This window comes from Myotis nattereri, assembly GCF_964212035.1.
Source record: "Myotis nattereri genome assembly, chromosome: 4".
NCBI lineage: Eukaryota > Metazoa > Chordata > Mammalia > Chiroptera > Vespertilionidae > Myotis > Myotis nattereri.
This window is the reverse complement of record NC_138079.1, coordinates 80,134,181-80,253,139: the sequence shown is the minus strand read 5'-3', so window position 1 is coordinate 80,253,139 and position 118,959 is coordinate 80,134,181. Positions and strand designations below refer to the sequence as shown.

The 118,959-nt window shown below is 49.8% G+C and overlaps 8 protein-coding genes across 14 annotated transcripts; 4 read left to right on the top strand and 4 right to left on the bottom strand.

Moving 5' to 3' along the window:
• The first annotated feature begins 4,967 nt into the window (after window positions 1-4,967).
• ACTL6B (actin like 6B) lies at window positions 4,968-18,261 on the top strand. Of its 3 annotated transcripts, XM_081089728.1 has the most exons (14): window positions 4,968-5,310; window positions 5,742-5,818; window positions 6,022-6,187; window positions 6,490-6,590; window positions 12,788-12,885; window positions 13,515-13,609; window positions 13,675-13,781; window positions 14,453-14,542; window positions 14,697-14,758; window positions 14,869-14,983; window positions 15,121-15,201; window positions 15,301-15,396; window positions 15,600-15,686; window positions 18,040-18,261. In XM_081089728.1, exons 1-14 carry the CDS (start codon window positions 5,286-5,288, stop codon window positions 18,118-18,120), a joined length of 1,281 nt encoding a protein of 426 aa, XP_080945854.1. In that variant the 5' UTR covers window positions 4,968-5,285; the 3' UTR covers window positions 18,121-18,261. The 3 variants fall into 3 exon arrangements, with proteins under 3 accessions (XP_080945854.1, XP_080945856.1, XP_080945855.1); XM_081089730.1 differs by lacking the exon at window positions 6,022-6,187 and having other exon boundaries at window positions 5,201-5,310; window positions 6,536-6,590; XM_081089729.1 differs by lacking the exon at window positions 14,453-14,542 and having other exon boundaries at window positions 5,201-5,310.
• Window positions 18,262-19,639: 1,378 nt separating this feature from the next.
• TFR2 (transferrin receptor 2) lies at window positions 19,640-34,060 on the top strand. Its single transcript, XM_081090349.1, has 18 exons — window positions 19,640-19,687; window positions 19,930-20,182; window positions 20,283-20,469; window positions 25,305-25,445; window positions 25,525-25,636; window positions 25,720-25,842; window positions 26,255-26,371; window positions 26,502-26,641; window positions 27,009-27,172; window positions 28,172-28,291; window positions 28,701-28,783; window positions 28,864-28,927; window positions 29,017-29,084; window positions 29,175-29,251; window positions 29,344-29,428; window positions 29,514-29,741; window positions 30,097-30,237; window positions 33,342-34,060. Exons 1-18 carry the CDS (start codon window positions 19,655-19,657, stop codon window positions 33,624-33,626), a joined length of 2,421 nt encoding a protein of 806 aa, XP_080946475.1. The 5' UTR covers window positions 19,640-19,654; the 3' UTR covers window positions 33,627-34,060.
• A 4,617-nt stretch (window positions 34,061-38,677) lies between these two features.
• MOSPD3 (motile sperm domain containing 3) lies at window positions 38,678-42,669 on the bottom strand. 2 transcript variants are annotated; one of them, XM_081090127.1, is made up of 6 exons: window positions 42,522-42,669; window positions 41,862-42,129; window positions 40,918-40,993; window positions 40,246-40,475; window positions 39,051-39,215; window positions 38,678-38,928 (listed from the first exon to the last, which is right to left on the bottom strand). In XM_081090127.1, exons 2-6 carry the CDS (start codon window positions 42,064-42,066, stop codon window positions 38,897-38,899), a joined length of 708 nt encoding a protein of 235 aa, XP_080946253.1. In that variant the 5' UTR covers window positions 42,067-42,129; window positions 42,522-42,669; the 3' UTR covers window positions 38,678-38,896. The 2 variants fall into 2 exon arrangements, with proteins under 2 accessions (XP_080946253.1, XP_080946254.1); XM_081090128.1 differs by lacking the exon at window positions 42,522-42,669 and having other exon boundaries at window positions 41,862-42,424.
• Window positions 42,670-43,759: 1,090 nt separating this feature from the next.
• On the bottom strand, window positions 43,760-49,180 carry PCOLCE (procollagen C-endopeptidase enhancer; the record flags this gene model as incomplete). Its single annotated transcript, XM_081090270.1, has 10 exons — window positions 43,760-44,521; window positions 44,664-44,834; window positions 44,971-45,048; window positions 45,297-45,568; window positions 45,879-46,015; window positions 46,533-46,657; window positions 47,222-47,296; window positions 47,492-47,750; window positions 48,137-48,245; window positions 49,086-49,180. 10 exons carry the CDS (start codon window positions 49,178-49,180, stop codon window positions 44,355-44,357), a joined length of 1,488 nt encoding a protein of 495 aa, XP_080946396.1. The 3' UTR covers window positions 43,760-44,354.
• A 1,114-nt stretch (window positions 49,181-50,294) lies between these two features.
• FBXO24 (F-box protein 24) lies at window positions 50,295-60,413 on the bottom strand (the record flags this gene model as incomplete). The annotated part of the gene is given in 11 exon segments (XM_081088679.1): window positions 50,295-50,901; window positions 51,222-51,392; window positions 53,918-54,049; window positions 54,295-54,416; window positions 54,679-54,837; window positions 55,658-55,892; window positions 56,113-56,351; window positions 57,651-57,834; window positions 57,922-58,020; window positions 60,354-60,368; window positions 60,372-60,413. Coding segments are annotated over 11 exon segments (1,761 nt in total). The 3' UTR covers window positions 50,295-50,538.
• A 338-nt stretch (window positions 60,414-60,751) lies between these two features.
• On the top strand, window positions 60,752-71,892 carry LRCH4 (leucine rich repeats and calponin homology domain containing 4). 2 transcript variants are annotated; one of them, XM_081088675.1, is made up of 18 exons: window positions 60,752-61,145; window positions 64,689-64,833; window positions 64,992-65,118; window positions 65,301-65,406; window positions 67,310-67,446; window positions 67,587-67,702; window positions 67,838-67,937; window positions 68,172-68,262; window positions 68,353-68,429; window positions 68,546-68,607; window positions 68,715-68,840; window positions 68,969-69,037; window positions 69,130-69,233; window positions 69,355-69,438; window positions 69,654-69,739; window positions 69,925-70,062; window positions 70,163-70,240; window positions 70,541-71,891. In XM_081088675.1, the coding sequence occupies exons 1-18, from the start codon at window positions 60,785-60,787 to the stop codon at window positions 70,736-70,738; spliced, it is 2,205 nt and encodes a 734-aa protein (XP_080944801.1). In that variant the 5' UTR covers window positions 60,752-60,784; the 3' UTR covers window positions 70,739-71,891. The 2 variants fall into 2 exon arrangements, with proteins under 2 accessions (XP_080944801.1, XP_080944802.1); XM_081088676.1 differs by having other exon boundaries at window positions 60,873-61,145; window positions 71,539-71,892.
• A 247-nt stretch (window positions 71,893-72,139) lies between these two features.
• Window positions 72,140-73,854, top strand: SAP25 (Sin3A associated protein 25). Of its 2 annotated transcripts, XM_081088677.1 has the most exons (6): window positions 72,241-72,458; window positions 72,664-72,764; window positions 72,855-72,961; window positions 73,039-73,192; window positions 73,315-73,412; window positions 73,494-73,854. In XM_081088677.1, exons 1-6 carry the CDS (start codon window positions 72,313-72,315, stop codon window positions 73,782-73,784), a joined length of 897 nt encoding a protein of 298 aa, XP_080944803.1. In that variant the 5' UTR covers window positions 72,241-72,312; the 3' UTR covers window positions 73,785-73,854. The 2 variants fall into 2 exon arrangements, with proteins under 2 accessions (XP_080944804.1, XP_080944803.1); XM_081088678.1 differs by having other exon boundaries at window positions 72,140-72,458; window positions 73,315-73,854.
• Window positions 73,855-80,157: 6,303 nt separating this feature from the next.
• On the bottom strand, window positions 80,158-104,768 carry AGFG2 (ArfGAP with FG repeats 2). Of its 2 annotated transcripts, XM_081089488.1 has the most exons (13): window positions 104,390-104,768; window positions 94,898-94,991; window positions 93,670-93,785; window positions 92,218-92,371; window positions 91,480-91,645; window positions 90,637-90,762; window positions 89,838-89,870; window positions 83,874-83,994; window positions 83,387-83,469; window positions 83,117-83,200; window positions 82,091-82,219; window positions 81,640-81,725; window positions 80,158-81,292 (listed from the first exon to the last, which is right to left on the bottom strand). In XM_081089488.1, the coding sequence occupies exons 1-13, from the start codon at window positions 104,608-104,610 to the stop codon at window positions 81,233-81,235; spliced, it is 1,473 nt and encodes a 490-aa protein (XP_080945614.1). In that variant the 5' UTR covers window positions 104,611-104,768; the 3' UTR covers window positions 80,158-81,232. The 2 variants fall into 2 exon arrangements, with proteins under 2 accessions (XP_080945614.1, XP_080945615.1); XM_081089489.1 differs by lacking the exon at window positions 81,640-81,725.
• Window positions 104,769-118,959: the final 14,191 nt, after the last annotated feature.

The window sequence follows — 118,959 nt, the reverse complement described above, 5'->3', positions numbered from 1 at the left end:
ATATATAATTACATATTGTTTTTGTGATTAATCACTATGCTTTAATTATGTTCAATTTGTAACAATGAAAATACATCCTGCATATCAGATATTTACATTACGATTCATAACAGTAGCAAAATTACAGTTATGAAGTAGCAATGAAAATAATTTTATGTTTGGGGGTCACCACAACATGAGGAACTGTATTAAAGGGTCGAGGCATTAGGAAGGTTGAGAACCACTGTACTAGAGTTTGTTTAAAGGATAATGGAAAGGACGTGTGGGTGAAGGTGGGTGAGGGAGGTGAAGGATTCAGAGAGGTAGGGGATGACCAATTTCTCTGAGGAGACAGAAGCCCTAGAGCACATGTGGAGAACCTGGCTCTGACAAGTAATGAGGCATTTCCTCCTTCCTCTGACTGTTCTTTCACAGGCTTCTTCCCCTCCTCAGGGCATTCTGGAAACCTTGTTTGTGTGGGGTTTTATCCCCCAGGATCCTGACTTCAGCCTCCTCTTCTCACTGCTGTGCTATTCACTGGTGATGTTATCTATTACTGTGATTTTAACTACCCACTAATTGCTCATAACTCTCAAACCTCTGTCTGCAGCCCAGATATCTTTCTTCATGACTCGGTGTATGTCTGTCTGCAGACTGAATATCTCCATCTGAATGCTTATGGACAGTGATGTGCTAGCATCAACTTGTTCCAGCTCGGACCAGCTAACAAGGTCCCATTGTGTACCTCTCTTCCCCACTCCTCCTTGCTCAGTGAAATCATATTTATTGTAGTAACTTATAATCATGACGGTGGACATATTTACACCATGGAAATCAGCAAATGTTTCAGTCAGGGCTCCTCTTTCTCAAAGAGCTTATTGTTAAAACATTTACTACACACCACTGTTCTCAGACATCTCACATTCAATATATTCAAAACTAAGTTTATCTTCTTCTACCCCACCCCAGTCTACCCAACTCTACCCTGTCTTTGAATCTCTTGGCCCAGTTAACACCATCCACCCAGGAGCTTCTCACTTCCTTACTGCACATATCCAAAGTATGCTCAACTCGTTAGTACAGTCCAAACTGCTATAACAGAGACTTCAGGACTGTGGGGACACCTCTGCCATCATCAACACTTAGCATCCATCTCTGTGACCAGAGTGGCCCAGGCAGCTTCCACTAGCATTGAGATGAGATTGGGGTGGGGGATGGGAAGCACAAGTGCTTTCCTATTTAAGGACACCACTAACTTCTGCTCAGAAGTTGGCCAGAATGAAGGAAGGCTGGGAAATGTAGTCTCTAGCCATATACTTAGCTAAAACATTATTAAAAAAGAAAAGGGGGAGATGACTATTGATGTAAGGCTAGCAGTCTACACACTGGTGGATACATCTTGTCAATGCTGCTTCTTGTATATTTCTTAAATCCATCTCTTCTGCTGTATGCCAACTGCTATTCCCTTGATTTTTGCCTATTTCCTGGCCTCTAGGATAGTCCCTCTCTAATCAAACAACCAAATAACTGCCAGAGATATCTTTCTAAAATGCAAATTGGATCATATAATATGGCTGTTCAAAACCATGTGACAGTTCCCCATCGATTTCATGAGAAGGACCGAACTTCTTTGCATGACATGTAGGCTGGGTCCTGTACCCTCTCGATCAGAATGCCTTCCATCCCCATTCCAACTCTATTTCCTTGTCAGCTGGCAAAATGCAGGTAATTTCCTCAGGCTTAGTTTCAGTATTGTCTCCCTGACCACACTGTTGTTTGTGCCTCACTGCAATGCTGGCTGCATTCCTATTTCAGCCTTACTGGGTTGTTTATTTCTGGGCACTTGCCTCCCCTGGCTAGGGGTTCCCTACAAAGCCAAGACACTTGGTTTATCTGGTAGAGAGCTGAAGGAGAGCTCACCAAGCAATGAGCAGACCCTCATAAGAGCCAAATCATTTCCAAGGTGTGGGGTCTGAGGGTCCTGGTCCTACCATCTTTGATGTCATTACCAGGTGCTCAGATTTGGCTTTCCTGAATGTGCACCTGTAATGTGAGAACTTCCAGTTGACTTTATTGAATTAACCGTTTAATCATCCATCTTCCAGGATAGACATTAAACCCGAGAAGAGTTGCATAAGTTATATAAGCCATTTTATTCCCAGTGTCTATCAAGCACCTACAGAACATCTATGAAATGAATAGAAGCATGGCAACATTTCCCCCAGGATCAATACTTTTCACAGTTCAAATCTCAGCTGTCACTTACCAGCTGAGTGACCTGGGGCAAGTCACTTAATCTCTCTATGCCTGTTTCCCCTGCAAAATGCAGGTAATAATTGGGTCATTATGAAGACTAAATTACTCAATATTTGTAAAACATTAATAACAGTGCCTGGCACATAGTAGATGCTTTGTGTTTACTAAATAAAAATAGAATTCAGGCCTGGCCAGCGTGGCTCAGTGGTTGAGCATCAACCTATGAACCAGGAGGTTACAGTACAGTTCCTTGTCAGGGCACATGCCCTGGCTCAATCCCCAGGGTATGCAGGAGGCAGCTGATCAATGATTCTCTCTCATCATTGATCTGTCTATCCAGCTATCTATAAATCGTTCTTTCTTCCTCTCTGAAATCAATAAAAATATTTAAAAAAAAAATAGAGTCCAGGCACGAAAGAACTTATCTTTTGCTACTTTTCCAGTCTCATCTCTCCCTGACAGTGGTCTCTGCCACCAGCTCATATCCAACCCTCCTTTTACACTGAGCTCCACATATGCCAGAAATGTTCATGTCTCTAGACCTCTGCACATGCTATTCTCTATGAGGAAGACCTTTCCCACTTTGTTCACTAGTGAAGCCTATTCATCCTTCACAATTCAGTTCAGACTTCACTTCTAGAAGCCTCCCTGGACTCTCAAAGACAGGAGGCCCCTCCCTCCTTTAGGCCTCCATTTCATCCTATTTTCATGTATACCTGAGCTCCCTGCTACACTCAAACTTCCTGAGAGCTGGGATATATAGTATGCACTGCAGCATTCCCATGCCATGCACAATGTCTGCCACATGGTAGACATAAAAGATGCTTATTAAATTAATGAATGGATGAATGAAATATATTACTAACCTTTACCTTAACTACTTCCATAATAGAATAGCATGTCAGATCCAATGACAAATGAAGATTGGCCACAGTTGACTTGGCCAAGTCTAGTCCTGTAGTTAGGCAACTAGCTTTTCAATTAGCTTTTCCACCAACTATCACAGGAAAATTCACTTATCATTACCAGATAGAGATGTGCTAGATTTCTAACTTATGAATAATGACATTAAAGCCTCAAAAATTCCCCAGGGACATTCTTGGGACCCAACATTTACTGAGTAGTCTTACATGCCCAGCTCTTAGCTAGGCACTTGATTCTGGCATCAGATTAAGTCCTACAGCTGTCCTACAGATGGGAAGAGTGAAGCTTGGAGAGGCACAGAAAGGTTTTATGATACAGTCATCTGTCAACTGGCTGATAAGAGATGTGATTTCTAGTCCTGGCTCTTTCCCAGTTGGCTATGTGACCCAAAACAGGGGTCCGCCTCTACATCCATGTACAATCTAGAGTTGGATCAGTAAGGTTTCTCTCAACTGGGGAAGTTTCTGAATGTGAGATCCAGACTGGGGTGGGAGAGAGGGCAGTAGGAACTGACAGGTGAATTTACAGAAGAAGTGAAGAAACATCATTAAATACCAACAAAAGGAGACGTGAAGGCCCTAAATAAAATTACTTTCCCCTCCAGTGTCCCTTTAATTATCACTTCAGCATTTTGAAAGATGAAAACAATGCAGGCGCTAGGAAGTTAAGGGGCTCATCCAATTCATCTGGGCCTCAATTTATAGCAGCCAATGACTGACCAAAGGTCGCTCAAGAATATTTCAATTTCCCAGCTTTTGAGTAAGCTATATTCCTTATAGCTCATCCCTCCCACTGAAGCCTGGACTCCTCCAATCTGGGGAGCCAGGCCTAGACGTGGAACCAACCCTCAGCATGTGAAACACCCAGGTTGCCAGGGGTTTATCTATGAACCAACTCAAGCCATCTGTCCTTCCAGAGTGGGCATCTGGTGAGCAGAGAACCTTCAGGGGCATTCTCCCATCACACAGTACCCTCTCCCTCTAATCTTAATGCTCCCCAACCCAAAACAAGTAGGTGGAAGTGCCTCCAACACACAGATGCATTCACATACTGACACATACAAACACATGCATACAAGCACACACCTATACACATACTCACATAAGAGTCTCACAGCTGAAACAATGCAGGCACCTTCACCTTTGCTATCAAAACTGCTGTGGAGGTGGCTTCATGCCAGGAGCCCAGAAGAATCTAGGAGCCTTCTAGTTGTTTACTTGTTAAATATCTTCTGAGGAGAACAGATGAAGATAGAATAGGGAAAGGAAGCTGAGGCTGGGTTAGCTGAGCACCATGTATGAATGCATACGTAAGTGTGCTCAGGCACCAAGGGACAGACAAGGAAAAGAGGGGCCATCAGAAAGACAGAGAAGGTGAGACACCCCCACTCCCCTACATTTCCCTCTCCTCCCCCGCCCCCACTTCTCCCCCCCTCCCCTTATCTCATTCAGGCCTGGGTATGGCAGAACCTTTCTCAGGAACCTGAGGGTGGATGACTCTCCCAGCCTATGGCACCCTCTCCTTGGTCCCAATTTAAAAAGTAAGGTAGCAGCCCTGGCTGGTGTGGCTCAGCGGGTTGGGCATCATCCAGTGCACCAAAAGGCTGGTGGTTGATTCCCAGTCAGGGCACACGCTCAGATTTCGGGCTCAAACCCCGGTAGGGGGCGTGCAGGAGGCAGTCTTCCGCTTTCACATCATGTTTCTCTTTCTCTCCCTCTCCCTTCCTCTCTCCCTCAAAATCAATTTTTTTTTAAAAAAGGTAAGGGAGGAGGGGCCCCCCGCAGCAGTCACCTTGCAGAATCCTGGTCTCCGGATGGCCGTGGTCGCCATCTCTTGGGTACTCCTGCTCTCTGCCTGCCTATCCTTCAGGGCCCGTCTCACCGTTCTTGCTAACCACTCGCTAACTAACCGAAGGCAGTGGTGTCTATCCCTTTAAAGCAGCAGCCCCCGGCTGGGTCATTGTCTCTCTTCGTACCCAATCCGCAGTGCTGTTGGGGGTGGGGGATCCGGCCTTGCGATTGGCCGCCCCGCGCCCCGCCCCACCCGGGATCCCGGGAGCTGTCCGGCCGCCTCGGTGCTGATCCCGCCGCCGCCCACGGGCCGCGAGCGGAGCTAAAGCGGGCACTATGAGCGGGGGCGTCTACGGCGGAGGTGAGCGAGCCTCCGGCTTCGGCCTCTCAAGCCTGGTGGGGCCCCACCTGCAGCCCTGCGCCCCGACTGGCGCGACTCAAGCGCTGGGCACCCCGGGGCCTGTCACCTCGGTGCTCGAGCGGGTCCAGCCCTGGGTTGGGGTCCTGCGCCCCTCCTACCTTCGGGCTTCCCCAGTCTCGCGCGCGCACCTGGCCCAACCTCTGCACCCTTCAACCCACCACGCCCGGCCCCGACCCCTTCCTTGCCAGCAAAGACACCGGCCTGCATAAGGCCGCTGGGCAAGAAGGGACTCTGGGAGCCTGACTCCGGACTCCAAGCCAAGCTCCCGCGTCTCGGCCGGTGTTGAAGGTGGCTCTGCCGAGACTTCTCCTCGGACGATCCAGGGGAGGGGAGTCGGGGAGACCCCCTCACACACCTGTCTCCCGGCACAGATGAGGTGGGCGCGCTGGTCTTTGACATTGGCTCCTTCTCAGTCCGCGCTGGATACGCTGGGGAGGACTGTCCCAAGGTGAGCCTTCCAGCCCCTTCCCAAACCCTAGGGCCTCCGGACGGGCGCCTCTCCAGGCTTCCCAGGAACCCCGGGCTCTCGGCCCAGAGAGCAGCTTTGCTGAGCGGGAATGTGGGAGTCAACCCAGGGCGGGCTGAGGCCCTGCCGAGGGCTGGGACTGGGGCAGGAGGCTGATCCCTCTCCCCGCCGGTTCACGCCTCCAGGCTGACTTCCCTACCACAGTGGGGCTGCTGGCCGCAGAGGAGGGGTGCGGGCTGGAGCTGGAGGGGGAGAAAGAGAAGAAAGGGAAGATCTTTCACATCGACACCAACGCCCTGCATGTGCCTCGAGATGGAGCGGAGGTCATGTCACCCCTCAAAAATGGCATGAGTAAGGGGCCCCCATCCACCGCCTCCTGGCACAGACCTGAAGTCCACCCCTCAGTCCGGGACACAGCACCCCACACCCATGGAGTCTTCCTTGCAGCCACCCAAGTCCCAGGGATCCCCTCACTGCTTCCCACAGCTGCCCAGTTCCCAGCCCAGTTCCCAGACACCTGGGAAGGGGGGATTGCCACCGGAGCTGATCCCACTTCCCCTCCCCTGGACTTGGTCTTTCCCCTTCCTCTCCTTCCTGTCTCTGCACCCCTGCCTGCCCAACCTCATCTCTTCCTGCTGGCATCCTGGCCCCAGTCGAGGACTGGGAGTGCTTCCGCGCCATCCTGGATCACACCTACAGCAAACACGTCAAGTCCGAGCCAAACCTGCACCCAGTGCTCATGTCTGAGGCGCCGGTAAGTGCCTCCTCCAGCGCTAGTCCAACCCGGGGCCCACCATTCACCTCTCCTCAAGCCTCTGTCATCACTCACCCACCTCAATTTTCAGACTTTCCCTCCAACCACATCTTCTTCCTTCCGCCCTGGTTTGGTCTCCATCCCTCTCTCTCCTCCTACTCTATCCACTCACCCTTCCCCCAGCCAGCCTTATCCACTTTCATTTTTCTTGTAAAGTCCTGTTTTGAACTTTTAACTTAAATTTTTGTCAATGCTATATATGCACATAAATAATCAATTTTCTTTATAAAGTCTGTTAAGGAAAAAATTTGTCATTTATGCTCTCGTCCATTTACCTTTTCCAGAGGCAGCTGCTTTTCTCTCTTTTAGCTAATTTTGTCATTTTCTTTCAAATCACTAACATACTTAAAATGTTACCTGTGGATGTTTTAGTTTTAGGCATTATCCATGGATTTCCAACTATAGAAAATGAGCATTTAGCTCTCTTTCCTCCCCCAGCCCACATCACACATATTTGCTACTCCCGCCTTTTAAAAAAAATTTTTTTTAATTGATTTCAGAGAGAAAGGGAAAGGGAGGGAGAGATAGAAATATCAATGATAAGAGAGAATCATTGATTGGCTGCCTCCTGTATGCCCCCTTCTGGGGATTGAGCCTGCAACCTGGGTATGTGCCCTTGACTGGAATCAAAGCAGGGACCCTTCAGTCCGCAGGCCGACACTTCATCCACGGAGCCAAACCAGCTTAGGGCACTCCCACCTTTTAAAAAGTATATACTTTTATTGATTCCAGACAGGAAGGGAGGAGAAAGAGAGAGATCAATGATGAGAGAGAATCATTGATTGGCTGCCTCCTGCATGACCCCTACTGCGGGTCGAGCCCGAAGCCAGTCATGAAACATGACTGCCTGGTTCATAGGTCGATGCTGGCCCAGCACTCCCACTTTTATGTACAGTTGTATTTTAGGTTTTTCTAAGATCAATATTCAGTATTTACACTGTTATTATTATGTATACTAATCAGGGCTGAGCCAGGCAATAAACTATGGTTACTTTTTCTTCCTGCACAACCTTTTGTTTTTCCTAGAACTGAAATTGTCTTGATGTTTATTTTGCATAGTTTCCTATCTACTTAATAGTGTGAGTCTAGCCCTGGCCGGTTGCTCAGTAGTGGTTAGAGCGTCAGCCTGGGGACTGAAGTGTCACGGATTCGATTCCTGGTCAAGGACATGTACTTCGGTTGCAGGTCCCCTAGCCCTAGTAGGGACGTGTGGGACACCTGTGGGAAGCAACTAAGTGACGTGTCTCTCTCACGTGGATGTTTCTCTCTCTCTCTCTCTCTCTCTCTCTCTCTCTCTCTCTCTCTCTCTTTCTCACCCTCCCTTCCACTCTCTCTAGAAATCAATGGGAAAAAATATCCTTGGGTGAGGATTTTTAAAAAAGTGTGAACCTAAATTATTCATCATTTATTTATACTTTTCTCAATAAATTAATTCCTTGCCCTAGCTAGTTTGGCTCAGTGGATAGAGCGTTGGCCTGCAGACCGAAAGGTCCCAGGTTCGATTCCAGTCAAGGGCACATGCCCATGTTGGAGGCTCGATCCCCAGTAGGGGGCATGCAGGAGGCAGCCGATCAATGATTCTTTCTCATTATTGATGTTTCTATGGCGCCCTCTCCTTTCCTCTCTAAAATCAATAAAAATATATTTTAAAAAATAAAATTCATATGGAAATCAAGGGACTCAGAATAGTCAAAAAATCTTAAGAGAACAAAGTTAGACAACACATACTTTTAAAAAAATTAATACTTTGGCATTGTGTCAGTTTCATCTTCTTGAAGAAATCTCTTCAAGAATCCACTGATTTGCTCCACTTTGGACTGGTTGCCTTCTACACAGAGAACATAGCTCTCATCCTGACATCTCCCTTCACCATCATTTTAGGGAATCCCTTTGCTTCTCTCCTAGGTTAAAAATCCTGTTTCCTGCATCTCATGACTACTTTTTAAAACATGCTTTATTATTTTCATGGAACGCATCCTCCAGTAATTGCCTTAGAAAAGTCACAGGAAGTAAACTTTCTGAGACCTTGCGTGTCTGATCTTGTATTGATAGCTTAGCTAGGCATAACACTCCAAATTGGAAATCATTTTTCTTCATAATCTTGAAGGTACTTCTCCATTGTTGTCCAGCTTCTATTGTTGCCACCCAGAAGGCTGAAAATATCTAATTTCTGATCCTTTGATGTAATTTTTTTTCCTTTCTGAAAGTTATAGAATTTTCACTTTGTCCTCAGTGTTTTATAATTTCACACTATTATATTGGTTTATTTTCATTAATTGCTCTAGACCAGTGATTTTCAATCAATGTGCCACAAGAATTTTAAAAACATATAATACCTAAATATTTAGTCAGAGTCACTGACCTCTTTTCCCTTAGATTGTCAAATAAATAAATAAAAATTACAACAGCCCTAACCAGTTTGGCTCAGTGGATAGAACGTCGGCCAGTGGACTCAAGGGTCCCAGGTTCGACTCCAGTCAAGGGCATGTACTTTGGTTGCGGGCACATACCCACTAGGGAGTGTGCAGGAGGCAGCTGATCGATGTTTCTCTCTCATCGATGTTTCTAACTCTCTATTCATCTCCTTTCCTCTCTGTAAAAAATCAATAAAATATATTTTTAAAAAATTACAACAGCCAACACTCATTCAATGTGAATGAATCAAAATTATACTTTTTTTGGTCAGATCGGCAAAAAATATATTTTTGGGTGTGCTTCATAATTTTAGTAATTAGTTTATGTGTGCTGTGAAATGAAAAAGGTTGCAAGTCACTGCTCTAGACACTCAGTATGTCATTTCAATCTAGAAACCCGTGTCTTTCAATCAGTGAAAAAAATAATTAAGTAATTATTTAATTCAGTAATTTAAATTACTTATTTATCTCAATTTTCTCTGTTCTCCCTTTTGGGAAGTCTTATTATTTGGATTCTACACCTCTTGAACTGGTTCTCTAATTTTTGTATTTTTTTCCACCTTTCATTTTCCCCTCTAATTTCCAAGATATTCCCTCAGCTTTATTATTTTTTAATAAGTACATGGGTACACAAAGTGGGGGCAGATTTTTAAAATTTTTATTGCTTCCAGAGAGGGAGAGAGGGATTGAAATATCAACGATGAGAATCATTGATTGGCTGCCTCCTGCACGCCCCCTACTGGGGATCGAGCCTGCAACCTGGGTGCCTGACTGGGATTTGAACCATGTTCTCCTGGTTCATAGGTTGACCTTCAACCACTGAGCCACACAGGCCGGGCTCAGCTTTATTTTTTAACCCTTCTATTGATTTTTTCATATCTGCTCCTGTATTTTTAATTTTCAGGAGTTCTTTTTTTGCTACAGAAATGCTACTTTTTAGAGTATCCTATTCTTGTGTTATGGGTGCAATATCATCTGTTATCTCATAAAGGATATTATAAATTTTGCTTTTGAAAGTTTTTGTGTCCCTGCATAATTTTGGTTCTCGTAAGCTGTTTCCCTCCCCACCCCCTGCCCTTTTTTTGAGTTCTCTGTCTCAATTTATTTTATTTTTAATTTTTAATGTTTTTAATATATATATTTTCATTGATTTCAAAAAGGAAGGGAAAGAGAGAGAGAAATAGAAACATCAATAATGAGAGAGAATCATTGATCAGCTGCCTCCTGCATGCCCCACACTGGGGATCCAGACCCGCAACCGAGGCATGTGCCCTGACTGGGAATTGAACCATGACCTCCTGATTCATAGGTCGACTTCAACCACTGAACCAGGCCAGCCGGGCTCTACCTCATTTTACAGGCTTTTTTTTAGATTTATGCAAATCCTTGTTTGTCTGCTTATGATTAAGATCATGGACTAAGCCCTTGCCGGTTTGGCTCAGCTGATAGAGCGAGGGACTGCGGACTGAAGGGTCCCGAGTCTGATCCCGGTCAAGGGCACATTTCCGGTAGTGGGCTAGATCCCCAGTAAGGGGCTTGCAAAAGGCAGCCAATCAATGATTCTCTCTCATCATTGATGTTCCTCTCTCTCTTCCTCTCCCTTCCTCTCTGAAATCAATAAAAATATATTTTTAAAAAGAAAAGATGAGTGACTAAAATGCTGATAGAGCCCTAGCTGGTTTGGCTCAGTGGATAGAGCATTCCATTCTGATCAAGGGCATGAACCTCAATTGCAGGTTCAATCCCCTGCCCTGGTCAGGACCCTTCCAGAGGCAACCAAGTATTGTGTCTGTTTCACACTGATGTTTCTCTCTCTCTCTCTGTCTCCCCCTCCCTTCCACTCTCTCTAAAAATCAAGGGAAAAAATATCCTCCAGTGAGGATTGACCCAAAAAATAAAAGAAGCTGATAGGAAGCTGTGTGGGGTGGGGGCTATGACCTTTGCTACAGGTTGCTCTGACTGGGATGTTTGTTAGGCAGCCTCTGATATATGGAATCTTGATATCTTTGATGTAACTCACAGGAAAGATTTCCATCCTAAAGATAGGCCTGGCACCAGCATTCTAAGAGCCAAGTGAGAGAATAGGACTGATGTTCACCATATTCTTCCACTTTTCTCCTGAGTTAGGGTGAGCAATAGCCCAGTAATATGGAATTGGGGAAAGATTGTAGGATCTGTTACTTGAAGAGCTTTAAACAATCTTATTTTAGCTTTCCCTTCACTTCCACTTCCAGAGATACCTGAAATGACCCATTCCTGAGCCCTGTGAGGATTCTGCAGTTTAACACAGGTTGTTTCTGATTTTTTCCACTACTGCCTATGAGTCAGCATTTTTGGATCTGTGAAGTCAGTTACCACTCACCTATCCGACCTCCAATCTTGGAAAATATGGTGCTGTTTTCTCCTTTCTTATTTTTCCCAACATTTGAGGACATCTGTCTCTCTCTTTCCCTCCCTCTCTCAGCTAACATTAACCTTTTTAATGTTAACAATTTAATACATTCACAATGTTGTACAACCATCATTTCTATCTAGTTCCAAAACATTTTCATCACCCCAAAAGATAATCCATTTTCATAAAGCCATCTCCACTCCCCCTGCCCCAACCCTTGGCAGCCATCAATCTGATTTTTGTGTTTATGGCTATATCTATTTTGTGTTTTTCATAGAATGGAATCATACAATATGTGATATTTTATGTCTGTATTTTTTCACATAGCATAATGTTTTTGAGATTCATTCATGTTGCAGTATATATCAGCACTTTGATTTTTATTATGGTTGAGTGATATTCCATTGTATGGATATACCACAATTTGCTTTTCTATTCATCCACTGATGAACATTTGGGTTGTTTCCATTTTGGCTATTGCTGATAGTGCTGCTATGAATAGTTGTGTACAAGATTTGTTTGAGTACCTGTTTTCAATTCTTTGGGGTCTATAACTAGGAGTGGAACTGTTGGGTCATATGGTAATTTAATGTTTAACTTTTGGAAGAACTGCCAGTTGTTTTCCACAGTGGCTGAACCATTTTACCTTTCCACCAGCAACTTACAATGGTTTCAATTTCTCCACATCCTTTCCAACACGTGCTGTTTTCTGTTGTTGGTTTTTTCCTTCAAATTATTATTACCATCCTAGTGGGTGTGAAGTAATATCTTATTGTGCTTTTGATCTGCATTTCCCTAATGGCCATCGGCATTGAGTATCTTTTCATGGGTTTGTTGGTTTTTGTGGGTTTATGTCTTTTTAAATTGCCCCTTGATTATAGTTTTGCTGGGATCCTAGAAGGGAATAAAATTAGATGTTTGTATTCAATCCACCATTTTTACCCAGAAATATCTCCAGCCTTCTTACCTCTGAAATGATTAGAATGGGGAAGAAGAGAGATGTATTGGGGGCTAGGAGGAGCCTGAAGTGTGTATATTGTACAATAAAGAACACTGGGCCAGGAGTCAAGAAACTATGACTTGAGTCCCAGCTCTACCATGTAACCTTTGGCAAATCACTCTCTCTCTCTGAGTTTTGTCTTCTTCACCTGTGTTTGGATAGTGGTCTTTAAACTTCTTTATAGTTCTCCCATTCTAAAGGTCAATGTGGGTTAAAGGGACGACCTCGTGTGTGTGTGTGTGTGTGTGTGTGTGTGTGTGTGTGTGCGCGCGCGCGCACGGGGCTGTGCCTCTCCATTCCTGAGTCCTCCCCTCCTGCACTTTCTCCCCAGTGGAATACGCGGGCCAAGCGGGAGAAGCTGACTGAGCTGATGTTTGAGCAGTACAACATTCCTGCCTTCTTCCTATGCAAGACGGCTGTGCTGACCGCGTATCCTCTGGGCTGCGCTGCTCTGCTTGGGTGGAGGGCCGGAGAGGGCGTGCGGCCTGCTGAGCTGGGGGTTAGGCTTGATTCCATGGAGATAAGGGCCTGGAGGGGCCGGCACCCCCATGAACCCCATTAGTACAGAAGGCCCCGGTGGACTAATGCCTTGGACCCTGGGGTGGTCAGTCAGGAGTCACTTCCATTTCTTGGATCAGGTTGGGCAGAGAGAAAGTTGGGCCAAGTTGGGGCTGGGGCTGGAGAGAAGGCGGATACGACACAGGCGTTTCCTTCCCAAACAGCTAATCAGCATTTACTTTTTTAAGGATCTGCCTTGCATTGAACCCTGTGCTATGCACTCGGGCGATATGGCCCCTAATTTCAAGGAGCCCCTAGGACATAAAACCAAGACTAAAGACAGGCTGGGAGCTCAGAAAGAAGGACAAGAGGAAGATGTTGTGAGTCAGAGAGGGGAAAAGTGACAGGTCTCAGGAGCCTTCCTTCAGCAGATGGGTCGCAAACAAGGAGACATTTGCAGACTGGGAATGGGCTGTACCTCAGCATAGCAGAGGTCAGACCTGGGTCCCTGCCCCCTCATTTGCTGCTGCTATCTCTTTGACCTACCTGTCCTATGCCAGCTTTGCGAACGGACGCTCCACCGGCTTGGTACTGGACAGTGGGGCCACCCACACCACGGCCATTCCAGTGCATGATGGCTACGTCCTGCAGCAAGGTGGGGTCTCAGCAGAGGTTGGGAGTGCCTTGGGAGGCCAGGTTCTGACACCTCTCCCTTCCTAGGCATCGTCAAGTCACCCCTGGCAGGGGACTTCATCTCCATGCAGTGCCGGGAGCTCTTTCAAGAAATGGCCATTGACATCATCCCACCTTATATGATTGCTGCCAAGGTGGGGCCTCTGGGGCATCCTGGGCCCTCACTTTATGTCTGCCGACCCATTATCTCATTAGATATAAGAGCAGGGAGCAGCAAGGATCCTCAGAGGACCCTGGGTCCAGTTTCTGAATTTACAATCAAGGCATCAGAGATTCAGACAGGCTGAGGGCCGTGGCCTCGGTCACACAGCCAGCTGATAGCACGATCTGAAGGGCCAGTGTGATGAGTTCTGGGGTCAGTTTCAAGGTCTGCGTCTACCATGTGACCTAGAGCATGAGACTGAAGTTCCCCGAACCTCATTTTCTTCCCCTGAAACGTGAAACACGACATAAGGCTGCTGTGGCAAATGACATACTACATGCAAGGGTCTGCTTGGACCACCCCATGGAACATGGCTCAGTAAAGGCTGTTTCCTTAAGGTTCTGGTCTCCCACTGTGCTCCCTATTCCCTCAGCTTTCTCTGACCCGGGTCTTTCAGAGCAGCTGTACCAATTGCATGGGTGGAATTCGTGGGAACAGGCTCTCCCCACTATCCCTCCTCTAACTGGGATGGAAACACCTTTTGTGGGCCACAGAGCAGAGCCCAGTGCCTGTAGCTGCAGAGCCAATGAGCGCTGGGAATGTAGGTGTGGTCAGGGTGCGCTGGGCAAGTATGGGATGAGGAAGGGTGCTGTACCCCTACAGGAGCCTGTGCGGGAGGGCGCCCCACCAAACTGGAAGAAGAAGGAGAAGCTACCCCAGGTTTCCAAGTCTTGGCATAACTACATGTGCAATGTGAGACCCTGGAGACGATCCCCTATAACACCCCTTCCCTAGCTGCTAGTCCCCTGCATGAGCAGACAGGAAGGGACTGCGGCCCTGCAGGTGGAATGGGGTTGTGGAGGTATGAGGAGGGTGGCCAACCCTCACTACCTCCCTGGGTTCTCAGGAGGTGATCCAGGACTTCCAGGCCTCTGTGCTGCAGGTCTCAGACTCTCCCTACGATGAGCAGTGAGTGGGGCCCACAGCTGGGGGTGGGAAAGAGGGCAGGCCTGGAGCTCAGGGGGGTCCTATGGTCCTTTGCGATGATCAGAAACGAAGTCTTGCTCCTTTCTGGGCAGGGTGGCTGCACAGATGCCCACTGTGCATTATGAGATGCCCAATGGCTACAACACAGACTACGGTGCTGAGCGGCTCCGCATCCCCGAGGGCCTGTTTGATCCCTCCAATGTCAAGGTTGGGCTGGCTGGAGGGCACTGTTGTGGGGCTGGCTGGGGTCCCCCGATGCCGAGGTGTGGGGAGGCTGGGAAGGGTCACAGGAGTCTGGGGAGAAGGGGCAGAAGGCCCAAAGCCCAGGTCACCTTTCTTTGCAGGGCCTCTCGGGGAACACCATGTTAGGTGTGGGCCATGTGGTGACCACCAGCATCGGCATGTGTGACATCGACATTCGCCCGGTGAGCCCCAAGCCTTCAGCTGGGCAAAGGGGCCCTGGAGAAGTGGGGAGACGGGGAAGGGCTGTTCCCTGTCTGCTTACTCCTCCTCACTGCTCTCAGGGCCTCTACGGCAGTGTCATTGTCACTGGTGGGAACACACTGCTTCAGGGCTTCACTGACAGGCTCAATCGAGAGCTTTCCCAGAAGACCCCACCGGTAGGAACCTCCCCGCAACTAGGGCCTTGACTCCAGTCCTGGTTTAGTTCCTCAGGACCAATCCGTCCTCCTTCCCCAACCTCTAGTGTTCTGGCCACCAGCGCAGAACCTTCCCCCTGTGGCTTCCCAGTCTTCCCCAACCCCAGCCCTGTCCTTTCCCAGAACCCAGGCGTCCGCGTCCCCAAGCCCTTGTTCTCCCCCAGAGCATGCGACTGAAACTCATTGCCAGCAACAGCACCATGGAGCGCAAATTCAGCCCCTGGATTGGAGGCTCCATCTTGGCCTCACTCGTAAGTGGGAAGGGGTCTGGCCTGGCTCTGACTGTGGGAAAGGGACAAGCCCAGTGTCTTGCCTGCCTCCTCATTCATTCATTCAACAAACATTTATTTTTGAGAAAGGGCAGGCCTGGTCCCAGAAAGGTTAATGTTCCACAGGAAACAAATCAGGGAGTAGAGGCCATGAAGCCGGAGTGGTTGGTTGGGATGAGATTGCTGTGGCCTTGTGTGCCAGGGTGAGGCACCCTCTGTAGTCAGCAGACAGGAGACACTGAAGGTTTGGGGGAAGCTTAGGTGACAGGCACAGGCATGTTGGAGAAGACTGTGTCTTTAAGAATCCAGTGTGAGCTGGACCCAAGGGAAGCTTGGAAGGAGGCTATATTGTCCTGGCGTCACGGGTTGTAGTGCGGATGGGGTGAAGAACAAGGGGCAGTTAGAGAAGGAGGCAAGCAGGTTGGTCTGGGGCAGTAGGTGATGAGTTCAGCTTGGACCTGCTGCTGGAGCAGACGCAAGATACTGAGCAGGGAGCTGGAGAGTGTCAGCCATACAGAGGGGACGTCCTCTAGAGGGGGAGCCCCCGGAGAGACAGAAACAAAGGTCTGAAAGGCAGAAGGCTGACAGTCCGAAGTTAGCTCAGGGCTGAGCATGTCAGCCACACACCGCTATTGTGGGCTTCCTGTGTGCCGGAAGTGTACAGACAGCTTGACACGGTCCCTGCCTCCATGAGCAGGAACAGTCTAGAGGCCAAGACCATTAAACAGGAAGTCCTCACAGTGTGAGGGGATTCCTTTAAGGAAGGACCCGATCCAGTTCAGGGATCATGAAGGGCCTGTAAGGAGCATTCAAACTGAGATGGGAAGACTGAATAAGAACTCATGAGGCAAAGCGGGAGGGAGGGTGCTTGGGCCAGGGGCAGAGGCAGGCAAGGCCAAAGGCAGTGAGCAGACACAGTAGACAGTCTCATTATAATTTAGGAAGCTCATTGGGCCCAGTGGTCTCTACTATGATTGGGGTTTGAGAAAGGAGTAGATATTAGGGGGTGGATTTGGGAGCCAGAGGTCCGACTGACAGAATGTGGACACTATTTAGATACAAGAAGCAAGAGGGAAGGGGATCTAGGATGAGGCCCAAAAGGACTGTAATGTGAGCCACATATGCAATTTAAACATTTCTAACAGCCATATTTAAGAGTCCAAAGAATAAGGTGAAATTAAGTTTAAAGAATATATATTTTATTTAACCCAATATATCCAGATATAATTTCAATGCATGATCAATATAAAAATGATTGAGATATTTTACATTCTTTTTTTCTGGACTTTGTGTTCCATATCCGGTGTGCATTTTACATAGAGCACATTTCAGTTCAGTCCAGCCACATTTCAAGTGCTCAATAGCCACATGTGGCCAGTGACCGCCCTATTGGACAGTGCTAGGAAAGAAAGACCACGGAAACAAGTTTGGGCCAGAACTGGGGGAAGATAATAAACTCAGTGGTGGACACGTTGAGTGTGAAGTTCTGAGGGACACTCAAGAAAAGGTACCCAAAAGACAGCTAAGCATTTGGCTCTGTTACTCAGCGTGGAAATCTGCAAGGGAAAGGAATATTGGGGGAGGGGTGGGTTTTAGCTCATGAGAAGTCCAGGGAGTGCATGAGCTGGTCCAGGACGCCTTGTTCTGTGAGCCAAGGAGAGGAAAAGGGACAGAACCATGGACACAGGCATCAACTCTCAGGCAGGGACAAGGCAACCATCAAAGAGAAGAGACAGTCTGAAATGCCCCGGGCAGGAGACCCTCAGGGGCAAGTTTCAGGAGGGGGTGGGCCACCAGGGTGGAGACAACTCCATCTCAAGTCAGGAGGGGCAGGAGTGGTGGGTGGAAGATTTTTCTTGGGAATGAGGGAAGACTTGACCAGTTTGTAAAGCCTGATGGAGTGTTAGGATGCCTGGTGGAGATGGAATGTGTGCATATACGTGTGTGGGGGGGGGGGGGGGGCTGGTTGGTTGGCCTGGGGCTGCAAGTTCCACCACCCAGCTCAAAAACAGCGCCTGGCCCAGGGCAGACGGTGCGAAATTCATACCTGTTGAATGAATGAATCCACATTATGGTTGACCGGCATGAAGGAGGGTATTCGCCCCCAGAATATGAAGGGGTTGGCGGGTTGGGGTTAGGGAGGCCGTTGCGGGAGGGAGGTGGGACGGAGGAGCGGGGAGGCCAGGAAGAGGGCTCGAGGGGCTGAGCCTGCACTGGGGGAATGTGGGGAAGGCTCCCCGCCCCGCCCCCTGCCCCCCGACCCTCTCCCCGTTCCTTCAGGGCCCCCCTGACCGCCGCTGTCGCCGCCCCCCCCCCCCCCCCCCCCCGCACCCAGGGCACTTTCCAGCAGATGTGGATCTCCAAGCAGGAATACGAAGAAGGCGGGAAGCAGTGCGTGGAGCGGAAGTGCCCCTGAGGCCTCCCCGAGCGCAGAGAAGACCCCTGACCCCCCAACTCCGCCCCGCCCCGTCGCCCCCTTCCGCCCCCGCCCCTCTCGTCCTCAGAGATTGTGATGCTTCTGGGTTTAAAGGAGTAAAAATGTTTTAAGGAAAATAAACGTTGGCCTCCTTGGCGGTGGGGAGTGGACGCGGGGGTCTGGGGGTTGGCGAGGGAGGGCCACACCTACCTCCATTCCCGACCCCAAGGCGGATACCGGGGCCAGGTCTGCGGGCCGGGCCGGGCCGGGCGGAGCCGCAGGGGCCCCGGAGGCCTCGCGGTAAGTGCCCCGAGCCGAGCGGGGGTGGGAAGGGGCTGCTGGAGAGAAGATCTGCGGCCAGGGCCGGGCGAGGCCAGGGCAGGGCCAGAGGTCGGGCCTGCTGGGCGGGGAGGTGGGGCGGGAGTGGGCCGGGCGTCGGCGTCGGCGTCCGCGTTCGGAGGAGGCTGTGCCCAGGCACCCCCGGACCTGCAGCCGAGGTGAGCCAGGGCTGCGCCCCAGCAGCTCAGAACTTCTCTTCCAACTTGGGTAGTAATGGAGGGTTTCCAAGGGTGATCCCCACACGAGGTCCCTGAGCCCTACTAGTCCCTGAGCCCTACTAGTCCTGGGGTCCTCAGCAAGGCTTGGGGCCCCTGCCTGAAATTGTGGGTAAAGCTCAGCGGTTTGTGCCCTGATGTATTCCTGGGGTGCCCAGATCCAAAAGAGGTAAAAATCTGTGTGGTCCCAGCCCTCTAGTCACCAAACAGGCCGACGCGCCCAAAGAGCACCATGAATTATCAAAGGTCACCTAGCTCTGCCCACACTTTGGCCAGGACTCTTTCCACCAATGCCTGTGGGCCTTGACCCACAGGTCCCTGACTCCGGGACCCCCATGCTGGAGCACTCCCTGGTCTTGCCTGACCATGTGCTACCATTCATGCCCCTCCTTCTCGGGCACCAGGAGGAGCCTGAGACCCGAATTTCAGCCTGATTCCCGTGAGACAAGACACCCACCCAGCCAAACCAAACCCCAATGTCACACCACTGTGCACCTTCAGCTTAGGATCCCACTGGGGCATCAGACAGATGAGGAGGGGCAGAGATTTTCAAGGTGGGGACCTAGAAAGGGGTCCGCAGGACACTGGGAGGAGCAGAAGCAGAAGGGGGGGGGGGGCATCCATAGCTCCGCCCTCCCCAGTCGTCAGTACCCCTCCCCCACCCCTGATGGGAACTGGGAGGCCAAAGTCTGCCCAAGGTCAACAATTGGTTGTTGGTAGGAAGAGGGCTAGTCAGGGGCTGTGGGAGGATTTGGCAGGAGAGGGTATAACCCCTCCTCCTCTAGCCTGGGCTGGGGGCCATGTCTGGAAGATTGGATTGAGGCCAGGGCTGTGCCCCTTCCTTGGGGGAGGGGGGACGCCAAGAAATGCCAGCACTCAGGCCACCTGCTAGGGCTGATAAGGGGCCCTCACAGGGCTCCCACAAACGGTTTATCATTGGGGGTGGGATCAGCCTGCAGGACTCAGGAGGGGGCACAAGCATGGAGCGGCTTTGGGGTCTACTCCAGGGAGCGGTAAGACTGATTGGGGTCCGGGGACACCTTAGGCCTCTGTCTAGGCCCCAGCCCCCTCTCAAACCCCAAGGCCGGCCCCTCCCCTTCCCACTTCAATCTCTCCCCTCCAGCCTGACTCTTAGGACTCTCTTCCTTGCCCTGTGCTCATATGGCACCCCAAAGTCACTGACCCTATTTTTGCCAGGTCCCTCCCTGCCCCCCACACTTCCTTTCCCAATCTCATGCCCACCTGACTCCCACAGAAAAGGTTGTCCCCACGACCCTCTCAGACCATCTACAAGCATGTGGAAGGCACCCAGCAGGGGTGCCCAGAGGAGGAAGAGGAAGAAGAGGAGGAGGTGGCCAAGCCACCAGGCCACTTCTGTCCCATGGAGCTGAGGGGCCCTGAGCCCCTGGGCTCTCCAGCAGGACGGCAAAACCTCGGACTCTGGGCAGCAGCAGGACGAAGGGCTGCTCCCTACCTGGTCCTGACAGCCCTGCTGATCTTCACTGGGGGTGAGAATCATTCTGCCCCCGCAGTGAAGGGCCTGGGCTGGGGGAAATTTCTGAGGTCCAGAGGGAGCACAAGGAGAATCTCCATCTTGCCACTTGCCAGCCTTCCTTCTGGGCTATGTGGCCTTCCGAGGGTCCTGCCAGGCCTGCGGGAACGACGTGATGGTGGTCAGCGAGGATGTGAACTATGGGCCGGGCCCCAACTCCCACCAAGGCACATTATACTGGAGTGACCTCCAGGCCCTGTTCCTACGGCACCTGGGCGAGGGGAGCCTGGAGAAGGCCATCAGGTAAGGAGCACCCTGGCCCTCAGAACCCTCATCCCCTCAGTCTCCTCTCCTCCTCCTCTCCCAGGGCCTGGTGTCACGGCCTCCCTTCTGAGTCCTTCCACCGCCTCGCTGGCCTCCCTGTTCAGTGGTCCTGGGGAGGACGGCAGGCGTTGGAGCCGAGAGGAGGGAGGGCGGTTCCCGAGTTGAGCCTGCGGAGAGAGGGCTCAGGGTGGCACGCTTGGGAGATGCTGGAGCTGACTGTCTACACAAGAACAGAAGGGTCCAGATAAGCGGTGGGACAGACCCCCAAAAAGTCTTGAATGCCACACCGAGGAGCTCGGATTTTGACTTGTGGAGCTCTGGCGGATCTGAGAAGGGGTGTTTTAGCGAACCAGAAAAACAAGAAAGGAAATGCATTTGTGGGAGCAGCCCATCCCCCCATCTGCATGATGAGAGAAACGACCCGGACACGGAGTGCAGGCCTGCAGCACAGACAGGCCGGTGTTCTGTTCGTCCTGCTGAAGTCACGTTCCCTGCTGGGAAGGAGCGGCCAGGTCGGACCACAGAAGCGGTCAGGCCACCAAGAGCCCTCTTTTAGGTCAGGAATCGTTTTTCAATGGATTCTCCTGGCTTTTCTAAGTACCAAGTCATATAAGCTGTACATAGTGAAAGACCTATAGCTTCTTTTCCAATATAGATACTTTAAAAAAATAAATGTATCTTTATTGATTTCAGAGAGAAAGGGAAAGAGAGATAGAAACATCAATGATGAGAGAGAATCGTTGATTGCCTGCCTCCTGCATGTCCCCTACTGGGGATCAAGCCTGCAACCCAGGCATGTGCCCTTGACCGGAATCGAACCTGGGACCCTTCAGTCCGCAGGCTGACGCTCTATCTACTGAGCCAAACCAGTTAGGGCTCCAATATTGATACTTTTTATTTCTCTTTCATTTCTGATTGCATTGGAGAGGACATGAGGTGTTGGTGACAGCAGATATCCTTACCTATTTCCTGACTTTCATAGGAATGTGTGTGTGTGTGTGTGTGTGTGTGTATAATTCTTTTTTAAATATTTAAAAATTGACTTGAGAGAGAAATATCTATTTGTTGTTCCACTTATTTTGATTCTTGTATGCGCCCTGACCAGGGATTGAACCCACACCTAGTGTATCAGGACAACACTCCAACCCACTGAGCTACCCCGTCAGGGCAGGAGTGTTTTTATAATACTTTGTCATTGAATGTGAACTTTGCTGCAGACTCTGAGAAGCTTTTTAAAAGAAAATTAAGAAAGTTTCCTTGTACTCTTAGCTTACTGGGATTTTCTTTTTTATGATCAGAAAGGAGACACAGTGATGGGAATTTTTCAAATATTTTTTTCAGAATAAACTGAGATGACCATTTAATTGTTTTTATCACGCTTATGTGATAATTTGTATTAATGTATTTCCTTTTCTTCATGAGAGCAACACTAAACTTGGTCACTTTTGATAGCACTGAATCTGGTTGCTGAAAAACCTTAAATATGTGGCACTGCCCTAGCCCAGTGGTCGGCAGACTGTGGTTCTTCCACAAAACACCGACTTCTGCACATGGGCCACGAAGTTTCAATCGCACTGTACATGCGCGCCCGCACGTGGTATTTTGTGGATGAGCCACACTCAAGGGGCCAAAGAGCCGCATGTGGCTCGAGAGCCACAGTTTGCTGACCACTGCCCTAGCCAGTTTGGCTCAGTGGATAGAGCATCGGCCTGCAGACTGAAAGGTCCCGAATTTGATTTCGGTCAAGGGCACATGCCTGGTTGTGGGCTCGATCTCACAGTGTGGTGTGTTCAGGAGGCAGCCAATCAATGATTCTCTCTCATGATTGATGTTTCTCTCTCTCTCTCCCTCTCCCTTCCTCTCTGAAATCAATAAAAATATAGTTTAAAAAATCTGTGGCATCAACAACATGCAGGGCTTTTTTATCTTCTTGAGCAACACTTGGCAGTTGAGGTATAGGCTGAGTAGATGGATAGTTTACCGGGTCTTGGGGTGGGCTGTCACGCTGTGGACGGCATCAAAGGGCAGGGAGGCAAGAGGGTAGCAAGCATTGAAGTGACTTTAGGTTGGACGGGGAAGGGAAGGGAAACCAGGAGCTGATGACAGGCTTAGAGAAAGTGGACAGTCTGGTGCTCAGCGCGGTTGAAGAGCAGGTATAGTGAGTGTAAAGAAGTGAGGTGGAAAATGAAAAGCTCTAGTCAGAGAGAGAGAGTAAGATTCTGGAGTTTTTAAGATTTATCTGATAAACTATGTCCTATTTATCTTGGAGCCTCAGGCACCTACCATAGTGCCTGGTACTTAAGTAGATAACTCCTTAATGGAAAAATATTCTGGAGATGAAGTTCCAGGTAATGACAAGATCCAGGGCGTGGCCAGGAAAATTGGTGGCTGGACTGGAGGTGGCATTGATGAGTCATTCAGTAGTTTATCCAACAAATATTTTGAGCTCCTGCTACGTGGCAGGTGCTGGGCTAAGTGGCTGGAGGTGATATAGCAGAGAACAAAACAGTCTGGATCTTGCCCTCACAGAGCTTACAGTCTATTGGAGGAAATCAATACTAAAGTAATAATCAATCACATTCACGACTGCACAGTTGTTACCAGGATCATGGCTTTGAAGGAAAAGTAAGGAATGTGAGGAATGACTATAACCCAGGGATCCTAATTTAGATTGGGGGTCAGGGAAGACTTCCTTGAGGAAGTGACAAGTCGGTCATCAGGCAAAGAGAAGGTGGAAAGCATTTTAGGCCAAAGCACAGCATGTGCAAAGGGTCTGAGCCAGGAAGATGGTGGCCTATTGGAGAAAGTAAAAGAAAGTCCATGTGGCTGTTGAGGTGGATATGGCTCAGGCAAAAGGGCCTCACTGGCTACGTGAACTTCCTTGGATTTTATTCTAAAAGGAATGAGTGAGCATTAGAAAGTTTCAAACAATAGAGTATCATGATCAGATTTGGGGTGAGGAATTTTTTGAAGGTCAGGTGCAAAGAATGGAGGTGATCATACCCCTGAGACTGTAGTACAGTATCCTTATTGGTCAATGAGAGTGAAAGGGTTTTCCTGTTTAATTTTCTCTCCCTCTCCCTGAGCTCTCCTCCCCGCTCCCCTCACCCAGAAGTACCTCATCGAATGTGTTATATGTGTGCCTTTAAATACACATGTGGCTTTGTCATATACACCATGTTTTATGTGCATATGTAGATTTTTTCAAAAATGTGTAAAATGCTACTACATGTTCATTATTTTAAAATTTAAGCCACATGGAATAATACAAAGAAGAAAGTAAAAAAGAAATCACTCCGAGACTTTCTATTCAGATATAACCATCTCTAGTGTGTGCTTTAATTTTTTAAACATGTTTCAAATTGATATTGGAGAGAGGCAGGGAGAGTGAGAGAGAGAAATATCAGTGTGAGAGAGAAACATCAATTGGTTGCCTCTCTAACGAGCCTCAACTGGGGATCAAATCTGTGCGCCTGGACATGTACCCTGAAAATGAATCGAACCCACCGCCTTTTGGTGTACTAGATGAGGCATCAACCAATTAATTGAGCCACACGGGCCAGGGCTGCTTTTAATTTTGATACTTTTTTAACCTAACAGTGCTTCCAAGTTCTACTATATTACAATGTGTATATCTAGTTTATTGCTCCTTATTACTGCGCAGGACTCCAGTGTGCAGTCCCCTTTTCTTTTTTTTTCCTTGTTATTTTTATTTTTTAATATTTTCATTGATTTCAGAGAGGAAGGGAGAGGGAGAGAGAGATAGAAACATCAGTGATGAGAGGGAATCATTGATTGGCTGCCTCCTGCGTGCCCCACACTGGTGATCTAGCCTGCAACCAGGGCACTGCCCCTGACCAGAATCGAACCTGGGACCCTTCAGTCCACAGGCCGATACTCTATCCACTGAGCCACACCAGCTAGGGTCAGGTATTGCATGTTTTAAGAATTCTTGCAGCACACTGGTTGAAAATGACTGGGCTATAAGATAACAGCAGTGAGGAGGGACAGAGGATGGGAGAGTTGGAGGGCAGGGGCTTCAAAGGAAAGAGTTTTATTAGAGGAGAAATGGTCAGAAAGATGAACAGTGGAGCCAAGAGAATGGCTCCGCTCCAAGCCCAGGTGGTGTATGAACCTGAGCCCCTCAGGAGTCCCAAAGGAGCCCTGGCTTCTCAAGGGAGAGCAGTGTTTCTGCCCAGATAAAGCGTAGCAGGGGTATTCAGTGGTAATGCTGACGAGGGAGGAGTTTGTTTGCCGCTGAGAGGGCAGTGGGAACCATGACAGCGAGACCAGCGGATGGGGGTGGCAGAGGTGAGATGGAAGAACAGGGAGAGTTCAGGTGACAATGGGCTGGCTAGGTAAGTGGTGACTATGGAAGAAGACAGGGCGAGGTCTCCGATGAGACAGATGAGTCCACAATTCCACTGGGAACTCTGGTGTACAGTGTCTCCATGAGGCCCAGGTGGGGGGTGGGGGAGGCGAAGGGTCCTGTCTCTGCCCAGTTAGCCTTTCGGAAGAAAGGTGTCCTCCTGCCCGGGGCAAAGCACATGTGTGAAGGGGCAGTAGACTGGAGTTTGGCCTGGAAGAGCCTCAGGGGTAGTGGACAGAACCCCTAGCTATCGGCAGCTAATATTTTAAGCATAAGAAGGCCCTGGAGACGCTGGGCCACAGTCCTGGTGGTGATGGCAGCGTCTGGGTCAGTCTTAGGAGCCCCTCGCTGCCTGGGAATCAGGGCCACCCCTCGCCCCCTCGCCCCCTCGCTTCCAGGCGCCCTTCTCCCCTCCCGTGCCCCAACCCCACCTCTCCCCACTCAGACAAACCAGCCTGAGGGACAGGGTTGCCGGCTCAGCTGGGATGGCCGCCCTTGCTCGGGACATCCACGCTGCACTTTCGCGCCAGAAGCTGGACCACGTGTGGACAGACACGCACTACGTGGGGCTGCAGTACCCAGACCGGTGAGTGCGTGGAGGTCGGGGGCGCGGCAGTGAGAGGGGGGCGTGTGGGAGGGGGACGCTCACCACCCCCACTCCTCAGGGCTCACCCCAACACCCTGCACTGGGTCGATGCAGCCGGGAGGCTCGGGGAACAGCTGCCGCTAGAGGACCCGGACGTCTACTGTCCCTACAGCGCCACCGGCAACGCCACGGTGAGCGCCCCTTGCCCTGCCCCCTTTCGCTCCTGGCGGCGGCGGGGCGCGGGGAGCGCGCCTGACAGCCCCCCACTCCCCAGGGAGAGCTGGTGTACGCCCACTACGGGCGGCCGGAGGACCTGCAGCACCTGCGGACCCGGGGTGTGGAGCCGGCGGGGCGCCTCCTGCTGGTGCGCTTGGGGGTGATCAGTTTTGCCCAGAAGGTGAGGGTCCCCGGATGGGGGCGGGTGGTGGTGGAATGGGGCGCAGCGGGGAGGGTGCGGGCTGGGGAACCCCAGGATCGGGTAGCGGCACATGGGAAGCGCCTGGGAGGCTACTGGAGGGAGAAAAGAGAGAACCAAGTGGGTTGTAAGAAATGCTGGAGAGGAACAAAATCAGGAGGTTCGGAAGGGGGAACAGAAAGGCGGGAGGAGGTGGGGTGCTGTGGGGTCTGAGGCTGCCAAGGCGCGGTGGGAGCGCACAAAGATGAAGGCCACGTGGGGCCCACAGCCTCTCTGTGGGTCTACAAGTGCAGATCAAAGGCTGTGTCACTTCGCTTTTACTTGCTTCTCCTGCCCTTATAACTCTGTTTTCTCTGTGAGAAAGTGCTTTGGTGCCCCCTACCCTCTTCCCTAGGTGGCCAGTGCCCAGGACTTTGGGGCAGGAGGAGTACTCATCTATCCCGACCCAGCCGACTTCCCCCAGGGCCCACACAAGCCAGGCCTGTCCGGCAACCGGGCTGTGTATGGACATGTAAGTACTGGGGGAAGTTACCCGTGCTTTCCTAGGGCCCCAGGGCTGCACCTTCTTGCCCAGGATGAAGCTGGCACACTTTTTGGGAGCCTCGCTCACAGTTTCAGAGTGGGCACCCCTCACCCCACAGGTGCACCTGGGGACTGGGGACCCCTACACGCCTGGCTTCCCTTCCTTCAATCAAACCCAGTTCCCTCCAGTCCAGTCCTCGGGCCTTCCAAGCATCCCAGCCCAGCCCATCAGTGCGGACGTTGCCTCCCTCCTGCTGAGGTGAGGGGCCTTGGGAACCAGGAGAGAGGGCAGGGAGAGGTAGGCTGCCGCTGGCCAATAAGGTGCCTGTGGGTGAACTAGAAAAAGATGGCTCTTCTGGGAGGGCACTGCCTCTTGCCAGGGCCCACTGTTTGGTGAGAGGAGCTCCTGCTGATATCACACCCACCTCCACGGGGCACCCTTGAGCAGGACACAGCCTGCACAGCTGTCCCAGGCAGCCCTGGCTGGATGCCCTCTCAGGGTGCAGAGGCAGAGAGCAGGGGCCAGAAGATGGAAGGGAGAGAAAGAGTGAAGACTAGGATTTAGGCTCTTTTCTAGCCTGAGCCTCTCTGCTACTCCCAACCCTTTCTGCCCCACCCCTCTCCAGGAAGCTTGCAGGTCCCGAGGCCCCACAAGAGTGGCAGGGGCAGCTCTCCGGCTCCCCTTATCGCCTGGGTCCTGGGCCAGGCCTGCACCTAGGGGTCAACAACCGCAGGGCTTCCACCCCCATCAGCAACATCTTTGGCTGCATCGAGGGCCGATCAGAGCCAGGTGTGTTTGCTTGCCCAGCCTTTGGGAGGGGAGCTGCTTTAAATCCTGACCAGAGATGGGGCTGGAGCAGGAGGCACGGGAGAGTGGGCCAGAATGGTGTCCAGAGGAGGGAGGCGGCCTTGGCTGAAGTGGAGGGTGCAGCAAGGCTGCAGGAGGCAGTCTGGCAAGTTGCAGCTGAACTGGGACCATGGAGGGTAGTAGTGAGACTTCAAGGTCCCACATGCCCATAGACAGAATGGGCCATCTGGTGTAGCAGTGGGTTGTCTCACACTGGAGATGAACAAGCATCAGTTGGGTGATGTGATAGCATGAAAGGGAGGCCAGATCAGGTAGGTGAGCCTTTGGAGCATAAGTAGATATGGAGAGCAGTGGGGAATCAAAGTGGGTTCTAGAGCTGAAGACTGGGGTCACCAGAGCAACTTGGGAAGAAGAGTTTGGTACCTGTAAGCACCGAGGGAGTGACAGAGGGCGGCCTGTGATGAGGCTCAGATGAGGATGCTGTAGTGGGCGGAGACGAGGCAGAGCAGTGGTTCTCAACCTTGGCTGCACATTAGAATCACCTGGGATGCTGTTATGGGGTGGGGCCACAACATTAGTAACAAAGAAACAGAATTTCCGGAGGATGAGGCCCAGAAATCAGGATTTTAAAAAGATTCCCAGGTGATTCTAATGTGCAGCCAAGGCTGAGAACCACTGGGGCAAAGAGATTTAACAGAGAAAACCTGGTGAACAGCAGGACGTGGCTGACCTGGGAGGTAATGGAGTCAGGAATGACCCAGGCATCTCACTGAAGGAGCAGGCCACCCAGCCAGGGCCAGTGGAGGAGGGGCACTCTCTTTAATGACAGCAGGGGTTGCAGAAATCTGAGGGGCTGAGATCGACTAGTTGGGGGCCTGGAAAACGGTGAGGCCTTGTGAGCACCTGTCCTGCCAAGGTGGAGGGAGAAGCCTCTGGGTACTGCCAGTGTCAGAGGTGGACTCTAAACATCTGCTCCCACAGATCACTATGTTGTCATTGGGGCCCAGAGGGATGCGTGGGGCCCTGGAGCAGCCAAGTCTGCCGTGGGGACTGCCATCCTGCTGGAGCTGGTGCGGACCTTTTCCTCCATGGTGAGCAATGGTAAGGCCAGGGTCTGGGCCTGGGCCGGGCAGCCAGGGCTGTGACCTGAGTCAGGACGGGCAGAGAGGCAATTAGCAGCACAGGCTGGAGGGTGGCCACTCAGACCTGGCTCCAAACCTAGCCACTCATGTCCTGCGTGGCCCTGGGCAAGTGACTACATCTCCATTTCCTCATCTAAACGTGCAAGTAGTAGCAGTCCAGGGTCCGAGTGCAGACTAAACGGGACATTCCGTATGTCAAGCCTCTCCATCGCTGTTAGAGCTGGGTCAGAGCAGACCCAGGGCTGGGTTGGGGACCTGATGAGGGGAAGGAGAGACCCCAGGGGACCGGGACAGAGGAAGACAAAGGGAAGGGGTGTTTTTGCTTGGACCCCAGTTGAGCCCATCCTCCCTCCCCACTCTGTCCCCAGGCTTCCAGCCTCGAAGAAGTCTTCTCTTCATCAGCTGGGACGGAGGTGACTTTGGGAGTGTGGGCTCCACAGAGTGGCTGGAGGTAAGGTGGGGCCCTGGGCAGGTAGCCAGGCAGTGGGGACAGTGGGGAGAGGCTTCATACTGCATACCCCTCCCCCACAGGGCTACCTTAGCCTGCTGCATCTCAAAGCCGTGGTCTATGTGAGCCTGGACAATGCCGTGCTGGGTGAGCAGGGGCAATGCCACCATCTGGACCCCCTCAGGTGCACCCCTGCCCTTGGGACCAAGCCCTGAGCTTGGCCTGCTTCTCTGCAGGGGACGACAAGTTCCACGCCAAGACCAGCCCCCTTCTGATTAGCCTCATCGAGAACATCCTGAAGCAGGCAAGAGTCTAGCTGGGAGCAGGGAATGGAGGGGAGCTTGGGGGTGGGGGGCTGGAGGGGAGCCTGACCTTGCCCCCACCCTGCCCTCAGGTGGAGTCTCCTAACCACAGCGGGCAGACCCTTTATGAGCAAGTGGCGTTCAGCAATCACAGCTGGGATGCAGAGGTGTACGTTAGGGCAAGGTGGCAGGGAGGAAAGCTGGGGTTGGTGTGGGAGGAGCATGAACCCACAGAGCATTCTAACCTGCCCCCAACCCCAGAATCCAGCCACTGCCCATGGATAGCAGTGCCTATTCCTTCACTGCCTTTGCGGGGGTTCCTGCCATCGAGTTCTCCTTCGTGGAGGTGAGACTCCCGGCCCGCCCCGGGGCAGCAGCCCTCTGGGTCTGTCTGCACCATGCGCCTGCGCCAGCATTCCCTGTCCCCGCAGGACGGCCAGGTGTACCCGTTCCTGCACACGAAGGACGACACATATGAGAACCTGCACAAGGTGCTGCGGGGCCGGCTGCCAGCTGTGGCCCAGGCTGTGGCCCAGTTTGCAGGGCAGCTCCTCATCCGGCTCAGCCACGATCACCTGCTGCCCCTGGACTTCGGCCGCTACGGGGACGTGGTCCTCAGGCACATCGGCAGCCTCAACGAGTTCTCTGGGGACCTCAAGGTCCAAGATGCCAATCCCTCCCACGGCTTCTGGGGGTGGAGGGCACTACGTCCCCTTAAAGTACTGACCAGCCCAGGGAGTCTTGTCGCTCTCCCCCACCCTCCATCTTGGCCCCTTTACTCCTGCCCCAGGCACCTAAGCCCCTCCCAAGCCCCCAGGATTTGCACCCCCCCTCCCCCCGCAACCACACAGGTCTTCCCTCTCCCTTCTTATGCCTCAGCATCCTGTTCCCCTATTATACCGCCCCAACCCTGCCAGGCCCGGCCTGTACCCCCCCCCCCCCCCGCCCCTTGACCTCCATCCTAGGCTGGGTCCTGGATCCTGCTACCGGCCCCAGCCCGCCCTCCACCCTTAGGCGCGCGGGCTGACCCTCCAGTGGGTGTACTCTGCGCGAGGGGACTACATCCGGGCGGCAGAGAAGCTGCGGAAAGAGATCTACAGTTCTGAGGAGAGCGATGAAAGGCTGACACGCATGTACAACGTGCGCATCATGCGGGTGAGGGCCTGCTCCCCCGCCCTGTGCCCCCTCCTCCCTCTGCTTAGCTCCTCCACTGATGCACGCCTTACCCCTCTCTCTACCTCCCCTCAATCCCTGTCCTCGGAACTCTTCGAGTCCTGGACGCACACTGCTGACAGACAGGCTGGAGTGAGCACTGAGGCAGGCCCCGCTTAGTATTGAAATGGACAGAGAGGGCCAGTCCCTTGGCTACAATCGCCTGGCCAGCATGGCAGGCCTGGGACACTCAACCCCCCCCCCCCCCCATCTCACCACCCCCCGGAGAGAAAAAGCATGTCCATAATGGTCCACAACACAAGAGGCAAAGGGTTCTGGCCCTGCAGGTACAAAAAGCTTAAGAAATCCAGAGTGTGGAGAGCTCTCTTCCTTCTGGTGATGAGATGCACAAAACTCAGAAAGGCTGCTTGGAGGAGGTGTCATGTGAAAGTTAGACTAGATTTTATTCCCTCTGCGATCCCTCCTGCGTAGCTTTAATACTTTGCAACCCACACTCCATCCCCATTTCTATCCCCTCCTCTTCCTTCCATTTCTTCACCCCAAGAATTCAACCTGGCAACTCTTTGTCTCAGGAAATGGATGTGTAGACTGTGAGAGTGGGGGAAGTCTATAGGGCAAAATCATAAGCAGGACTATCCTCACTGAGTGTGGGGTGAGCAGGGAACCCAGTGTTCACCGGCAGTTTTGGGAGAACATGTCTGCCCCTTGCAGGTTTGTGTTTTTCTCCCCATTTTTCCTGCTTGGGTTCCTGCTCGTTTCCCTTGGCGTCACTCACTTCTTTGTTCACACATTCATCCCTCTTGCTCGTTCATACTTGCTCCTTTTCCTGGTCTCTCTCTCATTCTCCTCTCTCCTCAGTATCCCCTTCTTCCTTTCCCCCTTCCTCATTTCTCCTTCTCCCCTTCCCTTTGTCCCCTCCACTGACATGTGACCCTTGATGAGACAAGAGATTGGGCACGGTTCATTCTCAGATCTTGCTTTAACCCCTGATGTGCCAGACTCCAGGAACACAAAAAGACACCCCCCTTATCCCACTCCCAAAGGTTCCTCCCAAGGGCTAAAAGCATCTGTGTGTAAGAGATCAAAGGATTCAGACTCAGGCTGGAGAGGAAAAAGACTTCAGAACCTGCAATACAGGGCTAGGCCAAGCCCAGAGAACTTTGTGGCTCTAAACCAGGGCTTGGTAAGCTAGAGCCAACAGGCCAAATTTAGCCTTGCCTTTCTTTTTATAAATTAAGTTTTACTGCAATGCAGCCATGCTCATTGGTCTACAGCTGCTTTTGTGCTATAGCAGCAAAGTTGAGTAGCTGCAGAAACAGAATGGCCTGAGAAGCCTAAAATGTTTACTATCTTGCTTTTTGCATAAAAAGCCTGCTGACCCCAGGCTTTAGACTGTGACATGGGTCTTGAATAACAGACAGAACTTGAGTTGGTGCAAAAAGGAGTTTCAGGGAGGTGAGCCCCAGGGTAAGGATGAGGCAGTGAAACGGGGCCTGGCGCTCCTTGTGAGCTGTGAGTGGACCAGCAGCGTGTGAAGAGAGGCTCCACGGAGAATCTGAGGGGAGAGGAGCACCAAGCAATGAGTTAGGAACCAACTATGGGGAACCTTGAATACCAAAATAAGAACTTTGAATTTTTAGGGTCTGGGCATCAAGGAAACTAGGAAGGTGTTTGAGCAGGAAGGTGATGTGAGCAAAGTGGAATTTTAGAAAGGATTTGGCCAGAATGTAAATGGCCTGGAAAGAGAATGATATTAATGATGACTGAGCTCTGGGTGAGGGTGGCAGAGGGCAACACATGCCACCTAAGTGTGAGGGGACTGGACTGAAGTGAGGCATCTGGAAGTAAAATGGAGAGAATGAGTGTTGAGAAGAGTAGGAGAATCATCATAGCAGCTGCCATTTATTGCGGGCTACCAAATGCTACGGCTTTACTTTCTCAGGACTCCCTCAAATCTGTGCGGTTGCTAGTATCGCACACAGAAACGGAGGCTCAGATGGGCTAAGTGATATATCCAGGATCTCAGTAAGTGGCAGAGCTGAAATTAGAAACCAAGCAGTCTGACTCCAAAGTCTGTGCTCACCCCACTCCCACTCACCTTCAAGGCTGAGAGCCTGGCACCTGAGGAAGACCATGGTGCTCACGAAGGAATATGGTTGCAAGGGTCAGGTTTTGGAAGAAGTTGGTGTCCACATGTGTGTGAGGCTGTGTCCAGGTGCCCCCTACCCCAGTGAGGAGGCCCAGAAGGCTAGAGGGCAGGATTGCCACTGTCCCCACCAGGTCCTGGTTGAAGTTTAAGGGCATGGATGAGCTCTTTGAATGAATGAGGCCTTTGAAAGATATGAGTGTATGAGATACTGATTTTGCTAGCGTGGCGCCCAGGTAATGGTAATTTAAATATCTTCCCCTAGTGATTTGAATATGCAGCCAGGATTGAAAAAACAACACTAGATTGTAGGTAAAGAGAAGAGCAGAAGGTAGAGGTCAAACCTTGGGCCAGCTCACAGGTGGGAGCAGAAGGAACCAGAGAAGCTAGCAGAGAGGTGGGAGGAGAGCTGGGGTAGGAGCACGGCCACCTCAGGAAAGACCAACAGTAACGGAGCCAGAGGGTGATGAGGGCAGAGTCAGGCACTTCATTAGGGGGCTGTCCCCTTGACCTTTGACTCTGGGCCATGGACATTGGCAGAGGTGAGGTAACATGACTGGGGTATGAGAAAGTGAGAAACAGCAGGATGATAGACTGTTCTCTGGGGCCCTGGGCAGGGAAGTGAATGGGGAGACCTAGATGCAGACTTGGAGGTTCAAGGGATAAAAAGAAAGGAATTCAACCCAGAACTGGAGAACATCCTACCCAGCTATTGGTGACATCACAGAGTGGCCATTCCTGATTGGGTAGCCAAAGGGAGGTGGGACTTAAGCTGCTCAATAGTGTTTATTAAGCCAGTACTAGGTCCCAATTTTGTTTTGGAATTGTTCAGGTTTTAGCTTGCTGGGGGGAGGGGGGTGGACTGGGGGAGGGGGGTTTTGGGAATCAGGGAGCAAGCCCCAACCTCGACCTGCCCCCCCCCCCCGCCCCCTCTGTTCAGGTGGAGTACTACTTCCTGTCCCAATATGTGTCGCCGGCTGACTCCCCATTCCGACACATCTTCCTGGGCCGCGGAGATCACACGCTGGGCGCCCTGCTCAACCACGTGCGGCTGCTCCGCTCCAGCAGTTCCGAGACCCCAGGGGCTGCCACCTCCGGGGTGGCGCCTGGCCTGGGCTTCCAGGAAAGCCGATTTCGGCGCCAACTGGCCCTGCTCACCTGGACGCTGCAGGGGGCCGCCAACGCACTCAGCGGGGATGTCTGGAACATAGATAACAACTTCTGAGGAGTGGGGATACAAGCTCTTGCCCCCAGCCAAGAGCTCCTGCTCTTCCCACTTGGGCGATTTCTGGGTGACTGTGCAACACCTCTCATTGCTGACGGATTTCTCATTAGTCCTCCCTGTCTCCTTAGGGGCCCAGTGTAAAATACCCATACGCCCTTGCCCTACAGTGTAGGATTAGGTGAGCAGTGCCTTCCAAAAGGGAGGGTCATGCTATCAGCTAATCAGATAGCATCTGTTCCATCAATCACAGCCCCTTCCCCTTCAAGAGCCAGGTGTCCCATACCAAGAGACCACTCTAGAAGGTTTCTGGGGGACCTAGCCAGCTTTCTTGGTGGGAGAGATGGCTGGGACCATGCCTATGGATAACATGTGGCCTGTGGTAGAAGGGGCTGAGGTATGAACTTCAATAAACCACCTGGGTATCTGTTGTTTGTAAGCACCTTTATGCTTCCTCACTCTCACCCCACCCAATCATCCCTTATCTAAGACCTAGGAAAGGGTTGCGAAGAAGGGGACTGCTGTCTCTATGGGGAAAACTCAGATGTCTCATTATGTAAAGAAGGAAACTGCCTATGGAAATAAGGTGGTCTTCTCCAAAGACCACCATGGAGTGGAAGGGCTGGCTCTGTACCTTCTCCGGGGACCAGGGACAGCTACATATTTTGTAAGGTCTGGTGCAAAACAAAAATGCAGGACCTCTTGTTCAAAAAGCAAGAACAAAGCCATTTTCTTTATTCTACTGTCAATCTATCATGGTGGTTACTTGCTGTTTACTGTCCAGAACCCTCAGACAGGGAAATACTCTGGGGCAGGTGCCCATAGGCACTCTGGTTTCTACCCCACAACTTGGTACAAATGTACCCAAACCTGACCCTGACCTACACCCTCCCTGTGCCTACACCCAGGTTCCTGCTGCGGAAGGAGGGTGGCAGCTATCGCCAGGTAGGGGCAGGAAGCTAGCAGTCAAGAACCCATTTAGGGGAGGCAGGACTCCAGCACTTCCAAAACATAAATGCAAAGGTAGAATCATTAAGAATTTCAAGACAACCATAGAGCATTAACCCCAAACACAGGACCCCTTCAGAGCATGGGATCATGGTAGACTACAGCACCAAACACCCATTAGGTTGGCCCAGCCTCGGACCTCTCTCCTGTCAAGGTCCCCTTTGGGCAATCTTTGTCCTGTGAACTGGAAGCTGGAGGAGGGTAGGGAATTACAAGGCTTGCTGACACCACTTTACCTTTCATCTTGGTTTCAGCAGGCTGTGGCCCTGGTCCTCACCCTCAGGGCAGCTGCAGAATCCCAGGGGCCACCTCTCAGGATCCTTAGCCCTCTCTTACTCCCAGTATGGCGTGAGAGGTCCTACCCGGCTCCTCAGGGTGCAGGACCTGAAAGCCTCTTAGTCTATGGCTTGGGCTCCAGGATGAAACTGCCCCCCCCCCTCCCCTTCCCCTTGAACTAACTTGGTGGGGTCTCAGGAGACTGAACCGGGATCAGAACCCTCCTTGACCATTTGCTTCCCTGACACACAGTCCAGAAAAATATCTTTCAAGTGGCTTCTCAACCATTCTTCATCGTGTCCATTTGCTCCCAGTAGTAGACAGAATAATGGTCTGGGTAAAGAAGTCCATGTCCTAACCCACCGAAACTAAATGAATGTTGCCCTGACCGGTTTGGCTCAGTGGATAGAGCATCAGCCTGCAGACTGAAGGGTCCCAGGTTCGATTCCGGTCAAGGGCATGTACCTTGGTTGCAGGCACATCCCCAGTAGGGAGTGTGCAGGAGGCAGCTGAATTGATGTTTCTCTGTCATCAATGTTTCTAACTCTCTATGCCTCTCCCTTCCTCTCTGTAAAAAAATCAATAAAGTATATTAAAAAACAAACAAAGAACTAAATGAATGTTACCTTGCACAACAAAAAGGATTTTGCAGATGTAATTAAATTGAGGATCTTGACGTGGGGAATGTTATGGGCTGAATTATGTGCCCCCCAAACCTGTATGTTGAAACTCTAACACCCAGTGCCTCAGAATGTGTTTATATTTGGAAATAGGGCCTTTAAAGAGGTGATTACATTAAAATGAGGCCATTAAGGTAGGCCCTACTCCAATCTGACTGGTATCCTTATAAGAAGAGGAAACTGGACACATAGGAAGACACCAGAGATGTACACACACAGAGGAAAGACTGTCAGAGGACACAGCAAGAAGGCGGATGTCAAAGAGGAGGAGGAAGAGGAGGAGGAGGAGGAGGAGGAGGAGGAGGAGGAGGAGGAAGGAGGAGGAAGAGGGGGAGGAGGAGGGGGAGGAGGAGGGAGAGGAGGAAGGAGGAGGAGGAGGAGGAGGAGGAGGAGGAGGAGGAGGAGGAGGAGGGGGAGGGGGAGGAGGAAGAAGGGCAGTTGTCTGAAAGTCAAGGAAAGAGGCTTCAGAGGAAACTAAACCTGCCAACCCCTTGATCTTGGGCTTCCAGCCTCAACTGTGAAGAATAAATTTGTTGTTTAAGCCGCCCAGACTATGGCATCCCTAGCAAACTAACACACAGGGAGGCTATCCTGGACTGGGCAGGGAACAATGTAATCACCAGGGTCCTTATAAAAGGAGGCAGAAAGATCACAGATAGAGATGTAATAGACAGGGATCAGACTCAGAGAGAGAGTTGAAAAAACTACACTCCTGGCTTTTTTTTTTTTTAAGTGGTTTAAAACAATGATTATTTGTTATTTCCATAACTGGCTTGAAAGACGGAGAAAGGGGCCACAGGCCAAGGAATACAGGTAGCCTCTAAAAGCCAGAAAAGGCAAGTAAACATCTTCCTTTGGTGCCTCCAGAAGGCAGCCCTGCTGACATCTTGATTTTATCACCAGAAAACGCATTTTGGATTTCAGATTCCCAGAACTGTAGAATTAATTTGTGTTGTTTTTTCAATGTGGTTATTTATTTATTATTTATTTATTTTAGAGAGAGAGGAAAGGAGAGGGAGAGGAACACTGATCGACTGCCTAAACCCAGGCATGTGCCCTGACTGGAAAATGAACCTGTGACCTTTTGGTGCACGGGATGACGCTCAACCTACTGAGCCACACCAGCCAGGGCAATTTGCATTGTTTTAAGCCACTAAATTAGTGACAAGTTCTTAGAGCAGCTACAGAAAACTAATGCACACACACTACAACTTCTGCAAGTACTGTTTTCTAAAAAAAAAATTTGCTTAAATAAAAAAGTCTATTTCCCAAGTTCCTCCCATTCCTACAGCTGCTGCTTCATAGCTGTGTCCCAGAAAGTCTTCCTGATCCCACTGGCAACAAGGCCTTTTCACATCACATACCAGCAGGATCATTAGTGTGTGATACCTAAAATGCATTTTGGGGACCTGGGATAGGCAGCCCATATGAATGGTTATCACAGGTAATTTGTTGAGGGATTTGCTGGGCCATGGCAAGAGCCCTCCCATACTGTCTGACACAGGCTTTGGAGCCATTCTCTACACACTAGTGGGGCCACACCCTACTGGAGTCAGTTCTGGGTATGGGAGGAACAAGACTTCCTGGGCAGTCGGGCAGCTTCCAAGGCCCCAAAAGTAAAGCTAGTACAACTGATAATCTTCCAGCAGCATAACAGACCCAGTCTCAACAGGAGGCAGCTGATCGATGTTTCTCTCTCATCCATGTTTCTAGCTCTCTATCCCTCTCCCTTCCTCTGTGAAAAATCAATAAAATATATTTTTTTAAAAAAGCAGGGGGGGAATCTTAAGACTCAACTTTCACCAGGGCTGGTGTGGCTCAGTTGGTTGAGTGTAGGGAGCGGCTATAGGGTTAAGCCTTGGACTGACCTGCTGGCAAAGCCACAAACAAGTCCCAGCTTAGAGGGCACAGCCCTCTTAGCATAATTAGGTTTGACCTAATGACACTCCCTAGATCTTATCTGGGTAGCTAATGGGCTGTGGGAGGTGCAGCAAGTGCTGCCAAAACAAGTGAAACTCACAAGAACATTATAACTATGGTGACCACTACCTTGTTTACCTCTGGCTATAAAATAAAGGCTTAGCTTGCTGTCTGGGTCTCTCCCTGTGGCCTCATCCAGGCCCAGGAAGATCAACCTAGACCCAGCTTATTCTCTTTGTCTGTCTTTTCTACATCCTTTGCCGCCCCTCCCCCCTCCCCCCAGGCTCACCGAACCCTTGGCTGAGCTGGCCTGGCACAGTTGAGTATTGTTCCATGCACCAAGAGGTTGTGGGTTTGATTCCTGGTCAGGGCACATGCCAGAGTTGCAGGCTTGATGCCCAATAGGGGGCATACAGGAGGTAGCTGACTGATGTTTCTCTCATTGATCTCTCTCTCGCCCCCTTCTCCCTACCTCTCTAAAACCATATTTTTTTAAAAATCAACTTTCCCAGAGATTATAACTTGGTGCAGCCACTATGCAAAAAGTATGAAGATTCCTTAAAAATAGAGCTCCCATACAGCCCAGCAATTCCACTTCTGGGTATTTATCTGGAGAAAATGAAAACAACAATTTGAAAGAATATATTATCCCTATGTTCACTGTGGCATTCTTTACCATAGCCAAGATATGGAAATAACCTAGGTATCCATCAGTAGATGAATGGATAAAAGATGTGACATATACTATATACAAAATGGGATATTACTCCACCATAACAGAATGAAACCTTCCATTTGTGACAACATGGATAGACACAGAAGGCATTATGCTAAGTGAATAAGTCAAAGACAAACACTGTATTTCATCTGTGGAATATAAAAATCAAAACAAATGAATAAACAAAACAGACCCATTAGATATAGAGAAAGGGACAGGGGTGGTGGCGGGGGGTGGGGGGGTTGAACCAACTTTCTCAATGTCCTCATTTAGGAGAGAGAAACTGAAGCTCACAGAAATGAAAGGACTTGTTCAAGGTCAGAGTTTTTTCAGTGCTCCAGAACCAGAACCCAGGACTTAATCCTCACTGGGCATCTTCACTGGCCCAGGTACCTGGGTTCCTAGCAATGGGAACAGGAGGAACTGGAGAAAAAGAAATATGGAGAAAGGGGCATGTTCCCTACATTTCTCAGTTTAATTTTGCAAATTTTTTAAATTCAACTTGGAAAATGAATACAAATCCCTGGGTATTTTTTATCGGGGGTGGAGAGAGTAGCAGTGGGGGGCGGGGGGGGGGGTGGGGAGGAGTCGAGGCCAGGTATGAGCATCACATTGGCCATCTCATGTCCACATCCTTGCCCAGGGAGGGGGGTGGAGGTTGAGCAGGGGGCTCAGGTCCGGATAAAGACCATGGTAAGGAGGCCTGGAGAGGGGAGAAATAAAGAGCAAGAAATAATGAGTAGCCCTGGAGCTCTGGGAGCCCTCTTCCCAGCCCTTACCCCTCTTTCTCTGGGGCTCACATCCCCTCACCACTACTGTGCTCACCCAAGATGTAGGCTGCCACCAACTTTTGTCCCAGGGAGACATGCAGGATTTGGGGCAGCTGGCTACCAAGTTCATCCTGGAGTGGGAGCAGCAGGAAGGCCACTGAGACTATGCCGGTCAGCAAGAACAGGAGGAAGGAGCTGGTGGCCAGTTGTGGGTGGGATTCTGGGAAACAAGGCTTGTCAGAAGCTCCAGACCCAACTCCTCCCCAACCCAAGGTCCTCCTGGGAGAAGGCTGAAGACGGAAGGTGTATCCACTTTTATTGCCCTTCAGAAGCACACAATGCAAGTGTCCTCTCCTCCCTACAGCCTCTGTCCCCACAGCCACAAGAAACCCTCTCTCCTCTGGTCCCTCAGCAATTTTCTCCTTCTCTCTTCACCCTGCCTGATTACTGGTTTCTGTGTACCTGTCTGTTAGGCAGGGAGCTCCTTTTCCCAGACCCAGCATACAGCTTGGTATGGCATAATTGCTCAGTACAGGTTTCTTATGGAACCGAACTGAGCTGGCATATAATAGAAAGTATTCAAGTTAAAGTTAAGGAAAAATTTTCCCATCTAAGTATGGAAGCCAGAAACCAGGTAAACTACAAAATATGTTTATTCCTTAATCCTATATAATAAAAGCCTAATATGCTAAGCATCTGGTCAGCCCTTCAACCAATCAAAGTGTAATATGCTAATGAATGCTAAGGACACTCAACTGCTCACTATGATATACACTGACCACCAGGGGGCAGACGCTCTGACCTGTAGGTTAGCTTGCTGCTGGGGTCCGGTCCATTGGGATTGGGATTGAGCAAAATGAGCCGGACATGCCCTGGAGCCCTCCTGTGGTCACTCCCCAGCTGGCCAACCTCCCGCGTCCCTCCCTGGCCCTGATTCCCGGCCATGACTGTGCACCGGTGGGGTCCCTCAGCCTGGCCTGTGCCCTCTTGCAATCCAGGACTGCTCGGGCAATGTCAGAGAGCCAGTTTCGGCCTGATCCTGCAGGGATCAGGCTGAGGGACTCCACTGGTGCATGAATTCGTGCACCGGGCCTATAGTGTAATATAAAATCTCAACTCCTAGAAACATTTTCACAAAAAGCCAATAAACTAAACCTGAAGACCTCTGCAACTCCAACCAAGCTCATCTCTAGAGTAATGCTAGGTCTTCCCTCCCTACAGAACTCAAAAATTCCCGTCTTCCAACTCACTTTCAGGGAGGTGTCTGGTCGTGGGTGGTGCTGTCCAGGAAGGAGGCCCTGGGTGTGGCGTTGAGTCAGGCTGTCCCTGAAGTTCAAGGGGGTAGGCTGGGGCCCTCAAAACCGAGGTGATGTCCTTGCGCCCCAACACTCGGCCCTCAGCTCCCTCCTCAAACAGCTCAATGCGGAAGCGGTCCTGGACATCATAATGGCTGGCAGTGGGGGCCACGTGGCGAATCACACTGGTCCCAAGATGGAAGAGAGGCTCATTGAGAGGAAGTGAGTGACAGGCAATGATGCAAGTGGATCCAGGCCCCACCCTCCCAGGAAACTTTCCCATTGGGTTACGGGCAGAGGGTTGGGAAAAAAGTTGAAGAGGACCAGGTCTGAGACCTTAGACCAGGGATTGGGAACCGTTCTTCTGCCACGGGCCATTTGGATATTTATAACATCATTAGCTTAATATAATTCACTTAATATAAATTTATGTTGCTATGAAAAAAGCTCCTAGATTTATTGAATTTTGAGTCCCGCCAGTAGCTGCCTTGGCAGGGACAGACCAAATGATTTTGCAGCCCTTATACTGCCCTCGGCTGGACACTTCCCACCCCAGCCTCAGACCATGGCTCAGTTACTCAGAGAAAGGTAGCAGCAACCTCTGGCTTCTCCACCCTCCCAACTTACATGTCAATGCAGGAATGAGGCTTCACATATCCTTCTGCGTCAAACACTGTGTACTTGTCAGGTGCTGTGCACAGGACTGGGGGATACAAGCACAGAGAGACTGACTCTTACTTCTGAGACCCTACACAAACCTGCCCCACTAAGGGACAATAGAGTCCCGCTGGCCTTCTACCCCCAGGACTAGACATGACTCTTCTAGTCCACCAAGGCTGGACATCTGACCGTGTGGACGAAAAGGGGCCACATACTAACCGGCCAAGATCTGGGAAGGCCTACTTGGCGGCCTTGCAAATTCAGAAACCTGAAGTAAGTTAGGTTTGAAGTTAAAACTTTTTAACTAAAAGCCGTTAGGGCAGGAAGTCATGTGCTAGGTTAAAATCTTCCCTGACAAAAGTCAATCTTTACCTTAACTAAGCTTGTCTATTGTCTTTTGCATCTAAGATAACATTCCTTTGGAGTATCAGGATAACTCCCCTTTTTCCAGATCCCTCAGGGCAGAACTAATGTACCAGGGCTGAGACCATAAATCCTCATTGTTATTGTTAACATGTTAAATATTCACTGTTAACTATCCTGTACCCAACTATGTAAAAGATCTATGTGTCTATCATTTTACTTCTCATCCAATCCCAGAGGTTTCCCCGATTTGCTTTCTCCCACCTCCCTAATCTATCACCAAAGGATATCATGTAACCCACTAGCGTCTTCTCTTTAAATTATAATGTATAAAATAAGATGCAAAACTGCCATTTTCTAGAGCATTATCTCAATCCGTTGAGATTGTTGTTTCCCAGCAATTGTCCACAGTTTGGCTCAAATAAACTCACAAAAATCCCTCTATAGGTGTGCATGTTCCTTATTCCTTACATTGACCACCCCCACCCCCACCCCAGTGTCCTGCCACCAGCCCCCAAACCCCTAGCATGAGGCGCCCATCCCTTCACCTCGGAAGCGAAGCGCGGCTCCCGTGGGGTTATAGAGGGTCAGCAGCTGCCTGGGTCCGCTCCGTTGGTCCGCCCTGAACACTAAATCAGGGGGAAAGACGAGGACCGGGACGACAGGTCCCGAGGGAGGAGTGGCGCCCCGGGACCCCCGCCCCGGCGCCCCGGGACCCACCAGCTCCTGGTCCTGGGGCGCCCCGCGGCGCATGCAGGCTCTAGGCAGTGGGACATCCGAGGGCTGAGCTCGGGGGACAGGGCCTGGAATCTAGAGCTGGGGGACGAGAGGGGCAAAAGGGAACGGACGAGATTGTGGGGCCGGCCTGGACTGAGGCGAGCGCCACCCCCGCCTCGGAACTCGACGAGATGAGGATCCCGCAGACCAGAACCAGCTTCCGAACCCTCGGCTTTTCCAGCTCTGCCCGGTCCCTCTAGGCCCCGCCTCCAAGCCCCACCTCGATGGTCACGCCCACCCGGTAAACCCGGCCCCTTGCGGCTCCCAAGCCCGGGCCGGGTCTCCAGACCTCCCAAAGCCCCGCTCCACTAGGCCCCGCCCCTTCCGGGAGTCCGGGATTCCGCCCCGGTTTGGGCCAGACGCCGCCTGCCCCGGGGTCTCCTCCGGAGCTGCTCTTCCCGCCTGCCCCGCAGAGACCTTGTCTGTGGTACCTGTGCCTCCGACCGCTCCCTGAGATCGGGCCGCGCTTCTTTGGGCTTCGCTACGATGCTCACCTTCTGGTCACAGCACCTGTCAATCAACTTGTGAGCCGACCGTGGCTGCCACCTGCCCCCGAGGCCGTTTGGGTACTTCCGCCACACGGCTTCTGTCATTGGCCAGGGCGGCTTCGTTTCCGCCATACGTACACGCCGATTGGTGCGCTTACAGAGGGCTGACTAGGTCCCGGTGACGGAAATGACGTCTCTGTCTAGCATTCTAGCCCTGCAGTTGCTCTGGGAGACCCGGGCGGCCTTTGTTCCTGCCTCCGCACTCTGAGACCGTCAGATCGCTAAATCCCGCAAAGCCGCCCTCGTTCTCCACTTCAATCCCAGGCTCTCCCGGAAGCCTCTGCGGCAACCACAGCCGTTTCCTGCAGTTGAAGGTTGCTCCCAGTTGGACTCAAGTCTCAGCCCTGGGTTCCGCTCCTGATTCTCTCCTTTCCGCACGGGATTCGGAAATCACATTTACATAGGAATTAAGGTTTACCAACCCTGCCACATTATTATTATTATTATTATTGCCACATCCATTACCATTCCATATATTCACCTCTTACACACAAGGAAAGCTCAGCAAGGTGAACAGTCTGCTCCAGGCCACCCAGTTAGCAGTGGAGCAAAAACAGTGGATCTTATCCAAAAGCCTTCCCTGAGCACTCCATATAATGTAGAATCCCCGTCTGTCCTCTTAATCATGTTTTCCTCATAGCACGCATAGAGCTACTTGTCCTTATGTTCATTTTACCATTTATCTCTGTTCCACAAAAGCAGGGACTTTGTTTTGTTGTACCGTTGGTGCCTATAACAGTGCCTGCCATTTGTTTTGTTTTTATTTATTGATTTGAGAGAGAGAAACATCGATTTTTGGATAGATACTTATTTATGCATTCAGTGGTTGATTCTTTTATGTGCCCTGACTGGGGGTCAAACCCGCAACCTTGGCATACTGGAGGACGTTCTAACCAACTGAGTCACCGGGCCAAGGCTAATGCCTGCCATTTGGAATGAACAAATAACTAGAATGAGCTTTGAGCTGAGATCTAATTGAGAATTCCAGGTAGAGGGAATAGCACAGGCAAAGCCATTGTACTAGAAATAGTCATAGAGCCAGTGTGACTGGAACAGTGATCTTAAGGAAGACAATAATTGAAGATGAGAGTAAGGGGGATGAAGGATGCAGAACATCCAGAGCCTTTGAGCCCACAGCAGGACTTTGGATTTTATTTTGAGACTGATGGAAAACTGTAGGAGAGTATTTAAATGTTCTTTTTAACAGTCTTGAGATATCTTTGACATAAAAACTGTATATATTTAAGGTCTACAACTTGATGGTTTGTATACATTGTGAAAAGATTACCACAATCAAACTTATTAATATACCCATCATCTCTAAAGACAGGGTGTCCCTAAAAATGTATACACACTTTATAAGCTGATAGCTCAGTTTTAAAAATAAAATGTATTTTAATAAACACTGCCTTTATAATTATTCAAAGTGTGTATATACATTTATGGGGAGACACACTATAGTTACCATAGTGTGTATGTTTGCTTGTGTGTGGAGAATATGGGGAGTTTTTAGCAAAGGGGTGCAAGATCCAACTTGGTTTCTTAAAAAATTCTATAAAATAAATGTCTGTTGAGTTTATTGAATGAATGAAAAGAAATCCCCAAGATGGGCACCAAAACCATAAAAATGGATATGTGATCCCTTCCTCAGTCAAGGAATATTTATTTGGTTAAAAAATGGATCCCTAGGGCCAATGGCCAAGGCTGGCCTGGATTTCAGGCCTGGGACCTAGCAGCCCGAACAGGCTGAGAGGGGCACCTCCTCTTGCTGAGATTGGTGAGGATCTGATCCTGGCTGGGCCGGTAGAGGACCACAAAGCTCTCTGGAGGGAGGATAGGACCTCTGTTCTCTTCCACCTGGCCCATCAGCAGATAACTGGCTCCTGGGAGAGGGGAGGGAGAGATTGAGAGCTCATGTTACATACGTTAAAGATGTACCTCCTCATCTGAGCCCCTTATATTCTACCACCTCTATCATTTCCATGAAGCCAAGTACCCTTCTCCTCTACCCCACATCCCTATTACCTTTCTTCATGGGGGGACACTGCTTGCAAGGCACGTAAAACTTCAAGGAGGTATCAGTGGGTGCAGAGGGCAGGTCCAAGCCTCCAGTTTTGTAAACACCAATGAGACTGACAGTGACAGTAAGGCCCTCTCCTGGGCCCCGAACCATGGACTTCACTGTTGCCGTCACCACTGTGGGAGAGTGAGGGTGAGAGGTGAGGAGACGGGGCTAGGGCAAGGCTAGAGCCAAAAGGGGGAGGGTACTTTGGGGACAGGAGGGAAAGTTAGAAGATCTGGAAGAGCAGAGCATGTGAATGAGGCTTCTTACCCAGATTGCTGGTACAGAAGTTGCTCTGCAAGGTGCCTGTCCGCCGGCACTGTTTTGGGCAGGTGACACTGGGTGCATCTAGGAGGAGGAGGGGGACATTTTTTGTGGAAGGTGACCTACCTAGCAGGTGGAAAGGACTATTTTCCCCATAACAGCCTCATTGATTTGAACTTGTTCAAAGTTCTATCCAGCTTTGGGTCTCAGTACCCAGTGCCAACCATTATTAGCACAGAGGTGGCACCAGTGAGTGTTGTATGAATGAATGAATGAGCAAGCCCAGGAATGAACTCAATCTACATCCTCTTCCTCCCCCTTCTCAGACTCACTAGGGCCCACGGGGGTTGCCTGGACCTCAGGCGTGGCTTTTGGTTTCTCCGCAGGTGGGGGTTCCGGCTTGACTTTGGGCGGGGTTCCTGGTTTGGGGCCCGGGCCAAGGAGCGGGGGACCTGGCCGGGCATCCTCTCCCGGGCTCTGAGCTGGCCCTTCTTTGGCGGCACCCCGAGGCAGGGTCCTGTAGGAGGCTGAGAATCCATCGGCAGTGACGCTAAGGTCCGAGACGAACTGGACGAGGAGCTCATTTCCTTCGGAGGAGATGGGACTGCAGGCGGCAGCAGGGCATTGTGGGAGGTGTCAAGAGGGCCTGCACCCCGCCTTTACCCAGGCGCCCACCCCCAAGTTGGCTACATTAGCCTCTCGACTTCTTAGGCCCCAATTGCTTCTGTATCCAAAGTCCACAGGACTGATGCAGGGACTAGTACCCTACTTGCTCCACCCACTGGTTTGGAGCACGTGGGTTCAGATCCCGCCTCTTCAGCTAAGCCCCTCCCATCTCAACAGCAGCCGGTGGTCAGACTCCTGGGGAGGCGGAGAAACCATGACCTGCACCCACCCAGGTCCTGTCCTCTCACCCCGGGGCGGTGTCTCCGCAGAACTTCCCCAGCCTCTTGGCGTCGTCACTCACGGCTCCATTGAACACACTGACCGAGTCATAGCGGCAGTAGGTGTCCGGCTCCACGTCAAACTTCCCAAAGGTCAGCGAGATCACCTGATGGCAGGGCACAGCGCAGAGGCTGCTTGGCATCTCTCACTTCCTTTGGAGATGTTTACAGCAGCCTCCTCTCACCTCCCGTGTCCCCTTGCACCCTCTTCTTACTGTATTCATACCACAGCTCAGAGGATTACATACCCAGGAATCCTGAAGTGGCATCCTCCAGCATGGTGGGCAAGGTCAAGTCCAGGCTCATTCTCAAGGAATAGACCCAAAACCCACCTCCTTCACCTCCCCCACCACCTCCCCCACCTCACCATCACCACACACACACACACACACACACACACCCCAAGTTTATCAGCATCAGATACCTCACTGATCACAGGTATAATTTTACTTTTTTTTTTTTTTTTTTGCATGCAAGCAGGTTGGGTCTGTTTTGCTTCCCAGCAGCGCAAGCGCAGTGCTTAGGACATAGTAGATGTTCAATAAACCTTTGCTAGCTGCACGCTGGAGGACACTGCTCAGGTTCGGAGGGCAGCCCCCCGCTCCCTGGAAAGGGGGTCGGTACCTGGTTTGGGGGCGCGATGATGTGCCAGGAACAGCTGATACCCGGGGGGTAATCAGATTCGGGCCAGTTGGGCGTGGTCAGTGTTCCCTGGGCCTTTTCCAGTCGCCCCCCACAAAATTGGTGCTCTGGGGAGGGGAGAGAGGGGTGGGTGGGAGTAGTGGAGACCCTCGGTCAGCTTGAGAAAAGCTCTAGGCTGGGGGCTCGTGCAGGAAGGTCGGATGTCGGGGTCTCAGGATGAGGGGCGAGAAGAGGGGAAGGAAACGGTGGGTAGGTTAGCAGAGGAAGAGCAAGGCGCAGGACCTCCGGGCACCCAGGCAGGTGGTGGAAGGGGGAGGAGGAATTGGTTGGACACGCCCCTTATCGCCCCGCCCCCTGACCCGCTGCCACACCGTTCCTCTTCGCCTGTTCGATCCCATCTCCTCTACCCGGCAGAGAAGTCCCCTTTGCAGGCTCGGGAGTCCCCACGCTGTGAGGGTCCCCTCAGATTGGGGCATAAGCCCCTTTGGGAGGCCTTAAATATTTTAGGGGAGACTTCTGCCGCCAGGAGGAGGTGATGGGACCGCAATCGGGAGCCCCGGGCTGGGTGTAGGGGGCTCTGGGTCGGAGGAACCTGGTCCCCCTTCCCAGGGGGGCCCTCTCACGCCAGTCAGAGGGAGCCCGATTGCGGACGGGGGCGGGCAGTTACTCACCGTCCCAGTAACCCCAGGCCGCCCATTCCACCCGCGGGTCGGTGACCCATTTCCGCCTCGCGCCTGGGGTGGGGCCTGGAAGAGGGGGGTGGCGGGAGCGGGAGAGGGGAGAGAAGATGGGGAGGAGGGACTGGAGGGGCAGTTAGTGAGGAAAAAGGGAAAGGGAGGCAATGGGGACCTAGGATCTTGGGGTGAAGGTTAAGGCTGAGGGCGGGGCCTTACCAGGGTGGGACCAGGAGAAGGGGAAGGAGAAGGTGCGGGACGTCTCACCAGTGCTCGAGGTGGCCCGCCCGCTGTACCAGAGCAGGAAGCCTCGTCCTCCTGTACCCTCATCCGCTGTCATCTTCAGGGTCACCTGGTTGCCTGGGGCCACTATGGGTGCTGGCCGGAAGGTCCCACAGAAGCGTCCGAGCCGCTGGCCCGAGGTTCCAGACCCAGCAAAGACCTCCAGAGCATCATAACGGCAGGCAGGGTGTAGCTCCAGGTCAAAAACTCGGAAGGAGAGGGACACAGTCTGGCCTTCAGGGACCTACAAAGTCAGGTCATACACAACCCAGGCAGAGGGTACTTCCCTTTCCCCAAGCATTTCCTAGAGAAACTTGGGCCTGAACATGAAGGAACCCCAACAGGGTGCAGAGCAGAGGGCTTGTGGCTTATGCAGGGGACAAGACTTGAGGTCTATGGAGAGATTTACAGGGGCAGGAATGGAGTTAGGAATGGAGCAGCAGGCTTTGAATTAAGGGTTGAGTGAGGACACTTGCCACGTATTATTGTGGAAACTGATGGATCAGTGACCAGAGGGGAGGGGTCTTGGACTTCCCCAGGGAGTAATAGTGCTGGGGGAGGGCCTTTGACTGCCTGGACCCAAGCCTGGGAGACTTTGACAAGGGGTAGTGACCAGAGGGGCCTTCTCACCGTTATTGTCCAGATGCACTCCTTATTGGGGGGGTAGAGGTTGGGAAAACTTTCACTTGCCACGTAACCTGATTCCCCAGTCACATCCCCTCCACACAGGAACACAGGTCTGGAGAACAGAAGAGGGGTCGGCCATGGGTGGGGGAGTAGTGGACAGACTAGGATGGGGTAATGAGGATAGGAAAGCCTGAGGATGAGGGAGAAAGGCCTAAGGGATCTGGGATGGCCTCAGGCAGCCAAGATGAAATTGAGGTGGGAAATACTATAGTAGAGGATCAGGAAAAAGTAGGGCCAGCAACTTAGCTATGCCTCCAACTCCCAGTCCCCACCCCCAACACAACAGGAATTTCCGGAATCCTCCTCAGCCCCCCTTCTTACTCTCCCCACTTTGCACTGCCAGGCAGTCCACAGCAGCTGCCTAACTACTTCCAGATGTAGACACAGCCACGCCACGAGGCTGTGCGGGGGAGGGGGTGGGGAGTTGAGTGAGAAGCAGCAGCGATGGCCCTCAAATTGAACCTGGAGACCAGGCTCCCTGACTTCTCAACCTTTTCTTTGCTTCTGTTGTAGCTAAACTACTTGAGTATCTGACCTCAAGTCTCCACTTGCTGCCCCGCTTTCCCCCATAATTTCTAATTGCCTTCCTGGAATCCAGATGTCCAGGTATCAAGCAAGTTCAAGGTCTTGGCTTTCTCAGTTCCCATGGAGTGAATGGGGAGACTTAGAAGGAAGAGGACAGAGGTTGAGGAAACGGGGAGCAGTGGTGACCTACAGGAGACAGTGGTCTTGTAGCAGGGAGGACAGACTTGGGGACCAGAGAAGAGTAGAAACTGGGAGATCTTGGGGGTGATGTGTTAGAAAAAGAATCCACAAGATCCACAGGAATAACCCTTCAGGAATCGGCTTTTGAAGCCCACTTAAGCTAACTAGAAGGTGCCAAGAGACCTACCTGGTATAGTTGGGGGTCTGGCCCTGGGCAAAAGGCAGCAGGGTCCAGGCAGGGAGGAGGAGCCCCAAGAGGGAGGCTGTGACAGCAGGCTGCATGGCTGAGGGGAGAGGCGCTGGGGTCCCCAAGACAGAGGCAGCAGCCGAGTTTAGCAGCAGAAGCAGCGGCAGCGGCGGCAGCGGCAGCAGGGATAATTGGTGCCAGATGAGGCAGCCTCGGATGTGTGGGCGTGGGGACTGGCCAGTGGGGAGGGCGGTGGGGAAGGCGGGACAGGGAGAGAGGAACCCGGACAGTGGTGAGTCCAGGGGCCTCTTTAGGTACAGGACACATAAATATTGACCTAAGTAGTGGGAGGAGCAATGAAGGGCTGAGGGAGCATCAGGACCTCAGCCCTAACCTAGGCATCAAGTAATGTCATCTGGAAGCCCATTCTGTCCAGTGCCCAAGCATCTTGTGAACAGAGCCCTGGTCCTTCCCCAGGACGATCCAGCCCACTCATGATCCTCTCCATTGCTGCTTCCTTAGCACCCAGAGAAAGTCCTTTCCTGGACTCCCAACCTTTAAGCATTCACCCCCTTCCTGACCACCACCTGCTCCAACTTACTTTCCGCTTCAAATTTCCACTATCTTCTATCCCCAAGCTAGACTAGGCCAAGAAGAAAAGAATTCTGCTTACCCATTTTCTCCCAAATTATCTGGAGGTATAGGAATGGGGCAGGGAGGTATGGCATGTGGATAAAGGGAGTGTCTCCCTTCTGCAGGAAGAGGAGGATAGAGTAAAAAGTAGGGGAAAAGGACATGTAAGATCAGATCTGGAGGTAAACAGAAAGCAGAGAGGAGGGAGGTTGACTTCAGAGGGATGAAGGAAAAGGGATAGAAAACTGTCACAAGTCAGAAATGACTTCTTCAGAATGGGAATAAGAGGATCCAGTGGGGGGCACCAAATAGCATATGACCACTGTGAGGTCCGAAAGGTTGGCGACCGCTGGCATATGTTGTTCCAGAAGGCAGGGCTAGGATTTCCTGTCAAGAAGACTGGGTCAGGTCTTGGGCGTGGACGGGGAAAGCAAGCTGAAGGTACTTGAGCAGCTGCTGCTCTGCCTGCCCCTGTCTATGCTCCTGCCCTCCCTTACCCATTGAGCTAGGCATCGGGTCCCCCATTCCGTGCCCCATTGTCCTCCCAGGCTCCAGGGTCCCAAACTAGGCCTCACTTCAGCCTTTTATTCTATTTGTCCATCAAATCTCTTGTCCATGATAGTAAGATTGGAGGCCCCTCCTGGGCAGCCCCCAAACATTTTACAAAACAGTTCCGTCCCCACCCTGGCATGTCCAGCAGTCCCCACCCCACTGTGTCCCCCTTCCCATGGCACAGTGTTCATTGCTACCACTCCATCTCTCCTTAGCCTTTGGCCCAGAGCCAGACTCTCCCTCCAGGGGTAAGACTAGGAGAGGGGGGTCAGCTCTCAGGTGTTGGGGGGCCTTGTCCAACCCCTCCAGCAGCCTTCTGTAGCATGTCCAGAGCCTCCCAAAAGAAATCCTTCTGTGCAGCCAGCAAGGGCATCCAGCCCACGATCTCCTTCATTTTTTCCATGCGGTCCTGCAACGTGGAGCAACTGTAGATCTGGCTGAGGTACTCCTTACAGGCCCAAGCTGTCCCCCCAGGGTCCTGGAGTACTCCGGACCCTGCATTGGGTTCAGGGGTCCCCACCACCTTGCTGGCTGGTAGATCTCGGTAGGCGGGATGCTGCTCAATGTCATGGCTGGACAGCATGTAGAGACACTCTCTGGTAGAGCAGAGGGAGCAGGCACACAAAGGGACCTTGGGGGAGAGAAGGGGCATAGCTGAGTGGGGCCTTTACTGAGGGGTTCCCACGAAGCCCAGATGTTGTGTCCCTCCCCCTCAGACCAGCCCTGAGCCAGCAAATGAGCTGGCTGGCTGAACCCCAAGGTTGTGTGAGGTCGGAGAGTACCAGCAGGATCTGCTAAGGGAGAGAGAGCCAGGAGCCATGGTGCCCGGCAGAAAAGGGAGGTGGGTGGTATTGGGGAAACGGGGCCCTTGGGGCCCCACAGTAGCCACAGCCAGAATCCTGTGGGCTACCTGCCCTCCCTGGTTGCCCATTCGCCTGACCCTGCTCTGACCTTGACATGGAGTTTGACGAAGGAGGCGCTCCCCTTAGGCCAGCCAGGGAGGCGGCCTCCAGCCCCACAGCCACAGCCCAGCAGCTCCTTGCTGAAGTCCAAGCCCTGGCTCAGCACCAGGGAGTGGTTGAGGCCACACCACAGGGCAATGGGGTGTTGCAGATAATACACCTGAGGATACAGGGCCAGGATCCCTAAGGGGGATACACCAAGGGACTGGGGGCCCAGGTCAGAGAAGGCTCAGGGCAGAATCTAGGGACATGAGGAGAGGGAAGAAATGGGACCCAGCACACCTTCCCCAGGTCTTCCTGCTGAATGAAGACCAGCAGCAATCTCTCCCTCCTTGGTTCTCGGGAAGCCCCAGTCTGACCAATGGGCTCTAGCACTTCTGTTGGTTCCTCATCTTTGATTCCCAGAAAATAGGTTATTTGCCTGAGGCCAGGGCCTACTGTCTATTCTCTCATTCTGACACCACATACCTCAGCCAGTCCAACCTCTCATCCAGCTTTCCAGCCTCAGGGTGAGGAATATCTTCCCAAGGCTTAAAGACCCAACCTCTCCTTTGCAATTCTAGGTTAGCCCTCAGAAAGGAATTTCCTTCCTTGTAGTCCTACCTTCTCTCTCTACTATTTTCAGTTTTTCATATTATCTTTTCAAACGGCTATTTTAAAATATTTTCTCCTGATTTCTGCTGCTTCCTATCTCTGTTTTTTAGGCAGAAGAATTGGTTACATGACCAGTCTGAGGTTGACCACATTCTTGTTCTCACTATAGCCAGTCTTTCCTGAACCATTTTGTGATCTGGCTTTTCTCCCTACTATGCTACTGACATGTTTTCCAAATGCACTTGACCTGCTGGCTGCCAAATCCCAGGGCCTCTCCTGCATGTTTTCTCTTGACAATGTGAGCGTTTTTATTTTGAAGGTATGGATAAGTAATTTATGGTCATTATAGAAACACTACAAGATACTGGCAAGCAAAAATTAATTTAAAGATCACTGGAAATCCCACCACCCACTATTAATCACTTGCTGGATCTTCTTCACTGCTCCCTATACAAATGTATGCAGTTGACCCTTGAACCACACAGGTTTAAACTGCACAGGTCCACTTTGACCCAGATTTAAAGTGCAGGCCACTTATGCATAGGCCTGTACAAATCAAATCTGTGTTGTGTGAGGGTCTACTGTATTCTTTTAAACAGTTTTAAAATATTTTTAAAAATTTATTTCAGAGAGGAAGGGAGAGGGATAGAGTGATAGAAACATCAATGATGAGAATCATTAATCGACTGCCTCCTGCAGGCCCCACCACCGGGGCACGTGTAGACTGGGAATCTAACTGTGATCTTCTGATTCATAGGTCCACGCTTAACCACTGAGTAACACCGTCCAGGGTCTACTGCATTTTTAATTGGGAATCTAAATATGTGAAGGGCCAACAAGTTACATGAGGATTTTTGACTGCATGGTGGGTGGTATCTCTAACCCCTGTGTTGTTCAAAGGTCAACTGTACGTGTAAATTATCTTTTTAAACAAAAATGGGATCTTACTATGTAAACCATTTCACACATTTTTTTTTTTTTACTTAAAAATATGGCATGACCATCTTTCCATGTCAGTAAAGTATATTCCTACATCGTCACTGTCACCATTAATCACTTCATCCTGTTCGAAACTTCCTGTGCCCATGGCTTCTGGAACAGGGCATGCCTCCTGTGTCAGCGGCAACTTTTTCATTCCCTCTGCCTGTAATGGTGGCTCCTACCCAGGTTTACTCCTCTATCACTACTTTCGTCATTTCAACTTTTTTTCCAATTTGGAACCAAATTGCCAGTGAGATATTTCCACTTTACTGTCCTACTCTCACTGCAAGAAAGTCCAAATTTATGTTCTTTATTCAAAGCAGCATCCCCTTCCAATTCACATGTTTGTTGCTGATACCATTTTTCTTCAAGGGAACTATTGCCGGAGCCACCTTTGTCCTACACTCTTTTGTTCACATTTAATTAGTTCCCAGGGCCTGTTCATTTTTTAAAAAAATATCTCATATATCTCAATATCTCCTTTCTATTCTCAGTGTACCAGCCCCAGGCCCTTGTCTTAAATGCTCCTGTCACTCAACAGCCTCCCAGTGGGCCTCGCACTCAGTCTCCTGTGCACTCTGGCCAGGTGACCTGTTCTCAATCACCCGTGTGGTTGCTCTGGAACCCGAAATGACTCTTTCTCATATCCATACCTCTCCAAGCTCACACCCACTTATACACCACCTCATATCCAACTATTTACAAAATACCCTCCCTCCTTCAGTCAGGCCAGCCTTTTCACTGTCCGTTATGTGCAAGCTTTGTCCTCATCCCTATTACACAGGCACCTTTCCCTAGTCCCACCTGAATCCTTTCTAACCCACTAGGCCTTGCTCAAATCTCACCTTTTCTTGTTACTCCAGCCCACCCAGGTCTCCCTGCTTCACTAAATTCCTCTTACACTTACAGCATGCACTGCACAGAACAAACTTCATTGTGTCAACCCTGGATAAGACATGTAAAATATGATGGGCATTACACACTGGTTGGCTTAACCTCCTAGGGCATAGAAAGTGGATTCTATGGAAATTAGAGAAGTGGAGAGATCCAGAGAGGTCAGGGAATTGAAAGAAGGGGGTCAGGATTAGAACTGCTGGGAAACAGTCTCACCTGTGTGGGTTCCCCTCGGTCCATTTTGTCCCCTGTTCCCAGCTGCCCATATCTGTTATTTCCCTGCATAAAGATTCGGCCAAATTCATCCACCAAGCCAAGGTGATTGTAGCCAAGAGCACAGAATAGGATCTAGGGGGTAAGACAGAAAGGGGAGGTGGGCATTCAGTTCCCTCCAGAGGAACTCTGAACTCCAAAACCTCCCAGCCACTAACCTGGCTCTCTTTTGGTCGTGCCCTCTATGTCACCCATCTCTCTGGGTCCCCTGTCCCTCCCTGATCAATCATTTGATTCCTGCTCATATTTCAGACCTTCAGAACCTTTCAACCCCTCAAGTCCCTCCTGTAATGATCTGCCCCATCCCTCCAGGATCCTACCTTGGCAGGTAGTGAGAGAGCAAGTGGCATCTGCTGGTCCAGGGGGTCAAAGGCTTGAAGGGTCCCAAAGAGATCACGATACACCCCTGGGGTATGCACCTCAAAATACACTCCCCCCTCATCTGGGGGGTCGGGTACCCTCAGCTCAGCAGCTTTGGGCACCCATTTCCTAGGGATAAGGCCCCCCCCCTGGGGTGAAAACTACAAGATCTGGGGAGTCTCACACCCACTAGAGTTCACCAGCTATGATGTCTGGAAATCTAAACAACATCTTTTTACTAGGATGCCCTAGGGGTCCACCACAGGAGCTGGAATAATGATTGCGGGTATCTGGAAGATCTGTCCAAGGCTAGGTCCTAGAGCACAAGGGAGGTGGTTCTTTACCCGTAATGTACAGAGTACTGCTCTGGTTGGAAGCCATGCAGGCCACACGCAGGTGAGGCAGGCAACGGGACACCTTCCTCAGGGCCAGCTGAACTGTGTAGGAGCGTGGCTGGTCTAGCTGGGTTTCATTCACTACCAAAGAGTAGATCTTTCCTTCCTCTGGAGATTGGAGGAAGCAGACAATTATGTGGGAGAAGGAACCCTCCAATATCCACATTAACTTCCCAATAGACCCCCTAAGCCAGCGGTTCTCAACCTGTGGGTCACGACCCCTTTGGGGGTCGAACGACCCTTTCACAGAGGTCGCCTAAGTACATGCTGCATATCAGATATTTACATTACGATTCATAACAGTAGCAAAATTACAGTTATGAAGTAGCAACGAAAATAATTTTATGGTTGGGGGTCACCACAACATGAGGAACTGTATTAAAGGGTTGCAGCATTAGAAAGGTTGAGAACCACTGCCCTAAGCCATACAGGATGAAACATTACTATCTTAGAGTGGGGTTTAAGAAAAAGGGTAGAGATGAAATAAGGAAAGAGTGGTCTCCTGTTTCCCAGATTCCAGCCTCTTACACCAAAAATAAATCAGGGAAGTCCTTTTCAGTGTGAGAAATGAATGGAGAGAAAACCTAGTAGATTTGGCAGAATACAGTCTGAATGCTGGGAATGATGTTTGGGGATTTAGGGCCTTACATAGCATTAAGAAGTCTGGAGTGTGGTTAGGTATAGGGAGGCAGTATAGGGTATAAAGTGAGGTGCCTGGTATGGAGGTTGGGGAGGTTAGAATTTAAAGCAGGGCCTTTTGCATATATGAAATATGCAAAATCTTAGAGTAGGAGACAGACAAAAGCAGAGCTATTTGGTTTGAGATGGCATTCAGAACCCTGTGTGAGAGGCCTCCCTTCCCATCCCCTGCAGCAGGTCTTAAAGCATCTTCAGAAAACAATTTGTAAACTACTGCTCAAAGCCACACCTGTGAGGAGCAGTAGAGCCCGCTGAGTCTCCTGACCAACCAGCACAATCTGTTTGAAGCTCATGGAGTGGTGGAAAGTCATTTTGAAGACCCGCTGCCCACTAGACTGCAGATAGACCTCAACACAGTCGCAGGCCCGGCTGCTGGTTGTGCCTACCACTTCCAGCTGCTCCCGAGTGGCCAACACATAGAGGTATTTACGGTAAACTGTGTCACATCTTGGGTCGGAGGCAAACTGTAGGAAAAGACAAAGGTGTGTGGGATCTAGAGCTTGAAGTGGAATGAGGCTGGGGTAGGAGATGGATACTTGGGTACGGAGCTAGGAAATGGGGACTTGTTTTCCAGTCCCTGGTATGGGAAGGCAGCTGCCCTGAGGAGGGCACCTCAGTTCTGATGTGGGCCCTGGGTCCCTGGAGGTTGGGTGGGTTCTTAGCTGCCAAAGTTCTGCTACTCACGTCCTTGGCTCCTCGACACAAAACAACATAGCGGCAGGCTCGCTTCCACTGGATCTGGCCAAGAGTGGAGGAGACCAGGGCATTTTTGAGGAAGAAGAGGGTCCCCGCATAGTCAAGAATGAAGATGTGATCCTTGGTGGGCAAGAAACGGCGGTAGCCATGGGCTAGCAGAGGGGCTACGCTCTTGCTGAGACAGCGGCGGCGGCCCCCAAATGCCTGGAAATACAGGCCTTTCGTGTCTAGAGAAGGGAAGGATATGGAAGGTTCAAGGGGTTGGGATGACACCAGGGAGATGAATCAGAGCTTGGGCAAACAAGGTTTCTCAGATATCCTGCTATTTAGCTCCTCTCCTTCCCATCCTGGGAAACGTACCCCTTCCAAAGGACACATGCAGAGCTTAGAGGATATCCTTAATTATACCCAATGACTGAAGGTTAGTTTTCTGGCCCACCTCAGCCCAGGGCCATAAACATGCTTCTAAATGAGCACTTCTTTGATCCAAACTTGCATAGCATTAAGAAGATTTACTTTGAAAGCTTAGGATATTTCCCAGAGTCTAAGACTTAGTCTTGGTGTGGGAGGAGGATATTTATGCAAAACAGGAGACATCAAGAGACATATAATAAATACACAGAAAAGAACCAGAGGAGTGAGGAAGAAAGAGTGAAAAAGAGTGACTCAGAAAGACCAGTAACTCTCCCTCACCCCTAGCTCTCGATCTGCTACCCAGATCTCTCTTAATCTCTACTATGTGAGATGAAGTGGACAGGGACTCCCTGGAAAGGAAGGGGGGTTTAGAACATGTTTCTCAGTCTGAGGGAGAATTTATCCCTCAGGGGGCATTGGTTGTCACAACTGAGGGAGGTGCTACTGGCATCTAGTGGGTAGAGCCCACGGGCACTGTTCAACATTCTTTAATGCACAGGATTGTTCCCCACATCAAATTATTATTTGGGCCCTGGCCAGTGTTGCTCAGTTGGTTGAGTGTCATCCCATGCACTCAGTCACAGTTGGATTCCAGGTCAGAGCACATGCCCAGATTGCAGGCTCAATCCACACTGGGGGTGTGCAGGAGGCAGCCATCAATATTTCTCTCTCATCAATGTTTTTCTCTCTCCCTCTCCCATCCTCTCTTTCTACAAAATCAATAAAAACATATTTCTTTAAAAGAAGAATTATTTGGTCCAACACCTCAGTAGTGACAAGGCTGAGAAACCCTGGTTTACAGGAGGGGAAGCTTGCAGTTTGGGGAGTAGAAGATGTCTCTGGGGTAAGATTTGGAAGAGTTTGAATATGGAAGGAGACATGGTAGGGATACTAGTAATGGGGGCTCTGGGTGGGACATCTATCAGAAGGTGGTTCTAGAGACTTGAAGTACTCAATGGCATGTTTGAATCTAACATTTGCTTCCACAGAAAGGGGCCCTGGAAGATTGGCTGGGAATGCTGAGGTCATCAGGAAACTCTATGGAGCAGGAGAAATCCCAGAATAAGGGAGGTCAGAGGCAAAGGGAAGTACAGGTTCTGGGGAAGGTGTACAGTTAAGAATGGCAGCTCTCTTCCAGGGACGGACTCCAGAACCCTGCTCTCGTAGGCGAGGACTGAGCTTGCGACAGATGCGTCTCCACACGCCCTCAGCATCGCACACTTCATGGAAGTAGTGGCAGGTCTGGCCGAGGGCAACTACATCTCTGACTGGGAGAAATGAGATGATATGTTCCACCTGAGGGGCAGGAGGGAGAAAGCAGGGGTCATTGGGGGCCCCTCCCAGTCCTTTATTCTTAATACTTGCCCCTCCTCAAGGACTCACCAGCTCTGGGGGGAACAACTGAACAGAAATAGGGTTCCCTCTTCCTTTCTTCTCTTCACCCCCAAGCTCTGGGCCACATGAAGGGCAGCTCCGCTTCACCTACCCAAGAAAAAAGGGGAGCAGAGGGGTTCCATGAGGATCATGCCTTTTTTTTTCCCTTCTCTCAGCCTGTCTTTCATTAGCTACTATTTTGGGGGTTCATAGCTCCATCTTCCAGCTCTGTGCTGTCAAATCCTCCCATCTTTCTCTCTAGATCCATGGCTCACTCCTCCCTGTCCTTGTTCCTTATTCCAATTTCTCCAAGTAACCCCTCCCCAAATCTCTTGCTGACCTCTTCTTGCCCTTCTCTTGACACTGCCCCCACCCAAGCCTCTCCTCTTATCCTCACAGCCCGGTGAATTTTTGCAGCTTCTGTCTCTGGCTTCCCCTCACCATCTTGACTGCCCTCTCCCTGCTCCTGTCCTCATGTCTCCAGGCCCCTTGGCACTCGTCTTGGGCGCTGTCCCTGCTGCCTTTCCCACACCATGTCCCCTGCCTGGGCTTGGGGGACCTCTAGGGCCCCTCTGCCTCCTAGGCCCCTCCCCCACGGAGTCCTGGGCACACAAACCTCTCTGTGACCTCACTGCCTGGCCACTGTGACCTGTTTACCCCAACCTTGGCAGGGACTTTCTGTCTTGCTCCTCAGCTCTAGCTCAGCTCTAGCAACCCAATGGCTCATGGGATATGCATTTTACAGGAGAAACACAGTGTGAACTCCTGGTAGACGATGCCTTTACTTTCAGGGAGTAGTAGGAGCTTTTTTCCACTTGAGGCCCTTTAAGCACTAACTACTATAGAGAAACACTGGTGAATTCTTCATATCTCTGCAGGCCAGGGCCTCCAGAGGTTTTGTAGCTCAAAAGTATAACCCCTCCTCCCCCCCCAAAAAAGTATAGACTCCTTTGCCAGGTGAGGGGGAGGGGGACCCTGCTAATGACCATCTTTCTCACAAAAGCATGCACCAGATGAAAGTCAGTGCAATTCAGCACAGACTTTAAAGTCTCATGCAAAATACAGATCCAAAAGCAGACTGCTTTCCTGGGTCAGTAACATGACTGTATGTATGAAAGGCGGCCTATTACAGCGGAAGAAAGGGTTAGATTTACTCTGAAAGCTTAGGATATTTCCCAGAGTCTTAAGACTTAGTCTTGGGGTGGGGAGTGATATTTATGAGAGAAAGGAATGGGGGTTGTGTCTGCACAGGTGGGACAGACCTGCACCAATAAATCCAAGCAGTCGCTGGCTCTCCCAGGGGCTCACGGGAATCCAGTCCTGGCCGGCCAGCCCTGAGCCGCTCAGGATTACAGACTTGGTTTACTGGGCGAACAGCCTGTCACCCACCCAATCAAGCTCCCATACTCACGGTGACCTAGGAAACAGCTGGTCTGGGTTACCTAAGATGAAATTTTTTTTTTTTAAATATATGTATTTTATTGATTTTTTTACAGAGAGGAAGGGAGAAGGATAGTTAGAAACATGGATCAGCTACCTCCTGCACACCCCCTACTGGGGATGTGCCCGCAACCAAGGCACATGCCCTTAACCAGAATCGAACCTGGGACCCTTCAGTCCGCAGGCTCTATCCACTGAGCCAAGCCGGCTAGGCCTAAGATGAAATTTTAATAATTCAATTGTTTAGGAATGTCAGCGTCTGAGAAGTGACTTGTGAGCGGTTAGGCAACTATTAACATCCTAAGGTGGACTCCTTCGGCCCCCAAGGCATCTAAAAGGAAGTTCGGTCTCTCGGCAGACAGCAGCACAGTCAGCTTGCTCTCATTTCCGGATCCCCTTTATTCACTCCACTTCACCCCAGGCGGCAAGGAGGGCGAGGACAGAAAAAGCCCACCGTCAAAGCTGACACGGTGGGGAGCCAGGGGCTCTGGTGCCAGCTGTCAGCACGTTGCTGTTTGCTCCTGCCAGCTCGTCCACTTCCCTCCGCCTCAGTTTCCACATTTGTAAAATGGAGGACTTCGGGATGAGAGACGGCCCCTTCTAGCCTAACCCCCCAGTCCTGTCATCACAATTCCTGCCCCGGCGCGCTCCTCTGGCTGGGCGGGCAGGCCGGGCGGCAGCCCTCGAGGCTTTCCCGGCTCCTGGAACCCTCTCTTCAGGGGCTGAGCTGGGCATCTTCAGGCTCTGGGAAGCCGCCCCCCCCCCACCCCCCCCACCCCCCCCACCCCCGGACTCCACACAGACCGTCGCAGGGCCTCAGCCGCCCCAGCCGGAATGGCCTTCACAGTCGTTCAGGCCGCGACGACCCTCTGCCCAACACTCTCCCGTCTACCTCACGGCCTCATAGCGGCTCACTCCGTAGCACCTACAGCTCGCACGCACTACTCCTCCCCTGAAATGCTCCCCGCCCAACCCGCGCGCAGCGCTCACATTTTTTTTACCTCAGTTCTAAAGTTCTAGCTCACCCGCCTCCTTAACGAAGGGACCGCCTTCTCGCCCATGCTACTGGTAGGTAGAGCCGTCCCTCAGAGAAGAGGCGGGACCAAGGTCCCTCCAGAGAATCTAATTGGCCTTCTCGACAGTCACTCGCCTGTATCTGGCTTACGATTGGTCTTTATTAGAAGAGGACTGGGGCTGGCGGTCTCTCGGCCCCTATCCCTTTTAGTTGAGCGCCGGAGTCCCCGCCTCCTAGTTGAATCTGATTGGCTCTATCTCCAGCCTAAGCAGTGTGATTGGATGCAGCTGCACGGGGTGAGCCCGGCTGAAGCGTCAGCCGTTGGCGAGAGTTCCATTCGAGTCCTCCTCCCTTCGCTCGCCTCACTCCAGCGCCGGAGTCTCCACCCCCCCGGCGGGTTCTGATTAGCCACTTCCGATGCTCGGGACCGCGATTGGTCCACCGGGTCTCTGGTCCCACTTCCTCCCCCTTGAAGTAACTACGGCGGCTCCAAGGAGGGGAGGGGGGGGAAGGGACGGCCGGTCCCGTCAGTCAGGCAACGGTAGCCGCCCGGAGCGGATGGCGGCGGCGATCGCGGCCTCATTTGCCGCCGGGGGTGAGGAGGCGGCGGCCACGACCTCCGTTCCAGGATCTCTGGGTCTGCCGGGGAGCCGCAGTGCAGAGCGGGCCCTCGAGGAGGCCGTGGCTACCGGGACCCTGAACCTGTCCAACCGGCGCTTGAAGCACTTCCCCCGGGGTGCGGCCCGCAGCTACGACCTGTCAGACATCACCCAGGCTGGTGAGTGCACCCGGCCGAGCGCCCGGCCGGGACCCTCATTTGCATTGCCCCGCCCCCCTGCTCGCTGCTCCGGGGCGAGGAGGCTGGCACTCTCCTCGGCCGTCCGCGTTCTCGACCCGCCGGTGGGCATGAATCTGCGATTGCCCCCTCCCCGCCTTAAGAACCAACAGGCGATGCGCGCGTTTCTCGTTTTCTTGGAAAGCCCGGCGTTCCTGGCCGAATGTTGTGATCCCCTTTCCACCCCACCCCCTCCGCTTCTCTTTATTTGCATATTGGCGCACCTGTAGAATGGTCCCTCTTCTTACCTGGTTGGCTTATTGGCCTGCTTTTTTTTTTTTTTCAACTTCAGTTCTGATCGTTCCATAAAGGAGCCCCCATGAACCCCTCTAGTGACTCCTTTCTCTTCCTCCACATCGTCTGCAACTCCGTCCCCGTTCCACCGAGATCCGAGCAGACTTAGGACCTCCTTCCCATGGATTTGTCCCTAACGACGCAATGTTTCTGCTTGCTTTGCTCGCAGTCCCGCCCTCTAAGGTCCCAGGCCCTCTCCACTCCTCACCCAGCCCGCCTGGGGGAAAGAAGCAAATCTTTCATTTCCCCTCTGCTCCCCAATTCTTCCTCCTTATTCCTGACCCCCTTATCTGAGTCCTTTTCCTTCCTGCGTGTGTGAGGTCACTATGGAGCCCGTGACCTCACAGGGACTCTAGAATCCCCATTTCTGTTTCTGCTTTCCCCAGGGGGAGAGACTTGAGGCAATTGCTAAAAGGAAGGAAATCTTATCTCCTTGCTAGGAGTGCTGGAAACCTAGAGACTGTCTGACTATCCTTCCACTCCCCATCGCAGGATCCCTCTAATCATGCTTCCTCCACCCTGGTGTCTGTTGATGGTGGGGTTTGGGGGACTCCACTGTGACAGGTGAGTCAGGCCTCAGCTGCTCTGGAGACAACCTCGGGCTGGCAGCTGTGTGTGTGTGTGTGTGTGTGTGTGTGTGTGTGTGTGTGTGTGTGTTGGAACGAGGGAGGAGGACTGCATTCCCGAAGCCACACCCCAGCCTAGCCCAGGGTGGGACTTGGGACTGGATGAGAGTGTCCTCCTGTTGACACTGCCCCTGGACTGCATTTCTCCTCTAGCAGGTGCCTGCTCACCTGCAAGCACTCAAGTGGGCACGGACATACTCTCTTTCCCACTGTCCCGGGGAGAACCAGTTTAGACCTTTCCACCTTTCTTGGGTTGCTGGGTACACTAACTTGCCCACTTTGCAGGGAGTGAGTTCAGGGAATGGGTGAGCCCCAGGAGCCGTCCTCTCTGTCTCCCCGAGTCTCCTAACCCCCAAGCTCCAGATTGACCTCAGCAGCTGTGCGACACTCAATGTCTGTTCTCTTTCCCCTCCCCCTTGCTTATTTTTTGACAAAGACCAAATGTTATTCTTTACTTCCTTAGGGCTCTGTCTCAGTGAGTGGACTCCTGGGGAAAACTACCAAGAACTCCCTGATCCTCCTAGCTCTCCCCCCTCCCAGTCTCCTCCCCCGGCATTCTGGCTCAGGGTGCAGCCAGTTCCCTTGTGAGTGAGCTTGTGTGGTGAAGCGGGGAAATCTCAGCTTCCTGAGAACCCCTGTCTGCCTGCTCTCCAGGCAGGAATTCTCAGAACTTTCAGGGCCCAGATTCTAGGCCAGGTGGGGTCTATCTTGTTCAGAACTCTCTTTTCTGTCCCCTCTTCTCAAGCAGGGTGCCTGTAGCTTGGGGTGGAAAGGGGAAGTGACAAAAACATAGTATTGCCCATACCCTGCCCTCCACACCTCCTTGCCCTCCAACCCAGGCTAAAAGCTTCACCACTCATGCCGGAGTAAGTTTGAACTTCTCCTGCTTTCCCAGCTCTTTCTGAAACAGTATTTTCCATGCATGTTACCTATGGCATAGGCCCCTGATATCCCCTGGACTTCATTCCTGGTGCCTGATAGCAGGATGACTCCTGAGATGGGAGGAGGGGCCACTTTCACAAAGGAGAAGTGCAGCTCATTCTCTCACAGACCACATCCTGTGCCTTCTGTGCCCTCCCTCCCTCCTGCCTGGGCTCCCTTCCGCTCCTAGCGTTTGGCCCTGCCACCTGCCTGCCCCATCATCAGTTGTTCTCTCCCTTCATCCATATGTGTGTGTGCACACACATTTGGTGGATGCAGAGAAAGCAGGCAGGTGGAGGGTGAGAGTGGGAGGACAGCATTTGCTCCTCCCACCCTATCTGGAACTGTCTTTTCCTGTGACAGGTCTGTGTGCACCAAGGTTGGGAGCAGAGAGGGAGAGAGCAGGATTCCTGGGGCATTAGGCTGTCGTCCGCTCAGGCAAACACAAGGCCCACCAGAGACAGAACCGGACAGATTCATTTCCTGTCACAAGACCCATTTCCTTGGGGGCTATATCCCAGATTCTCCTCCCCTCAGCTTTTGCTCACTCTTCCCTGGGGAAGGCCATTTAAGAAGTTCACCCAAGTACTGCTGCTCAGGACTTCCCCCAGCAGGCCCTGGGCCCCTCCCAGTACAGGCCAGCAGAGGAAACATAAACCCAGGCATAGAGGTGTAAGCAGGGAGTGTCTCCATATTGATGGGAACCCAAAATGCCTGATTCCTTGCATTGCACTGGCAGGCCACCCCTTGAGTTAAAGTGGCAGTAAAAGACTCTGCCCTCCTTCCCATCCTCTCCACTAGTCGCTGCGTTCCAGACACAGGCAAAGGGGTGCTTGTTTAAAGTCTGGGCAATAAGAGAGGAAGCAGAAGAAGGCTGGCAGGGCTGTCAGAGGGTGGGAATGAGTGAGCCCCGAAGAACGTGCGTCTGGGCGGGAGGGACCAGAGGACTCCAGCTCCCACCGCCAGCTTGGCTGATTGCCCTTCCTGGTTCGGGGAGTCTGTGGCTTCATAGATCCTTGGACCTGGTTTGCTGCTCCCAGGGGCTGGTGAGAAGCCGTTGTCCAGAGGTGGGAGCCTTCATTCTAGAGCCAGGCTGTAATGACCCTGGTTTCCCGGACTGAACACAGGTGAGGTGGGCAGTTAGGGCCCCTGATGAAGGATGGGCTTCTCAGTGGTCTCTCCCAGAGGTTGTCCATATTCTTATCTTAGCCTCCCAGCTCATCACACTGCTGTTTTCTGTGGATACTAGCACTCTGCTGTGCTATGATCTTTGCCTTCCACCTCCCCTGGCATTACAGAGCAAAGGAAACCACAAGAGTGATAGAATCCAGCCACCATTCCAGTATAACCCTTCATTGTTTGTTTGAAAACAGCATCCATGGCTGGTCCCCACACCCCTAGTCTGAGTTTCTCCAGTCCAGTGGCCCGAAGGCCTTTGCCTTCCCTTTGCCATTCTGGCCGTTCTTGGAATGTGCTCCAGTTTGCAGAAGGCTTTGTTCTCTCTCCAGGTAGCCCAGGTTTATAGGCCCGATTCTTCAGGTCTGGTGGGAAGGTAGAGGGCTGGGCATCTGGCTCTGGAGAAGTTCAAGGTCCTCCTGTCCAGGCTGGGCCTCTCCACAGCTCTCCCGACACTTGTTTCCCCTAGACCTGTCCCGGAACCGGTTCCCCGAGGTGCCAGAGGCAGCGTGCCAGCTGGTGTCCCTGGAGGGCCTGAGCCTCTACCACAATTGCCTGAGATGCCTGAACCCAGCTTTGGGGAATCTCACAGCCCTCACCTACCTCAACCTCAGGTAAGGAGGCAGGGCCAGGGGAGGGTGCAGCTTATCCTTCTCAGCCCCAAGCACCAGGGTACAGTACCCTGGGTGACCCTCCTGGTGGCCTTTAGAGGAGGGCCACACCGGGATGCTCTGCCTGGGGAGTGAACCCACTGCCTTTCTTCCTTCCACAGCCGAAACCAGCTGTCATCGCTGCCGTCCTACATCTGCCAGCTGCCCCTGCGCGTCCTCATTGTCAGCAACAACAAACTGGGAGCCCTGCCTCCCGACATCAGCACCTTGGGAAGCCTTCGGCAGCTTGTGAGAATGGGGAGCAGGGCGAGAAGAGGGACTGTAGAGCCAGGCACCAGGGACCTTTTTGGGGGGAAGTTAAGGAAAGGCAGGATGTGCCCTAGGGGTGAGGCCCAGACTAAAGGAGGTGACCAGAGACAGGAGACAGCTCCTGGTCTTGTGGCTTCTTCCTAGTTTTTTCCTCATTCCAGGATGTGAGCAGCAATGAGTTGCAGTCCCTCCCCACAGAGCTGTGCAGCCTCCCTTCCTTGCGGGATCTCAATGTTCGGAGGAACCAGCTCAGCACCCTGCCTGATGGTAAGGAAAATGAAGAATTGGAGGTGGGGGGTGGAGAAAGAGAGAGAGACAGACAGAAGTTAGAGAAAAGTTAGAGAAAGGGAATCTTCCACAGAAAAATAATGCTTAGTTGACCAGGGTTTTGCATTGTATCAAACAAACTAAATTATTTTATTTGTTCTTGACCAGCATCCCTCTGAAGCTGGCAAGACATGGGTTATTTGCTCTATTTTACAAATGTGGGAAAAGATGCAGCAAGGGGAGTAGGTGAGTGCATTGGTACCCTGTAGAACAGAGGTCCTCAAACTTTTTAAACCGGGGGCCAGTTCACTGTCCCTCAGACATTCCACACATGCGCACTGCGGGCCGGGATGAGTCGGCTGCTAAGCAGGACAGGCAGTGGCGGCAAAAACACCCGGTGGGCCAGATAATTGTTTTCAGCGGGCCGCCTGTGGCCTGCGGCCATAGTTTGAGGACCCCTGCTGTAGAACCTCAAGGTCAGAAGGGCCTTTAAGGTTATCCTGTGTCACCACTCACCCCAGTGGGAGTTCTCAAACACCTGAGTCAGATGATGCCCTGCACCTCCTCCCCAGAGAGTCTGAATCAGTGGGGCCACATGCTGGGGCCCAAGCAGCTCCATTTTAATGAGCTAATTGTGATGCACCCCACATTTGATAGCTTCTGCTCCAAAGCAGCCACACCTTCTTTTATTCAGCCAGCATTGTTTTGTATATGTGTTCCCTGTGCTTTATGTGGGGACCAGATAAATGTGAGTGATGTCACTCAGATCTGGGGCCATCTCTTAAAATGTAATGGCTTAATTAAATCTTAATTTAATGGGAGAGAAGCAGGACGAAATTCTCGAACAGGATACTTAGAGAGCTACAGGAGCTACACAGGGAGGCACTGGCTCTACTGGGGAACTTGAGGAAGGTTTTGCTCCAGAGGTGCAGTAGGAGTTGACCATTGAAGGAGAGTTCTCCACCCTCTGCAGCCTCGGCAGAGGGAACCCCATGTGCAAAGCATGTGGGTGGGAGTAAACCTGGCCCAGCATGGATGCGGTTAGAAAGTTTTCGGCAGAAAGGACCTGTGCCATGCTAACCTTGGTTTTGAAGAACAAGAGACAGGAGTCAGGTGGTCATCCATTTCCTCTGGGCTTCCCCTTACTGCTATGGTGGCCCTCTTCTAAGTCAGTAGGGGTTCAAATAAGCTCTATCTGGGCCATAAAAGAGACCCCAGCAAAATGTCCTGGGACACAGAGGAAGGAGCAATGGATTCCAACTTAATGTTGGAAAGATTGCATGGAGAAGGTGATGAGCTGAACCTTGAAAGATGTGTGGACAGAACAGTGGCATTCTCCTATTGAGCAAAACAGCATGTGGAAAGGCCCAGAAGTCAAGGGGCTGGAGGGTTATCTGGTGCGGTATGAGGATGGGCAGTGAGATGGGAAACGTGGGCTGAGCCAGATCAGACAAAGGTACCCCTACCTGTGGGCAAGCACAGTCTCACCCAGGGGGCAGGGCTTCGCTAGTGAAGTGCAGGTGGGATTGCAGCCCCTCCTGCCCGGGTACCTTTGTGTGGGGCACAGCTCACTTACCCTCAGCAACCCCAGCTGCAAGTCATGGAAAGTTTTTGAGCAACACGGTATCAACGTTGGTCTGATTTGGGGCTTGTGATGGTCACTTGAGAAAGAAGGAGTGGATGGAGTGGGGAGTGGGCAGGGAGGAGAAATGGAGGAAGCACCTGGGATGGGCCTGAGCTGTAGCTGATGGGGGAGGGAGGCATGAAGGTGGGCCATATTTGAGCAGGAAGAGGAACAGGGAGACTGTTCTTAGATAGTGCCCTCAGCCAGCCAGGCCACAGCAGAGAGTAGAGGAAGTGAGCCCTTGGGCCTACTCCTGACTCTATCTTCACCCACCCTCAGAGCTGGGGGACCTTCCTCTTGTCCGCCTGGATTTTTCCTGTAACCGCATCTCCCGCATCCCGGTCTCCTTCTGCCGCCTCAGGCACCTGCAGGTCATTCTTCTGGACAGCAACCCCTTGCAAAGCCCACCTGCCCAGGTAAGAGGGGGCCTGGGGCGGACATTGGAGACAGGGTTGAGATTGGGCGGGAGTGTGGGCGGGTCCCTTTGGTAGCCAAGTAGGATCTGGAATGCCCCCTGCTTTTCCCTAACTCCTTTTGTGCTCATCTTCACACTCAGATCTGCCTGAAGGGGAAGCTTCACATCTTCAAGTACTTGTCAACAGAGGCTGGGCGGCGTGGGGGCGCTGCACTGGGGGACCTGGCCCCTTCCCGCCCCCCGAGTTTCAGCCCCTGGTAAATAAGGGTGGGGAAGGAGCCTGGATCCCTAATACCCCTTCCTGGCACGTGTCCCCATGGTTTCCAGAGGGAGGATGGGCAGGGGGTTGCTGCCCAGTATAGGACTGACCAGCTCTTCCTGGCTGGCCCCAGCCCAGCTGAGGACTTATTTCCGGGACGTCGGTACGATGGCGGGCTGGACTCAGGCTTCCACAGTGTTGACAGTGGCAGCAAGAGGTGGTCTGGAAATGAGGTAAGTGCCTCCTTTCCAAGGGACATTGGTGATCTCAGTCCGGGAGGAGAACCTCTGAGCCAGGACCCTTTGCCTTTTACCTCTCAATCTCAGAGTGACAGATGGCGGCTGGAGCTGTCTTCTTCCTTCCCTTGCCCAAGTATCCTGGGGAGTGGCTGGCTTAGCAGCGGACCCCAAGGCCCTGAACCCATGAGTCCCCAGCTGTCTTTCATCTCTGCATTTCTGCATTTACAGTCAACTGATGACTTTTCGGAGTTGTCGTTCCGGATATCGGAGCTGGCCCGGGAGCCTCGGGGGCCCAGGGAGCGGAAGGAGGATGGCTGTGGTGAGTGGTGGTGTCAGGGGCCCTGGGACTGAGGGGAATGGCCAAGCCTGAAGGCCCCCATCTGCTTGCTGACGTGTCCTGCCTCTCCAGCTGATGGAGACCCTGAGCAGATTGACTTCATTGACAGCCACATGCCTGGGGAGGATGAAGAGCGAGGTGCTGCCAAGGTGAGGGGCTAGCCCCTGTCCACTGCCCATCTGCTGTGAGAGGACAGCTGAGGGGGTGGCCAGTGCAGGCTTGGAGATCAGGTCTCCCTCAGGTCCTCCTTCTGTTCTTTCTTCAGGAGCAGCAGCCACCAGAATTAAGCCCTGTAGCAGGGGAAAAGGAGAGGGCACCAAGCAGCAGGTACCAGAGCCACTTGAGCTGGCACCTCCTTTCTTTGCTCAGTCTCCTTGCACCGTCTCTCTTCCCTGACCTCCTCTACCCCTCTCATCCCGCCTTTGCCCCTTCAGGCGGGAGGAACCGTCTGGAGAGGAACGGCGCCGCCCGGACACTTTGCAGCTGTGGCAGGAGCGTGAGCGGAGGCAGCAGCAGCAGCAACAACAGAGTGGAGCGTGTGGGGCCCTCAGGAAGGACAGGTGTGGGCACAGGAGCTACTGGCAGGTGGTGGGCCCTGGAAATGAGCCCTCTGAGCTACTCTGCCCCTCGGGGTTGGCAGCCCCCTGCCTAACACTGCTGACCCCACATCTCTTCCTTCACTTTCTAGTTTTCTGAAGCTGGGGGTCAGGGCTCCTGGTGGAGGTGCTACAGCCTTGTCCACGCAGGCCACTTACAAGTATGTGTCCTCCCAGACTGCACCTCCCTGAGCCCTCTCCTTGCACTCCTTCCCCCTGACCCTCCCTTCTAATTCCCATTCTGTCTCCTCAGCGGCATGCCCAAGTCCAGTGCCACCCAACTGGGAGCTTCAGGGGGACAGGGAGCTCCTGTCTCAGCCCCCACCTCTCAGGAGTCCCTTCCTATAGGTGGACCAGGTGTGACAGGGGCTTGGGGAAGAGGGTGGGGGCTTGTGTGTGTGAGGGGTAGCCTGAGGGAAGAGTGGGACACCGAGGGGATGTCTCTCACCTGCCCCTGTCCCCTGCCTCTGTTCCCCAGTGACAGCACCTGCTCCTCGGCCGCTCGGCTCCATCCAGAGACCAAATAGCTTCCTCTTCCGTTCTTCCTCTCAGAGTGGCTCAGGTGGGTCTCCCCTCCCCAGTACTAACCCAGTGCTAATGCAGCACTAACCCCCAGGCTGCAGTCACCCGCTGGCCTGGGAGTTCTCTGGTCAATTGTCTCTTTGTGTTGAAAATCCCACAAACACAGAGACAGGAGATGTGTGTGCCAGACACTGTAATCCAGCTACAAAGTCTACAGTGGTAGTGGAGACAGCCCCACACCCTCCTTTTCTCCAGGTCCTTCCTCACCAGACTCTGTCTTGAGACCTCGGCGATCCCCCCAGCTTCTGGACGAGAAGGAGCTGATGGCTCAATTGCGCCAGGTAAGAGAGGTGGGATCTGCATGAGTGGGGCCTGGGCTCAGCATGGCACCTCCTGGTTTCCTGGCCTCCCTCAATGTCCTCTTTGTCCACCCTGGTGCTTTGGCTGAGGACAGGAGATGCAGGCTGGAGCTCCCTGCTGACTCTGACGTTATCCCCCCCATCCTCCTCCTTTCCCTGCCTTTCAGGTCCTTGAGTCGCGGCTGCAGCGGCCCCTGCCTGAGGACCTGGCAGAAGCTCTGGCCAACGGCGTCATCCTCTGTCAGCTGGCCAACCAGCTGAGGCCCCGCTCTGTGCCCTTCATTCATGTGCCCTCACCTGCTGTGGTTAGTTGGGGCACAGGGTGGAAAGGAGGAAAGGGGACAGGGGACTCCTGTGGCCCCTCCCTTAATCTCTTATCTTTTTTCCTTTCTCACACATCCCCAGCCAAAACTCAGTACCCTCAAGTCTCGGAAGAATGTGGAGAGTTTCTTAGAAGCCTGTCGAAAAATGGGGGTGCCTGAGGTATGGAGGGTTGATCTCAGAATCCTGGGGCTGGTCTACTATAAAGAGTGGTAGCATTCTGGGCTTAGTTGAACCCTTTGCATGGATGGCAGGGCTCCATTCACAGGGAGCATGTGGTCCCCAGAAGGAAGTCCCTGTCCTGCATGTCTCCCTTCCCTGCATGCCTCTTCCCTGCACTCTGCATGTTGGCACGGCTCTGGCCCTGGCATGTGAGGGCAGGGGGGTGGAAAGAATTGTCTTGCTGCTGCTGATGATGTCTGCCCTTTGTCCTTGTCCATCTGTCCTACTCTCCCTTCCCAGGCTGACCTGTGCTCGCCCTCGGATCTCCTCCAGGGCACCGCCCAGGGGCTGTGGACCACCCTGGAGGCCGTGAAGCGGGTGGGGGGCAGAGCCCCCCCACCGCTTTGGCCCCCCTCTGGTCTGGGCGGCTTCATCCTCTTCTACGTGGTCCTCATGCTGCTGCTCTATGTCGTCTACACTCAACTCCTGGGTTCCTAGGACCTGAAGTCACCCCTTCCCCCACCACCTTGCCCTATTTCTATTTATAAGACTCCTGTGCAACCCCCATGCCCACCAGTGGTGCCTTCAGCCCCTACCAAAGACACTAGTGAACCCTCCTCCCCTCACAAACACTGACCTCAGAGGCCCCACTCTGGTACCCCCAGATCCTGGGCACCCAGCCTCTGGCCCCTCCCATCTCAGTGCTGATGGTGCCTTCATGCCTTCTCCCACCCAGCCCTGCCCTCTGCTCCCCCAGAGGGGATGGATCTTAACCTTCCTATTTTCACTCTCTCTCCACCCCCTACTCCCCACCCCCAATATTGGGGGCTAAATTATCTATATTTTGTAGAGAGAACTCTATATTTGTAGGAGATGCAAGGCCCAGTCTGGGTCCCCATCTCATGTATAAATTGTACAGACTGTGGCTGCCTGTGTGTGTGTGTGTGTTTGCGTCTGCTCCTACTGTGGCCAGGCCCAGTCCTGGCAGTACCCATTGGGCTCTATGTGCCAGCCTGCCTACTCCAGCATTTTCCTCTGGAAATGACAGGTCTTTCCTCCCCTATGAGCCGTGGCCCCTGTGTCATCTCCCTTCTGATATCTGCTGGCAGCTTCTTTGCATCTCATTTGTCCCAAACCATGTCCAGGGTGCCCCTGACCTCACCTACATTTTTAAGAGCCATCCTGTCAGCTTCCTTTGACCAGGCTCCTTTAGGGTGTCTCCCCCCTGCCCTCTGCCAAGGGCTGGGAAGCCCAGAGGAAAAGATACACGGGGATTTCATCTGGGCCCCTCCCCCCAGGAGTCCCTGTGCCAGCCCCACCACATCCTGGAAGAGGAGGGGGCCCCAGGAAGGGGCCTCCCCTACATCGCTGCTGTCGTCCACGCACTGCTGGAGCAGTCTTAGGGGTTGAGGTAGGGGCACAGGGCCGCCACCGGCCTGGGATCCCGGAACAGAAGACAGCCACGCCTGGGCCCTGCTCTAGCGAGGACTGGGGAGGGCGCCTCGCCTGCCCTGTTCCTCGGGCACCCCGTTGGGTTGGAAGCCGGCCCGCCCGGCCGGGCGCCTGGGTTCCTCTGAGTGTGACTGAGGGTCTGGGATGGAAGATGGGGCATCGGATGTTGTGTCAAGTGCAATAAAGAAGCTGGAAGGTCTCTGAGTTGCCGCTAGTCTCTGTGTCTCGGCGAAGGAAAGTGGTGAAAGCAATGCATTGTGGGAAAGCGGGTCTAGAGCGGCCTGTGCTCCGCGCTGCCCTGGGAAGCAGGCCGGGCTGCGCAACCCCCGCCCCCGCCAACAGGGGTCGCCCCGGGACCCAGCGGGAGCGCGTGCCACGTGGCCGGAAACGCACTGCGTGTTGGCGTCGCTGCGAGGCCGGGTGAGGTGGGTGCGGTGGGTGCGGTGGGCGAGGTGGGCGGGCAGCCTGGACTCACCCGGACAGACAGGGTGGTGCCCACCACGGAGGGAGGCTGGGACCGAGTGGGCGCCACGGAGGGCGAGGCAGACGGGGTGGGAGGCCGCGCAGCGAGGGGCCGGGCACAGAGGTGCGGGCCTGCCCTTCCCTCCCCCAGACGCGGCATGTTGCCCTGGCCGCTTCCACGGTGGGACTCCGGCGAGGAGCAGGCGCCGGAGGAACAGGGCCCCTCACGGTTCGGTGACCCCGGCAAGGTTCGGAACTCTGGAGGGAAAGCCCTGGGGGAGCCAGGTGCCCCCCCACAGGACAGGTGAGGGGCGCGGCACGCGGGAGGCGCTTACGGGAAGTCCGCGTGGGCTGGAGGGTCCCGCGGGTGCAGACTCATGGTCCTGCGAACAGTGGTTATGTTCGGCCTCCGGCACCGGGCACCTCTGACCTGGCCGTGGGAGTGTTCAGACTCGCAGGGGAAGGCGGGAAGCTCTGACTGGGGCGTCTCAGGGCCTTTCCACCTCCAGCCCCCAGTTCCGGGCCCCAAGGCCTTCCTGGACCCGGAGAGGACAGCGGCGGGCCCTGCCCCGCGCAGGCCTGGTAGCCCAGCAGCACCCGGGACCCCCAGGTAGGTGCTGGGCCTTACCCCCTCCACCCCTCAGTACCCTTTTACCCACTCCTGAGCCTTTTTTAATCTCGTTACTCCCCCCGCCCCCAGTTCCCCTTTTTCCCCAGATGGCCTGGGGGGTGGCCCCTTCGAGAATGACCCTGCTGGCACCATGGGACCCCAACTATGAGGCTAAAGCTGGTTCTCAGCTGGTGTGGGTGAGTAGGGGGTTCCTGTGGCTCTGGTCTCGGGGTGGGGCAAGGATACTCCAGTGATCTTTCCTGACCCTCCACAGGGACCCAGCTGTGCTTCCGGTGCCTCTTTCTCAAGCCGGACTTTGTGTCATCCCTCCTTCTGGCCGCTGTACGAGGCAGCCTCAGGCAGGAACCGCAGACCCCTGACTTCTGCAACAGTACGTCAGAATGGCGAGCAGGCACCCAGGGATGCAGGTAACTTCCCTTGGTCCCCTCAGACTCAGGACTAATGCTTGGTGAGCTCCGTAGGGAACCCGTGCAGAGAGGTCCATGGGATGGGAAACCCAGCCTGTCACCCCAACAGCTTTTCTCCCTAGGATTCCCGGTGATGTGCTGTGAAGATGTCTTTCTTTCAGACCCTCTGCTGCCCCCTGGGCAGCGTGTTCCCTTGTACCTGCCTGAAGCCCCCCAGCAGGTGGGTACTTTCCTGCCCTGGCCTTTTCTCAGCCTCCCTGCAGGGCTTGGGAGGAGACACTTCCCTCTCTTCTCTCCTCAGGTGATGGGCTCTCTGAAGCTGCTGCTCCCACCTCCTGTCATGTCCCCCCAGGTCTGCCCCACCCGGTCCCCTGGCTGCTGCACCACCTGGCTCAGTGGGCCTGAGCTGATCGCCCTCACTGGCCTCCTGCAGATGAGCCAGGGGGAGCCAAGACCTAGCTCCACGGGTTCCTCGGCAGCTCCCACCCCCCCTTCTGATCCCCTAGACCCTGTTTCTGATCACGCAGGCCCCAGTGGTTCTCACTGCACTGACCCATCTCTCCGACAGACCCCAGAAACCAATTGTCCATAGCACCTCTGGGGGCATCATGGGCCCCCTACTCTCTCAGGCGGTTCTTTTGACAATAAATGTGTTGGTTTGCAAACAGGCTCCTTGTAGTAAACAGAATGGGGCATTCAGGCAGGGATAGGGGTCTCTTCCTCCGTGGCAGCTTTGGCTGTCCTCCCCTAAAATTCTTGTTACTCACTGGCCACCCCCTACAGTGGGGTGAGGGAATACATGGGCCTAAGACCTTTTCAGGCTGACCAGGAAAGGCACCGTTAATGAGGGGCCCCACAGTTCCCCAGACTGAGTATATAAGAAACAGGGATTCCATCAGCTCTGCCAGGCCCAGGAAAGGGAGGATTGTGTAAGCATGTGGCTGACATTGGGAGAGGCAGTCTAAGGAGTAAGGGGGTGGCACATCACTTTTGGGGGACACCAAAGGAAAGATACCTGGTGCTTTCATCCTTCTTGCCCTGAGGTCCCAGAAGTTTATCCTTAGAGCTGAGGGTTAGTTCTTTGGTTTGTTGGAGACATAGGCAGGCACTGCAGGTGTGTGTGTGGCGGGGACAGGGAAAGTCCTCGTGGGAGTCCTCATCAGAGGAAAGGTGGCAGCCACGGTTCCCCCGAGACTCTGAACTGATGCTGCATAACTTTGCAGGGAAACAGGATCAGAGCTTGGCTGAGAAAGCCAGAAATTTGTAGGATTTTTTTTGGAGAGAGGATGGTGATCTAGAATTTTCTCCCTTAAAAGAATCCAACTTCTTGGGGAACTTCCTCCTGAAGACTTCCCACTGCTGGAAGGGGCAGCTCGGCGCCTCTGTAGGTCACCCGTCCTAGGGGGAGTCTGTGCCTTAGAACCCCTCAGTTGTGGGAACACATTTTAACTTTGCCATTTTCTCCCCCTCATCTCACTTTCCATCTGTCAGACCTGGCAGACGCTCACCCTTGCCTCCAGAGTTGGTTCTGGGACTTGATTTGGGGTAGCTTTGGGGCAGTGTGTGATAGTCTTGGGGGCATTGCCTCATGCTTCCAGAGGAGGGATCAGGTCCAGGTCAACTAGCTGAGGTGGCTGGCTGAGGGGGTCCAGTATGGCAGTGCCCATTTCTAAGTAGTCTGGGGCCATGTACTCAGTGCACACGTACCCCTGGGCTAGTTGGACTGGGCGGATACCCTCCTGCTCTCCAGCTCTCCCCAATGCTGGGATGGGGGCCTTGGAGCCTGTGCCCTGGCTCCCTGGCCCTGGCTTGGGGAAGAGGACCTGGTGGAAAACAGCTCATGGGCACTTAGTGCCTCCCCAATCGGAGAGCAGCGTTGGCAGCAGAAGGAAGGTGAGGGGGGAGGTGCTATCATAAAGTAGCCACCCCCACCCCTCATGGGCTCCCATCGACTCAGTCACTCCCAGCTCCCTTGGGTAGTGGCTCCCTCCCCTCTCTAACCCTCCGGGTATGGGTCTGGAGGGTGGCTTGCTTGCTCCTCTCACCCAGGCACCTGCTACAGCTCAGGCCCCTTGATTGGGCCCAGTGACTCGGATCTCATGAGGTTGGGGGACAGAGCGTCTGGAGGCGCTCATCAGAGGATCCCTTGGCAGTGGCTCAATCCTGCCACCGGCACCAGCGTCCCTAAGTCGCTTCATGGCGGCCAGGACAGTCTCATGAATGCTTCAGGCACCATGACATCTATTGTTTGTAGCCACAGCACCCGCGTGGGCACCCGAGTGGCTGAGTTTCAGGAAGGAGGAGTCTGCATGGCCACAGCAGCACACACTGAGCAGGGACAGGAGTGGGAACCCCATGTAACAATGCCAGGGCATCCTTGGAACCTCTGCCTTTGGGCTTCTGCAGCAGGCTCAGTACCCCCAAACCCAGGCACAGGCGGTAGACACTTGCCCAGGCCTCGTGTCCACCTCAGCCCCTTGGGCCACAGTGTCAACGGCCAGACATCCTGAAATGGAGTGAGGATTCAGGTCCTGGGATCCTCATGGGAACTGGAACCTTGGAAGGACAATTGGATGATCACAGGAGGGCGGGGGGGGGGGGGGGGGGGGGGATGTGTGTTGGAGTCACTGTGCTCTGAGAACTAATAAAGTGTAAACGCTTAATATTTGAAATTGACTTCGGTGACCTAGAGCAGGGAGAGGCTATGGATAGACCAAATCCACAACTATCCGACCCTGGCCCCCATATTCTCTCTGCCCACCCTGAACTTGGGCCTCACTGCGGTGGCTGCAGGCACCTCGAGGAAGGTGCCCCATCACACGAAGGTGCCCCATCACACCTGCTGCTCCGCCTCGCTGGTCCCCGCCACGCCCAGGCTGCGGTCACATGTGCGGAGGATAATCAGGCGGCCCTGGTGCACGCACCCGCCAGGCTCACGCTGATTTTGGGCGGTGCTCCACCGGCAAACGTCTCGTTCCGGTAACACTCGAGTCTTGGCGGCTCTGCCCGGGGCAGGAGACACAGCGGTGCTGGGACTTATGCTTCCGCAGGTGGCGGCGACGCTGCGGTGGACTCAGATGCACGGCGAGCGACTTGGACTCTGTGTCCCCGTGGGGTGACCGCCTCTGAGATTCCTTCCGGCCACAGGCAGTAAAGTGGCCGGCGGAGGGGGCGAGACGGCCGAGGAAAGGCCAGAGTGGGTAGAGGTGGTTGCTACCCGTCTTGATGCCCAGCGTCTCTCTCCAGCTCCCGACTTGAAGCTTATGGCCAGGTTCCTGCCCAATGACTAGGACACCCTGGTCTCCGGAGATCGATCCTGGCAGGCTCCCCGCGCCTCCTCTCCTCCCCCCCTCTCCACCAACAGCTCATCACTCCCCACCCCGGGAGCTGGACGCCAGCCCAGTGGTGGAAGTGGAGTTCCAGTCCGGACAGTCTCCACCCCACCCGCTCGGACTGGGGACTGGGCTCTGGCAGGCGTAGGGAGCGTGGGGGCATCTCCATGGATTTGCGCTGGCTGCTGAGGTGACCAGGTGAGGCGAATGTGAATGCAGCATGGAACTGTCAGCAGTGATTGTGCTGGCTGCGCGATCCGCAGTCCTGAGTCACCTGCAGCGGAGCCCCGCCACCCTTACAGCAGCACCCTCCTCTGGTTCTAGCCGTCCAATATCCTTCCCACTCAGGACTGGTTTTGTACTCTTCCTTCCCAGGTAATTCTAGGAACCAGACCACCTAGCACTGGGTTGTGCTGACTTTCAAGGAGCTGGAGGTTCTCTGTGGATTTGGGGTGATAGGAGGTGTCTTGGGATAAGTAAACTTGTGGATTGCCCCCTACCCACCAGAATGCAGGTCGAGAGACCATGGAAGGAGGTTCCATGGAGGAAAAGGCCGTCTCAGGGGCATTTCCATCATGCTGCCCCATCACCTCAGCCCCTTCTCCCCACCACAGTCCAAAAATGCCACCACGGGCCAGCTGAATGTGCAGTGTTCTCTGATCACAGTACAGACTCTCTGGTGGGGGTATCCTTTGCCCTTTGTTTCCTGAGAGGTTTGAGATGGGGTTGGAATTCAGACATTTAATTTTTTGATTTTAGAGAGGGAGAAAAACATCGGTTTGTTCCACTTATTCATGCATTCATTGGTTGATTCTTCTATGTACCCTGATTGGGGATCAAACCCGAAACCTGGGAGTATCAGAGGATGCTCTAACCAACTGAGCTACCAGGCCAGGACTGGAATTCAAACATTTTTACAACTCACTTCTCCTCTTCCATGGACCAACTATCTTGGGGAAAGATGGCACTGGTCAGTGCACACTCTATAGGACAAACCAGCAGTTGACACCAATGGGGGCCTTAGAAGACCTCATGATATCACTCTCATGGAAAGTAAGATACCTAAAGCGAAGAGCTGAGGGGAAGGGAGAGAAAGAGGGCAAGTGTAGCCTCCATTAAAAATGGTGTTTGGGGAGGAGCGCAGTCAAGAAAAGATGTAACAAGAGTACTGAGCAAGGGAACCTGATTTTTTTTTCTGATTAGTCCAAGGGCCAGGACAGCCTGAGCAGGGAGAGTAGAGCTTTTCCATGTCCCAGGCCTGGAAAGAAGGTGCAGGCGTACTGGAGGAGCCAAAGGTGCAGGATGCATGGGAGCTGGTGGGTGCCCTTAAACACCTTTTAAGGGTGATACTGGGAGTGGGATACAGGACCAACCAGCATCCTGAGGGTCGGTATCCAGCCAGCAGGCAGGTGTGCCCACTTCCAAGTGCCCCCCCCCCCCTCAGCGAAGCCCCATCAATACGCAGGAGAGGTGTTGGCAGCTCAGGTTGTGCACAGGGAGAGGCAGGTGTGTGGGTCTGTAAGTCACCACCAAAACAGTATGTTCAAGACCATAGTCCCTAGTCTGGCCATCTATGTACCAGATGCCAATGTGCAAAGTGGCAGGGACAAAAAAAGCCATCTGCAGGCCCCTCCCTTTCCCAGCCTGGGTGCTGCCTTGAAGAGGAGGGCACCCATGGGGCCTACCTGCTGTGCCCCTGGCCTGGAGCCTTTTCCCACAGGTTTGACTTGAAACTACCCACAGGAGAGTCTCGTCATACCTACTCCTTTCCACTCCCCATCAACCAAGCCACCTTGCAACACCCCGTCCTGGGAAGTCACAGCTGCTGTCAGAGAGCAGCTCTAGATCACCTTAAATGGTGGGTAAAGATAAAGCAGGAAGCAGCAGGGATCTCAGTGCCTGGGTTCTGGGCAAGTAGTGGTGGTAGATGGGTTGGTTATCAATGCCAGGTGATTTAGCCTGCTGGGTACAGAAAGAGCCTGGAGTCAAACTGGCCTAATCAGTTGCCCTAGCAACACTGCCCTTGTCCTTACCCAGACAAGATTTATTCTAGCCTGTCGCCCTGGTAACTTGAGTTGCTCCCCTGGGACAGGAAATGGCAGAACCTCAGCTCTGCTGGGTGAGAACACCTCTCCCAACCACAGGGGTCCACCTGTGCATCCCTCTGCCAGGTGCAGGACGGCCATGGGATGGTGGGATGGGATTTCCACATTGAGTCCCTCCAGCCCCACGGTGTGTGTGCACTGGGGTTCAGATTTGCAACTACCAGGCAGAGCCATGCAGGACTTCCCCAGGGGTTAGGGCAGGACAAACACAGCTCAGTCATTTAGACATTTTCTATCAGGTGAGGGATTTTTCCATTCTTTGCCACTCACCTGGAGAGAGGAAGCCAAGCTGCCAAGAGAGGCTGCTGCAGTCCTAGTCTTGGCTTGTGCCTGGGGAACTCTTGACTTTTCTGCCCTGGGGTCTGAGGCTGACCCAGTATAACTTCTGACTGGTCAACCAGCTCTGGCCAGTGAGCTGGCTGGAGTCCTTACTGGACAGAGTGACTGGGAGGCACAGAGAAGGTACTGCAGGGAGGTCCTGGGCCCAGGCGCCACGCAGTAAGGAGATCCCTGGGGAACAGCTGGCGTGTGACTGCAACATGCAGTAAGAATCACTGCAGCTCTTGGTTCTTTAAATCTCACCTCCAAACCTCAGTATTTTTGCTTAGGAAAGGAGGGGTGGGGGAGCTGGGGGAAAATAAGAAAGGCTCCTTTCCCTACTACACGGCAACAGATACCAGCTTTCCCGCCGCCCTTCCCTGGCTCTAAGCAAAGGGAATGCTAAAGAGACAGGAGGAAGGGCAGAGAGATATCAAGGGTGACAGAAAAATACTAAAAGGAAACAGACAGAACATGATAAATCCAGGGGAAAAGCATGGTGGTCCACCCTGGGAGATCCCACCAGGAGATGGAAGGAGGGGAGGCTGGGAGAATGAAAACAGACACAAGACAGGATGGTGGGAAGGTTGGGAAGCCATCCTGGCTGGGCAAATGGCAGCAGCTGGAGGTATTTTCAGAAAAACCTTCCAAGTAAATAAAGTGATAACCCAATCCCTGTTTCTTCTTGCTGTTACACTGTTAAAGGTAACTGAGTAGAAAAACCCAGAGAAATCCCAAGAACGAACAGCTAAAGGGCCAAGAGTTCTGGGCAACCTGGAAAAGGGAGGAACCTCTTCTGACAGCTGACAGCAAGGCCGAGCGCTGTGCCTCGCCTCCGTCAGGGGAGGTGTTTAACCCAAGCGGCCTGTCTTGTCACCACACAGACAGACACCAAGGCTGTTGCCACACACCCTCAGGGGGAAACAGTCTGGGGAGGGGCCGAGAATGCACCTGGGAGTGGTTGACAGCCACCTATCTCCCGTCCCTAGTAGAGGCAGCCCTTCTCCTGCCTTGCTCCCTCCCATTGCTAACACGGGACTCCAGTTCAGACAGGAGCTGGCTCTGTGGGCTGGGAGTCCTGTCCTGGGCCAACTATCCGTGGCCAACAGCAGGCAGCACCGCAGGCAACGCAGGCGACATTAACACCAGCCCAGGCAGTCGTGTTGAGTGACGTGAGGGCACTCCAGCTGGCCCCAAACAAGACCGAGTGCCGTTTTTTCTTTCAAATGCAGTTCTTTTCCAACATTGCCTATTAACAGCTTTGGTGCAGAGATTTGGGGGCCAGGGAGGTACATGGAAAAAAGAAAGGAAAAAAGTAGCCAATTACACAAAGCCTTTCCCTGGAAAAGCCCAGGCTCTGGGGTGCTCAGAACATGTGGCTGCCCTCCCCCTACACTCTGGAGCTCTGGCTTTGCTGGTTGAGGCACAGATGGGGATACATCCCATTCCCCATGTACAAGAGCTTTCTGGGAGGGAGAATGGCTGCTTGTATCTCTCTCTCTCTCTCTCTCTGTGTATATATATAATAGGCTATATTAGAAAATTCTCTCTATATAAATATAAAACATTGGTATCCAAACACCACAACTAACTAAAGTGCTTGACAGGAGTTGGACATGTCTAAGTATGTAGGTAAAACTAGTCATTCTGAGTGTCCAGGGTGAGGGAGAGAGCTGGGGAAGCAAAAACCATGGAGAAAAGGGTGTGCTGGCCCAAGCCAGGGCACAAGGGCACTCTGGTCCCCCAGCGCCTTCTCAGCCTGTCTGGTCACTATCCCATGTCAACACTGCACCTCAGCCCACCTTTACTGTACTCTTCCCACTGTGCTTCTGTCCACGAGAACAGTGTTGGAAAGCTGGACATGGGGAAGGGTTCCCCCAGGGCAACCTGGTCAGCCTTTGCCCACAGCTTCCTCTGCCCACGGGGCTGGGGACAAAGGGAGCACTGTGTATGCTGAGGGCAGGAGAGGAGGGGGGTTACTGTCATTGTAATTAATAATTTGAGAAATAAAACACTATTGCTCCTCTAAGCCAGGCCCTGCCTTCTCTCCTGGGCCTCCTACCTGGGTGGGGGCTGGAAGGAAGAAGGGAGGAAGCTGCCCTTTTATATGCAAGCTCCAAGCAAAGCATTAGCACCTCCATCTCCAAGACCCCTACCCTGCCCAACAAGGCCCACTCTGGTCCCAGACCCACAGAAATGCCACAGGCAAGTGGTCACCAGAGCTGCAGGGAGTAGAAGGGCCCCAGAGAGCAGGGAAGAGGCCCCCCCGCTCCCAGGACACAGTGCTACAAGAAAGGGTTGGTGGTGGGAGGTTTGGAGGCAAATGGGCTTGATGAAGATCCAGTCTGGAAAGAAACAACAACAACAACAAATTGTTAGATTAAAGAAGAAAAGCTGGAGGCCACAGAAGAAATGCAGTGCAGGCTTCCTTTCTCCCTTAAGGTGACTGTGCTGAGGAAAGTGGGAACTCGAAGGAGCTAAGAGCCAAGTGGAGGGGGTGGGTGTTGGGGGAGATGACAGGGCAGAGGAGACGTGAGGCCCATCAACTACCCCCTCATCCCTGGCTTGGACAAGGCAGAACCTCATGAGGAAGGGGTCTAAGTTCCACCCCACATCACCCTCTTCGAGAAGGATTCTGTCCCCAAGACCCAGAGTGAGAGGCCATGCCCCACGCCATGGACTGGGCACTCACCATGAAGGGATTGGTGGAGATGCCCCCTGGCTGGCTGAGTGGCCTCTGCTCCAGCTTGGCTGATCCCAAGTCACTGAAGGAAGATCCTGGGAAGCAAGAGCAAGACCTCAGCAGACATGAGCCCTGGCCCTCATGCTGTGCTGACCTGCTCGGTCTCCCTCCCTGCAGGGCAGGCACAGCTCTCTCGCAGGTGCGCAGTGAGAGGGGGCCTTGCTAAAGACGGGAATAAACGTATGGAGCAGCCAGAGAACACAGGCACGCCTGGTGCTGCCCTGATTCCTCCCCTATAGTCCCAAATGGAATTAGCTTGCACGTCTGGCTCCCTAATATACCTGTGGGCATGTGTAACACATGTGCATACGCATTTGCGCGCGTGCGTACACACACACACACAGTCGCTGGGGGTGGGCAATGGGGGGTGAGGAAGGAGGGTGAGGTCTGAATCCTTTACCATTCTGGTGCTGAGGCATCGAGGTCTGCAGGGAGAACATCGGTGGTGGGAAGGTGGTGGCAAAGGCCCCGGTGGGTGGCACTGTCTGGGAGAAGCCAGGTCCAGCACTGCTCATCCCAAAGCCAGGTCCTGTGGAGTGAGGGACATGAGGCTCAGGTGAAGGTCTGGAACATAGGCCGGAGAACAGTTCTTCCTGAATCCTTCCAAGATGGGAAAATAGAATGGAGTTTTTCCCTAACCAGAGGTACCCAGCAGAAGTACCCTGAATGAGCCAGAGAACTCTTCAGCTTCCATGCAAGATATCAAACCTGCCTGCTTCCGGCCCACATGGCTTGTGGCATGGAGAACATGAACACGACACAGAACTGGGGGCAGCTGTAGGCTACCTATTAAACTGCATAAATAAAAAGCTAATTATCAGCCCTTTCTGTGCCTCAGTTACCTCATTTCTAAAATGGAGCAGTACCTATCTCCTGGGGCCACCGTGAAATGAAATAACAGATGTAACGCACTTAGCACTGGGCCGGCCTGCCACAGCACTGGAAGCTGTTCTTCTTCTCTCTTCATGCCTCAAGATTTTTGAGAACAAAAATAGGGGTGGTAGTGCATGAAGAAAGAAAGCAGAGGCTGAGGAGGGGCAGGGTGAGAGGAGACCATACCACCCTGGCTGATGAGGGCAGGGAATAGGGTCATGATTTCAGGTGGCTCGCCTTCGGACACAGAGGGCAAGAGAAAGAGGAATCACTGCCATTACCGGTCAACACTAAAACAGCCTTAGAACTGATGCAGGTAAACAGCAGTCTAGTCTCTAATTCTGAAATTCTGATCTGTAGCCTGGGTGCCTCTACTTTTTGCCCACTAAGATGGGTCTGGACTGGGGCAGGGTGCTCAGGGGGACTAGTTTGGGAAACCACAACTGCCAGCTGAGGCTGCCTGCTGCTCCTCCTGACAGTGTGCGAGGCGGGGGGAGGGGAGAGAAACTGGTGCTGTGAGATACAGGGACAGGGGACAGTCTGGAAGGCTTACCTGTGGCCAAGCCATTGGGCTGGAATGGGTTTGTGGAAGGCAGCTGAGGGTGAGCAGCAGGTGCTGTGAAAGGGTTGGTGAAGGCTGCTCAGGGTAGAATGGGGTAGAGATGAGAAAAAAAGATGGTTATTTTTTCCCCCCATTTGCTTAATATTGTGATAACTGAGCATTCATCTAACTCTTCTCTCCATTCCACCCACCCCTGTCCAGAGTTCTCAATTCCCTCTAGGACTTGGATCCCCTCCCTGGGTCTTCACAGGCAAGACTCACCTCCAAAGGCAAGCCCTGTGCTGCCACCTCCGCCAGTTGCGGCCGACTGGAGTGTGGGGACCTGGCTGGTCATCCCAAAGATGCTGCAATGCGGGGAGAGAGGTCAGCATGCATAGCTTCCAGGACCAAGGCGATAGGTTGGGCAAGGGACTAGGACAGTGGTTCTCAACCTTCTGGTCCTTTAAATACAGTTCCTCATGTTGTGACCTAACCATAAAATTATTTTCGTTGCTACTTCTTAACTGTAATGTTGCTACTGTTATGAATCGTAATGTACATATCTGATATGCAGGATGGTCTTAGGTGACCCCTGTGAAAGGTCATTCGGCCGCCAAAGGGGTCGTGACCCACAGGTTGAGAACCGCTGGACTAGGAGATGGAACACCCAGTACTGCCAGACAGGAGGAGTTGAGTGGGCTGAGAAAAGCAAGGCCAGGGTTTCTTGGCCCACTCTCCTGCCCTAAGGCAAACCCATGTCTGTGCCTACCTGCTAGGGATACCTCCAGCTGATGCCCCAGGTCCCAGGAGGCCGCCCATATCTGTGAGGCTGTTGGGCTGACTGGCAGGTGCAAGAGAGGCGGCACCAAATGGAGTCACCTGGCTGCTCCCTGGTAAGTCATAGGAAATAAAACAGCGAGTGTTGGGCTGGAGACAAGATGGAAAGGGCAGGAGAAGATGGGGTTCAGTGGAGGAGTGGAGTGATCACATGAGAGGCACCACCTGGGTTCTCTGAGCCATCCCAGTCTTCCCACGATCACCCAGTTCAGGAGGACTTGTCTCCCACTGAGAATTCCAGGCCATGTGATACTAGGCTCTCAATCTTCCTAGTGCTCAAAGCTGCCACCGCTGAGAGAAAAGCAGCTTTCTCCTAGAGCGGGAGGGATGGTGACTAGACTTACACTTTCCATTTTTCTCCTCAAGAGACTGTAATTTACTCAAACCAGCATTTCCACTTATGGATAAATCTTATGAAGGGCAGGTAGAGAGGGTGGGGGAAGAGCTATGAAAGGACCAAGGACACTTAGGAGAATCTCATGAGATGGCACTGGAGGTGATGAGCATAAATCTTCAGCCAACAGCACTCCCATCGGAGCCACTTCTTTTTCTGGGAAGCCACCCTGATGCTATGAGCTTTGATTAGGGCTTAGAGACACTGCTCACTGGGCAGAGCCAACTGCAGGGTTCTGCTGCCCTCCCTGGGGTTCACAGCTAAAAAGAAAAAGCAGAGGACAAGCTCCACGTGGGAGTTTTACAAAACAGCCTGCAGAGCAAGAGTCCTGGAAATCCCACAGGAAGAGACCTAAGGCCCTGTCATTTTCTGAAAGCCTCTTTATCTATGTGTCTACATATCATCTGTCAACCATTCTGGGCTGTTGTGAGGGTATAACAAGGCTACAAATGAAAAAAGTTTTATTTTTATGAGTGCTGGAAGACTCATTCCTGAAGGGAAACACACTTTGCATATTATCTGCAAAGTGTGTTTATTGGTTAGAGCATGGTCCCCAAACACCAAGGGTTCGATTCCCTAAGGCAAACCCATGTTAGGGCACATATAGAAATCAATCAATGAATGTGCAGATGGGTGAAGAAACAACTGGATGTCTCTCTCTCTCTCAAATAAAAAAACAAACAAACAGTGACTATTTGAATAGGTAAAGTAAGAAGAACTGGATTCTACTTGTGGCTGTACCACTTGCTACCATTGTGATTATAGCAAACTATTTCATTCTCCATTTTTTTCTCACTATTTCACAGGGTAGCCGTAAAGACCCTCTAAGTGTTTTAAAATCTAAAATATAACACAAATGTGAGGTATTATAACATATGATTTAAGAAATGATCTGGTTATGGGGGGAAAAAGGGGAACAAATATAATAATCTGAACAATAAAGATTTAATTAAAAAAAAAAAAGAAATGATCTGTAAGGTCAGAGAAGCAAGACAGAGTCTTAAAGGAAACATACAATGGCTGGCTCAGAATAGGAACCCAAGTGAAGAAGACCCTCCCTAGACCCTCAGCTCCAGCCTTTTTACATGCTCTGCCTCTGCCTTGAACAAGAGGCCCTACCCATGACCTTGGCCTGCGAACTCCTACTCACCCTTTGGGCTTAACAAAACCATGTGTTTAGACTAGCCTTTCCTGATGCACTAATGTGAATTCGATCCTGATTTTCCTCAGAGCACCTTGTTCTTTTCCTTCAGAGCACTTGACATATTTATAGTAATAAATAAAAATACTACTAGATCAATTCCACTGCCAGGAATTTTCTTACAGATATAACTTGCACGCGCAAACATGACATACAGGGTTAACTGCAGCACTGTTTAACAGCAAAAGACTGAATCATCCTAAATATTCACCAACAGGGGACTGATTAAATAAATTATTATATGTACATATAAAAAACAAGGAAGCTGTTAATGTATGGATAAAAAAAGATCTAATAAAGTTTAAAAAATCAAGGTGCACAACAGTATATATATTATGCCATAAAGTCTGTAAAAAAAAAAAAAAGAGAGAGAGAGAGAGAGAGAAGCAGGACAGTAAAAAATGAGTAAATGAAGGCCATCTGCTCCTCTTCCCAGAGATATGGCTGTGGAGAGGAGTTGTGACAAGAGACAAGCATGGGTAAGGCTGTGGAAACATCCTGTAGAATGGGAAACTTTAAGCATATTGTGGGGAAAAGGGAATATGCCAGCAAAGGGAAATGAAGTAGAAGTGTTATTCAGATAAAGCTGATGTGACCAAGCCCTGCAGAAAGTGGGAAACGGTGAGAGGGATCCTTCACAATGGAAGATACTTTTCCTTTCAGAGACAAGAGGAAAAAGAAGGGAAAGGAAAAGATAAAGAAAGGATACAAGGAAGGAAATGGCAAAGCCAAGCTGGTTCTCCAATCTGTGTTGCTCCCTGGCTCCTTCAAACCTCATCCTGTTTTCTTGTCTATCAAGTTTTGTTTTTTTCCTGAATGCCCAGAACTGTAATTTAAATCTCCATGCTTTTTCTTTTCTAAAGGTTTAGCTGTATTACTCCAAAACCTTGTTTAAGGGTATCTTCACTGTACTAGGCATGAGCTTGACTGATGGTGACCAGGCTCTAACTTGGAGAAGCTGAGAATCCAGCAGGTAAGACAGATGCCCAGTGCCTGCCTACTGCAAGGTTCCAAAGATGGGCTGCTTCTAGTGTGCCAGCACTTAAAAGACAGTACTCTCCTGGCCGCTCTTCTTCCCCAACCGCTGGACTTCCTACAGGAACAAGTGCTAGGCTATAATGCCATTGCACATTCTTGGGCGTCAATCCTCTCCACTCCACAGGCCATGAAGAAGGCTGGAAAACCAGCAGGGTGGTGTTGGACCTTCTGATTTTCCAGCCCCAGGTCCTTCCCTTGCCTGATTGACTCAGAGTACATGGAATTTCTGAGTGAACACAGCTCCCTTAGTTCAGACTTTTCAGTCCTGCTCTGGGCCTTCATGTCAGGGAACTCCCCTCAGTGAGGACCAGGTCCTCTGTCCTCCCAGACTGGGAGAAGGGCTGTGGTTCCATCTGCAAGCAGTGTTGTGTGTCTCCTGGTGGACAGCAGAGGGCAGAACTGGCCCTTACTTGAAGTGAACACCTTAAAAAGAGCACATTCTCAGAAAGGAGGCCACAGCTAGAGTATCTGTGCTTGGGTTTGCTTCTAATATACTTCCGGAGCCTCACTTCTGGAGCTGTATTTGTACACACGTCTTATAGCAGTTTCAGGGGAAAACTGCAGTTTTAGAAACCTCCCCTCTTCATACTCCCTCTTAGAAATATAAAAATACAACAAGGCTTGTCAAAAGAAATACCCACCTCTCACCAACATCTTCCTACTTCATACCCAATAGTTGTTGTTTTTTTAAAACTGACTTCAGAGAGGGAGAGAGAGAGAGAGAGAGAGAGAGAGAGAGAGAGGAACATCAATGATGAGAGAGAATCATTGGTTGGGGGCTTCCTACATGCCCCCTAATGGGGATTGAGCCTGCAACCTGGTCATGTGCCCTTGACCAGAATCAAACCCGGGACTCTTCAGCTCACAGGCCAATGCTCTATCCACTGAACCAAACCAGCTAGGGCCCAATAGTTCTGTTAAAAATATTTTTTTATTGATTTCAGAGAGGAAGGGAGATGGAGAAAGAGATTGATTCATCAATGATGAGAGAGAATCATTGATTGGCTGCTTCTTGTCGCCCCCTACTGGGGAATCAAGCCCGAATGGGACATGTGCCCTGACTGGGAATCAAACCTTGACCTCCTTCCTGGTTCGTAGGTTGACACTCAACTACTGAGACACACCAGCTGGGCCCAATAGTTCTTTTATATCACACTCACAGAAGCAACCTCATGATCATGATGTGGTACAAAGTGAATGGAATCTGCCACTTATCAGCTATTCAATTTTGGCCAAGTCACTGATCAAGTTGAGCCAGTTTTCTCTCCTGCAAAATGGGGAATCTTTCATTCCTCCTGGAGATAATCCGAGGATGCTTCTGGCAATGACAAGAGCCTCAAAAATGCTGGTTGGCTCTGGATATGGCTGCATTTTGAGATGATCAGATACTAAACAAAAGTTTCATCCCCATTTCAGCCAGGAATGGTTCCAGGGCTAATGCCTTCTTTTTCTCCTTTAAAATATTTAAAACAATTAACTGTGCTAGGAATGCATTTCTGAACAGACCAATTTATAATAACCTTGTATAGACTATTTCCTTTAGAGCTCCAATTCCCAAGAACACTTTCCTTTTGCTAACCTGAATACTCCTGTACCAATTTACATTCTTTTTTTCTTTTTAAAAAAATATATTTTATTAATTTTTTACAGAGAAGAAAGGAGAGGGACAGAGAGTTAGAAACATCGATGAGAGAGATCGATCAGCTGCCTCCTGCACACCCCCCACTGGGGATGTGCCGGCAATCAAGGTACATGCCCTTGACCGGAATCGAACCTGGGACCCTTGAGTCTGCAGGTCGAAGCTCTATCCACTGAGCCAAACCGGTTCGGCCCAATTTACATTCTTTTTTTTTTTTTTTTTTAATATATTTTATTGATTTTTTACAGAGAGGAAGGGAGAGAGATAGAGAGTTAGAAACATCGATGAGAGAGAAACATCAATCAGCTGCCTCCTGCACATCTCCTACTGGGGATATGCCTGCAACCCAGGTACATGCCCTTGACCGGAATCGAACCTGGGACCTTTCAGTCCGCAGGCCGACGCTCTATCCACTGAGCCAAACCAGTTTCGGCCCAATTTACATTCTTACCAACTGCTCACAAAAGGGCCCATTTGCCTGGCTGGTGTGGCTCAGTGGTTGAGTGTCGGCCTATGAACCAGGAGGTCATGGTTTGATTCCCAGACAGGGCACATGCCCCGGTTGTGGACTTGTCCCCCAACAGGGAATGTGCAGGAGACAGCCGATCAATGATTCTTTCTCATTACTAAAGTTTCTATTCCTTTCTCCCTCTCCTTCCTCTCTCCGAAATCAATTTTTTAAAGAAAGGGCCCATTTCCCCACAAAAAATTGGCCATTATCAATCTTTAAAATTTTTGCTAATATAATGTCAAAAATCAATATTTTATTCTAATTTGCATCTGATTAGTTAGGTCAAAGACATTTTCATATTTTTTCTGGGTATTATCTGCTTATATCCTTTGTCCATTATCCTATTCTTTCTTATTTTTAGGTGTTTTATAAAACACAGTATGGCTATTAGCTTTTTGTCTATCTTCCAGGTTGTAAGTATCTCCTCCCTGTTCCATGCCTTTAAGTTTTATTTAGGACATCTTTTATCATATAAAATGTGACCTGTGTAATTTCTATTTATTAGTATTTATGGAGATTTTGTTGCCCCCTACTAATTTCCCAAATTGTAAAATGGTTCTATGTTTGCAAATACTATATATTCTGCCTTTTGTTTACAAAATTCTATTTATATTTATTAGGTCAAACTTGTTAAAGTATTACTCAAATAGTTGGCTTCCTTCCTTAACTGTCTGTCTATTTTACCTATTAATTTGTGAGAGTCTATTATAGCCTCCCTCTCTGTTGGTTTATTAAATTTTAATTATCTAATAGTTATTGCTTTATGAATTTCAAGGTTACCCTATCAGTTAAACTTACTTTTTAAACTTTTATCAATATAAAAATGTCTCTTCTTGTCCCATTCAAAAGTATGAAAATAAAATAAAAACAAAAGCAAGTAGCCAGTTCAGTGTCACAGTGGGAAGGCTGTGGGCAGAGCAAGAGTCAGGAAGCCTGGGCCCAGGGTCAAGGTCTGCCATTGTGTGGATTGCACGAACAGGGAAACTGTTGAACTGTCTCATCTGGAGAATGGCTAAATTTGAAGAGTTCCTTCCAGACCTAAAAACTCTAGGATCAGAGGACCTGAGGTGAGCTCCTAACTTGGGTGCCTATAGCGTAGGCAGGATAACTTACCAAAGCTGTAACTTCCAGTCAGCATCCCACTGGCTAGCAATGAGGTTTAGGAGGGAAACGGCAGGAAGGTGGAAGAAAGAAAAAGAGCGTAAGTCACTGGCTTTCCTCAAACATCTGCTCTTTACAGCATTCCAGCTGCCCTCCCGCATCCAAGGATGTCCAAAGGGAGTCCACTCTGTAGACTCGAGGCCTGGGCACTTAGGGAGAAGCTGAATGCTGCAGTGGTTCTCAACCTTCCTAACGCCGCGACCCTTTAATACAGTTCCTCACGTTGTGGTGGCCCCCAACCATAAAATTATTTTCGTTGTTACTTCATAACTGTAATTTTGCTACTCTTATGAATAGTAATGTAAATATCTGATATGCTGGATGTATTTTCAGGGGTCGCAACCCACAGGTTGAGAACCGCTGGCAATCTTTAGACTCTCTTTCAATTGTATAACATAAACTACACAATATAGGGTTTACAGGCTCCTGCTCTAAGAGGGATGGGTGAGGACTCAATCCCCAGTAGGGGGTGTGCAGGAGGCAGCCGATCAATGATTTTCATCATTGATGTTTCTCTCTCTCTCCCTCTTCCTTCCTCTCTGAATAAAAAACAAATAAAAATAGAACATAGAGCCCCCTCTTCATTACAAAAATCATCTCATCAGAATCCTCTCAGCCTTTCCTAGAGCTTCTCTTTATATCCTTTGCACAATTCTTTAGACTGGTGCAGATGTGAATGAAAGGTGATGTATGGATGTGAACAGCTGGATGCAGCTGGGAGAAAGGAAACCACCGGTGAGGCAGAGTTTACCTGTGGCTGTTGGCTGGGCCTGAAACGGGGTTTGGCGAGCCAGAGGAATGCTTCCAAATGCAGAAGAGCTGGGGCTACTGCCAAAGGCATCGAAGTTGGCAAAGCCCCCATGGGAAGGTGTCTGGCCTATAGGTTAAGGAATGCAAAAGTTATATAGATAAAATGTATATTAATATACAGTAATATACACTAACTAGAATAATGGAATAAAAATAGAATAATATACACTAATTCTAAAGGCCTTCAAAGGCCACCCGATGGGGCATCTGCCTTTCCACAGGATCCTTTTCAGAGGGAGATGCAGGGGCTTTTGGCAGAGAGCTAGACACAGGTGGGGGAAAGGGGATCTCAGAGGCTCTAAGTTCACTCCCATCACCTTTTTATCCTTATTCCATAAGGCATTAACATTTTTGTCAGGGTCTAGTTTGAGCAGAATCATGTGGGGAAAATTATTTTCTGGGGGAGAAAGGGGCTTGAAAAGCAAAAAGGGAAACTAGATACCACTTTATTCAACTCTATTATTGGTTATTGCTGATCTTTGGGAAGACGTTAGGATATATGGAACACGATAATCCCCCTGCTCCCATTTTAATAGAGTGAAAGTAATAAAAAGTCTATTTCCAGTGTTCTAAAAGAACATTCCAGGAGCCCCAACTCCCAAACATAATCCCTGGTACCCCTCTGACCCCAACCCTCCCAGCCTTGAGGCTTCGGAATTACCATCACGTTTGTTCATGTGAATTCAGCTAGGGCCAAGTAGAACCTGGTCCCCCCGGGGAAGTGAATTTTTTGTGTTAAGGGTACATATGTTGTAGTAAGGTTCTTATCCCAAGTACCACTTACCCCCAAAGGCTGGGAATGCAGCAAATGATGGTACTGTCTGGGGAGCAGCAAAGGGGTCTCCACCAATGTCAGCCAGCAGGTCAGTACTGGCTTTCTTGACCGAGGAGTGGGGAGGTGGCTGAGTGCTCCGGGGCTGAGATATCCGAGCCTGAGACTGGCTAACAGACTTGGATAAGACATTACATATAGCACTTGGAATCCCAGAAATGCCAGCCCCTGCAGGGCTCCCCAGGCGACCCCCAGATAGGCAAGTGGAAAGAGAGGAGAGCAACTGCTCTCAACTGAGAGGACTCCTGGGCAGAAACTGCCTTAGCTTCTCTCATACCTAATTCCTCTGTCTTCTCAGTACACCAGCTCCCAGAACCACACATTTTAGAGCATACTAGTCACGGTAACTCTGATATATACAGGGATATTGCCCAACAGTGCCCCTGGAGCTGTTACCTCCTCATCTTTCCCAGGTGCTTGAAGCAGAGTCCCGGCCCCTTCTGTGTTTCCTTGGAGGAATGGTCAGGTTTGGAGTTCATACTCTGACTTCCCTAAATACCACTTCCTGTTGGTTCTTTCTTCCAAAAGATATGAGTCCAAGGTGACAGATGCAAGACATAGGTAACAGCAGGGCTGAGAACCAACTCACAGCTCCTGAACTGTTGTCTACTAAGTCCAGGAGATTTAGGAAACTGATACTCCTGTCTCCCAAATTCCAAAGTAATCGTGAAGGGCAGATCTGAGAGTTACCTGGCTAGAGGTGGAGGCATCAGCTGAAAGAGATGACACAGGGTCCCCCAGAAGTGTACGCAGAGGCTTCCCTTCCGGGATGGAGCCCTGGATAGGGGTGGAGGCACTGCCTTTGGTGTAAGTGGGCCCCTTGACTTGATCTGGGGGGACATACCTTCGAGAAAGAATATTAGGTTGAAAGGAGAGGGGTAAACCTTGGACCACGCTTACCTTAGGTGCTTGGAAAAACACAGGTTATAGCAGCCAAAATCTTGTTTCATTTTCTCCTAATTTTCTTTTCTTTTCTTTTCTTTTTTTTAATATATTTTATTGATTTCTTACAGAGAAGAAGGGAGAGGCATAGAGAATTAGAAACATCGATCAGCTGCCTCCTGCACACCCCCTACTGGGGATGTGCCCACAACCAAGGTACATGCCCTTGACCGGAATCGAACCCGGGACCCTTGAGTCTGCAGGCCAACGCTCTATGCATTGAGCCAAACCGGTTAGGGCCCTAATTTTCTTTTTTGAACTAAAAGGAATTTAGCAACAAAGCAAAATTCTGCCTATCTTGAGATTCCCCTTTACTGTCAGATGCTCATTTTTTTTCTGCAGGACGTTCAGTTTCCTCTGGCTTATGCCTATTATTTCTTCCTCTTTCTGACGTCAAACCATCTGGGTTTCAAGTATAACATCTGCAATAATGCTGATAAATAGGTGATCCTATTTTCCAGCTTCCTACTCAAGGTCCTTCCTTTTATTTCTGGGTATTTCTTCAGATTCTCAGTCTCATAGTAAAACTTTCTGCCACCTCATCTTCTAAGAGCTCAAAACCTCTCCTGCCAGGTCCTGTTACTTTTTATAAAATCCCTCTCACTACAGTGTGTTTGGTCTCTATTCTGAAAGAATATTCTTTCTTGTGAGGACACCCCCAGGAGGGAATCCAAAGTGCTGCTTTAACTACTACACCAATCTCCTCGCATTCTCTTCTCAACCTTATAGTTACTGCCAACATTCTCATGCCCCAAAATCAAACAATAAGAAGTGACACCTCGGGAAAGAAAAGGTAGGGGAGAACAGAGACGTTTTCCTCTTCCAGAAAACAACAAACATACAAATCATGAATGAAATGATGGGCTAAAAGCAAAAAATTATATAGGACATATATAAAATCAGGTGAGCTATAAAAATTGACCCCCACTCCCACAGGCCTAGCTCCCCCTCCAGTTAGTCTACCATCTTCCCAAAAGAGGGGACATCAAAGCTGCAAGGTTAGTGACCAAGAACAAGTTATCTTCCATGTAGCTTTATTATTTTGAAGGCAGAATTAAGCCCTAACCAAATCTGAGTGAAACAGACTCAACCCAAGTTTAGCTTTTGAGAGAAGCCCCAATTCAACTCTAGAATCTGGACTATCAGATGAAGTATGTATTGGACACATGTCTTCATATCAATCTCTTTCTTCCTCCTTACCATCTCTTCTTCTCATATTTTTCTTGGAGAAACTCCTTCACTTTCTGAGGATCCCTGGAATCTGGTATTAAAGATGTCCGAGCATCAAAGAGACCCAGCCAAATCTTCCTGCAAACCTAAAGGAATGGAGTTAGGTGACAGAGGAGTTGGGGCAGAAAGCATGAAAGGGGAATGATACCACTTCCAGTTTATTCATCAATAAATATCTACTGAGCATGGACACAGGGTGAAGACATGATGCCCTATCCTCACAGAGCTGTCATCTAATGGGGAGGTCATGCTTTAAATTAAAAAAAAAATAAACTTATAATTATATACTGTTACAAATATTATAAAAGAAACTAGAGGCCCGGTGCATGAGATTTGTGTACTGGGGTCTGGGGGTGTCCTTCAGCCCGGCCTGTGCCCTCTCACAGTCCAGGACCCCTCACTCCTTATCACCCGCCTCTGATGCTGTGCTCGCCAGCTGTGAGCCTGGCTTCTGTTCTGGCTGAGCGGTGCTCCCCCTGTGGGAGTGCACTGACCATCAGGGAGCAGCTCCTGCATTGAGCGTCTGCCCCTGGTGGTCAGTGCACATCATAGCGACTGGTTGTTCCACAGTTCGGTCGATTTGCATATTACGCTTTTATTATATAGGAGGATTAGAGGGCCATGAGAATTATGGGAACTAAATTTGGATGGGGGTGAGGTCAGGGGCAATTTTCAGAGCTGTGGTTTCTAGAACACCCTCCAGAGGCCCTTGTTTGCACCCTGCAAGTAAGCCAACCAGTTGTAAGCTAGGTGTTCTGCTAACACCAAGAATGGCATCTTGCTACCAGCAGATTTAGCTGAGGAAGGGGTTTAACTCACTTTCAAGTAAATGACATAGACTTAAATCTGGGTTGCTAAGGCTCAATTCAGCTCTAGGAGATCTTAATGAGAGGGGCAGGCCCAATCAACTCTAAATGCTCATCAAGGTGAAACTCTAACCATTTTTCCCCTCAAGTGCCCAAGGACAACCTTCTGCAGAGATTTTGCTTCTTTCTCTGATTCCTCCAACAAGGGGCCTACAAATCACAATTTGCATAACTGAGATCTGTAAATATACATAAGGCAAGATATCTTATATTCTAAAAAATAAGAGAAACGACTAGAAAAAAACGGAAGGGTTTTTCTATAATCTTAAGACAAAGCTCTCCAGCAGATAGGGCAACTATTAGCCTGTAATACTCCATCAGTGGCTGCTCACCTCGTTTCCACGGGATTGCAGGAATACTACTTCAGGCTCAGTGAAAGTTGTCATGGAGATGGATTTGACTCGATGAGGGGGGTTCAGGCCTCTCCTGTGGGAGAGAAATAGAAAGAAAGTGAAGTATAATGCAGTTAGCACTGCAGGTCTGTTTATGGGAGGGGAGGCAGGGAGAAAGGATAAAACAACACATAAATTAGCCTCAAGCAGAACTTCCTTCCTGAGCTACTTCCTAATTCAAAGAAAGGAAGCAAGAATGTTTTGGAGGCTTCTAATAAGAGACAAGGACGACAGAGTGAGGAAGGCAGAGACTGCCCCTCCAGAGACCTCCTCTATATTGGCTCAGACCCCCAACAGTTCAGTGTTCAGCTGAGGGGGTACTTCTGGGAACTCAGATGTGCAACCACTTCCCATTTCCTGTTTTATCATTGTTTGAGACCTACAGCACATCCTCAAGGTCCCAGAGCCCATATATTTCTCAAGAACAAGGGAAGACAAAAATAAAGGCCCATGATAATTCCTGATTAATACTAACAAAGATAAGATTTAAAGACAAAAAACAGAGTCCCTAGGCTAGCTGCTGCTCCTCGTGTCTATAAGAAGTTTGGCATGGTAGTAGGAATAGAAAGGGTCCCTCTCTTTCAGGAATAAATCTCTGGGAAAAGAAATATTCTGGATTTTCTCATTTCTAGATCTTTCAATGAAGCAGGAGGAAATCAGGTTCAACAATGAGATATGAGATTGGCATGTGAATGCTTTTGTGCAAGCTCTGGGTTAACTCCTTGGGAGTTGCCCCCCGCCCCCCGGGCTGCAACTGCCTCCAGTGTTCTAATGGGAAACTTGAGGCTAAGCCAAGCAGTTTCCTTATACCTTAAGCTTGACTCTGGTCTAGACATACTGCCCTCATCAGATTAAAACATAACTGGCTAAACCAAAACAAATAAACTAGACCCTGGGATCAGGAATGAAAGACCACAGGCACATTCAGGAAAGACAGTCCAAATGATGAGAAATCTTCAAACTTTTACTCTCCTGGAAAAAGTGAGTGGATCAATATGTGAAAATAAAAGCACTGTAACTCTAGAATAGGGTCCTGGTTGATGCCCTCAGAAAAGCAAAGGGAGAAGGAAGAGATAACAAAATTTACCAAACGAAAATCCTAGAAAAAGGTGGGGACAACACATTCATGCTTACAGGTGCACACACAGAATAAAGATGCTCCTGCCAAGGCTGGAAGAACGGCAGTGTTTGGGTTAGTGTAAATGAAGATGGTGGGGGCAGGGAGGGAGGACAGATGACACAGTACAGAGTGAACAGTAAAGGGCAGGCTCCTTTTGGATGCTAAATTTCTGATGGCGGATTCTAACAAAGGACAGGACATTGGAGGCGACAATGGAGGCTACAACTGAGGGCACTTTCAATAATTCTGCTGCTAGTTTTTCAGTAGAGTCTGAAAATACTCCTTTAAAAAACAAGAAATATCAATGAGGAAAGATAATAGCAGGGAGAACCAGAAGCCAGGCTTTGTTACTACATGTCAAACAATAGCTCTTAAACTTGATCTGCCCTGAAGACTCTCTTCTGATCACATTTCAGAGATATTCCAGTTTTCTCTCCTGAAGCCTCTCTTACTAATGGTTTTGTTTTGTTTCGTTTTGAAGTCCAGACAGCCTACTTCTATATCCCTTCCCTTGCCCTTTCTCACCTTAACAACTAGTCCCTTCCCTCTCAGAATACCAAACCTTTCTGAGGTCTAGCCAGAGCAGACCTCTCTGACCTGATGATCCTGGTCCTCTTCTTCACCTCCCACTAACAAATATTTACTCTGCCAAAACACAAGGCATTGTGATAGGCACTTTGAGAGATACAAAAATTATAGACCCCAGTCCTCAATCACTGGACTGCTGGCTTATAAGAAGGAACCAAGGAGCCTGGACAAGAGTACTTCTCAACGCAGTAGGGTGTAATATAGGCACACAGCTGGATCAGGGAGAATTAGCACCATGATGCAGTAGTGGAGGAAGGATGATAAATGCTATCAGGGGAAAAGTAAAAATATATTATGTTTACACTTGAAAAACAGATTCTAAACCTATCACACAAAGGTCACTGACATTTCCGGAAAGAAGAATCAGGAACTGCTAGCAAAGTATAAACAGGGAGGTGTGCTTTCTTACAGGGGGAGGGGAAGGGACTTGACCCATGTATCAATCTAGAGGAGATGCTTAGAACAACAAAACTTTCTTTAAGCCCTGACCGGTTTGGCTCAGTGGATAGAGCGTCGGCCTGCGGACTCAAGGGTCTTGGGTTCGATTTCGGTCAAGGCATGTACCTTGGTTGCGGGCACATCCCCAGTAGGGGGTGTGCAGGAGGCAGCTGATCGATGTTTCTCTCTATCCTTCTCCCTTCCTCTCTGTAAAAAATCAATAAAAAAAAAATCCAAAAAACTTTCTTTAAAAAAATTTTTTTTGATTGTTTTCAGATAGGAAGATGGAGAGATAGAAACATCAATGATGAGAGAGATTCATTGATTAGCTGCCTTTTGCACACCCTCATTGGGGATTGAGCCTGTAACTTGGGCATGTTGCCCTGCCCCATGCCCTGACCGGGAAATCTAACTGTGACCTCCTAGTACATAGGTTGACCCTCAACCACTGAGCCATGCCAGGTCAACAGAACTTTCTATGGCTAAGCTTGAACTAGAGGTTTTTGTTTTTTTGAGGGGGAGGAAGGATGAGACAGGATAAAGGGAAGGCAGAGAAACTGATTTAGATTCGTTGGGCCAAATGAATCTGACGGGATAGGATGTTTCCGAAGCATAACAACCATTGCTTTGACCTTAATGTCTGTAGATTGGCTTATGTACTATAACCAGAGCCACAGTATAGGGGCAGAGAGAGTTCTCTATAAGGTAACACAACATTCTGCCGCTCAGAAGGACTAGTTCCATGGCTTATGAGTCAGAATTTGTTTCTGAATCATAGAGGCCATTGCTGGCTGAGAGAAGCAATTTAGAAACAAGAGCCCCTCCCCTTCCAGTAGATGACACTAAGTTGTCTAAGAGTATTGCTTTCCCTTGGGTACATACCAGGGTCATCCAGTGGGTCAGATGTGAGTCACTGACCTAGAATTAAACAGACCCAACTCTCCAACTTGGATGTAATCTCCCCAAATTAACTCAGGTTCTCCCCAAAAGAAGTGAGAACTAGAAGGAAGTACCCTTCTGTTATTTCTAACCAGGAGGTGCTGGGAGAAATATAGAGATAAATTTATTTGCCCAGAATAGTGCAAGTTTTTCCAGTTGAAAGCAAGTACACTATTAGGACGCAAGCCTTGAGCCCAGTCATAAAGTCTTTTTCCACTTCAGTTTCCTTTTCCCCAAAATGAACCTAAATAACATTTGAAGTACTCAATCTTTAAAGTACTCTGAATTACTTGGCAAGTGAAGCAATTTGCAGAGATACTAAAGTCTGCCCAATTCTCTCTCTCAGCCTTTCTCTCCTCTCCCTCTATTAAGCACCCTAATGTTTCTAGATACCACATCTTTCGTGTCTCTGCGGTCATCACCCTCAAACTGGCCCATATTTTGCTTCTAGCTTGCTTCATAAAAGCCTCAAACCTGCTCAGCTGCTCAGATGAGAAGGTTCTGCCAGGTCAACAATGGAAAAAGCCAGTTCCACCCAGCACCCAAGTGCTTTCATTTGTGCCAAATCTGAACTTGGGAATTCCTTACCTCTGAATATTTGTGTTCAAATTTGTACACCCCAGTTTGTATTTCTTAGCCTAAGCAGGGGTTAGCTAACCAGTTTAATCCTTATCTTGAACCCAAACATCATCAAGAAGAGTCCCTAATAGGGAGTATCCCTATTACATTGTTCCAGGGTCAAATTCACTAATTTTAGGAAACTTCTTCCTAATCTAAATTCCCCTGCTTCAAGCCATTTCCTGTTGTTGTTCCTCAGTGACAATGATAACAGCTGTCCTCTCTTGTAGTCACTAGAATCCTGATATTATCAGCTGCCTTCCTCTTCAGGCTCAATGCTAATCCTTTTACAATTTTTTTCCTTTCTTCTCTTTTCTTTGGTAACTTATTTTCTTAGGGGTTTTTTAAGTTGTCCAAGGGCTTCATACGATAAAGTGCTTAAGTCTGTAACTTAGTGAAACTCTGTCCACCTCAGCCCAGCAGAGGAGAATATGAAAGGTGAGGTGGGAGGGGATGGAGGGATGGGACTAAATAAGGGCAAGGTACATGTCTATCTCGCCAACCCAGACAGATGGAAAAGTACTGAATTATTAAGACACACCTTTCCCTTCATGGAGATAAAAAGTGCTTCAATTGGGAGCCACCACTAACAAACCAGACAGGGTGACAGAGGGTAAAACTTGTCACAAATAAAGAGCTATCAAGCACATCTCTTGACACCCAGCCCAGAGCTCTGCCCATCTTAATCCTGACTCAATCCCATCATCAGAGTAAAGTTGTGCAGAAGTAGAAAAGACAAGTATCCACTGAGACTTGAAGGACAATGGCTTAAACTATGGACCCAGTCATGTCAGGGAAGCACGTCACATACTTTGCTGGAAAAACTGGGTATCAAAGGTAGTACCCATCCCTGATGTCAATGACATTTTAGGCCTCACCATGCTTTCTTCTTACAGAAAAGGGGTTTATTCATTGAGGCAAGCAAGCAAACCAGAACAAGGAAGAACATCTAAGGCTCTGCTTTAGAAATCCTTTTTAACAGCGATTTTTACCCCAACCTAGCTTCAAATAGCAGATTCATCCTTTGGTAGAAGAGTCAGAAAAATAAATAAACTAGCACATGTACCTGTACAGGGTGGGGCAAAAGTAGATTTAGAATACAGCTTATTCTTGTATTTTTATTAATTATTGTATTATTTCCATACAAACATGGGCAAATTAAAAAGATCTATACCAAGTTAAGGAAATTAGGTATTGGAAGAAAACTAATGAATAAAACCAATGAATAAAAACTAGGTCAAATTTGGGACCTACAATTGTGGTAGTATGTATGTAAATTTAGAAACAGCAGAAACAGCCTCTCTCTCTCAGGCCCTCACACCAACACTGTGGGTTTTTGCTACAGCTGAGAAAGTATTTCTCATTAAAAAAGAGATAGTGAGAATGAGCTCACATGTGCAGAGATGAATGCTTAGTCATCACCCACCCACAAATATTAAAATCTGAATTTTTCTTCAGATCTTGGGAAATTCAACTTGGGCTGGAACAGTCAACCTTGCTACATCAGCCAATTCAGCCCGCTTGTAACTCTGGTTATTCTTCTCACTGCCCCCAGAATACTCCATCCCTCTAAGACAGTGGTTCTCAATCTTCCTAATGCCGCGACCCTTTAATACAGTTCCTCATGTTGTGGTGACCCTCAATTTCATTGTTACAAATTGAACATAATTAAAGCATAGTGATTAATCACAAAAACAATATGTAATTATATATGTTTTCCGATGGTCTTAGGCGACCCCTGTGAAAGGGTCATTCGACCCCCAAAGGGGTTGCGACCCACTGGTTGAGAACCGCTGACCTAAGAGGTAAACATATTTGTAACACCCTCAACAGAAAACTGTCTTTCAAAATACCAAGCCAATTCTGCTGTCTCCTTTCTCTGGAGATGGTGTTAAGTATGGTACTTCAATTTCGCCCTCAATATCCTCTTCACTTTTTGTTGTTGTTAATCCTCACCGGAGGATATTTTTTCCACTGATTTTTAGAGAGGGTGGAAGGAAGGAAAGAAGAGGGAGAGAGAGAAACATCGATGTGAAAGGGACACATTGATTGGTTGCTTCCCCAACTGCCCTGAGACCAGGGTGGAGATCAAAGCTGCAACCCAGATATGTACCCTTGATTGGGAATCAAATCCTTGACACTTCATTGCGTGGACCAACACTCTAACCACTGAGTGACACTGGCCAGGGTACCTCTTCATTTTAACGAAGAATATTTCATCTTTTTTTTATCATCATACATCAATATGATTTCCCACCACTCTCTGGCCCATGCTGAGCTTTATTTTACTCCATAACATTTATCACTACCTGCAATTATATATTTAATTATTTATTTACAGTTCATGGCCTTTACTAGGATGTAAGCTACATGAATATGGGTACTTTGTCAATTTTATTACCATATCTCCAACACCTAAAACAGTGTCTGGGGCTTGATAGACACTCAATAAGTATTCGTTGACGGATTGAATAAATGAATGTGCAGATTTTTGGCCGACCACAATTTTCACTAGCACAAAAATCCTAATCTATGGGCAATCAACCATGTGGATTTATGGTGTTAACTTGTGTACGTGTCACTGTGGAGCCGTGCCTCTCCATTGCCTGCTGGATTGTGTGTGCTCCATCCCTCACTCTGCAGAATGCAATAAGTATGCTCCATCTCACACATTCTGCCTCTGGCCACCACCAGCTCCCGGCCCTTCCCACATCAGAGGGCACAGGTAGTAGTCTGTTAAGACACCTTTAAAAGTTTATATGCCTTGCTCTAGTCCATGCTAATTAGAACTCCAATTAGCAAATGAGAAGTACCACTGGAACCCACGCAGATAATCACGGTCAAGGAAACTAAAGCTTTCTTATAGAATTTCATCTGATATATCTTTCTTTATAACCTCAACATGCCTTCAGTTCAGTTTCATTTAGTGACCCAGCCCCTTTTTGACTCTTCACTCTACTGTGACTTCCTGCTAACATAGGATTGGCCTAGCTTCTTGTTTCCCAATCACCAAAAATATGTTCCCTAAAGTCTACCACTTCAAGAATCACTCATAATGCTTTACCAAAATAATCACTCATAATGCTTTACCAAAATACTTGGCAAAAAAGTCCTTTCTAGAAAATTTTAAAACTAAAAAAAAACAAAAAAAAACCCTAAAAAAAAAAAAAAAAAAAAAAGAGCTAGTGGATTCCTACCATTTGTTCCCATTGGAACTTAAGTTCCTAAAAAGCTAAGCCCTAGAGATTCCAAAATGGGGCCAGAATAAGTGGAAGCTGACATGTTCCCAGGACCAAATGGGAGTTACAACTAAAATACAGAAAAACCATCCTGAAGAGTCAACTGAAGAGTAGCTGGAGAGAACCCTGATAACCAAGGATGGAAAGTGGAGTCCACATAGAGACTGACCTCAAAAACAAACAAACAAACAAACAAACAAACAAACAGCTAAGCCCTAGTCTGAGGAACATACACCTTAGACCAAGGGGGTGGGGAACGCCTTTTCTGCCAAGGGCCATTTGGATATTTATAACATCATTTGAGGGCCATACAAAATTATCAACTTAAAAATTAACTAACCTCTAATGCCTTGGCAGGATCAGACCTAATTATTTCATGGGCCTTATATATGGCCTGAGGGCTGGACAGGCCTCTCCCCTGCCTTAGACAGAGCCAGGCCTCTTGGGGTACTTTTCTATTAATCAACCCTTATGCCATACTCACCTCCACCCAGTGTCTCTCTAGATCAGTCCTTTGACTTTTCATTAATGGGATCCACAATCATGACCACTGGAGAAAGTGGTCAAGTTCTGCAAATTGCGCACTGATATTTAGGGAGTTAACTTTTCCAGCAAAAGAAATCAGGTTTTTAATGTGTCCCAGATCCCTTGCCCCTCCTTCTGTCCTGATTGAAGGATATTCATTATAAAAGGGAAATGTTGTCTGTGGGATACTTTAAACCAAGATCTATAAAATTATAACGGTGTCAGCACTTCCAGGGTTTTATCTTTCATTCCATCACAGCTAACCATGGGAATGAATTAACACTGTTTCTTAGCATTTTCTTCCTAGGACCTAATATCATCAATTTTAACCTTCTGCTTTTCTCTACTTTTTTCCAGACTCTATAATCAGATTTTCCTTTTCATAACAAGGTCTTCAGGAATCTGCTCTCTTTCTACTTTATGCTATAAATATTTCTAAATTTTGCTCCTCCTCTCATCAGAGTGCTTGTCCTAATCTCTAGTTTCTATCATTTTGCTTCACTTTCATTTCTACCACAGCTTTTGACACATTTCTATTTGGATTCTAAATCATTATCCTAAGAGCCACAGTGGCTTTTACTTAGACCAAAGTCAAATCCTTCCTTACAATACCCAAGTGAGATTGATCAGAACATAGCAGTTTGGCAAAGGAGGTAAAAACTGAATATAGAAGTTATCCTAAACTGTATCTTAGAAGACCTGGATCCTCATTTCTGATCTGCCATGATCATAACTAATATCAAACAACAAATGCTGAAAACAGCAAGCCCCGTATGGCATTGGATAAATTACTAAACCTCTCTTTGCTTCAGTTTTCCCATCTGTCAAGCAAGAGCAATACTGCTCTCTCCTTGGCTCCTAAAGGAGTACGAAGAAACAAGGACAGCACTCCTTGTTAAAAATGAAACCAATAACCAAACAAACTAATGTATTAAAACAATACTAAAAAACAGCAATAATAAACCCCTTGATAAAAAAGAGAGATACAGGCTTGGTATCAAATGTTAATCATGTATCTAACCAAACAATTCCCTAAGGGCGGGCGGGGGGGGGGGCGCAGAAACTTACTATATAACCAGAAATCTGGGCTAGAACTGTGGTTCTAAATTAGCTCAGGCATGGCCAAATACAGTGCTAGTGCCAAGGATAGCGAATCAGATTATACAACCGTTCTCCTCTCTCCCTCGGTCTAGAAGGAGTTGCAAGATGTTACTACTAGGATCAAGCCATGGCAACAAGGAGCTTAAAGACGTAAATTATTACACGTAAGGATGGCGCATCCAGATCTACAAACCTTTGGAAAAGTTGGAAAAGTTGAGCTCTCTAACAGGGCAGCCCATCAGCGCTCATCATCACTTAGATCTGTAAGATACCTACTTCTGGGTGGCATTTCAAAGCCCTGCAAGATGAGGATCTGCACCTGGACACTTGAACTGGACCCTTACCTGCCACTATCCCTGTGCTCTCAACCTGGGTCAATTTGCCTATTTTAACTCGCTTTCTCCATCTCCCACTCCAGGATGGCCCCAAGCCAGAAGGAAGACAGGTGCTCCTTCATCCTGAGCCCAGTTTGCCCGACTCTTTCCTTTTTGTCCTCCGGCTACATGAAGTTCCCTTTCAAGGGTTATGTCATTCTCCGGCCTTTTAAATCTCGAACCGCCTCCCCTCAGTTCTCTTCAACCATCCATCCCCCCTTTCGGTTCTCCTTGCCTCCCGTAGGGAGTTTCTCCCTTCCTCGCCTCTGTCCTTCCTTCCTCTGCACCGCGACTCCAATCGTGTGTCTGGCCTCGGCTGCCCCTTCCCTTTCCCCCTGACACCTCTGCCACAGAGGACTCTCGCCACATCCGGCGCGTCCCCATGCCTCCCCGCCACCCCCCACCTCGGCTCCGCCCCTTCGCCGGCCTTCACGCCGACTCCCCGCCACTCCTTCGCGGCCACCCCTTCCCCCCGCGCCAGTCCACTCACAGGAGGCCGGAGCAGGTGGTGCAGACGAAGCTGCCCACGGTGATGTCCACGTAGGTGACGCCGCGCTGGGCGCACTCGAAGCAGTGGCGGTTCCCGGCCTGGCTGCAGCCGCCCAGCTCCCGCACCCGGCGACACCACACCTCCGAAGCCGCCTCCGCCTCCGTCTTTGCCCCGCCGACCCCGCCGCCCGGCCCCGGGCCCTTCTTCGCCGCCATCACCATGACCGCCCACTCCCTCGGACTTCCTCCCAGCAAATCAGCAATCGCCCCTTCCCTTTCAACCACTACCGCCTTCCCGCCTCCTCAGTCGCCTCCGCACGCCAGGCTCCCCTGACAGAAGCTGGGGAGCCCGCGGCGTCCGCGCGAGACTCCTCAGCCCCAAGCCTCGCCTATCCTGCACACTGATTGGCTAGTCTCCTCCCACCTCCTCACTCTGATTGGCCCGGCATTAGACGGCCTCTACTTGCGGTAGCCGCCAATGCCACACCCTACTGCCTAGAGACCTTAGGCCTCTGCCATTGGCCCGCAGAGATCCTGGCCGCGAAGACTGTGCGTGCCCCCTTCTTGTTCCCTCCCCATCTCGCCACAGCCTGCAAAGCGCCCGCCTCCCGGACTAGAAGGGTGCATTCTCGGAACTTGGGCTCCGACGCCTATTCTGATTGGCTGTCCAGGTTGCAAAGGTAGCACGCGGGAGTGTAGGTGTCCCGCGCATGCGCAGCTCTGGTTCTCCCGACTGATGACATTAATTCCCGCCAAATTTCAAAGTCCTAGTCTTAGCTAGACTGTGCAGAGAAGCACGCAAAGCAGAAGAGACGTGGCCATAAGGAGACCGAGGGGAGAGGGAAAGAGAGCTCTCAGAGGAAGGGAGGGAGGAGAGAGAGTGCTTTACACATGCTATTTTATTTAATCCTACCTGATGCCACAGGAAATTTCATTTTACATTATTAGATTATAATTTACAGTAGGTCACACAACTGGTACGTGGCCCAGCCATAATTCTGATATGAGTTATATATATATATATATATATATATATATATATATATATATATATATGTTTTTATTTATTTCAGAGAGAGGAAGGGAGGAGAGATAGACACATCAATGAAAAGAATCATCCACCAGCTGCCTCCTGCATGCCTCCTACTGGCACATGCAACCCAGGCATGTGCCCTGAGCAGAAATCAACTGGTTCCTGGGTTGATGCCCAACCAAGAGCCACTCTAGTGGGCAAGTTTGGGTCATCTTACTTTAGAAACCCTGCTTTTAATCACCACACAATCCATGGAATAGTATTTGACCATTCATTTGACAGACACTTACTGACTACCTACTAGGTTTCAGGCACTGTTCTGGACAACCAAATTCCTATCTTCATGGAGCTTACATTCTAGTAGGGAAAGGCATACAATGAATAGTTACGGAATCATTAGTTAATGATACGTTCTATGCAGAGAATTAAAATAAGCTATTGTAAATGAGAGTGACTTGCCCAGCCCCTGTTGCTCAGTGGTTGAGCGTGGACCCACGAACCAGGAGGTCATGGAATCCCCATCAGGGAACATGACCAGGTTTCAGGCTCTAGGGTACAGTGGGCAGCCCATCAGTGATTCTCTCTCATCGTTGATCTCTCTCTCTCTCTCTCTCTCTCTCTCTCTCTCTCTCTCTCTCCCTTCTGCTCTCTGAAATCAATAAAAACTTTTTTTTTTAAAGTGACTTGTTGGGTATCTTAGACTGTTCAGTAAAACTATCTCTAATGCAGTAATATTTAAGCTGAAACCTGATTAACAAAAAGGAGTCAGCCATGAGGAGTCCTGAGGAGGAGCAAGCCAGGCAAAAGGACATATAAAGGCCCTAAAGCATGAAGAAGTTTTGTGTATTGAAGCAGCAAAAAAGAAAGCCAGAGTGGGTGAAGCGTGGTGAAATGAGTGAAAAGTGGGAGGGATTATACTGGAGGGTTAAAAGTGGGAGTGGAACCAGATTATGCAGAACCTTCCAGACTTCAGTTAAGAGTTTGGATTTTCTTCTAAGTGTGATGGGAAGCTGGTGGATTCATTAGAATTAGGTCCCACTGTGACAGAAAACCCAAAATAATTGGGGCTTAAGCCAGATGAAGTTTATTTCTCTCCCATGAAATAGTCTTATAGGCATTCCAGGGCTAGTGGGCTGCTCCACTGTGCCAGGGACCCAGGCTCCTTCTACCTTGTTTCTCCATAATGCATTACCTACACTCCCAAGTTTACCTCATGATCTATCCTAGCTTCAGCCATCATGTCTGTTACAGCAGCAGGGAGATCCTGTTCTATTTAAGGACATGCCATGAAACTGTACACAGTCACATTGGTCAGAACTCAGTCCCATGAACACACCTAAGTGCAAAGAGGGACTGAAAAATGTATTCTTTTAAAAAATATATTTTTTTATTGATTTCAGAGAGAAAGGGAGAGGGAGAGAGAGATAGAAACATAAATGTGAGAGAATCATTGATTAGCTGCCTCCTGCATGCCCCCTACTAAGGATTCAGCCTGCAACCCGGGCATGTACCCTAACCAGGAGTTGAACCTCCTAGTTCATTGGTCAATGCTCAACCACTCAGCTATGCCGGCTGGGCTGAAAAATGTATTCTTTATTTTGGGCCTCCATGTGCTCACCTAAACTTCAGAGGTTCTGTTACTGATGTTGAAAGGGAGAAAGGATATTAGGATAAAACCACAGTCTCAGCCACAGAAGCCATTGGAAGGATTGTAGCCAGGGCAAGATGTGGGCTGACTTTCAGTTTAAAAAAAATAATTCTGGCCCTAGCTGTTTTGCTCAGTGGCTAGAGCATCAGCCTGCAGAGTGAAGGGTCCTGGGTTCGATTCCAGTCAACCGTACATGGCCGGGTTTGTGGGCTTGATCCCCAGTAGGGGGCGTGCAGGAGGCAGCCTATCAATGATTTTCTCTCATTGATGTTTCTACTGCTCTCTCCCTCTCACTTCCTCTCTGAAATCAATAAAAACATATATTTTTAAAATAATAATAATAATAATTCTGTCCACTATAGGGGAAATGGTTATAGGTAAGATCGAAAGTAGGCAATTGAGAAGTAAGTTCAGCAGTACAAGAAAGGTAGTGGTGCCATAAACCGTGCTGATAGGAGTGGGTTGGAAAGAAATGGATGGATTCAGAGAATGTTTTGGATATCAAATCCATAGGACTTGTTTACATGTGGGAGGTGAGGGAAAGAGGAACCAATGACCACCTCTTTAGAGAAGTGCCATCCAATAGAACTCTCTGTTCCATTTGTGACTATCTAATATGGTAGCTACTAGCCACATGTAGCTATTGAGCACTTGAAATGAGGTTAGTAAAACTGAGACCCTGAAGATTTTATTTTACTTAATGTTAATTAAATCAAATTTAAGTTTAGCCACATGTGGTTAATGGCAACCATATTGGACAGGGAAGCTCTACATTTTGTTTTGAGCAACTGGGCAGCTTATGGTGCCATTTATTGGAAAAGGGGTTACTGTAGCAGGAGCAGGTCAGGGGATACTGATAGCTAAAATGTGTACTTTGTTCCATTTTTCCAGTTATCAAAACTACAAATGCACTTTAAGTCCCTAAAAGGAGGCAACACCAAGTCATATCCAGATATGCAGATATGGCATCTCAAACCACTTTAAACATTTCTTCTAAATTTCAGAATTCACAGTTACCAAGTGCTGCCCATTCTTCCTAAGGTTTCTCATTAGCCAAGGGTTATTTCTTATCATCCTAAAACCTGAACAAATTGGTAGACTTAGCTGCCATCAAACCTGATGTATACAATAGTGGGGGAGGAATATTAGAACACTAATATGGATTGTGATAGCTTTCTATTAATTTGTATCACTGGGTATAGTGGTACAAGGAAGCGCCCACCTCTAACCCTCCCAGGGTCTATCAGGGAGTATAACGCTTCATAATCAGGGCGAGCACACTAGCACAGGAACATCCTCTTCGCCTTACCCCAGTGATGGCGAACCTTTTGAGCTCGGCGTGTCAGCATTTTGAAAAACCCTAACTTAACTCTGGTGCCGTGTCATATATAGAAATTTTTTGATCTTTGCAACCATAGTAAAACAAAGATTTCTATTTTCGATATTTATTTGATATATTTAAATGACATTTAACAAAGAAAAATCAACCAAAAAAATGAGTTCGCGCGTCACTTCTGACACGTGTGTCATAGGTTCGCCATCACCGCCCTAGTGGTAAGAGGAATTGCAAATGGAGAGGTAGAACCCTTTTTGGGTTACCTGCTGAAAACATCTCATCCTTAGGAGATGGAAAGCAAACATTTTTAGAGAGAAGTAATAGTGAGAGCTGCCACCCTCCATCCCCACCCAGCTCTTTGTTTCTGGGCTTCTCTATCGGCTGAGGGAGAGCTGACGCTGCATTTCAGTCACTGTTTGAGATCACATATCACTTTCTGTAAGAAAGCATCCTAGCCTCATGGTGCAGTCTCCTGGATGCTGCCAGATCTGTGTTCAGAACAACATTTCATTGTTCTATAAGGCCAGCTGCTTCTAGTGGATGGGAAATATGATAATGGCCCTGGCTTGCCAACTGTCTTATTTCTTTCACTGGGAAGTGAGTTTCTTGGTTGGAGACCATTTTGTCTGGACCACATTTGTGTTATGCAAAGTCAAGAACTCCAGGCATGGTGAAATAGTCAGAGGCATGACCTGCTGGGAAAGAAAACCTAAATACAGAATAAACATTTTTCCCCCAGGGTGTTTAAATCACCACACCCTCTATGAGAGAAGGAACCTGAGAGAGTTGAACCTGCCACTAAATTCCTGACAGGTTCCCAAAAAGCTGGGTGCTCTAGTACAGCCTCGGGACTGTATCAGTCTCCTAGTGAGTTCACTGACTGTTTATAATACCTTTTTCCAGCTGATTATCTTCATTTTCCAGGTAGAGATCACGTTATCTTCAAATAACAACAGGGTTTTTTTTTATTGAGTTTTTACAGAGAAGAAGGGAAAGGGATAGAGAGCTATAAACATCGATGAGAGAGAAACATCGATCAGCTGCCTCCTGCACATCTCCCACTGGGGATGTGCCCGCAACCAAGGTACATGCCCTTGACCGGAATCGAACCCGAGACCCTTGAGTCCGCAGGCCGATGCTCATCCACTGAGCCAAACCGGTTAGGGCTCAAATGATGACAGTTTTAACTTCTTTTGATTTTTCTATCTCTACTTACTTTCTCTTGTCTAATTAAGTTGTTAAATATCTAGAAGTACTTAGTTAATAGTGGATATCTTTTCTTAGTCTATAAGGGAAGAAATATAGTAAGAATCTCTACAAGAAAGCTGTAGTTTCCCTGACTGTCTGCCTGGGTACTTCTCATTTGCTAGAGTTCCGGCCGAAACCGGTTTGGCTCAGTGGATAGAGCGTCGGCCTGCGGACTGAGGGGTCCCGGGTTCGATTCTGGTCGGGGGCATGTGCCTGGGTTGCGGGCATATCCCCAGTTGGAGATGTGCAGGGGGCGGCTGATCGATGTTTCTCTCTCATCGATGTTTCTAACTCTCTATCTCTCTCCCTTCCTCTCTGTAAAAAATCAATAAAATATATATATAAAAAAAAATAAAGTAGAGTTCTGATTAGCATGAACTGGAGCAAGGCATGAAAGCTTTTAAAGGAATCTTAACAAAATAATACCTGTGTCCTTTGATGTACTGTCGGGAGGGCTGGGAGCTGGCAGGTGGGCCTTAGGTAGGACGTGTGAGGTGGGGGGCATACTGACTGCAGGTTGCAGAGTGACGCGGAAGCACACACAGTCCAGCAGGCAGTGGTGAGGCCTCGCTCCAAAGTGACACACACCAGTTAACATCTTAAATTAAAGATCTTAATATCCCTTCCCTTAATGAAAGTATATCCTTGTTTTCCCATAAGTCTTGATGCTGACTATTGGGTTAGCAAATATATTTTATTATATTAAAGAAGCATTCATTTATTCCCATTTTATTGTTCAGTTCTACAGTTTTTTTTGTTTGTTGTTTTTTCATTACTTAATTTCTGATTGTACCCATTTATTTCTTCTGCTTCTATTAGGTTTATTTTGTTATTCTTTTTCTAATTTCTTGAGTTGGATGCTTACTTATTTTAATTTTTTATTCAGTAGGGTCAAAAACATTTTATATGAACACTGTTTTAGTTATAGCTCATAGATTCTAACCTGTTATGGTGTTTATTATTATTTTCTAAATATCCTGCATTTTTCTTTCTTTTTTTTTTTATTGACTCAAGAGTTTCTTTTAAAAGAGAACAATAAAGCACTGGCCAGTGTTGTTCAGTGGTTAGAGTGTTGGCCCTCAAACCAAAGGGTCATGGGTTCAATTCCCAGTCAAGGACACGTACCTGGGTTTCAGGGTTTGCTCCCCGCCCCGTCAGGGTGCATGTGGGAGGCAACCAGAGACAACCAGTGGATATGTCTCTCTCACATTAATGTCCCCCCCTCCATTTCTCCCCCCTGCCTTCCTTCTACTGTCTCTGAAAAGCAATGGAAAAACTGCCCTCAAGTGAGGATTAACAACATCATCAACAAAGAACAATAAAATTGTCAGGTGATAGGGACATTTTCACCCTTAGTTTTAATGTTCATGTCTAGTTGTATTACATAGTGGTCAGATAATGGTGTATATATTTCTATTTTTTTCTAACTTAATGAGGCTTTCTTTGTAGCCTAATAGGTAGCCAACTTTTGTGAAGTTTTTTTGGGTACCTGAAACTAAGGCATGTTTGATAATATCAGATCTACCTTATTAACATATTATTGAAATCATCCAACTTCTTACTTACTTGTAGAGTTTTTATTGCCACCCCAGAGAGAAAGACTTCCTCATGCATTGGCTTGCCTGTCTGATTATCATTCATCCCGCCTCACAGAGTTAAACTAGGTCTAGGAGGCTTCTGCCTACTTCTCTGCCTACTCAGTACCCCCATCTCAAACCCCTAAGACAGATCCTGAAGTGGTGTATGCCTCATCCTTGAGAAACGAATTGTACTATCTCTTCTTGAGATCTTCAATAGCAGTGACATTACTACCCTTCCTTCCACATGTACCTTTGCTAGAATTCCGTTACTTTAGGCAGCCCTTCCATTTGAATCGCTGTTTAAAGCTTCATTGTTCATTGTTTTGCTGAAATTGGAATTTGTATCTTTGTTTCTTATTCTCCCCTCTGCTCTTAGATGGTTGCAAGAAGGTAAAAGGAAAATGCTGCCTTCATGCTACCATCTTGAACATGAAATTTTGCCGGGGTCCAGCCCCGGGGGTCCAGGGGTTCCCAAAGGTGTGGACGGAGTAGGCAAAGAATGTTTTACAGGGAGACAGCGTTCAGAACTCAGCGTTCAGAACTCTCTAGCTCTCTTTAGTCTCCGTGGATCTTCCTGTGCTGGCTGAGGCCACAGAGAAAGATCCCAAGGCAAGCTGAGCCTTTATTTTATAGTCAGAGGTAAACAAGGTAGTGGTTTCCATAGTTACACTGTTCTTGTGAGTTTCACTTGTTTTGACCATAGTTACACTGTTCTTGTGAGTTTCACTTGTTTTGACCATAGTTACACTGTTCTTGTGAGTTTCACTTGTTTTTGTTCTTGTTCTTGCTGCACTTCCCTGAGCCCATTAGCTTCCCAGATAAGATCTAGGGAGTGTTATAAGGTCAAGCCTAATTATGCTCAAGAGGACTGTGCCCTCTAAGCTGGGACTTGTTTGTGACTTTGCCAACAGGTCAGTCTGAGGCTTAATCCTATATTGGCTCCTCACAAAACTTTCCACGGGCTTTTAATAGAATAATGATGAGCCAGCCCGCTTTTGGGTGGTACCAGCATATTACACAGAACATCTGTAAATCTGGCCAGAGATTTATTTTAACGTTGGTTTAACTAATCATAGGGGATGCTCTCCCATGCATCCATGGGCTTGTGTTGAGGATGAGTAGCAATGGGGCAAGTGAAAGCATATGTAACAGGGGAGAGGAGAAGTATATAAAGACATGAACAATATGCTCAAGTAACTTACTTAGGCCTTCAGATCTGGAGTCTACTTAATAATAAGAAGCTTCTGGGCTGCCCAATTGTGAGGCAAGATAGATTAAACAATGCTTAGTTTGGGTCTCATTGAAACTTTTTATCTTAGATATTTACACCAGATTTCAGAAGCAAGCTAGGAGTTGTTTCCTGAAAGGAGAATAGTTATCTGCTAAAATGTGATCTTGCTTCAAAACTTCAGGGACCCCCCACTGTGACTCTCTGTTGGGTCTGCCAAAGGTGCATGGACTACCAGCCGTGGGCAAACTACAGCCCGCGGGCCGGATCCAGCCGTTTGAAATGAATAAAACTAAAAAAAAAAAAAAAAAAAAAAAAGACCGTACCCTTTTATGTAATAATGTTTACTTTGAATTTATATTAGTTCACACAAACACTCCATCCATGCTTTTGTTCCGGCCCTCCGGTCCAGTTTAAGAACCCATTGTGGCCCTCGAGTCAAAAAGTTTGCCCACCCCTGGACTAGACACTTCAGCACAATTGGGTTGGCAAGATCTTAAGGGCACCTTGCTCTGTAGCCTTGACTAGTTTCAAAATTTGCCTTTCTTCTCCTTCTCCTCACTCAAATGAACATATTTTTAGGCTAAACAGTAAATGAGTCGAATAAGGACTCCTAAGCAGGTTCACTCTATGTGTGTTGGCTACGGGCCCTTCCACAGATTCTTCTAAAGAAATCAAGTCATCTTTCTATGGCTCCTCCCGTGTGGGCAATCCACTATAGCAGTAAAATTTTGTACTAAAGGTCTCTGGCCACAACTGATTGGAAGACGGGAAGACCCAGAATCCTAAGACAGACAAGTATACCAAGGCCTATGGCCTTTAAAGTTGTCTAACGTGAAGAGACAAGCAAGGAGACCTTAGCTCTGCCCCAGTGGAATAACAAGGACTGCATTCACCCTCCCATGTTAAAGGATTTTAAATGGAGAAAGTATGTGAAGCAAATGTTTTCGGACATTGAACAACAGGCAGCACAGGACAGTGATCCCTGAGAAAAGGGAAAAGAATGAGGCCAGCCCTATCATTGCTCTAGCTTACCGCCGGGACAGAATTCTCAGTCTTCAGTACAAGGAACGGGAACCTACACAGAGCCCATTGGGTTCCCTGAGTTAAGAGACAGAGCTAAAAATTCAGGGAGGCCAATAGAACTCAAGTTTACAGGGCAAAGTATTGGAGGGAGAGCAGTACAGAGACAGAGAAAGAGCTCTTGAAATCTTCAGAGAGTCCCTCTCAAGTCTTCAGCTGGGTACTCATCCATGTGTATGAAGAAACTACTTAAGTCTGGATAATGAACCACCAGAAAGGAACAGGTGAATCAATTTCTGAGATTGCACAAGTTTAGGAATAGTTTATATTCCTAACAACCAGAATGGAGAAACCTCATCATACACAAGGCAGAGAGAACACTCCGAAGGACACTCTCTATGGCAGTGGTTCTCAACCTTGGCTGCACATTAGAGTCACCTGGGAATCTTTTTTAAATCCTGATTTCTGGGCCTCATCCTCTGGAAATTGTTTCTTTGTTACTAATGTTGTGGCCCCACCCCATAACAAAGAAACAGAATTTCCAGAGGATGAGGCCCAGAAATCAGGATTTAAAAAAGATTCCCAGGTGATTCTAATGTGCAGCCAAGGTTGAGAACCACTGCTCTATGGGCTAGCTAGCCAAATTAGCGCTAGACTAAAGTCTGCTTTGGTCCCCACTGACAAAACTGAAAAGTAAACCTTGGAAAAAATCACAGACTCACCAAGCTATTTCCAAATAGCTTAGCTGCATCGCAACAAAGAGATAAAAAATATTTAAAGGAACACAAAGAAATCCAGCACCCAAATGTAAAATTCACACTGTCTGGCATGCAGTAAAAATATCAGAGATGCAAAGAAACAGGAAAGCATGACCCATGTGAGGCAAGATAATCAAATAACAGAAACAGATCCAGAGATGACACATGATAAAATTAGTAGACAAAGACATGAAAACAGCTATTAAAATATATTTCATATGTTGAAGATGGCAGAGAAAAGCATGAGCATGATAAGGAGAGATAAAGAGAATATTATGCCTTGGCTGGCATGGCTCAGTAGTTACGGCATTCAATTCTGGTCAAGGGCACGTACCTGGGTCACAGGTTTGATCTGGCCCTGGTGGGGGTGCGTGGGTGAGGCAACCCATGGATGTGTCTCTCTCACATAATGTTTCTCTCTCTCTCTCTCTCTCTCTCTCTCTCTCTCTCTCTCTCTCACACACACACACACACACACACACACACACACACACACCCCATCCTCTGAACATATGTTTGTCATTTTAGTTAGAAAGATATTTAGGGATATATATATATATATATATATATATATATATATAGTTAATCCTCACCCAAGGATATTTTTTCCATTGAGTTTTAGAGAGCATGGAAGGGAGGGAGGGAAGGAGAGGGAAGAGAGAGAGCGAGAGAGAGAGAGAGAGAGAGAGAGAGACTGGGAAGTTAGAGAGCTAAATCTCATTGTCCACACTGGTAAGTCAATAGATAATGGATAAAATTGGGGGGGAATCAAGGATTCAAAATATAGCTATGTTATTTGGAAATATGGAACTAAATACCAAAATACAGTAATCAACTACTAGAACTGAAGGTGCTTGCTTCTGAAGAGCTAGTTGGAAATGGAGAAGCACGGAAAGAGTTCTATTATTTTTTTCTTACAAGCCATTTTATTAAAAATAAAACATAAACTTAAAAAAAAGAAAAGGTAGTCAGATTCCCTTTCTTGGGCTTGCTAGATCCTATTCCTGGAGTTTTCTTGCATTCAGAATTTCCTTGGATTTTAGTCTACACGAAGTTTGACCCCATTATTGCATCACATCTAGGATATTTGTTTTTTCTCATTCTCTTATCTGCTTTCCCTATTTGTGCTTCATTGAGCGAATTTTTATTTTTTGCAGTGAATAAAAAGTCTTGCTAAAATAGAGGTATGTACTGCTTCCACAACTCCTTGTATACCCTCCTGAAAGGATATAAAATGTAGCAACTTATCCTCTGTTCACACACCCCCTCCTTCATTCTGAAGGAGATAGTCTATTATACTTTATTCCAATCACCTCCTAAGAACTTCACTGAATTGGCAGGTTTAATTTCACACCCTCAATACATTCCTGTCTCATCTATCTATCTATATAAAAGGCTAATATGCAAACTGTCCCTGCAGGAGTTCGTCCAGGAGACTGTAGCGATTGCTCATTATGATGTGTGCTGACCACCAGGGGGCAGCACAGAAAGAAGGAAGGCTGTGGCTGGCAGCTGGCAGTTGGCAGGGAAAGGAAGGTGTGTGTGTGCGCCCCCCACCCCACCCCACCCCCCCCCCCCGCCAGCAGCTGGAAGGCCCCTGATTGGCCCTGATTGCTGGCCAGGCCTAGGGACCCTACCTGTGCATGAATTTTGTGCACCAGGCCTCTAGTGTATCAATAACTTGCTACTTCCTAATGTCCAAGGCAAATCAGCATGATATCATCAATGTAGAAGATTAGGATGACATCTATGGAGGAATAAATAAATTGTGATGAACTATCCCTATTTGTTAGGGATTAGGGGTTTCCTGGGATCAGAACTCAGACAGTCCTGATATTCACTCTAGGTAAAGTGAACTAAGTCCCTAAGAAGATACACTGCTATACCTACCAGCTGAAGACAAATCATTTCTGATGGTGTGGACAAAGAGAAAGAGAAAAAAATATTTTTCTCCTATATCACGTACTCATCTAATTCAGCTTGAGGTAATCCCCCATTATTTTTTGAGTCCGGTCAATCTTTGGTACTAATCAGCCTGAAGAACTGAATGATGTAGCAGCCTTTTTCTGAGGGTCCCATCCTCCTCTTCACAGAGACCTGGGTCTATGACTCAAGGATGACCAGAGGGCCTGTGACTATGTAGTATGTTAGCTTGAGTTACATCTTTGTCAGTTAAACTAAGGAATTATTTTGCTGTGCAAATCAAGTGGAACCCAGGCCTACACATCTGTTCTGTTGCTGCCAGCACTTGAAGCAGAAGCCAAAACCTCAACTCAGTGTGTTCGGCCATTTTTTTTTGCACCAAGTTATCACACCTATTTGGCTTTTGCTTTTCTGTGGTCACAGCTAGGGGTGATATTCAAAATATTTAGCAGCTGCTTACCCCATGTTCACCAGACAATTAGAATAGATGCTGACTTTAGCACTGTCAGATTCCAGGAGACCCAACAGCTGTGCTGGTGGTTAACCCTTTAGTTACCAGATAAGAAGAAAGACTGGTGGCCTAAAGGCAGGTAGATGGGGTGGGAGGGGGGCATCAGTAGATACAAGCAGCACTTTACCAATTGATAGGAAAGCATCTAGGTATTTCAACAACCAGTATAGCTACAGGCAGAATGTCAACCTGGTCTCAGCAAAAAACAGAGATTGGATGGTCCACCTGCCTCCTCTTGGTTCTAACCTCGTGGTTCCCTCCTTTGCCAATGTTGTAGTAACTTCCTTTTGGTTAACAGCACTCCTTTCCATGTTTCTGGCTGGAGCAACTCTTCTGATGACCCCCTCCTCCACACACCACTAAGAGGTTTTGCTAATTAGTCTTTAATTGGTGGTAAATTTTTCTGAAGAAGAGGAGGTGTGAAGGGGGAAGCAGATGTTAGCAGGTCATTGGTAACATACTGTAATTTCCTCCTCCTTCAATTTTGGTATTTATTCATCTACAATGTGCCAAGAGCCATCAGGCTCTTCAGTGGCAGTTTAACAAAGAAGTATAATCAGCCAAACTATTCAGGAAAAGAAGGAAAACAGGAGGGGTGGATACAGAGACGGAGAAGTGGAAGGAGGGAGGTGGGAGGGATGAAATAAAGTAGTAGTCTACACTCCTTTATTTATTTCATCCTCCTGGATTTTGAACCCATGGGATTCAAGTCACTCTTGCAACCACTCCCTAAAAAATTCTGGCAATTCATTTTGCCTGCACTTCCTCTTTTCCCTGCTCAGACTGTGCACACCATCCTTGGATTCATGGTATTTTCAGACTCCTATGACCAGATGTTCCTCATTATGAGGTGACTCATCACATTTGCTTGGCAATCAGGAATGCAGTAGAAATTATTTGGAGGGCCTGAAGATACTGCTATTCCAATTAACAGGATTTCAGTCTTTGATACTCAAGACCTTAAATTTAACCATAAGCAGAGTTGTGAACATAGTAACTGCTATAATTTGGCAATTTGTAGTGTCCTTTTTGATTATAAAATATTTGGCAGAAAAATTTTTTTTAAATATTTTTATTGATTTCAGAGAGTAATGGAGGGGGAGAGAGAGATAGAAACATCAATGATGAAAGAGAATCATTGATTGGCTGCCTCCTGCACACCCCCTATCAGGGATCTAGTCCACAACCCAGGCATGTGCCCTGATTGCCAATTGAACCATGCTCTCCTGGTTCATAGGTCGACACTCAACCAGTGGGCCACACCGGCCGGGCTTGGCAGAAAATTTTTATAATGTATTTGAAAATAAAGAAAGAATAGATATTACATATGTTAGCTGTGATGCAAAAAAATAAATGAACATTGGTAAATTAAGAAATTGAGCCACTCAAGTTAAGAAGTAGAATATGATCAATATTTACTTTGGGGATCTAATGTTCTGTGGTTTCCAACCACTGACTAATAGTGAAAGGTGTTTCTTATTTCAGGGCCACAGAATAGCCTTGAATATTGTTATATGATTCCACCCAGATACCCTGGGGTTGCAATTTGTTCCTTCTTGATGCAAATCACCTAATGCTGTGAAAATATCTATTTAGCCATATAGTCTTCTTTTTTTTTAATATATTTTTTTTATTGATTTTTTACAGAGAGGAAGGGAGAGAGATAGAGAGTTAGAAACATTGATGGGAGAGAAACATCGATCAGCTGCCTCCTGCACATCTCCCATTGGGGATGTGCCCGCAACCCAGGTACATGCCCTTGACCGGAATTGAACCCAGGACCCCTCAGTCCGCAGGCCGACGCTCTATCCACTGAGCCAAACCGGTTTCGGCAGCCATATAGTCTTTATGTTCCCTATTCCTTTAGAACAGGGGTGGGCAAACTTTTTGACTCGAGGGCCACAATGGGTTCTTAAACTGGACCGGAGGGCCGGAACAAAAGCATGGATGGAGTGTTTGTGTGAACTAATATACATTCAAAGTAAACATCATTACATAAAAGGGTACGGTCTTTTTTTTTTTTAGTTTTATTCATTTCTAACGGGCCGGATCCGGCCCGCGGGCCGTAGTTTGCCCACGGCTGCTTTAGAATGTCTTTCAAGCAGCAATTCTCAAACTTTAATGTAATTTGAAATCAATCTGAAAAATTCTAATGCCCTAGCCCTGCCCCAGAACGATTAAATCAGAATCTTTGGAAGGCAAACCAGGCAGCTATGGTTTCAAAAGTAATTTTGGTGATCGATCTAATGTGCTCTAAAGAAATGGCAGTAAAGTCCACCAAAG

Bases quoted from the DNA above. Each gene is read 5' to 3' on its own strand.
- TFR2 (XM_081090349.1), top strand. From the start codon at position 19,655: ATGGAGCGGCTTTGGGGTCTACTCCAGGGAGCG. The intron at 19,688-19,929 runs GTAAGACTGATT...TGACTCCCACAG, and splicing joins GGGGTCTACTCCAGGGAGCG to AAAAGGTTGTCCCCACGACC. The intron at 20,183-20,282 runs GTGAGAATCATT...GCCACTTGCCAG, and splicing joins CCTGCTGATCTTCACTGGGG to CCTTCCTTCTGGGCTATGTG.
- AGFG2 (XM_081089489.1), bottom strand. From the start codon at position 104,610: ATGGTGATGGCGGCGAAGAAGGGCCCGGGGCCGGGCGGCGGGGTCGGC. The intron at 93,786-94,897 runs GTGAGCAGCCAC...CCATTCCTTTAG, and splicing joins TGCAATCCCGTGGAAACGAG to GTTTGCAGGAAGATTTGGCT. The intron at 91,646-92,217 runs GTAACTCTCAGA...GTCTTATCCAAG, and splicing joins ATGCCTCCACCTCTAGCCAG to TCTGTTAGCCAGTCTCAGGC.
- LRCH4 (XM_081088675.1), top strand. From the start codon at position 60,785: ATGCTCGGGACCGCGATTGGTCCACCGGGTCTCTGGTCCCACTTCCTC. The intron at 69,740-69,924 runs GTAAGAGAGGTG...CCTGCCTTTCAG, and splicing joins TGATGGCTCAATTGCGCCAG to GTCCTTGAGTCGCGGCTGCA. The intron at 70,241-70,540 runs GTATGGAGGGTT...CTCCCTTCCCAG, and splicing joins GAAAAATGGGGGTGCCTGAG to GCTGACCTGTGCTCGCCCTC.
- ACTL6B (XM_081089728.1), top strand. From the start codon at position 5,286: ATGAGCGGGGGCGTCTACGGCGGAG. The intron at 5,311-5,741 runs GTGAGCGAGCCT...CTCCCGGCACAG, and splicing joins CGGGGGCGTCTACGGCGGAG to ATGAGGTGGGCGCGCTGGTC. The intron at 6,591-12,787 runs GTAAGTGCCTCC...CTTTCTCCCCAG, and splicing joins TGCTCATGTCTGAGGCGCCG to TGGAATACGCGGGCCAAGCG.
- MOSPD3 (XM_081090127.1), bottom strand. From the start codon at position 42,066: ATGCGCCGCGGGGCGCCCCAGGACCAGGAGCTGGTGGGTCCCGGGGCG. The intron at 40,476-40,917 runs GTAAGTTGGGAG...TCTTGGGACCAG, and splicing joins CCTCATTCCTGCATTGACAT to TGTGATTCGCCACGTGGCCC. The intron at 39,216-40,245 runs GTGAGTTGGAAG...CTTGTTTCCCAG, and splicing joins GACCAGACACCTCCCTGAAA to AATCCCACCCACAACTGGCC.
- SAP25 (XM_081088678.1), top strand. From the start codon at position 72,313: ATGTTGCCCTGGCCGCTTCCACGGTGGGACTCCGGCGAGGAGCAGGCG. The intron at 72,459-72,663 runs GTGAGGGGCGCG...TTCCACCTCCAG, and splicing joins GGTGCCCCCCCACAGGACAG to CCCCCAGTTCCGGGCCCCAA. The intron at 72,765-72,854 runs GTAGGTGCTGGG...CCCCGCCCCCAG, and splicing joins GCAGCACCCGGGACCCCCAG to TTCCCCTTTTTCCCCAGATG.